Source organism: Carassius gibelio, chromosome B19 (genome assembly GCF_023724105.1).
Source record: "Carassius gibelio isolate Cgi1373 ecotype wild population from Czech Republic chromosome B19, carGib1.2-hapl.c, whole genome shotgun sequence".
Taxonomy (NCBI): Eukaryota; Metazoa; Chordata; class Actinopteri; order Cypriniformes; family Cyprinidae; genus Carassius; species Carassius gibelio.
Genome location: NC_068414.1, coordinates 22,142,462 through 22,286,640, shown reverse-complemented (window position 1 = coordinate 22,286,640; position 144,179 = coordinate 22,142,462). Strand labels below are relative to the sequence as shown.

At 35.8% G+C, this 144,179-nt stretch overlaps 6 protein-coding genes across 10 annotated transcripts in view; 3 read left to right on the top strand and 3 right to left on the bottom strand.

Moving 5' to 3' along the window:
- Positions 1-26,920: 26,920 nt before the first annotated feature.
- Positions 26,921-30,566, top strand: LOC127979386 (BET1 homolog). The gene is made up of 4 exons (XM_052584808.1): positions 26,921-27,094; positions 27,880-27,989; positions 29,623-29,679; positions 29,764-30,566. Exons 1-4 carry the CDS (start codon positions 27,076-27,078, stop codon positions 29,917-29,919), a joined length of 342 nt encoding a protein of 113 aa, XP_052440768.1. The 5' UTR covers positions 26,921-27,075; the 3' UTR covers positions 29,920-30,566.
- A 187-nt stretch (positions 30,567-30,753) lies between these two features.
- On the bottom strand, positions 30,754-43,607 carry zgc:85777 (uncharacterized protein LOC405871 homolog). The gene is made up of 9 exons (XM_052584787.1): positions 42,734-43,607; positions 39,701-39,821; positions 35,216-35,345; positions 33,892-33,998; positions 32,498-32,665; positions 32,233-32,406; positions 31,773-31,934; positions 31,358-31,508; positions 30,754-31,123 (listed from the first exon to the last, which is right to left on the bottom strand). The coding sequence occupies exons 1-9, from the start codon at positions 42,950-42,952 to the stop codon at positions 31,033-31,035; spliced, it is 1,323 nt and encodes a 440-aa protein (XP_052440747.1). The 5' UTR covers positions 42,953-43,607; the 3' UTR covers positions 30,754-31,032.
- A 146-nt stretch (positions 43,608-43,753) lies between these two features.
- On the bottom strand, positions 43,754-44,567 carry LOC127979387 (guanine nucleotide-binding protein G(T) subunit gamma-T1-like). Its single transcript, XM_052584809.1, has 3 exons — positions 44,443-44,567; positions 44,249-44,347; positions 43,754-44,132 (listed from the first exon to the last, which is right to left on the bottom strand). The coding sequence occupies exons 2-3, from the start codon at positions 44,342-44,344 to the stop codon at positions 44,007-44,009; spliced, it is 222 nt and encodes a 73-aa protein (XP_052440769.1). The 5' UTR covers positions 44,345-44,347; positions 44,443-44,567; the 3' UTR covers positions 43,754-44,006.
- A 937-nt stretch (positions 44,568-45,504) lies between these two features.
- On the top strand, positions 45,505-47,928 carry LOC127979379 (tissue factor pathway inhibitor 2). The gene is made up of 5 exons (XM_052584800.1): positions 45,505-45,676; positions 45,813-45,983; positions 46,173-46,352; positions 46,854-47,034; positions 47,175-47,928. The coding sequence occupies exons 1-5, from the start codon at positions 45,601-45,603 to the stop codon at positions 47,269-47,271; spliced, it is 705 nt and encodes a 234-aa protein (XP_052440760.1). The 5' UTR covers positions 45,505-45,600; the 3' UTR covers positions 47,272-47,928.
- Positions 47,929-54,568: 6,640 nt separating this feature from the next.
- On the top strand, positions 54,569-100,680 carry LOC127979367 (calcitonin gene-related peptide type 1 receptor-like). Its single transcript, XM_052584777.1, has 16 exons — positions 54,569-54,862; positions 76,111-76,176; positions 79,298-79,460; positions 80,716-80,823; positions 81,411-81,514; positions 82,207-82,375; positions 82,498-82,608; positions 82,850-82,962; positions 84,018-84,109; positions 88,376-88,502; positions 91,855-92,008; positions 93,553-93,613; positions 93,712-93,778; positions 94,159-94,377; positions 94,465-94,506; positions 98,114-100,680. The coding sequence occupies exons 2-16, from the start codon at positions 76,132-76,134 to the stop codon at positions 98,333-98,335; spliced, it is 1,797 nt and encodes a 598-aa protein (XP_052440737.1). The 5' UTR covers positions 54,569-54,862; positions 76,111-76,131; the 3' UTR covers positions 98,336-100,680.
- A 14,223-nt stretch (positions 100,681-114,903) lies between these two features.
- Positions 114,904-144,179, bottom strand: part of LOC127979359 (syndetin) — a 127,430-nt gene continuing 98,154 nt past the window's right edge. For 4 of the 5 annotated variants that reach the window (XM_052584760.1, XM_052584762.1, XM_052584761.1 and 1 more), the window contains 7 exons: positions 134,322-134,470; positions 131,467-131,563; positions 130,994-131,152; positions 123,874-123,947; positions 123,482-123,529; positions 116,813-117,002; positions 114,904-115,957 (listed from right to left, as the gene is read on the bottom strand). In XM_052584760.1, the coding sequence (XP_052440720.1) occupies positions 115,838-115,957; positions 116,813-117,002; positions 123,482-123,529; positions 123,874-123,947; positions 130,994-131,152; positions 131,467-131,563; positions 134,322-134,470 (837 nt within the window). In that variant the 3' untranslated portion in view covers positions 114,904-115,837. Of the gene's footprint in view, positions 115,958-116,812; positions 117,003-123,481; positions 123,530-123,873; positions 123,948-130,993; positions 131,153-131,466; positions 131,564-134,321; positions 134,471-144,179 lie in introns of those variants that run through there. The other variant, XM_052584764.1, reaches the window with a different exon arrangement.

The following is a 144,179-nucleotide window of genomic DNA, read 5'->3' as shown; positions in this document are numbered from 1 at the left end:
GGGGGAATCCCACCAACATCACAGAGTTGAAGTGGTTCTGTGCTGAGGAATGAGCCAAACACTGTATCACTATGTAACACTGGATCATTTCTGTCAGTAAATAAATTACTAAGTATATGTTTTTGTCTCTTTTGTTTGACTGGATTCTCTTTGTGAAAGAGACCTGTGTTAAAATATGATGATATTTTGGGTCATATTTATGAAGAAATATAGAAAATTCTAAAAGGTTCATATATATATATATATATATATATATATATATATATATACTCGCTAATGGAATAAAATGAAATTTCACTCAGCAAATCATGACTAATAGTAAGTTATAAATTTGAAATATCCTATATTATTATAAATATATTATTTAATTGAATAAATACAGTAAAAACATACTGTATATACATATTATTACAATTTCTATTTTATTATATTATATATAATTTTTATTTATTTATATTTATTTATGTTATATGTATTATTTTAAAATGATCAGTTATCAGTTTAACATGATCCTTCAGAAATTACATTCTCATGTTGATTTGCTGCTTATTTTTATTATTATCAATTTGTTCGTTTTTTTAATTTGTATTATCAGTGTTGAAACAGTTGTGCTGCTTAATATTGTTTTGTGGAAACTGTGACACATATTTTTCTTTGATGAATATAAAGTTCAAAAGCATTTTGAACAGCATTTATTTGACACAGAAATTTTGCAAAACATTTCGGGTAACCATGTACTAATTTTATTTTATTTTATTTTATTTTATAAAAGCATCTGTCAAATTGTAATATGCATTTAATAAAAGCAATAAAATAGACTAGTATGTACTATATTAAGTCAAGCTTACATTTCTTGGAAAGAGTACTATACATTGTGCTTAACCCCCTCAACTCTCATACCTATAGCATAAATACTGAAATGGATTTATAATTTGTGTAATGCATTGTTGCTTATATGGGATACACAGGCATTGTGGGTGAGCAACAAGAGCTCTAGACTGTTGGTGTGGCATGTGAATGATCCTATCTTTGAGAAAGCACTGCTGGACAGTAGGTCATTAAGGAGGAGGAGCACACACTCCCATAATTTAGAACTCATTTGACTGAGAAGAGCACACACAGAGAAAGTAAGTCGGCTGAGGTTTTGAAATTACAAGCTATGCTCCAAGGCTGATATCCTTTTTCCTTACTTTGGGATCTGTGGTGATGGCCTTTCCATATGAAATGAGAGAAAATCTGCAGCAAAAATGAGCAGAGCATATTGTATGACACCTCAGTGCTACTAATGCTGTTTTGACGGGTTTGCATCTTTAAGGACTAATAACCCTGAGATATTAGGACCTTCCATCAGATATTTTATATTTTTCTCCTCATTGTCCCAGCATAGTTGGTCATCATTAAAAAACTTAAATATGTAGTTTAACACCATCATCATCTGACAACTAGATTGAGTATAAGTCAAGAACATAGGCTTCTTAAAAGAGAGGAGACGAGAGAGAAGAAAAGAGAGAATCAGAGCTGGGACCCACCCTTGCTTCTGCCTAACACATAGTTAGTTTTATTTGGTGTCCACATGACTCAAAGTCTGGTCAGCAAAGGCATAATAAGCGGTATAAAAATACACAAGCACAATGTCGCAGGAGTGCACAGCCAGTTAAATTGGTAGATGGGTCTGCAGTGGTTTGAGAGGAAAACCTAACATATAATACCTTTTAAGACAAGCAAGGAGTTGTCAAGCACAAGAAGCATGCAGACCATTTAGTAGTATGAAAGAAAATTCTGAAATATATCATTAATATTATTAATCTAATAATATATTTATTATAATAATATTTCATTTTAAATATCAATGTATCAATATCATTTTTATTCTTAGGAAGATTTTAAAAATTGCAGTAAAAAGTTAATAGAAAGAGCTGTAGATCACTGATAAGCTATGCAATATCGCGTTCATTATCGAAGGCGATTCATCTGCGATAATGAACGTGATATTGCGTAGCTTGTCAGTGATCTATGGCTCTGTATATTAAAGGCCGCTTCATTTGAAAGCAGGTGATGGCGATTTAGTGGTAATCACGGAACCAGATTTACTGACTAGATGCACTTTCATACCGTGCCCTAATATTCATTGATTCATAAAAGCTAAGACTGTATCTGATCAGGCCCAAGCAAAGCTGGATCTTGCACATGACTGAGTCATTAAATGGTTAAACTAAAGCAGCCTCAGTAAAGGCAAACGATGAAATCTTTTCCATATAACAGCACACATGAGGAATAGTTTAAGTGAGTCCAGCTGTCTCGACCGTCTCTCTCTCTCTCTCTCTCTCTCTCTCTCTCCCACCTCCCTTCTCCTCTAACTCTGGAAGAGGGCAAATGTGGTGCAGTATATCATCACACATCTGGGAAACTCACTTTTGGTCTGCTGCAGCAAGGCAAAGCTGTAAGCTGAAAGATTTTCTTATCTCAAGAAAAAGAAGACAAAAGTGTAAAATTGTCAAAAAAACAAGGAATGCTGAATATTGCTATTCCTGCCAACCTCACCAGGCACCAATATACCACTCCGTAAACACATGCAATTACAGCTCTTTGGAACTGTGGTCTCCTACAGTGTGGGAAGCAAAGGAAACGTGAATGCCAATGATAGAACGCAGCATTTAACATTGCCATCAGTTCATTGGCTGCCTCATAGCTGTCGGTCAAAAGTAATGGGGAGGGAACTGGGAATGGACTCCACCTTCATTTGAAAAGAGTGAAATAAAAACTGTTTAATGTCATGTATGCATCTGAAATCTGATATACCTGTAAATGATTAAACTTTGCATGGAAAAAAAATATTCCTATTGGTTCTATTTTCTAAAAGAGGAGGCTGGTCTCATTACTTTTCCAGTATGGAAAATGTTGCTGCCCAGTAGACTTATCATGTTCTCCAACACAAATTCTTTTGTCTTCAACTATTTTCACAGTCATGCAAGCAGCACATTTATATCAGTATGAAAGAAAAGCTTTAGAATACATCTTATCCTTTCAAAAGTGACCAGAGCATCAGACCTTTAGAGCCCAGAAGTCCTCCGTTCTCTCCCCGTTCCACGCACCAAACCCCCACACAGCCTGAGCTCAGACATAAAAAGCAGGAGAAATTGCAGCAGATAAATTTTCTTCTATTCAAATTTGCATATACAAGTGTTTGCACATACAGGTGCCTGTCAATAAATTAAATTGTGCACACAGACTGAAGTAGTGTTTGTTTTTTTAATTGTGATGATTTTGGTTCACATTTACAAAAACCCACCAATTCACTATCTCAACCAATTAGAATATGGTGACATGCCAATCAGCTAATCAACTCAAAACACCTGCAAAGGTTTCCTGAGCCTTCAAAATGGTCTCTCAGTTTGGTTCAGTAGACTACACAATCATGGGGAAGACTGCTGATCTGACAGTTGTCCAGAAGACAATCACTGACACAAGGAGGTTAAGCCACAAACATTCATTGTCAAAGAAGTTGACTGTTCACAGAGTGCTGTATCCAAGCATGTTAACAGAAAGTTGATTTTTATTTTATTTTATTTGCCTTACATGGATCATGTTGCCAAAATGTCTTTAAAAAATAAACTCTTTTATTTATTTATTGCTGTAAATGGATCATGTTGCTAAAGTGTCTTCAAACTAATTTTCAGTTTCATCCTGTTGAAGCTCTTCATGAGACTTCCCACATTGCATGAAGGATTAACTTTTAATATTAATATTCAACAGAAATATCCATTATGTCTGTATAATCTGTTTTACTTTTTTCTATGGCTTTAATTTTTCTTTGCTTGATTGTTTTGTTTTGATTTTGTTTTTTATTTTTTCATCAAAATTTTAGGGTCATTCTCTCCTACCCACAATAAGAGTTTTCTACATGCTGTGTCACATTTTCCATGTTGTCAGTGTGTGGGGGAAGGCAACTCAACAGATGATATTGGTCATTCTCAAACTCTGACACAGACAATTCTAACTGTCCTTCTCTACTTTCAGTGAGTTTATAAGCAACATATGTGACCCTTCAAACTTGTCTCATGCTTTCTTCCTTACTTCCCGCTGGTCTTTCCTCTCTCTCCAGCTCATCTTGTCTGTTGCTGAAAAATAATCTAAACATTTAGTATTTTGCCTGATAAAACAGATTTCTTTGCTCAAATATGCTTCTACCATATCTGTTCTATTACAATCAGTTAATTTACTGCATTGCATTTAATAAACAAAAATAATTCAATCAGTGGTTTTTAAGGTGTGTTCTTGGCATGTGCTCATTAAAAACATAAGGCCATATGAGGATTTTACAACTAAAACAACTGAGAATACAATATATTTTAGGAAACTTGCACCTCATTTATGAGATAGTGCTTTGGGTAAAAATGGTTGTTGGTTGTTAATGGTGTAATAAAAATAAAGGAAAAACTGGCATGGCTTTCCCAGATCTGAGAAACCTTGAGGTAAGTAGAATAAGTTGGAGCCACTGAGAGCTGTAAGGGTTGATGGACTGAGAAAAGAGAAGGGAATTTAACTGCAAAGATGAAGCATGAGAGAATCAAATGATGATTTATTTGGAAAGAGTAGACCAAACTGCTTTTAGTGCTTAACAACTACTTGCTTAGTTAGTTAGTTGTAAATTCAAACCCAGAGTGAAGGAAGTCATATCACAGGGCCATAAAATCCCTAAAGAAACCTGGAAGAAATAATATCTGTGAGGAAATATATGGAGGGCACACAGGAAGCACATCTCCATTTTGAAGGTATTGAAGAGCTTGTGGGAGGTCTTATGTATGAGATCATCAAGATGCTTGTGATGTCATCCATCAATCGAGAATATCAAAACGTTTGAGAATCAGAGAGAAGTCTTTCAAAGTGTGTGCTTTTTGGTCTGGTTAACATGATAGTTAAAAAATAAAAAAAATTCAACCATATAGAAACTGCCCAAATGGTTTAGAGAGTTTATCAAATGTTGTTTTGTCTCTCTCATCCCTCCATTCGGTTACACTCAGAGGCCTGGTTGATGATGCCAGAAATTCCAGCTTGGAGAACTGCAGACGAATTTATTTTGTTCCAGCTTCCTTTGTCTCGTCCCTCCCCCTTTCTTCTCCAAGAGCTCTCGCAGTGGAAAATCACAGTCACAGTTAATGTAAGATGCAGTTCCTTGTGCTTAACATCTCTCGGCCCTCTTGAATGGAAAGAGAGCCAGTCGCCACTAAATAGCTCAATAATAACACACATTTGCCAGTTTAACATTGCAGTGCTTGTTGCAGACATATCTGTTGAGTTGAGCTTCATATGTGACATATCTATTGCATCACTCTGGAGAGATGCAGCTACAGCATCTGAAAAATGGCAACATCTTAATGCATTTTTGAAAGTGGTGAAAGTAGGATGAAAGTTTTTTTTTTAACTCTGTAACTATAAGCCCCTCCCCCCATGAAATAGCTGAAGTATGAGTATATTCTGACTGGCCTTTCTCCAGCGTGAAACCGCTGCATCTGGTAGAAATCTCCTGCCCTTTCTCTCAGCTCTTTTTGCTTCTCCCTCCCTCACTTCTCCCTCCCTCTGTCGTTTGCTCTCTCTCTAAACAAAGAGAAACAAGCGATTCATGTGAAAACAGAGTTTCACAGTCTCTTAAAGAAAAAATGATATTCATCGCAGGAGTCTATAAACTGTCAGCATGTTAACTGAATTTAAAAGAACATGATGCATATGCTGAAACAGACCTGGAAACAAATGCCCAAAATATTCAGCCTATTTCTATTCACCTTATTTTAGTTTTGTGTTATGCATTTCTTCCAATTCAGTAATACATACTGTATGTATCAACTGGATTTTCAGTTTGATCTATCAAGGAATCTTAGCCTGGAATTTGTAGTACACTTGCCAGGTCACAAACCTTTTTTTTTTTTTAAAGGAATACTTTCCATTATATAGATTTTCTTTGTCAATTTGTTTAACTTACAAAACAACTTAAAACAGGAGAAATGATATGAATATATGAATTCAATTTCAGATGGATACGCATAGGCTTGTCCCTTTCCCTCTGCTGCATGGAGAAACGCTTTACAATGTCATGGGTGTGCCCCCAATTTCATTGCTGCTTTTTCATCAGAAGATTGTTTTCTAGTTATACTATAGAGGTTGAGCATTTTCCCTTTTTAACTCTTTGGAATCTGTCACATATAGACATAAACAATATTTGAGCTCTTTAAAGAACATAGTTTTTTTTTTATGTTTAGAGAACTGAAAGGAAAACAGGAATCCACTGACCCAAATTTTCCTCTCACTACACATCACCATTTAAGAACATTGTTTAGTGGAGTCTAGATTCCGTTTAAGTTGACATGTACTTTCGTGAGCTGATTGCCTGAAAGGAAATTTAGTATTTGTTTTTGTGTTTATATAAATATTCTGCTATTCTCTGACACCAGAAATGCATAATAAATGGGTGTTTCTAACTGTAGACAGTTGTTGATCAATTGATTAAGATCAAACCATAGTACAACATTGTTTTATAATCATAATTTAAAACGGATCACTTGACCTTAAAGTCGAAGCCTGTGTAAACTTGCAATAAATGTAAAGTCGTGCACACATTTTATGTATAAAAGTAACAGAAATATATGAAGCATGTTATGCAATTTTCTTTGCACATAATTATAAAGAATTGGGTTTGTAGCTTTCATGCTTTAAAAAAGGATGTAAAAGCTCCACAAACATACCATAAAAGACTTGTGTGTATAGACAGTATATAAATATATGTATGTGTGTGTGTACAATCCACACAAGACTTTTATGGAGAATTTCAGAAGTTCATTGAGTTTAGAAGACATATATTTATCTATAGTCTTCTGAACATTATGACGATTTTCAAGACATGTAATTTTCTGAAGCCAAAGTATTTTTATGAAAAGTATTCTTTGCCATGCCTTAAACGCACTCCGTACCCAGTCTCTTATGGCTCGTTATTTTAAAGACAGCCTTGTGTTATCTTCATGAAAAAAAGTAGTTTTAACAGAATAAATTTGCCAGAATATTTGTAAATAAAAGTACAGAAAAAACTGTAAAAACATTTACAGAACAAACTGTAAATTTTACAGTATAAAACTGTAATTTACAAACAAGAATAGTTAGTGTAAACTAGTAAATTCAACAATGCATATTACTACTAAAATCTATTTTAAAACTTTAACATAAATTAACATAAACACTAAATGTACGTACAGTAACTAACAAACATTACAAAACTATTAAGAAACATGATTATTTAAACAAAATACTTTCAAATGTGGAGTGTCATGCAAGGAATTCTGGAAATATCAGTTTACAGTTTGTTTGTTTTTTACTGTAAATTATATGTCGATTTGTTCTTTTTTAATTAAATTATTTTTTTTTTCATTCAAATTTCATGAACTGTCTAATTAAATCTTTTACAGATGTCCCTGTATATAGTAAAGGAACTTACTGTTATCCTATTAACCATTTTTTTTTTTCATAGGGTTTTTACAATATTTTACAGTTAAAATTACACACTTTTTTTAGTAGTGTTTTCATTATTAGTTAGCAATAATTACCATTGTATTTCTTTAAGCTTTATTATTAGTCCATTATGTTCACAGTAATAAAGTTGCAACTTGGTAAATCTGTTTAAATGTCTGTCTCTTTAAATTTGATTGAGGATAGATTGGTGCAAACAAGCCTCTGTATGAAGTGTTGTATTTTCTGGGAGGTATATGGGGAGTTGAGAGTGAAGTTTAGTAGGAGTCAAGAATGGGAACCCTCAGGTTTGTGTGTGTGTGTGTGTGTGTGTGTGTGTGTGTGTGTGGAGGTAAGAAAGAGACAGGTCAGGACTAGTGCATCTGCAGTCACTCAAATTACACTCACTCTTTCTCCCTCTTGTTTTTCAATACTTCTTACTTTCAAATCTGCTAAAAAATATTTAAAAAATATCTTATAGATGCAATTAGTGGCACAACAGAATCCTCTAAACAATTATACAGTTCTCAGTCACTACCACCTCTCATGCATTAGTTCCTCCACCTGTATGTAGCCCACTTTATTGTAATTTTGGTTGGATTTGGAGTTTAGACACATCAATTGCAAGATCTGTATTATTTAACATATATTACAGAGGATCATTTAAACATAAAAATACCAAGTTAAATATGGAACAATTGCAGTTGTGCATGTAGAAATGTCTAATTTTAATGATTCACCAACTGGTTTTACATTCTAAATGTGAAGGATGGGTTGTAAAAGAAGAAGTGTTTTCGGTGAGTGTCACCTCATGGCCATGTGTTGAGTGTGGTTAAATTAGGGGCCTGTCTTGGGTGCTCTTTATAGGGAACACCTGCCAGTCCTGCTGAGATTTCAGTGGATGTGCTCAGCATATTACCTAAGCAAAATGTTCAATATAATCACAATCCCACCTAGGTCATTTAGTTTTTGGATAAAAAAGAATTCAAATCATGCATTTACTTTATTGAAGTTTATTGAGAGTGTTGCTGTATTAGTACCTGTTGAAATCCCCAGACATGCTACACGACCCGAAATTAAAGTTCCTTCATATCATAACTATCCAGGGCTCTACTATTTATACTACAGCGCCATTACAGATGACAGTCTTAAAATCAAAGATAACAGGAAGGACCAGAAATTATTTTATGAATAATAAAGGGTATTTTTCATTTGTTCAAAAGATCAGTCCTTTTATAGGCTAATGATGAGGCATTTTGTAGGAAGCATGAGTCAAGTTTACTATGTTTATATTTTAGACAAAAGACAGAAGACATTGTGATGTCAAAACTCTTAAACCTAACGCTTCTTTAATGTAGTCTGTCTGTGTAGCTTCTTGTGTGCTTCCTCACAGCAGAGCATCAGAGTGCGGATAGGCTTTTTAGGGGTGATTAACAGCTGATGGGACTGGCGGCTGCGCAATGGAAGAATTCAGCTGCTCATTCATTCACAAACACATTCAGCAAGTCACCATTTCTAACAGTTTAACAGATACATGGATGAAGCAGATACTTTGTATTGCACATACAGGTTAAAAAAATGTCTGAGCCTCAGCCAGTGTGTTGTGCGGGACGTTTAGTTTAGCCCCTACCAAGCTGTACTGCTCTGGAACCAAAGTGGTTTCCTCTGCTTGTCCCAGGGGCAGATAGATAAACACACTTATACGCTGGCCTAAGACCCAGAGCTCTTCTTTGCAAGTTCACAACACGTGGACGCTGTGTTTTCTCTCGTCTGATCTTCATGTGTGATCGGAGTGTATATGTAAGTGTCGACTGGAGGAAGTGACGGGGCTCTTGCTGGTTATGTTGACTACAAATTACACTGACGCCCACTACCACTGCCCCAAAAGCTTCAATAGGTCTATAATAATTACAGTCCTGTCTCACTTACAGACGGATATGTCCAGAGAGACACAATATCCCTCCATGCAGGAACACACTGTTCAGAGTCAATTAGTTCATCAGTTACAGATGTACGGTAGTCCTGCATTAGCACTTACTTTGGTATTAGATCAGGCATGTAAAAATTTAATTTAAGATAAAGCATGTCTAGAACTACAGTATATAATGGAAGAAGAGAATTTGCAAAGCATGTGGAAAAGGAAAGAGGAAAAGGGGAGGGAGGTGTGCAACTGAATTTACTATTAATTTTCAATCTGCTTTTCCACTGTGATATTTTATATGTCTAGCACTTTATACAATTTATTATTTTCTGTTTGCACCATTATACAACTAAGTTAAAGGGTTACTTCACCCCAAAATGAAAATGTTGTCATTAATCACGTACCCCCATGTCATTCCAAACCCGTTAAAGCCTGTTTGTTCGTCGTGCCATTTTGGCGAATCTGAGCTGTACACAGGCAGCATACACTATTCTGTCAGCCCTGCAACAAGGATACATTTTATACATATTTCTATGTATATATATATATATGCTTTGATTTGAAAGAAAACCGCACATCCTGTGTCGCGGCTGACTCAGAGGAGCATACGCTGCCTGGGTACAGTTCAGATTCGCCACATGGCGCGCGAACAAAGAAGCTTTAATGGGAAATGTGACAGTGACACAGTGGAGACAAATTGTTGAATAAAGTTGTTATTTATTTTATTCGCGTACAAAAAGTATTCTCTTATTTTCTGGACCTTGACAGTGTAATTTACTTGGCAGTCAATGGGACAGTCACAAATCTTTCTGTTTTCATGCAAAATATCTTAATGTGTGTTCCGAAGACGAACAAAGCTTTTCGAGGTTGGAACGACATGGGGGTAAGTGATTAATGACAACATTTTCATTTATGGATGAGTAACCTATTAAAATGAACTGTTATGTTGATATAATAAAATTAAATTTGTATTAATTTATCGTTTTTTTATATAAGTTTATCATGCGCATCAAGGCTCCATTTGTCTGCATAGAGTATGTAACTACAGTAATTGTAACAGAGTAATACAAGTAAAACTAAAACAGTAATATTGTGAAATACACTTAGAGGGCCGTAGAAGACCCTTATTTTTGTCTAAATGATTAAATTTCTGCTTCACAAAAGGTTCTATCTATCTTTTAATAATACACAAGTAAGATTCCCAAAAGTATACAATAATATTATTAAATAAGTAGCTCCTTTACTCGTTTGCTTAAAAGATGCTTCTTTAACTCTCAGCAGATGACGTGGCTGAAGACAAAGATGTTCATGACCTTACTGCACTGAGCAGCACACACCTCCAGTAAGAAAAGGAAGAGGACAGAAAAAACTGTAATGACATGTGTGGCGAGCCAAAGAGATTTGGGCATTGGCAGCTGAAGCTTGCAGGGCTGTTCTATCTGTTATTGTGGAGGATGGCTAGTATTTTACGTAGCAGTCTGCAGCCTTGAAAAAACATGACATTAAAGGAACCCGAGGATGGCGAGGAGAGCTTGATGCCTGTAACTCCGTCCGAATGTTTAGACTATAGATCCCAGACTACTTCTTACAGTAATGGAAGGGATCCTGTTTAAATTGCAGAGTCTAGATGAGCTGAACAATAAAACTTGGCACACGTTTTGCTGAACAAAATCTGTAAATGCTACTAAACGAATGATTACAAACTTTTCAACGTCATATTCAGACACATATCTACTGAAAAATGGAAAGTTAAGATGTGTGTCTGTGAAAGTTCTCCTTTTTTGTCCAGATGTGTTTCTCGTCTCTCTCTCCCTCTCCCTTGAGTCAGCCTCTGTGATTCATTTTCCACAGACATCTTGAGCCAACCCCCCCCCCCCCCCATCTCCCCTGTCTCGTCCTCTTTTTCTCTCACTCCTGCAGTGCCTCAGCCTGCCTGTCAGGTCTGGAAAAAATACAGAAGAAGGAAGGAATGGAATCCTGCGGCCTGAAGCTACACGCAAACACACAGAGAATGGTGGGACGTCGTTTCTCTCTGCCCCTCCCTGATCAGGGACCGTGGTGGGCAGTGGGCAGTGGGCAGCAAACACAATCAGCCAGGGGTTTTTACGGGACCCTGAAGGTGCAAGACCCTTATTCTGGGTGGGTGGGGTGTTCCAGACTTGATGAAGAAGGAGGAGTTTATGGGTCAATGTCAGTCTTTGAAGGAAAAACGCTTTCAAGAAACCCCTCCTCTGAATGGCGTCTCTGCTCCGCCCATTTCTGAACTTTCACACTTCATGCGTTCCCCCACCCAAACAAAAAAAGTAAGCCCCTCCATCAATGCACAAACTTCCTCCATTGAAACAGAACTGCCTGATTGATTTGTTTCACATGGCAGCAATAATGTAGATTTACACAAAAAAGGCTTATATATATTAATATTAATCTTTTTTTATATAAACAAACATAAGTCATTAACTTTACATTAACTGTAAAATGCTAAATCTTTCTCTTTTTTTTACTTGAAATTGTATACACTACAGGTAATAACAATAAAGAATTATGGAATAATTATGTTTTTTAATGTTTTTGAAAGCAGTCTCTAATGGCCATCAAGGCTGCATGTATCTGATCAAAACTAAAGTAAAAACTGAAATATAACTAAAATATTATTACAATTTAACATAACTGTTTTCTATTTTAATATATTAAAAAAATGTAATTTAATTATGTGATTGCATTGCTGTATTGTTTTAGCAGCCATCGTCTCCAATGTCACATGATCCTTCAGAAATGATTAATATATTGAATTAGTGCTTTTTTATTATTTATTATCAATGTTAAAAATGTTTTTTACTGCTTACATTACATTAAAAAAAAATCTGTTATACACTTCTTTATCTTTGGGTTAAAATGGATACTTTTTAAATTCTTAATTAATAAAATACTTAATTATTACTATGCAATGATGCATTAAATTGTTTGCATTAATTGTTTGACATTATAGCATTCCAAAAGTATTCTATTATAAAATGCTGTTATTTTGTACTTTCTATTTATCAAAGAAATGCTTCTTAAGCATCAAATCAGCATATTAGAATGATTTCTGACACATCATGTGACACCAGAAATAGAAATCAGTTTTTTGAAAATTGTAATAATATTTCACAGTTTTATTGTTTATACTGTATTTATATCAACTAATGCAGCCATGGTGGGCATTAGAGACTTGTTTAAAAAAACATAAATATTCCAAACCTTTAATGTATTTTTTATATAAACAAAATACCATCAATTTTATGGCTCCATACTTGTAACCTAGATTTATATGTAGGTGTCATTTTCATTCATCCTGCAAAACAGGCTATTCAGTGTACCCATTCCAATCTGTGGTGCAGCCCACGTTTGGGCCTTTATGCCGCCCATCAAATTACACACCTGTGGCACGACATGCCTGCTCTTTAGAGCCACGTGTGGAGTGATTGCATGTTGAGAGGCTCTGTCTCAAGGGTCATAAACTTTAAATTGAAAGTCTGGTTTAGGAAGCTCTGCTCTGTCTTCCTGGACACCTACAGTACAGTAAAGAACACGCTTCTTTCTTTCTTTCTTTCTTGAAAGCAACGGTGCTTTCAACTTTAAAGTCATTTGATAGCAGTGGTGTCCAAAACTACTGAGCTCATATTGAAAATTTGGAATGCAACATTTAGACTGTTAGGATTTAAATTTTTAAAACAATTTTAAATGAGGAAGTGTTGGGATGTAAGAAGAAATATTCCTCTACTATTTCTTGGTAACTGTTGATAATAAATAAAGTGAATTTGTGACATTGATCATGTGACTCTTTGTACGATGTTCAAGATGCACTCTTTCGATCATTTTGTGCTGTATACACTACTGTTCAAAATGTTGGGTTCAGTAAGATTAATTTTTAAAGAAATGACAGCAAGGATTTTTTTTTTTATAAATTTGAATAGACTAGTGTACACTACTGTATTTTGACCAAATAAATGCATTTAAAAAAATATATTTTGACATTTATAAAAAAATATAATATATAATATATATCTTCCTGATCCCAAACATTTGAACCAATAGATGCTTGGATCATAGGGAGTTTGTGTTCATTTCTTGACACTTTTTTTCTTTTTTAAAAAAGACCGTTGAATTCCATGGTCGTCTTTGCTACCTCAGATGAACCTATTGTAATTTGACTGTCTCCAGAAGCAGCACAGGAATACACACTGCCACGTTGTCTCCTTCATTCTCATTCCCCTCCCTGTCTCTCACGCCCGCTTCTCCCTCTGCATTTTCCTGCTGGCCTAGCATCCCATCCCTTTCTCTGACATGCTCTCTGACCTCCCTGATGTTTGGCTCTATGTATTTCAAACTTAAGATGTGGTTGTTTCTGGACCAGAAGGAGGCACTGTAATTCAGGGACTTCCTGTGCAACTTGACCTCAATGCCATCCTAAACCACCAAACCACCAGAGCACCAAGAAGCCTTCTTGTCCTTCTGGTCTTGCTTTTCAAATAAATTTAAGAATGATTCATGTTTTTACCGAAAAACAAGAGAAAAAACAACATAATACAGTATGTTGGAGTGATATCTAGTGAAATACCTGTGGGAAAACCCTCATCTTAGATCACAGGATCAGTGGTCGATGATTACAGGGACCCTTTCTCTGATCTTTACTGTATATATACTGATTGAACAGATGCTGTGTGCTTTGCTAGTTGCATTCAGATAGACTGCCATTATACATCAAAATATCTGACCACCGGACCTTCAAGAAAACAGCTAAAACAGTTCAAAAAATTGCAGCCAGTGTTGTTTTGCAATCTTCTGGAGACACTTTCCTGTAGTCACATATTTATTAGAATCTTTTACAACATTTATAACATTTATTTAATTTTGAGAACATCTATATTATTGAATATAGCTTATTAAATGCATCTGGAAAGAAAAGTGTTAAAGAGTTCATCTAATAGTCCTGGAACGAAACTAAGTGACTTGAGGTATTCAGCACCTCCCCCAGTTCTCAAGCCTTTCCCAAACGACTTCACCAGACAAGTAAAAAAAAACACAGAAAAAAAAAAAAAAATGAAAAAACACCAAAATTGACGTAGTGAAGTTCGAAAAAAAGAAAATATGAATACAAATATCCTGGGGAAAGATCTTAATGAATTTTTTTTTTTCTACAGTTTTATAGCAGTCATTGAGAAACCACTGTGCTTTGTCAAATGTACAAAATAGGCCACTATTCAGCTTTAAATGAATATAAATTTGCCTCCCATGTTCAAAAGTAGTGTGGTAAAAGGGTTTATTAGATGTGAACGCAGTTTGGTTTAGCAGATTTTGTATAAAAACAACCCTCCTGAGAATCAGCATCTCTAGCTTCCGATCTGCCTTTAGTTGTTGTGCTCAACACAAGCGCCATGAATGAGAGAGCAGCGCCCCCTTCTGGTCTAACTGATGAGCTGTCCATATTATCTGAATTATCGGTCCTCTAATTTCTGGATGTTTCTGTATTTTTAATACTTTAATAGTAAACAAGAGACCTACATGCAAAACTACAGTTATGTGAAAAGTTGTAGGCACTTAAAAATCCTGTAAAATGAGGAAGCTGTCAAAAATTGTTTTTTATTTATCAGTAAAACTAAAAAAATTAAATAAACTTTTGGTGTGACAATCCTTTGGTTCTTCTGGATTTAGTCTGTCTCAGTTTCTTCTTGTCATTCCAGACGGACTGGATGATGATGAGATCAGGTCTCTGTGTGAGGCGCTGGCTGTTGTCAGACAAAAACACACTGCCCTGCTGAAATGAATGTTTGGAAATGTAAACTGATGTTTCCTACTGACACACTACTGCAAAGGATAGACATAACTGACTTAAAAACTTTTTTTTAGCTGGTGATATAGTGTAATAATTTTGGCCACCACTGTATAATTTATATTCTTTAGCTCCATAACATAGTTCCATCTGTCTCCACGGGGTGGCGCTCACAGATATGAAGTGGGATGATGTTGATTCATATTTCATTGACTGGGCTGAATTTATGTCACAACCAAACCCATTATTTTGTGCCTACTATCTCCTTTTTTCCCTGTTTTCTTTATCAATGAATTGTGGACCTAGAAACTACCCTTATTACTTCTGCTTCAGGCAGACATTATTAGAGACAAAAAGCACCAAACATCTTTTAATTTTTGTATCTTGACTTATTGGAAAGCTTGTTTTCTTTCAGATCAACATCTAGCCACCAAATGTGCAAAAACAGGAGGCTTAAGCTGTTTGATAGCACATGGCTTGTATGACTGTCTTTCACATAGCTTGTTTAGTATAAAACAAAACCGCTATACAGGTTTACATGAATTAACATAAAAGTCTAAGAAGAAACTGTATCTATGCTGTTTCCCAATATTTTTGAGAAAATGCTACTTGCTACAAAACATGTTGGAAGACGTTATAATATGGAACGTTAATAATGCGTCAAACCAATATAAAGCTAATAATGTGTTTAAAAGTGTGTATTAGCTTTATAATAGCATAATAGCATTGCAAATTTAAGGCCTATAAATTGAAATATTTTTATTTAATATTATATTTAGCATGTCTGAAGATTAAATAGCTTGCTATTTACATAGTAGTTTAGCAAAATAGTTGCTTCTCCAGCACTTAATAAGGTATTCTATATGATAGATTATGTTTGACATTCATATGGTTAGCTAGTTTCATACAATAACTTTCCATCTTCAGTTTTATAGCATTAAATGTTGATGTACCACTTTAATATCTTGAAATGGATTGAGCTCCTGTATGCTGATTCATTTGACTCTTCTTAAATGTACCTAGTGTAATATTTCAGATTAATTACCTGTCAAGGTCCTATAGCAGAAGTAAGCTCTTGCCACCATGAATTGTGCTACAGTTTGTTTTCACATATTTTCAGCAGTTCGTCTCCAGTGGCCCAGTGCATAACAATGAAAGGAAGCAGACATGTAGATTCAAGATAAGGTGTTTCCACGGCAATAATTGACCAATGTAGTCTGTTTTGACTGTAAAGTGTATCAGTGCGAATTGAAAATGCTTATATATATATATATATATATATATATATATATATATATATATATATATATACATATATATATATATATATATACATATATATATATATATATATACATATATATATATATATATATATATACATATATATATATATATATATACATATATATATATATATATATATATATATATATATATATATATATATATATATATATATATATATATATATATATATACAGCTAGTTCAGTCTTTCCTGTTTATACTAAACCTTTGCTTTATGTTGCATCATCATTAATGCTGGAAAAAGTTACAATTATTTATTTTGCCAGTGATATCATTCAGATGGCATTCCCATTGTTTTATTATTATTATTATTATTATTATTATTATTATTATTATTATTATTATTATTATTATTATTATTATTATCATTATTATCCAAATAAGTAGTATCATAACCCAAAGTGAGTTTGTTTTCTATACCTTCATCTGAGACTGAATGCTGAAATATGGCACGGTGTCGTTTTGCTTGCCACATTTCAATTGAACTTACACAATTGCTATTTTTCTTTTGTATATTTTGTTAGTCAGAGGAAGCCCTTTCCCTTGACAGAACAGAGATTTGTGTGAAACATGAAAGGAGATTAGGTTAGGAAGCCTCTGCCAGACAGGGCTGTGCTTTAATCATCATTTTCATTTTCTCTGACACGTCCTGATATTTGTATAGAATGCCAATGAAAAGCAAAAGAAATAATGCAAAGGGCCCCCACCCCCACTTTTTTTGTGCAGCATTTTTTGTTAAAGTGTATTTGTCTTGTACAGTGAAGGATTTCTTTTAAAATGCATCATATTGTATGTCTTTCAAGCTTTAGATTTTTGTGAGATTGTTTGGTACTACCAAATGAGAGACTAGAGAGAAAGCATAAAAACAGAGGGATATGAGCTGTGATATATCTGCAGTAGGCTTGATGGCACTGTTGCTCCTCCTTAAAATAAAATAAAATAAAAACAGAATAGGAAATATATACATACCTATTTTAATTTTGTGTCACAACATCCAAGGATGAATGTAAATTTAATATGCATATATTAATATATTTTCTATAACTTCTATATATTTCATACTTTTTTTTTTAAAGAAGTCTCTTATACTCACCAGGGCTGTATTTATTTGATCAAAACTACAGTAAAAACAATAATATTATAAAATATTATTACGATTTAAAATCACCATACTATTTAATTATATTTTACCAGAATATTTTTTTTAAATGTAATTTATTCAAGTGACGGCAAGTTAACAAGCAGCCATTACTCCAGTTTTCAGTGTCACATGATCCTTCACAAATCATTCTGATAGGCTGATTTGCTGTTCAAGAAACATTTAATATGCTGAAAACTCTTTTTGCTATTTACAGTTTTTTTTCAGTCGCTAACAAGCATTTGTCCAAGCAGTTGTCACATTTTCAAAACTCTAAACACAATTAGCACAGCATCTGTCTATTGTGGCCATACCATTCACACATTTCATGTCGTTTTCACACAGTATGGAGTCATTGAACACATTTCCACAATGCTTACATTTTCTGAACAGACAAGCTATACCTCCCAACAAAATTATGGATCGTTTTTATAGTATTTACAAATGTTAACACACAACATCCCACTATAGCAAAAACAATGTTCCAAATCTTAGATACAGTATAAAAACCTCTACTTCTGCGATGTTATCAGTTCAAAAACAAATTATCTTAGCTGATTTATGTTGTGTAAATTGGGCAAACCACAAGTGATTCCAATCCGGCTTAGACTCAATGGCAGGGGTTATTTTTTTCTATTACATTGACACTTATACAATAAAAGGAGGACTTTGAAGAGTGATATTTTTGGAAACAGAAACAGAAAAAGACAAACACTGTAATGTATGGACGAGGAAAAGTAAGAGCAAGGGGCCCAGTGAGAGGAGCAGGAGCAGTGAGAGGAGCAGTGAGAGGAGCAGGAAGCAGTAAGAGGAGCAGGAGCAGTGAGAGATGCAGTGAGAGGAGCAGGAGCAGTGAGAGGAGCAGTGAGAGGAGCAGGAGCAGTGAGAGATGCAGTGAGAGGAGCAGTGAGAGGAGCAGGAAGCAGTAAGAGGAGCAGGAGCAGTGAGAGATGCAGTGAGAGGAGCAGGAGCAGTGAGAGGAGCAGTGAGAGGAGCAGGAGCAGTGAGAGATGCAGTGAGAGGAGCAGGAGCAGTGAGAGATGCAGTAAGAGGAGCAGGAGCAGTGAGAGGAGCAGGAGCAGTGAGAGGAGCAGGAGCAGTGAGAGATGCAGTAAGAGGAGCAGGAGCAGTGAGAGGAGCAGGAGCAGTGAGAGATGCAGTAAGAGGAGCAGGAGCAGTGAGAGGAGCAGGAGCAGTGAGAGATGCAGTGAGAGGAGCAGGAGCAGTGAGAGATGCAGTGAGAGGAGCAGGAGCAGTGAGAGGAGCAGTGAGAGGAGCAGGAGCAGTGAGAGATGCAGTGAGAGGAGCAGGAGCAGTGAGAGGAGCAGGAGCAGAGAGAGATGCAGTAAGAGGAGCAGGAGCAGTGAGAGGAGCAGTGAGAGGAGCAGTGAGAGGAGCAGGAGCAGTGAGAGATGCAGTGAGAGGAGCAGGAGCAGTGAGAGGAGCAGTGAGAGGAGCAGGAGCAGTGAGAGATGCAGTAAGAGGAGCAGGAGCAGTGAGAGGAGCAGTGAGAGGAGCAGGAGCAGTGAGAGATGCAGTGAGAGGAGCAGGAGCAGTGAGAGATGCAGTGAGAGGAGCAGGAGCAGTGAGAGATGCAGTGAGAGGAGCAGGAGCAGTGAGAGGAGCAGTGAGAGGAGCAGTGAGAGGAGCAGGAGCAGTGAGAGGAGCAGTGAGAGGAGCAGGAGCAGTGAGAGGAGCAGTTAGAGGAGCAGGAGCAGTGAGAGATGCAGTGAGAGGAGCAGTGAGAGGAGCAGTGAGAGGAGCAGGAGCAGTGAGAGGAGCAGTGAGAGGAGCAGTGAGAGGAGCAGGAGCAGTGAGAGGAGCAGTGAGAGGAGCAGGAGCAGTGAGAGATGCAGTGAGAGGAGCAGGAGCAGTGAGAGATGCAGTGAGAGATGCAGTGAGAGGAGCAGGAGCAGTGAGAGATGCAGTGAGAAGAGCAGTGAGAGGAGCAGGAGCAGTGAGAGGAGCAGGAGCAGTGAGAGATGCAGTGAGAGATGCAGTGAGAGGAGCAGTGAGAGGAACAGTGAGAGGAGCAGGAGCAGTGAGAGATGCAGTGAGAGGAGCAGTGAGAGATTGTTTTTATTTTACCCCCCTTTTTTATCTGGGCTTTTTTGCTGTTGTTGTTTTTTGGTTCAGAATGCTCGTATGTGTTTCATGGATATTTTGTTCACTGTAAGCAATACTGTCAAACCTTTTCTGTTCTATCATACCGTGTTTCTACTGTACCTCCTGCAGTAAACAGTAAAGGAAAAAAAATAGCTTTTTACTGGAATGCTTTTGAATGTGAACATTACTGTATATTTGGACATACAGTTCCTAACCAAGAAATTTAGTGTAAAACAATGAATTTGCATGTTTTGCATGCAAATACCTGTAAAACTGAGACTGAAAAGTCTATGCAGTTTTTGTAATGTCAACAATAGCCAGTATTCTGAAACCTGGTGTACTTTGATTGACTGCATGTACCTTTTGAAGTGAAAACAAGTGTTATTCTTTGACAGAATAATTTAATTTTGAGTCAGATTTCCAGTGTTTTGGTAAAGTTGGTGTGTGCAGAGAAAGATGTGTTCTATTTTGAAATGAAGACTTAGTATATATTTAACAAAATGTGTTTTTGAGAAGAAAATTATCCATTTGGCCAATTGTGTTTTGTAGGTGTGAGTCTGTGTTAAGAGTTTAGAAAAAGTATCTGAAGTATGGTTAAGCGCTTGTTAGCGATTGAAAAAAACTGTAATATATTTGTGAAAACTGTGATATACTACAATTCAAAAGTTTGGGGGTACAGTTTTTTACATATAAAGATCGATTTTATTTAAAGGGGTCATATGATGCGATTTCAACTTTTCCTTTCTCTTTGGAGTGTTACAAGCTCTTGGTGCATTAAGAAGATGTGTAAAGATGCAAAGACTAAAGTCTCAAATCCAAAGAGATATTCTTTATCGAAGTTAAGACTCTGCTACACCCCCTAAAATGGCTCATTGAAGATAGCTCATAAAATGGCAACACGCCCCCACATTTGCGTAATGCCGTTAAATGTTCACGTAAAGAAAGAAACTGGTTTCATTCACCACAGTTAGTGTTAAAGCAGCCATGTCAGGGAGATGCTGTGTGTTTCTAGGCGAAAGCAAAAGCACTTTATTTGGTCTTCTGAAAGTGTGAGAGAGAGACCCTCCTTGGCTTGTGTACTGCAAACACATACGAGCTCCATCACATCTGTAACACAACTAAGTTTCCCTTTTGGGCTTGAACTGATGGTAAAACTTTACATTTATTTTGAAAGATGAAACACGCGATTATGGAAAGTGGCGTTACATTTCTGACGAGTGCTTGCGGTGTTCGGCCAATCAAAATGCACCGGGTCAGTTGGCCAATCAGAGCAGACTGCGCTTGTCGGAAGGCAGGACAACGCATTTGAGAGAGGCGGGGCATAAAGGACCTACAATAATGTATAGTATTTTAAAAAATAATGTGTTTTTTTAACATTAAAGCATGTCTGCATATTCTGTCAAACCAAATACACAGAATCATCATATTACCCCTTTAAATCGTTTTCCAATAAATGCTGTAAATTGATATTTTTATTCATTAAATAAGACTGAAGAAAAAAATGTGAGCATAAGAGATTTATAAGAGTAAGAGACAACATTTAAATAAAAAAATATATATTCCAAACTTTTTGCCAGTAGTGTGTACTGTATGTATTTATCCAGTAGAAACGTGGAGGTAACAGAATACGGTGTGATGCCTTAATCATGGATTAGTTTCTTACAAACATGCAGCATTTCATTTCACAAGACATGAATTGATGGACTGGATTCGTGTGGATTATTTGTGGAATAATTCTGAACCTTTTATCAGCTGTTTGGTCTCTCGTTCTGACGGCACCCATTCACTGCAGAGAATACTTTGGTGAGCAGGTGGTATAATGCTAAATTTCTCCAAATGTGCTCTGATGAAGAAACAAACTAATCTACATCTTGGATGGCCTGAGAGTGAAAACATTTTTAGCAAATTTTCAATTTTGGATGAACTACAATATTTCTTTAAGAGGGTTTTCTGAGCGATGTGAACAATTTGGCACCAAAATTCATTAAGAATCTATATTTAATTATCACCTTCCCCGCTACTCCTCTGTGTCTTAATGAGGTATGGAGTACTCCCAGAACATGAATGATGCACATGAATCTGGGAGCTACTCTAAATCCTCCTATACATTTAATAACAATGTGCCTCTGGTCATTTTGATGATCAGCATTTGGAACTTAAAGCATGGCTTGTTGCAGTTTTATCATAACTGAACAAACCAAAGTCTTTTCATGCTGAGCAGATGGTTGCATCCCCTGTGCATATGTTCTCAGCTAACAGAGGCTCCGGGGAAATTCATCCAGTGAATGACGACTTCTCACATCTATTCTTTTTGTTTTAAATAAAGAAAGCAGTTACAGCCTCTCTAGGTTTCCTTTGGAATGATAAGCACTAGCTCTTGTGATAGAATAAGAAATATTTGACCAGACGGGGCACTTCATGCAGAGGGGATTTACAAAAGCAATTTTCCCTGTTTAGCAAGCAATGATTTACCTGTTAAACTCAGAGAATCTGCAGTTAGTTGTAGAATGAAATGAAAGAGACCTGTTGGGAATGGATGAAGAAGGACAAAAGCAAGAAGAACTGGCTCCGTGGGAATTGCTTTTATTAGATGGCTAAAAAAAGTTAATTCGTTTAAAGTTTCACCTGCCTTTTCTGGAGATAAGAACACTTTCGGCTGATGAACTGTGCGATGTTTGCCATTTTTTCAGTCTACCGTGCATCCTCAGGCTTGATGTAATTAATGGATTCACTTGTGATGTATTTTGATTTGATGAATAATTAACTTCATCTTTTATCACTTGGGTTATGCTGATTTGGTGGCTCGTGTGACGTGAAGCAATCCAGACAGTCTTTCTCGGTCTTAAAAATCTAATTAGTCCATGTCCATGTTTACCTCAATCAGATTAATTAAGGTTGATGCCGATTTATCCACTATTAATTAAAAGACTTTTCTTTCAAATCTCTGCTCGGTGGCTCCTCTGCTTTTTGCGAGGACTTTAAGAAGGTCACAGTGACTTATACGCTTACATTTGAAACACGTTCAAGCTAAGTTGTTCAAGCTGTAAAGGGAAAATGCTGCATGAATATTGTTTTGTTGAGGTTGTAGTTTGTAGAATACACCAGGAGGTCAGAGCTCATCTGATGGCTGTCATAAAAGCATTACTTTTCCATTAGAAGAATGTTCTTGGCCTGCTGCGTAGGTCTTTATCACTGCTTGAATTTCTCTCTTCACTTGCTGTATTTTTCTTCTCAAGTCATCAAGAATGTATGCACCATCTCTGCAGAAAAATAGTGATTTCACCTTCTGTGACAAAAGAAGAATATTTATCTGTTATCTTGAGGATAGGGTTCATCTACTGTACAAGACACATTCTTATATTTTTTTTCTTGCATGCACTAGATTGTGATCTAAGCGCATAAATCTTTGGAAAGATTTTTGGAAATGGATAAAGCATGTTTGATGAGTTGATAATAAACAGCTTCTGGGCAATAGCTGATATTTTTGCTGATTATTTATCTATTAGAGCTCCCAGACTGCTTTATTAATGTGGGTCTGCGTGCAAAATATGTCTAGGGACAGTTTAAAACTTGTATATTAATGAAAGTAAAACAACACAGAGTGTAAACAGAGATTATATTCACTGAAGTGGAACACAGCTGTGCAAATGAATCAACAAAGTTGTGAAAATATGGCCAAGTTGGGCTAGTGCACGATGCCAGATCTGAAAGCAGTGCAGCATGACTGTACGATTACAAAGCTATTTTATCAAATATATAATGAGCTCAGAATTTCATGAGGTTTGTGATGTGTTGTTTGTAATGGTTCCCATCTTTACTACATTGTTAGAATTCTTTAGAAATATAAATATATATATATATATATATATATATATATATATATATATATATATATATATACATATATAGACATATGTACTGTATAAGCAGAATCAGAAATATGTTATTATACAGTAATACAATATATATATATATATATATATATATATATATATATATATATATATATATATATAGTATATGTGTGTTTAGCACAGCAACCTATGAATCCCAATTTCTGTATAAGGCAGAGGTTCATGTAGGTTGATATCAGGGTTGAGTATGAAAAGTAATTTATCTTTAATAAAACATGGTTGATATGGTTGATATTTATATGAAATAACAGTAAAATGTGACAGAGAGAATGGCCTTGTGATAAGTAGCATACAGAAAGCACATTAAGAATATTATTTGATGCCAATTCAGGATAAAAATGACTTTTTGAAAGCTTTTTTTATTCTATATGTGAAATGTGTCCTTCCTCCCTTTGTAAAGAGATAAAAACGAGTGCAATTTAACTGCTTTATCATGATAAAGAGTGGAAAAGATTAAGGCTTATAATAGAGCCAAGAACTCTGAAGATTCCATGGCCCAGATTCATTTGTAATTAAATAGCTGTAAATGTGAATATTACAGCATGAGGCTGAAACATTTCTTTCCTTATCTGCAGTTCAAAGTGAAGTCAAGTTGGATTCTATTACCCAAAAACAGAGTGACAGGGCACTTTCCTCCTCTGGCGTCTCTTCTTCTGATGTGTTCCTATGCCATCATTGAGTTCCCTGTTCCTGAGAGAAAATAATTAAATTAAAATGCACTGGAATAACTAGTCACACAATCAATAATACTTTTTTTACCTCAGCTTTTCACTTTTCCTAATCAACAGAAGATAAGTACTTAAAATATCACATTCTTTGTTATGCATTATGCAGAAATCCATTAGTGATATCTGCTTTGGTCAGTATGACACAATAAGAGATTCGTTTAAATGAATTCTGGCCATCAGTGGAGCAAGTCGTTCGTTTGCTGTTCCAGGTGACCTTCAAGCTATATATTTCAAACTGTCCATTTTTGTTCCCCCGTTTAAAACAATATACATAAATAACCTTAAACTGAACCTCCTTCCTTTCTTGTGTCAGTGAAATATCAATAATCTCCAACAGATCAACAAACTAAAAAGCACAAATTAACATTAGTTAATTTTTGTTTCAAGTTTATATTTAATTTCTTGTGATTTTTGATCACCGTGTTAAAATTTCACTGGCTGAATTGATCAATTGAGCAACTGATTAGAATGTGATATATTATGATTTTGTTGACTTAAAGCATTTATAACATGGTTCTGTGAAGCACTCAATACTGATTAGATGTGAATACAACCCCTTGATTTGGGACATACAGAGGATTTCTCTGACAAACACAACTGGTGCCATTTAGCATTTCAGTTATCGGTTGTACTGAAATTAATTCAGTTTTAATACTACTGTAATATTCTTGTTGGTAGGCCAATTGTTTTGCATGTGGTAGTGAAATTATTTTTAACAGAAGCTTATGGTAAAACTGTATAATAATTGCAACTCAAATTTATTATTTGATGAGAAACTTTAAAAAGTGGGATTATGTTCAGTTATTCTTGATATGGGTTTAATAAGAGTTGTGTGTTTAGGAATATTGACAAAGAATTTTGCAGTCTAGAACATACACATGAAATCCCATCAAACAACACTGCAAATAAGCATTTGCAAATTTAATTAAAACTTTTGCATACTTGCTCAAGGCTGGCAATGAGTTAGGAGCATCTTAATGTTCACAACCGACATCAATCTTTCATTTGAATGGAAAATGTCATAACGAGAGCAGACATCCAGTCAGTTGTGTGTTTCTCAGTTTATGCTGTAACAGATATGATTAGAAAAACATGTTCTAAAAGTAAAGCAAGGGATTTCCACATATCCTATATTTGTGTAGTTTGCTAGGTTTACTAATGTTCAGTAATAGTTTACAATTCCACAACTGTCACGTTTTTCTTCTGTAAGACAAGCAATATGTCTTATGGATAAATGATAATCCTCACATAATGGTGTCTTAGCTGTGTAATACAAATGGCCAAAGAAAAGACATATATTGTTCTGTGGATGTTTACCCAACTTAAGCATTGCGAAATAATGGATTAGGGATTGTGAGGGTGAATGCTTATGAGCCAGCATCTGTTTAGCTGTGACTCATAGCTGAGATTATATATCTGGAAATATGTCAAGATGATTGTCAGGACTTGAACAGATCCCAAACTCACTGCATGTTCTCGGCTTCTGTAGCTGTCTGTCACACATTCCACAGAGAGACGACAAGAGCGACATCAGCATTATGGGATTTTCTCTGTCACATATTTTTGAAATCATGATTGTTATTGGAGATAATTCAAAGGAAATTAAAGTGATTTGGGGTTTTAAAGTACAAGAAGACATCTGTATATGGTCATAGTCTGTTATTCTTATTGTATGAAATCCGAACTGTACTGCTTTTGACAATGGACCTGACAATGACCAAAGCAATATATGAACTTTGAACCATAAGAAACCTGTCACAGATGGATTACTGGATGACTATCATGAAAATGAAAACACGGAAATGGCTTCTTAAAGGTTCTGTCTGAAGCTTTTATTGTTGAGTGCCCTTTGAAATTGCAGGGGGATGTACATGAAAAACACTGGGCAGATATTCAGTACATTGATGCACTGTTCAGGATAAACAAGACTATAATGGCACTTCTGTGGGAGGAAAATACTCATTCAGAGTGCAACACAAAATAGACTCCCATCACTAAATGACAATTGCAGAAGTCATTCAGTTTGCATAAGTAGTCAGCAATTTAGTAAAATTAGGAATTATTTGTCAATAAGAGATTTTATTTTAGCATTTGTGTCCCTTAGGAAGACTCTCTCTGAACAAGCTGTTTTACGGGCCTATATATGGCTCAATACAAATACAGTCCTTTTAATCAATAAGATAAGAGAGAGACAGATGTTTTTGTATTATTTAAAAATATGGAATTGGTATTTTGGCAAATAGAAGAATTGCTGGCTAAGTAGGCTTACTGCAACTAAAAATGTAAGTTAGGACTAAAGATTTTAACCTTGATGCTAAAACAAACATTCATGTTCATGTCATCAATGTCATTGCACCGAATATACTAATATTTCCATTCGTTTTTGATGAAGCATTTTAAAATTTGTAACAGCAAGTAAAACAATAATTACATTAAATTAAATTAATAATTAAAAAAAAAGTAAACTTCACTACCCACAAGCCCTTTCTGCCTTCGCGTGTGGGTTAATCCTCCGCGGCTTCCGTAAAGTGTAGGTGTCGTGGCGCTTGTTGTGTGCGAAGACGAAAGTACAGCTGCTCTAAATAGGAAGATAAGCAAATATTTTACATTACATTCAAACTGGAGTGATCGTATATCATATAAAGGTTTCCGGGTGATAATGAGGCGAGCAGGTTTGGGTAAGTAACTTTAACTGTTTCCCCTTAACGTTATATGTCGTTATATTTGAATCTTATATGCTAAGCTAAATTCTCAAATAGATATCAGTCAGAGTTTGAGATATTTAACAAACACTGAGAATGACCAACTCATATGAAATAGTTAACTACAATGTACAGGTTTGGAGAACCGTCTGAATAAATAAAGGAACGAGACTCATGTGTGATCTGAGGCAGCCTATAACTGGCTAGTTTTCTCTAACATCTCAGACAAACTGTTCCATAGGTCAGGTTAACATATAGAGATGGTTATATCAGATGAAGAACGAGTGTTTGGTTTTGTTTCTGTGTGTATAAACACACTTTAGTCACTGCCGCAATATAAATATGATGTAGACTCCTTCCATATCGTTCCAACAGTTTTAATAAAAAGATCGATCAAAATAGAATTTAAAAGTCTGTTCTTAAAGAGGTTGACTAACTTCGGCTAATAATCAATTAAAAGATTTTTCCAAATAATTAAAAATCTTGTTTGTCTTGTGAAGACCATCAAGATTTAATTGAGTTTGTAATTTTTATATGTTCAGTAACGGTTCGTTTCCAATGAATTTATAAACCTTATTTGAAGTAAAAAAAAAAAAATAAAAAAAAAAAATGTGGTAAACTGATTTGCCCTGCCCACCTTCTTAAACTTCATCAATTACTAACATTTAAAATAGATTGTTGTGATTGGATATTTTTTTATTTTACAATACTTAAAAACACCAGTCTTCTCAAGCCAATTTGACCTGTTTCTTGTTGTGTAGGTGAGGGTGGCCCTCCAGGCAGTTACGCTGCAAGTGGACACAGCTTGTATGAGGAGGAGAATGAACATCTACAGGAGGGACTGAAAGCTAAAGTACATGCACTTAAACATGTAAGTGGACTTGAACATATTTGATTCTATATTATATGTGCCCACTATGATATAGAAAATGCAGAGAACCAATTCCGAGTATGGGTTACCATACTTGGCAAATGTCACTACTTTCACTTTCACTTTCATATATAATTAAATATATAATACATACTAATAAATTTTCATGCATAATTACAAAATTATATTTATATATATATATATACACAGGTGCTTCTCAATAAATTAGAATGTCAAGGAAACGATTATTTCAGTAATTCAATTCAAATTGTGAAAAATGTATTAAATAAATTCAATGCACACCAACTGAAGTAGTTTAAGTCTTTGTTTTTTTAATTGTGATGATTCTGGCTCACATGTAACAAAAACCCACCAATTCACTATCCCAACAAATTAGAATATGATGACATTCCAATCAGCTAATCATCTCAAAACACCTGCAAATGTTTCCTGAGCCTTCAAAATGGTCTCTGTCAGTCATTGACACCCTTCACAATGAGTGTAAGTCACAAAAATTAATTGCCAATAAGCTGGCTGTTCACAGAGTGCTGTATCCAAACATATTAACAGAAATTTGAGTGGAAGAAAAAAGTGTGGAAGAAAAAGATTGATTCATAACCAACCGAGAGAACCGCGTCATTATGAGGATTGTCAAGCAAACTGGATTCAAGAGTTTTAGAGAACTTCACAAGAAATGCATTGAGGCTGGGGTCAAGGCATCAAGAGCCACCACACACAGATGTCTCAAGGAATTTGGCTACAGTTGTCGTCTTCCTCTTGTTAAGCCACTCCTGAACCACAGACAACGTCAGAGGCATTTTACCTGGGCTAAGGAGAAGAAGAACTGGACTGTTGCCCAGTGGTCCAAAGTCCTCTTTTCAGATGAGAGCAAGTTTTGTATTTCATTTGGAAACCAAGGTCCTAGAGTCTGGAGGAAGGGTGGAGAAGCTCATAGCCCAAGTTGCTTGAAGTCCAGTGTTTAGTTTCCACAGCCTGTGATGATTTGGGGTTCAATGTCATTTGCTGGTGTTGGTCCATTGTGTTTTTTGACCAACGTCACTGCACCAGTTTACAGAGAAATTTTGGAGCACTTCATGCTTCCTTCTGCTGACCAGCTTTCTGAAGATGCTGATTTATTTTCCAGCAGGATTCAGCACCTGCCCACACTGCCAAAAGCACCAAAAGTTGGTTAAATGACCATAGTGTTGGTGTGCTTGACTGGCCAGCAAACTCACCAGATCTGAACCCCAGGGAATCTATGGGCTATTGTCAAGAGGAAAATGAGAAACAAGAGACCAAACAATGCAGATGAGCTGAAGGCCACTGTAAAAGAAACCTGGGCTTCCAGACCACCTCAGCAGTGCCACAAACTGAACACCTCCATGCCATGCTGATTTGAGGCAGTAATTTAAGCAAAAGGAGCCTCTACCAAGTATTGAGTACATGTACAGTAAATGAACATACTCTCCAGAAGGCCAACAATTCACTAAAAATGTTTTTATTTTTATTTGTTTTATGAAGTATTCTAAGTTAGAACTCTTATCAGCACAATTGTTCCATGCAGCTAGGTCGATAGAGCAATAACGTGTTGAATCCTAATAAACTATATATATTTTTTTTACATCTATTTCAGCTTTCCATTGACATTGGAAATGAAGTAAAGTACCAGAATAAAATGTTAGGAGAAATGGTAAGTGATGGGAACTGATTCTACTCTCTTCATCAAAACACTTATCTGAATATCTTAAACATCTAACGTTTGTTTCTCTTCGAGGACTCGGACTTTGACTCAACTGGAGGTTTGTTGGGAGCCACCATTGGTAGATTGAAGCTCCTCTCCAGGGGAAGCCAAACCAAGGTGTACTGCTACATGCTGCTGTTTGCACTGTTTGTGTTTGTTGTCCTGTACTGGGTGATCAAACTGAGGTGATCGTAGGACTGATGAGACTCTTCAGGACCTTTCGTTTGTGCCATGCTTATTTGGGGTAGAGGGTCAGAATCCTCACAGAGGACTGAGGTTACTGAGGAGTACCAGAGTGCTTTCTTTCCATTGGACAAGAAGTTGAAACATTGATTGACAATGTGCAATATTAGACTAAAATCTATCCTAGCCCACCATTAGTGTCCCCCGAGGGGAAGGGATAATGTTAGTTGCCTAAAACTTGTCACAAAAATATTTTGAAGATTAACAACATATATCTTTCCTTCTTTTTTACAGAAAGAACTTCAGTGCTATAAATGTGTGCTAATGTATATCTTCTCTAAGGATACAGAGAAATGCATTTAAAAGAGTGGGACAAAATTGCACAGTGGTCCTGTAATCATGTAGTAGGAAATTCAGGTTATGCCCAGCTGGGTGGGGTTCAAACAAAACAGACCTAATCAGCCTTTCTTTTCCTTTCTTTTACTGTGAAAGTCTCACAACATTCTTGAAAGAGCTGCCACAAATTTGTATGCATATAGTGTTCAAAGAGCTGATCTTCAGATTGTAAAAAAAACATACTGATATGAGAGTTTATGCGCAATGCAGATGTATAATAATTACCATATTAAACACATAGTTCTGTGTACTTAAAATGTCTCAAGTCATTTTTAAGTTCTTTTCCAATCTCTTTTGCTCTTTATGGTTAAAATAATGCATGGTTAATTTCAGTCCTTTTAGCAACTAATTTGTAAATAGATGTAATTTTTCTGAGAATTATTACAAATTTGAATCCTGTTTTCATATATCTAATTTATGCTTCTCAGGAATCGTACAACAAGCTACTGAAGAATTATGACATCTTTATTTTTTTTCATCCATAACAACAAACATTCATATGAAACTATAATCTAAATGTACATAAATTACATATAACTACATATAAAGTTCTTCATCAAGTAAAATACCTTTTTATTTTATTTTTCACTGCAAGGTACAACTCATCCATCTTAAGGTTGTTAATGGCTTTTATAATTGATATAACTGTATTTCATTTATATTAAGTGTCAGATTTTCCTTTTAAGGGCACTTTGTTTTCAAACTGAACTCATATTGGTGATGTCACTTCTTGGGAAGAGTGTCCATGTACTTGCATATGATTGACAGCATCACCTCGTCAGCTCCTGCACCAATGGACATTAACCTGGAGTCCCTGTTAAGAATAAAAAAAACAAAACAGATCAGATATATTTGTATCCAATATTTTACACTTATATAAATCACTTGGAAATTGGATTCACTGCATTCACACTTGACCTGGCTCTTAACGCTCATTCACATGAGTATACACATGCAATCGTACCCAGTTGCTTTTAAATATCACTAGATGTCACTGCAGCTATGAGAGCCCATGCATGTTCACCTCATTCAGATGAGCGAAACTGACCTGTAGAACCTGCTGACTAGGACGTCACTGGTGAAGCCCATGCCACCCCAGTACTGGAGGCAGCTGTCACCGAGCTCTCGGGCCAGTCGTCCTGCCTTCAGCTTGGCCATTGACGCCAGCTTTGTCACATCGTTTCCCTTAATGTACAAAGCTAATGAAAGTGCACAGAGGGAAAAAAACGAATTCAGAGGTATTCATTTTCAGGCATACACGCTGAGGTTCAGCTCCAATTTTTAATTTCACAACCTGAGGGAGGAAGAATGAAAATGGACTGATTGCAAGCCAGTGTTCACACCATTTCTTTCCATTATTAATTCGGAAATTGGTGGCCCCGTAGACCCAAACCCATGAAATTGCATATCTGCCTTGGCTTATAAAATCATTCTGGAATAATTGAGGAAACGGTTGGACTCACCTGTGGCGCGATGCAAAAGGGAGCGCAACAGCTCGATTTCTGTCTGCAGCTCAGCCAGCCTGAAGTGAACGACCTGGTGGTACAGAATGGGCTGATTGAAGACCTTCCTCTGTCTGGTGTAATTAATGGTCTCTTGGACAACTTTCTCCATGGTCGTCAGAACTTCAAAAACAAGGCAAAAGTTCAGATGTGTTTTTCAGCAAATTAGGTGATTGAGGAAATAGCTGGATTAAAGGAACGCGGAAATGTTTGCTGGTGATGTCAAAAGATCCTCCAGAACATGCCAGACCTTTTTCTTCCTTGATGTTTAAAGCGAAAACACAAGTTTGACTCACTGATAAACACAGTTGGGCTTGAGAGGATCTGACCTGGCTTGTAAACACACTGGCAGTACTGACATTAACACACTGACGTCGTGTTCGTGCGGTGGAACGTGTGGGAGTTGGAAAGCATAACTTACTATTGGCCACCCCCCAGAGTCGCTCCTCTTGGAATTGAAGCATCTGGTACGTGAAGCCCATTCCCTCCTGCCCTATGACATTTTTGCAGGGCACACGCACGTCATCGAAAAACACCTCTGCTGTATCCGATGACCACATGCCTATTTTGTCAATCTTACGTGCGATGTGAACGCCTGTGGATGTACGGTAAAACATTAGCATGTCTTCTTTGGCAGTAAAAATTCTCCTTTTCCAAAAGTTCTGTCCTTTTGCATTATGTCTTACCTGGCAGATTCATAGGTAAGCAGATTAGGGATTTGTTCTTGTGTGGAGGGCCATCGCTGGTGTTGGCCAGGAGGCACATCCAGTCTGCCTGAGTGCCATTAGTAGTCCACATCTTTCCTCCATTAATGACAAATTCATCTCCTTTGCGCACAGCTTTAGTCTTGATGCCTGAAGGAGATGGTATTTATTCCCAAATTACATTCATTAGATCAGTGGTTCTCAGCCAGGAGGCAGAGGAAATTATTTAGATGCATAGATTATTATTCATATAAATATTATTATTATTATAAATAACATTTTATCTAAATAAAATGCTAAAAACATACCCCCCCCCCAACAGTAAATATAGTTTTTATTAAAGAACTAGTTATTGAAACTTCCTGAAGTGTTATTTTATTTATATACTATTACAGTATTTTAATATTTTAAGTTAGTTTCTATTTTTATATTTTCAGTTTACATTAAAGGAAGTATTTTGTAAACTATTTTTTACTAAAATATCAAAATTTGAAACATCAGGTGACTCAGGTGAAGCAAAACTGCATAATGTTTTATCTTAAATTAAGTTTAGTTTTTCCCCCCACATAAATAAATTCATATACCTGACTATTTATGCTTAAATATGTTATTTTACTAATGATTATATACTATTATATTATTTGTTAGTATTTGAAATTAGCTTTTTTTTTTAAATATATATTTCAGTTTTTGTTTTAGGTTAAGTTGTATCATTTTCTTTATTCGTTTTTGTTTTGCTTTGTTATATTCATATAGCTATATATATCTATATATAGCTTTGATCTCTTTATTTAGTTTCAGAACTTTAACTTACTTAACTAATTTTGTTTCAATTACTGAAAATTATTTTTAATAGTTTCTGTTACACAGTTATAGAATCACAAAATGACTTGTGGTTAACTTTTACTATAGCAACTCTCACAGTTTCTGTTAATAAAAAAAAGTTGAAAACAACCAGCTTTGCCATAATTACAGCAGAAATATTAAAGGACATTGGGGGATTTTCTCTTGGACAAAAAAGGGCCCTCAAGCCAAAAAAGGTTGAGAATCGCTGCTTTAGATCATACTTGGTTTAAATATAAAATACAGTACTTTAAATCCTCCTCAAAACATCTCATTAATAATCTGTGACTTATACCAGCTTTACTTCAAATAAAAATTTTAATACATTTATGAAAAATGGATCTGCATCCCCTTGTGTGGTATTCCCATGTAGGCAAGTCTTTTAATCTCCCTGGCCTGAAATGCTTTGATATCTTCATTAATTTTAGATTTGCATCTGGTGTATATTTATATCTTGTTTAGAACACCCCCATGGTCATATAAAGAGAGCATGTCTTTCCTATTAGATACATTATCTCCAGCAAAATACTTACTTGCTACATCAGAGCCGGCCCCTGTTTCGCTCACCCCGAGGCAGACCACCATGTCACCCATTATAGTGGGCTGCAAGAACTCTCTCTTGAGCTCTGCAGAACCAAACCTACAACAGCACAGAGGTCACGGTCACATCCTCACAGTTATTTTTTGAGTTTTGTAGCAAAAGCTTGTGAGACAGCATGGGCTACAGAAGACACTAACATTTTACTAGCAGCAAATGCAATTTCAGAAACTGTTCCAAGGTTGCAGAATCACAAAGACTAATCAAAATCCCTGATTTTCTGAATCCAAATAGCCTAAAAGAATATGCACAGAAAAAAATGTGTGAGAACAGTGCACTAATTTCCCCTCATTGACAGCGTATAACCCGCTGCAGACTGAAAACAGGAAAAGGAACTCTCCTGACGACTACAGTATTTATTTATAATAAGTGATAGGTGATTTAATTTGTTTTAAGAGCTTATCAAAACATGGTGAAGAAATAACTCATTCTGAGTCTACCTGCATCATTCTACAACTAATAAAATAATTTTGTTAATCAGTTAGTTAGGCTTTTCCCTATTAAAAATAAATCAATAAAAACTGAAATTTGCAAGTAAATAAATAATATTACATTTAGTTTAAAAATAAGAGTATATATCTCATATATCTTAAATTAAGTTTCTTTTTCTTACCCTATTTTTCCCAAACCCAATTCATTTTTATTTAGCAGAAATATAATATATATAACTTCTCACAAATGGGTTGACTACTTTAAATCAAGTTATTTCTCAAGGAAATTCATTTTTTTTATTTTTTATTTTTTTTACTGGAAAACAAGTGAAAGTAATTTCAAAGTGAGAGATGAATATTGTGAGACAAAGGGCATTTAATGACAAGGCCAACTGATGAAGAAGCCAGTGAGACTGGTCAAAAAAGTTATAAGTAATAAGATACTACTTTTACATTTTCTGCTGTATAAATTATGAATAATGTGCTAATTTTCTTTATGTAAGGAAGGCCACAAGATACTGCACCCAACTTCACCTTTCTTTACAAACGTGACGAATGAACCAAAAGTAATTATCATGATTTTTTACCATCTCTTTTAATTATTATTTCAATGTATTGATATTTTCTTACCAACAACTAATCTTAAAGTGCAAAATACCATTTTTTATTAATACAGTAAAGCAATGTCCCTCACACGTGCAATGTGAAGAGCAATGTAGCACACATCTGGAAATTATGATGGAATAATGTCTAATGTTTCTGTTACTAATTTGAAAGAATAGTTAGCAGTTTACTTAATACTACTCAAAGGTTAAGCAGGAGAAATACCTCGCCAGTGCAGGTGTAGCCATGTCACTCTGCACGCCGATAGCCATGGGAATTCCTCCACAGTTGATGTTTCCCAGTTCTTCTGCAACAGCCACACTATAGCTAAAGTCCAACCCCAGACCTCCATACTCTAAACACAGTGAAGAAAGAGGTAAGTGAATGTCCAATGAGCAGATCACATGGATGCTTCATCTCTTCTTCTTTTTTTTTATGAGCATGTAATTATTTAGACAAAAACATGAACATTTTGATCACAAAGCAGGTGTAATTTAGATCATTTCCATCAGGCCTTCTGCATCATTAATCTGAACGTGCTTACTTCAGTACTGAAGACAAATATGGATCATGTACTGTAAGACTGGTCTACATATTTTTGCCATGCAGTAATCTAAAACTTAACATGCCCTTTTCACACCCCTGCATCCATTTAGTCTTCATTATAACATACTACAATGTCTTGCATTTTGACTAATAAAAGCATTACATTACACGATATTTTCCTTGTTATGCATTTATTCGTGTCATTTCAAGTTCCATTTAATTTCACTTTTTCCTTCAGGAAACAAATATCATGACATTACAGAAATTATTCTATTCTGTGTAAGCAATAAGGGCAACAATAATGCTAAAAAGCAAGCCCTTTAGTGACTGGTGAACTCACACGCACACTTCCCCCATGTCATAAGGTCCCACAATAGTTGTGGACAACGTTTGGTGTGGCAAAATAAGGAAAAGAGAAGCCAGAGAGCAGAGGAAACAGATACAGCTGCAAAGAAACAGCTGTATAGAGACGAACAATTTAGTATCCAAACAGACAATCTGAGATACATCTAAATTGAAGGTTTCTTTATCCTTACCACAAACTAACTTAATTAACCTTAAGGAGAACAACATTTGACTGGTATGTGAAACACTGTGAAAGATTTCCACATTACAATGCAAATATTGTGTAACAGTCTTATATGGGTTTTTTATAGTATGCAATACTAGGACACACAGTTGGAACAAAATGGAAAAAGGATGTTTAATGTTTAAGGATCTGTGCTTTACGAAGGACAGCTACTGGAAGGTGGTCAACATTTCCATTCGCTGTGTGCATGTAAACTTAAACGTTTTTTTGGTGGAGAGCGGTGGAGTAACCTTGCGCAGTACATTTAATCAACACACAGATGTGAAATGAGAGATATTTCAAAAGAAACGAGGCCATGTACACCCACATATTGTGGGAGTAAATGTCAAAAGACTGGTCAGTTCGGATAAGAATGGCGTCTTACCATCTTATCTGAGTTTGCCAGGGTTGGAAAAACAGAATCTGGATTTATGCCAGTTCTGTAAGATGGATCTCTTTGAGCCAGGTTTTGAAAGCAGCGATTTCACAAGTTAGAAGTTGTTATGGGAACTAGCAAAACTCTAAAACAAAGATTCAAAATACCTTCAATCACTGCAAACCAAGGATCCTTTAGCATTGTATCATTGAGGGTGATACAGATGATACAGTTGACATCCCCCTTTCAGAATCTGCAGAATGTTAATTATTTTACCAAAATAAGAGGAATCATACAAAATGCATGCTTTCGTTTATTTAGTACTGACCTGAATAAGATATTTCACATAAATTAAAAAGTTTACATATAGACCACAAGAGACATTAATAGTTACATTTATAAAATAACCCCATCTAAAAGTTTACATCACCTTGATTCTTACCTGACTTATTTTTTTCTTAGTTATAAAGTAGTTGTTCATTAGTCTTGCATAGCCAGACCTTCAGACTCTATGGCAGTTTTCATTGGCTAAGGCCCGCCCATGAGGCCGTTTGACCGACATGTCAAACAACCAATCACAGTTTGCATCGTTCACCGTCATGTTTTGGGGTGTGGAAATGTCGCCACAATAACAGACTGGCGAGTAAAACTCTTGGACATATTTTAAAGATTTTATGCCGCAAACTTAAAATATTTGACATACTTTTGAATATCTAGCGTTTAGATAAGCGCTCGTTGTCACCGTTGTAAACTCAACGGCTTTCTTCTATCATGAGGGGGCTTGGCGCCACAGCATTTTTGTTTCCAGGCAGAACGTTAAAGCACACGACACACACGTCTCCTGGAAATCCTGTATAATTCAACCAACCAACGATGATGACTTCGACACTCCTGAAGTATTTCCACTTTTGTCTACCATATGCATCAGATGTTTAGCCAACAGTACGTGGGCGTGATGTCTGAGGCTGAGAATAGCTGAGGCCTAAACAGTTAAACTGCCTGCTGATCTTCAGAAAAATCCTTCAGTTCCCACAAATTCTTTGATTTTCCAGCATTTTTGTGTATTTGAACCCATTCCAGCAGTATGATTTTGAGACCCATCTTTTCACACCGAATACAACTGAGGGACTCACATGCAACTATTACAGAAGGTTCAAACTCTCACTGTTGCTCCAAGAAGAAAAACCATGCATTAAGAGCAGAACAGATTTGGACATTTTTCTTATTTTGCCTAAATGTATATATATATATATATATATATTTTATTTATTTAGTACTAGTACTAGAAGCTATAGAAGATTCCCTGAAGACGAAATGAGTTAATTTTACCCTGATCTTCAAATTCAAAAAGTTTTCACCACTGAAAGGGGGATGTAAACTTCTGACCTCAACTGTATACAGATGACAAACAACTGACAATTAACAAATTAACAATAAAAAAAAAAAAAAAAAAAAAATCTGTCTTCCAAAATAAAATGGCCAAAAAAAAACAAAAAACACATTTCTGTAAACAAGAATAGTTTACATTTTGTTTTACGGTTTAAAATTGCTTATAATAATAGATATATTCAAAAAAGCAAGTTGCATTGTGACAACGTATCCCAAATAATACAACAACGAGCCCTGCTGCTAAGTAATGTGTGTTCATTGAACTATACTGTATACTTTAAGTATCCCATTACCATGGAAGTGTTCAATAACTTTTTTGTAGTCAAAATTTTTTAAATGAAAAATGCTTACATTCAACAAAAAATGGTGCTGGTTTCTATAAATGCAAAAATGTAAACTTTATAGTCACTCATGATGGTGGATTTAGAAATAAAAATAGCTAGAAAACTCCAAATCTTGAGAGTGAGTGCACAGACAAGAGATGAAAAATAGAGAGTCTACAGGAAATGCTCAGCTCTAGCCTACAGCAGTCAAGTCACAATTCACCTGAACAGATTTTACGTTATTGTTTAGAGACTTGCTGGTGTATCTGTGCTGCACATATCAAATGTGGTGAGGCAACGCTTCGAGTGCTAATCTTCTCTCTAAGAAGATGCTGTAAATCCAGCCTGCTAATGCAGAAGTGTCACAGTGTCAGCATTTCTTAATGCAAGTGCTGCTATCCTGACCCACAAATTTACGAAGCTCCTTCGCTCAGAGCCTCCATCCACCTAGCAATTATACTGCATGGTATTCTTAACATTAATTTACCATCTCATAAAAAATAAGACAAATTGTAACAAATTATGTGGATATAACCTGCATGCTATTTAGGAATGATTGTTTGCACAAGCGCTTACAATCCTAGATTGTTGGATTGTATATTTGTTGAGATCTTGATCACAAACACACCACAATAATATGTTGTACATTAATACAAATGCATAGAAAGGTGTTAAAAACAGGGGGGGGATACTTCTATTTGAATTTTACATTGCACTTGCGCAGGCACCAATTGTATTTCCTTTTGGTTGTTCTTTATTCTTCTCATGTATTGAGGTTTATAGCAATGCTCTGAACCGTATGGTAAAAAGTTGTGTACTGACATTTTGATATGTGTATGGCCTGAAATCTATTTTGTGTTACAAGGTGTTTTCCACTGTTCTTGTAATTGCTTCTTGGAGCCATGTTGTTATTTTGTCATGAATCCATCTGCACTCCCATAAAAGAATAATAATAAGACTCTTAAGGGCACCCTACAATCTTCCTTTTCTTTACTTTTCTGAAAAAAAGTTTCTTTGAACTGTGAGTCTGTCATTATTTGGAAAATCAAAATGTTCCAGTTTGTGCATTAAACGCATATTTTTCTGTGAAAGAGCAATATTTCTTACAAATGTATTTTTCAACCTGCTGCTTTCAACGGGTCACATCAATTTTTCCCTGATCTTGTGCAACAGAACAAAACAGACAAAGTTTGGTACGAAATGAAAACATACTTTAAGTTGCACAGAACGCTGCTGCTGAAATTGTGTTCTGGCATCAAAATCTGAACACGTGAACCCCCAAACTGGTTTTGTATCACCTATATATAACATTCTTTGGAAGGACTCAGTTTTAGGAAAGAGTGGTTGAAGATTTATGGTTATGGTTAAGGCTAAACTTTTGGTTTAACTCTAAATGGAAACTGGTTTGAAAAACTAAATTATGACTATTTTGTATATAGAAGTGTTCAAGAAGAATGGGTATTTTGTATGCTTGGTAAATCTGAAGTACAATCTGAACATTTACTTACCCACAGGTTTGTTGACTCCTAGAAATCCCGCATTACCCAGGATTTTGAAGATCTTATGAGCGGGAAATAGTCCTTCTTCCTCCCATTTATCGACATAAGGGTTGATCTCTTTATCAATGATCTGTAATGCATTCAAACATAGATCAGAATGCTTTATCTGAATACTGTAACCAAATCTAAAAATGTATAGATTTCAGGGAAGTTGGGCATTAACGCCTTGTTTGCTCTTAAGCGCTTATTCTATTGAAGCAAAATTTTGTGAGAAATTTCTTTACTGGAGGAAACATCTGCGAAGACACACACGACATAATCTAAAAACCATGCCAGAAACTAGGAAACAGTCTAAATGTTCACATGAATGATCCATCAAAAACTAAGGATTAATTCACTGGAGTCTGGAATTCCTATAATCAGCATTGAAATACAAAAGCTTTTCAAAGTAACTAGATATCAAAACACGGAGTTTATTATTTAATTTCTAACAGACATGTTGCCTAGCAATTAGCTCACAAAGAGTAATTACGATTTGAATCCGGTTCACATCATTTCATGGTCCAAACCCTTCTACTCATCACTTCCCACCCTAACAGCAACAAAAGGCCAAAAATAAAAATACACCTTTCAAGATATATATATATAGTGTAACAGCACTACAATAGGTTACTTCCTTGACAGCGGGACCAGACACTCAACTTCCTATTGAGTCACTTCAAGACGCCTTTCTGTTGTAATAACCATTGTGAAATATAGTAGGACTAAGTGTCTGCAGCAACATGGACATTTGAACCATACAAACACAGCCAAAAAATATATTCCTGACAGGCGAGTGACATTTACCAAAAGAAAGAAAAAAAAATTCCTAAGGTTGAGTATTTTGGGCTAAACTATTAAGTTGAAAACAGATGGAGTAGAAATCTCTAAAACAAATGCAATTAAAAGTCAGCCAACCTTAATACTCATTGTACTGTTTTAGTGTCTGATCACAAGAACACTATAATGTTGCATTGGGGTAGTCAAATGAAAGTAAGGCAATTCATTAGAATCTACTTAAACAAATGAAGCAAAAAAGGAATTGCATTCTTTTCCCAATAATGCATTATGTGAGCAACAAAAATAAGTTGATGAGCCAATAAGTTTAATTCAATTAAGGCCATACATTTTTCAGCTATGGAAATGTGTCCTCTTGAGCTTATATTTTCTGCTTGATATTTTTAATGGGTGCAAACGGAGTAAAAACCCTGTTTCAGTTTGAGCTGTGAAAGTTAGAAAAATAGAGGGATGAGCACCACATTTCCCCAAAAACATGCAGACGTGCTGCTTCACTGGCCAACATAAACGTCCTGACTCAAAAGCAGTATTCACAGGACAAATAGCGTTTCAAATCGAAAGGAAGCCGGGGTCAACAGCACGCTAACAAACTCTGCGTGAACTTTTTTTTTTTTCAGCAGAAAGAATTGGCGGGAAAAACTGGCAGAGAACATATAACGGAAGCAACATATTTTGTATAGGTTTACTTAGAACCCAGAAGACATGACTGGATAATACGGTAAGAAAGGAAGTGTGGTCCGCCCCTGTTCGAACCTTCAATTCAAGTTTATTTGTATAGCGCTTTTTAGTACAAGGTTCCTCACTTATTATAAAGTTTGGTAAACATTGCACAATTCTCTTGTCGGTTCGAGCAGAGAATTGTTTAGTTGAGTCCAGAACTCTGACGTATGGTTTTTCAACACTTTATACACCCAGAAGACCTGACCATTGAACTGAACTGAATAACAGCAGGTGATGTTTCCTGTAAGTGGTTACTCTACTTGTGCATAAAACATTTAGATGTTTTAAATCATACTCCCTTTCTTTCAATCTGAACATAACTGGCGTGACTTAAGCATTACATAAGATTAATATTGTGTGAAGAATTTCTTCTTGAGTCATGAGATGACCTTGTGTAAAAGTGCATTTTATTGTAAAATACTTTTAGCATGAGTAAAAACTGAAAAATAAAACCAAGTTTGTAGATATATTCCACTGTTAAATTTCACACCAGTCTTTCCTTTTATTTAGATGCATAATAACATCGCATGCTTCTAATTCAAGGACTTTTCTACCTTGTTTTCATCATGTCACTGTCTCTGGTGAGTTCTTTTAATAAACTCTGTCCCTGAGCTTCACTCTATGGCATTGTTTTCATTATCCATTGCTTTTTCTGTTTTCCACTTATATCCTTTCTCATACTAGTCTATTCCGACACACTTGAAGCCACTTGGAATCGGAGAAAGCAACTTCCTTCCCAAGTCCTGTAACCCTTCCTAGTCTACACAGTTGATATAAAGGTATAATTCTAATGACTTCCAATCATTTAAATCTTATTAATTCAAATACAATTCATGTTACCATTTATCACATGATACCTTAAAGAAGGTAATAAGGTTTAATGGAAAATACTTTTTTTCACCCTTTGGAGAAAAGCCTTGACCTTGCGAACTCAAAAAATTAGCTATAAATAAATAAAATGTGAGATTTAAAAAGAAAAAAAAGAAAAGAAAAAAAGAAATAGAAAGACCTGTAATAATCAATAGTAAAGTTTCTGGGGAAGATAAATATTTGTTTTCTAAAATTTTGGTGTGAAAAAACTTTTAGTATGGAGTTGACGGGCCATACTCAATTTGAGCGTCACGTGACAAGCTGAGCTTCCAGGAAGCATCAAAACAAATCGGTTAATCTTCACAATTCAACGTTTAATCGTGAAAATGTATCTTTATATCAGAAAATCCGTCATAAAATCGTTTAATTATGTCAGACACAGACAATAAAATCCCAAGCAATTCATTCAACCGACCAGTTGCAACTAACTTAGCAGTGGAAGCTACAGTAACGTTAAGTGACCTCTTACCTACATTTAGTTGCTGAAAAAGATCCGACCTGCACATTCGTTTGAGTGTAATAATCAGGTAGCAAGAAACTTAATCGACATTTATCTCTACAGAGAATTATACAATTGATTAAAGATACAATGCAGTAGCACGCGGCCATATCTACCTTTCTCAAAGATGCTTTTAATGCAAAATGTTCCTCTGTGTAGAGAACATGATCGATATTTTCGGTAGAAACGGATGCTTTCGAATTGGAGGACGCTTTTTCTGACAAGTGCCGTTTGTTGCAGACAACAGTTGTCTTAAGTAAACTGCGATTCAAAGCCAAATTAAATCTCAAGACGCGCAGTGCCATTCTGAAAAGTGTTGATCTGCGCATGCGCATTAGACGACTCACGTAGAACTCGAATGTAGGCTACAGTTCGTATGTACAAACGCCTGTTACAATGTACCATGATCAGATAACGGTAGTTAACATAGGGCGAATTCGGGTAATCTGGGACATTTTATTCATTTATTTATTTTTATTTTTTGCAATTTTGACTTCAGCGATTTATTTGGATATCTATCTAACACATTAGATCAATACATTAGAATTTTCTGAAAGACAACGGCTATTTGCACTGTGTAAAGAGTGATAGAGGCTAAGCGCAAATAGCGATGGATGCTGTTTACACTGTTAAAATATTAAGATTTTCTGCTATTTATACTAGGCTACTTATTGCAAATAGTGGCAATCATCTGATCCTCAGTATTGTAATACATAATAAAACAGAAGCCTATGCAATAACTTATTGACTGTACATTTTAATTTGAATTCAGATCATTTAATAGATGCAACCTTATTGTAAAAAAAGCCCTGCCAACACATACCCTAACCCTAGCTGATACTTTATTTTAAACTTTTTGATTATTTCCTTCATTCTTATTAAACATAAATGCTTTTCTGATGTGATTTGAAATGGACAAAAATGGTGACAAAAATTTCACTCAGAAACTTTAGTGGCCCTTTGCCGAGTGATGTGATTTTACTGAATAGCTGAAATATTCCACCGATTAAGCCTTGATTTATCATGTGAATTACAAGCTCGAACATTTCATTTTCTCCCTGTTTTATCACACATATGTTACCCTTTGGCTGGCAGCCCACACAATAAATACATGTATTAGTCCATCAAGTCTCTGGTGATCAGTGCACAGTGGTAGTCTGATTTATTACAGCTCTTCAAAGAGGAATATACAACATATGAAGGTCCAGATCCTGTGGACTCATTTACAAGGGAGAAAAAGCCATTTAGAGTTAATTGAAAATCTATCCATATTTGTGATTGTCCTTTTTCAGGTAGCAGAGTGATTCCAGCTATTATTAAATGTTAGCAGGTGTCCATGGGCAGCAATGAAAAACTAAACTGCAAGAGTTGGGGGTTTCTCTGTCCACATTAGCAAATGACACAGCCACCTTTCTCCTTGAATGGGTTCTTCTCCTCTGGAATGCCTTTGACCAAAGGATCCTCATCTGCTCCGCTCTGAATGTACTCTGAAATCTCTTCACAGCATTTGGACACCTGATGGAAAAAGTAATTAAGGTGACAACCAAACAAAAATGAGCATACCAGCAATGCCTATCCAACTTTGATGTCCATTTTGTGTAATCTGGTCATGAGTAGATACCAACGCTTACCTTCGCCCTTTCAAGCTTCACCTCAGTTTTGAGCTGGGTTACTTCCATTTTAGCCTTATCCAGATCGGTCAGTTCTTCTACATTTATGACCGGCATTGTCTGGGAAATCAAATCAAACGATCACATTACATTTGGTAGGGTATTTGTGTTTGAGATATTTAATTATACAATATACTGCTGATGACCAGACTTACTGCCGCTTACGATGAGGTCTCCTCCACCTGTGAAAATAGACAGAGATTCTGTACCTCTCTCTCAATCCGGTTTATAAAGTAATCTGTATAAACATTGTAATCTCTTAATCTAATTTAAACAAGCACTCTTATTTTATCTTTCCATAGCCTTCTCCAAATTTCTGGTCAGCTGTTCTTGCGAACAACCACACGTTCAACAAAGTCAATACATATTAACATAAACAATAAAATAGATCCCAAATATAATGAAACTGATTCAGGTTTTCTCGTAATGACCCTTGGATTTTAATATAGGTCAAGGGGACAAAGAAAGCATTACAGGCTGTTGGGATGGGCATGCTAATCCATATTTACCCCTGACCTGACACATTACATTATCATCCAAGATATGACATATGTTTTCTCTCAAAGAACTGTTTCCATAGGTGGTCAAACACAATTACGTAATTATTTCATTGTACCATTATATCAGAGCAAAACTACTACAACTACTCTAATTATCTTAATAAAATAATACATGTACATGTAATGTATGTATATGTGTGTGTGTGTGTGTGCGTATAACAATGTTACTTCACTAAAAACATAGTATAGGATAATAAATATACATTTCTAAACAATTTTCACTTCGAAATGTGCAGTTAGTTTCAAAAATTATTATAAAGAAAGGCAAGAAACACATTAAACTAACGTACAATTTGGATGTAGTATTTCTAAGTCGTAGTATTGTGGCTAGTCGTAGTTTTATAAAGTACAACATAAAAAGTACTCCAATAACCCTTCTTTGACAAATATTTTTTTTACAGTGCATTTTTATTAGTAGTTATAGCTATATTTAGGCTATATATAATATTATATACTATTTGTAGTAATAATAAGTTTAGTTTTTATATAATTTTAAGATCATGAAATATGAAGTAATTTTTTTTCTGCTTTGGTATTAGAGAAAATCGCTGTAGTAGTAGCTACTAGCTAGGCTACTGCGTGGAATTGTAATTTAAATATAGCCCGCCCTACCAATTCCAACCCCTTAAAAATTTCCACCCCATTTATAAGCCAACGATTGTGAGAAGTCAAGTTAGTAACTTATCAGGCGAGTAACTTAACAGTTTGTACCATATCAGACCACTACGAGCCTTAAGTATAAGCTCTATTACAATGTCATGTGATTTGTTTGGAGGTCTTTTTCTTATTGTTGCTGTCGTGCAAAGCGCCGTCGGACTACAACCAAAAGGTAAATAAACCATTTGACTCTTTTAATGGCTAATTCAAAAGTTGTATTAAAATGGACGTAACAGATGCGTTGTTTAGTTGAATCCTGACAAACCGGACAGCTGCACTTGAACTATAAACATATTTATTCCCCACAGAAGTTTGTCTGTTACAAGTTGAAGAAGGAACGTGCAATGACGACATCCAGCGTTATTACTACAATACAATCACTCAACAGTGTGAAGAATTCAGCTATAGCGGTTGTGAGGGAAACGCAAACAACTTCAAGTCCTTTTTGGAATGTCAGAAAACATGCTTCAGGATTCCAAGTACGTTTATTTAAACTTACAATCTGAATACACGCATAAGCTATGTAAACAATACACATAGCATCTTAAATCGACTTTTTATGAGGGCTGTTATGGTTAAAAAAATGTTAAAATCTTCACTCTTTTACTGCCATAGTAATTTTTTCAAATGATGTGAAATGCTCACAAGTATTCTTCTGCACACAACAGAAATCCCCCAGATCTGTCGTTTTCAAAAGAAAGAGGGGCCCTGTCGGGGCCTCTTCAAGCGTTATTTCTTCAATATGACCTCCATGCAGTGTGAACCCTTCACTTATGGTGGTTGCCAAGGGAATGAAAACCAATTTCAAAACCTTCAGGAATGTATTGAATATTGCAGACCTTCTAAAAGTAAGTTCCTATTGAGACACTCTAGCATTTCTAACAAATCTAACATCTAGGCTTTTGCATTCTATGCCTTGAATCAAATATTTAAAATGCAAATAAAGATACACACACGTATTTAAAGACAAGATGGTTGGAAAGTGTGTTTGTCATCTTAAGAAAAAAAGTCAAGAATGAAGTTTTAAATCTTCATAATCATTTGGTGAGGACATGTCAACAGCATTAATAAAACGGACGAGCGGAACATAGAAGAGAACATTAAGGGACCTGTGTACTTGTTGCGACCCTAATCGTCTCCATTGGAACACATTAAGATGTTTTTATTCTCATCTTTTCAAATTATCAGCACAACAGGCTTGTTTAATGGCCATCTTGTCTAAATGGTTTCCAGTCTCTCGCCTTGCTCAGTTAATGGACCTTGGCTTCACCTAGAACATCTCTGAAGTCCCTATAAAATGCAAAGATCAGAAGTTTATGTTTTTGTGGTCTTTTATTTTTATTTTTCAGCAATCCCTGTGATTTGCAATGATATTTTGGACAAAGGAAAGTGCTTAGCTTCCATCCCAAGATATTACTACAACTCTGCTACAAAGACATGCGAGGAGTTCATATACACGGGATGCGGAGGAAGCAACAATAACTTCATCTCTAAACAAAGCTGTATGGATGTTTGTGCTAAAAATGGTAGGTGTGATCACCTTGGGTTCATCTGTAATATGAGACTTTATCAAGTCATTATCAAGACAATAGAACAGCTTTATTTTGAATGTTATTATTATTTAGATTTATTTTCAATGTCTAACAGTGTGTTTTGTTGCTCTCAGGTAGCAAACGTTGGAGTCCTAATAAAAAGTCTGTAAGAGTTTCCAAACAATACCTAAAACGAGTAAAGTCCCAGCCACCAAAGGAGAAGTCGGCCAAATAATGGTTTATGAAGTCATTGGCTCTGTATTACTGACAAACACCTTTGCACTGATTTTACAGTATTGGGATTAAAGGCAGCAGTTCATACACGTCTCACTCCGTGTATATATGACATTGATTGTTTTTTAAAAGACCTTTTTTATAAAAGTTTGTTTTATATTTTCATGTATTCTTATGTTAGACTTTTTTTTACTACATTTAATTATTTGTATTATTAAATACATTATTTTATAAAATATTAACACTGTTTAAGTGATAAAGCGATTAACGTTTAATTGACAGTATTTAACAAAATTACTTCTGTAGTCTTTGTTTATACCCAGTATATTTAATTGAATGTTGTTTTGTCATGTCAAGATCATGTTTAATTCAGACTGATGGCAGATTTCATCTCAAGTCTAGCATATGACAGTGATTTAAAAAACCTAGTGACACTTAAGCTAAGAAACACTAGAACGTCATGATCTGCTGAGTCAAAAATAGCAGGTTACAAAATTATTAACCATTAAAGTGAGAAATGACATTTATTCAACCTTTTTATTTGTAATGTTTTATTTTATATCAATGTATATAATATAAAATATATTGTCTCATGCCTTGGATGGCACTCGATATCAAAACCTGAAAAAATAAATAAATAAACACTGAATACAAGCATTATGAGTCTTTCATCTGCAACATTATTTCTCTAATCAGTTTATTTCATGTTGTTGTTGTTTTTTATCTGTCATATAAAAAATGTTCCCAAACATATCACCCATACATTCTCATTTCCAAAATGCAGTACGATCACGTTATTGTTGTGAAACTATAGCGTTTGCGAAAAAAGCTAAGCAATATATTGTCCCATATAATTTGTTGTTAATCATAACTTTGTGAACATTTATTTGGAAGTCTATATTTAGCATTCCTAGTGTATTTAATCAATCAAGTAACTAACTTGTTTGGCCAGATAGATAAAGATAGTCTAGACATAAAGTGGCCTGAGGCATCTGTCACAGACAAAAACTAAATTCCATGTCAAGATCAATAAAGCAAAGCTGAAGTTCTTATTACCAATTTGGCATTTTAATAGTCCACAAACTAGCATCAGTCCCATGCTGTAAACCAGTCAATCCCTTTAGATTAAGGTTGACTAAAACAACCACAAGATGGAGTAATTTATTCATGCAGTATAATGATCTGTCATATCTCACCAAGAAGTTCCTTTATTGTGACACTTTATACAACAAGACCATTAATGCAAGTTTTTAAAGATACACTGATTACTTAAAAAAATAAAATGCATTTCTGCAGCTCAGTATTTTCCTTTGGCATGTCAAGGGTGGGGTGTCATTTTTCTTGCCATTGCATTTGAGACTTAGGTCTCTGCAGAGCAAAAGTGGGCTTTATCACCATGTGGATGTTTTGAAACTGCTGGGTGTTTCTAAATGCAATCTAAATGATCCACTTTACCCAACCCCACCCCTAAACCTAACGTCACTATGACGTCAACCAATCAGGTATCGTGTAAAAACACTGATCTGGTATCTCCCATTACTTTCCAGCAGAGAACTATACTTGTTGCATTTTAGAAAATGTTGTTTTGCCCGCCCTGAATAAGACATGGATTTATACAGTATTAAGGGGAAAATCATGGAAATATCTAACTTATGGTGTTAAGACTCAGTGTGCAACATCCTCCCCTTACGTTAAATACCTTATCAGGAGAAACTTCCTGTGATAATTGGACTATGTTATGTTTGCAATACATTCTGATAAGCTGCAGCATTTCCTCCAATAACATTTTTTTTCAGAAATACAGACCCTCTTTTAGCCTCACACTGAATTCATGTCAGTTATGTAGGGAGTTAGATTGCAATCATACTGTACGTCTTTCGCAGAGTCTGCATGTCCCGTGCTGAAGGCTGCTAAGGTTAATAGTTTTATACTAAAAAGAGATTAGTTGGCTCTCGGCAGGTTTAGCCGGTTGCACAGCAGCACAACTGAATTTCCAGCTTAATAAAGACTTATTTTATGTAGGATTGCTAAGAAGCAGCAGGATACTCCCGTGAAATAAATGATTAGTAAATCAGCAAAGGTGTGCTTATCGCAAGTCTGGAACTCTCATTTCTCTGCAATGACATTTACATTGAAAGTGACAGTTTTTCGCAGAGACGGCAAAACCAAATAAGACATGTTTAATAATGCAGAACACCTCGTGAGTTTCTGGTTTGTTGAAATTTCCATTTTTCTTTAGACGAGGCCCAAAAATATATTTTGGTGAGCCACCATCTCATGCATCATCATTACGTTTTTGTCCAAGTACACTATAAAAAAGATAAAAAATATATAACTGGTGTAGGATTTACTAAATACTCAGAAATAGCTGATCAAATAATTATGACACAGCAGATAACACATGGAATTAAGGAAAAACATTAAAAGTAGAAAGACTAAAATAGTATTTTCTTGTGAAATGTACTCCAATACTCTGTTATTTTCAATTATATATACAGTACAGACCAAAAGTTTGGACACACCTTCTCATTCAAAGAGTTTTCTTTATTTTCATGACTATGAAAATTGTAGAGTCACACTGAAGGCATCAAGGGCTATTTGACCAAGAAGGAGAGTGATGGAGTGCTGCGCCAGATGACCTGGCCTCCACAGTCACCAGACCTGAACCCAATCCAGATGGTTTAGGGGTGAGCTGGACCGCAGACAGAAGGCAAAAGGGCCAACAAGTGCTAAGCATCTCTCGGGGAACTCCTTCAAGACTGTTGGAAGACCATTTCAGGCGACTACCTCTTGAAGCTCATCAAGAGAATGCCAAGAGTGTGCAAAGCAGTAATCAGAGCAAAAGGTGGCTACTTTGAAGAACCTAGAACATGTCATATTTTCAGTTGTTTCACACTTTTTTGTTATGTATATAATTCCATATATAATTCCACATGTGTTAATTCATAGTTTTGATGCCTTCAGTGTGACTCTACAATTTTCATAGCCATGAAAATAAAGAAAACTCTTTGAATGAGAAGGTGCGTCCAAACTTTTGGTCTGTACTGTATATAAATATAATATATTCAATATTTAAATGAAAGAATCTTAAGAAATTAAAAGGATTCTTCTATTTATACTATAATTTTCTTTTTTAAATATTATTATTTATTTATTTATAATTTTTTACACATCAAAAAAATCACAGATTTTCAATGTACAGATAGGGAAAAGGCCCTGAAGTACATCACCTTTACTTGACACCACTGGTAATAACATAAAAAATAATGACTTTCTTTTTATCTATAATTTCCCACATGCCGAGCAGTTTATGGATTGAAAAGAAATAACTTTGGGGTTGTTAGGGCTCTTCTAATAGAACATGGCCTGGATCTCATTTGCTCAGTGCCTTGGGGAGTGAAGGTGGCATTGTGACAAATTGCAACGTACATGCCAAGTTTGCCTGAGCGTGCATTAAGACGTGATGATGAGCAATCGGCCTAATTGTCACAAATGGTTTGTTATGGAGACTACACTCCAATTTCTCATTTTTAGGGCTCCACAAAGGAATGATATCATGGGTGGAGCGTGTTACAACAGATCCAAATGCATTAGAATCAGATGAAATAATAGACATCAACAATTGCTACATTATCTGTCTCTGAGAGGTCCATAACATGCTGCAGTGTTTTGGAATATGCTGCCACTTCAGTCATATGTCTCTTCAGGTCACTGTGAGTTTGTGCTGCAGAGATACACTCAATCCTAATGGAATTATCATTGCTCAGAGGAGACTGTAGTCGCTTATGAAAAAGGTATGATGTGACCTCATGACGCTGGCCTGCTTTCGTCCTCCTGTGAGAGGGATGCATGGCCCTCACAGTTCCTCTGCTTTTTCTTTCAGGCATGAGCAGGCTGGTGTTCTGCTCTGATAGCTGCTGGAGGGAAAATAAGAACGCCTTGTCTTTTTGTTTCCTGCTGAGTTTAACCTTAAACTGAGGTCAGACTGTACTTTGAGAAGCATCTCTTCTGAATGCGAACGAATAAAGAGGATAACAATATATAATGAGGGAAATTATTGTTATGATTAAAAAACAGCAAACTGGGCATTAGATTGGATAAACAAAAATTATAACATTGCTTGAAAAGGAATATTAAAGGAAGAAGGTGAAAGCCATTTTGTGTTCAAAGAAGAAATGGAGATAATTCCAAATGGGGATTTGTACACGTCTCTCAGACACAAGACCATTTAATCTCATGCTTCTGAATAGGGCACGTTTAGTCCTTCTGAGCCATAGAGATATCATCCTTTGAAAGTTTTAATGTGTCATAAATATGCTGCTTCATGCTTATCAAATCTTTTCCTGTCTGCGTGAGAATGTATGCACAGAAGCACAGATGGGTGAGGAGGTGGATCAGAAGGAGAGAGAGTGTTTGGTTCATGGAAGAGTCATGGTGTCACATTGTTTTAGCAATATGAAAAAGAGCCCTGCTTTGAAGACCGCCCAGCACAAGACAAATGGTGTTTATATTAAACCACAATATGCAGTTTAACTAAATCTGAGTAAACACTAAAATTTGTAAAAACATTTTCATTTATAAATGAATAAAAAAAAAGTCACTAAATATTAACGCAATGTTAGTGGGTTAAAGGGATGTCAGTCAGCTTTGATTATGGTGTTGTGGACATCACAGCAGGACTGATATTTTTCCTCAAATTTGCTGCTTATTCTTTCCTTTATCATCATTTTGAATCTCGCTGCACATACAAAGTTTGACATCAATTTTCCAGTTCCTTGAACTACAGCAGAACATTTAAACTTTCTCAGTTCACCCACTGTGAGAGATGGTATCAGACCTCATGAGCAACATGCTGGTAAGATATAGATGGCAGTCACCCCAAAGGCATTCCCCCATTGCCCCCCTAAAAATTTAGACTATTGTAGCATGTAAACCTAAAGCTAGCATCCAAAAGAAACTACCAAAACAGTCATGATCATGTTTTTAAATAAGCAGCCTTAGTTACTGAAAAGACACTCACATCAACCCTTAAGGATAATGTTTTTTATTCGCCATCCCAAGGTTTATTTATTTTAATAAAAAAAATTATTTGAATATCGATATGGCAACACAATGTATAAGAGAAAAATAATAAGTTGGGTTTGATTAACATTGTGCGATTAAAAAGGCTGTGAGGGGTAAAAGGTTCTCGTAGAGTGACTGTGTATACAGTAGATATAGAAAAAGTGACATGGCAAAAATTGTCACCATGTGCAAATACTTTTCATTCAATTATATATTTTCGGAATAAAAATTAACTAAAAACTTAATCAAAACAACTACTTTATTTCAAAAACATTTAACATTTGTTAATATCAAGTAATACAAACTAACTAGGCTTAGTTCTTTATCATTCTGTGTTTGTAATTGTATGTGGAAGCTTGTGTTACTTCAAGCATACTTCACATAAGAATCTCCATTGTAATTGGAGCAGTCAATATGGGACTAATTTCTCTGTAACAAATTCATTCTCCTCGCTTAAGGAAAACATTTAATGTACTGACATTCTGCATTTTGTGATCTGCAAACTCAGGGACTTGGGTGGTCTTTATGAGTATTTAGCCCCAGCAACAATTGTTGTGCTTATTGGAAAATACAAAACTATTGATTTAATTGTCTAAAAACAAAACCTGCATAAACAAAATCATAAAATGCCTTTTGTCTTAAAATATTTAGTCAGATTTTAATTATTATTTCATACTTCTTATAATTCTCATTTAAATTATCACATTTCAATATATTTCAAAATTATTAACGTTAGAACAGCTTCTTGATGACTGTTCAAGAAAATGCTGTGATGGTGTTTTTATTACAATGTTAAAAGTGCCTTTTACCCCAGGGGACATTTAGCCTAAAATCTGCTGTTTTTGTAATGTTTATGCGTTTTAAACTTTTACATGCATTATTTATTTTTTAGGAGTTCAAGAGTTTCTAAGATGATTGAAGAATGTTTGCTTACTCCTGTAACTCAGTGAAGATGGCAATAAACAACAAGTTGTACATGTTAATATTTACCCATTCATATTGTTCTTGATTGCCTTCACGTACCCTATACTGTATATAATAAGGTAATCGGGGTGCAAATTATGGGGGGTTAACTGTGCTAGATGGACATGTTTGACTGTTGTGCTGCATCTCTCTGCTTTTTCAGCATCTCGCGCAAAAACGTTGCGTTTTAACTTTTAAAAATGCATTTTAAGTAGGCTACTCTCTACTAATCCACGAAAATGGCCACTTAATTCTACTAATAGAGGTTTAAAACTGCCATTTTATGTGAGACAGTGGTCAGTCGACAGGTTTCACAGTGTCTGGTCTGTGTTTCCCTGGGTGTCCACTAGTGGTCTCACTTCCCCATAGTCACCCCTCCGAAGGCACTACATTTCCCACAAAGCCTTTGTCCCTCTCATCAATGTTAATTGCACACCTGTTAATTGCACTCAGCTATCTCCACTTTCATTGTTTTCTTTATAAACCGGTCTGTTTCTATCTGTTTCATGGAGTCCTTGTTTTCCGTCACCCGGCTTTCTCGTGTTCCCTCGTGTTTTTCATGTTTCTTGTTTTTGGACTGCTTTTCTTGTTATTGACCCGTAGCCTGTTTTTTGATTATGATTTTATGATTTTTGGATTACCCTATTAAAACATTACAATTGGATCTCTCGTTTCATGTGTGCATTCGTTACAGGTTAAACAACGCAGTAAATAATAAAAAACTTATTAAAGGTATTGGCATAGCATTGTCCTTGTTTTGGGAATTCTTAAAGGATATTTCTACCTTTTACTAAAGTACAATCTATATTTGTTTCCCACGAAGTAAAAATAAATAAATAAATAAAAATTAGTTTACGATGAGCTCTATAGACGAAATCGCGTTTTCCTTGGGAAGTAACCATGTCAGGCTTCTTTTGAAGTTTCCATAGACATAATAGAACTTCACAAGCTATTGTGAGGTTAGTTTGTGTCTGTTTTAAATCATAAATGTATCAAGACTTGAGTGCGTTGTCTAGCTAAGTTTGGGCGCCAAAATGCATGATGGTTTTGCCAAGAGGAGCCTCAACAGAAAATCCCCCCGAATTATCTTCACCCTGACGATAATATAATGCTAATATATTCTCGAAAGAATCTGCCTACCTAGACAGCCTATTTTGGGAATGTTTCTATGAGGCTCAAAATGCTGTCTATGAAGGCAGCTCGGCAGATGTTAAAACACAGCCTCAGTGTGTCTTTGAGCGAGATGGAGCCCGCTGTCAGTGATTCTAGGAGGAGCCCACGCGCTCCTCACGCTCGGAGAGAGATGAGCGGCAGTTAGATGCACTTGGATTACCGGCTGCTGAACTGAAACAACGTCTCCGCTCATAAAAATATGTGAAACAGTGACGTTTTCTAATTACACGTCTTTTTAACGAGTGGATATTCTCCTTAGTCGGAGATAAAACGCAAGATGCAGTGAAAGCATCACTTCTTATAGTCCCAGACGATGGAATTCAGTTTGAGAAGCCCAGTGTGAGAAAGTGAAGTACGTGCAGGATATAGACTACATTCTCCCCCCAAAAACGGTAAGATTTTTTTTTTCCTGAATGAATTAACAGCGCTCTATTGATTTGTTACCTGTGTGCTTTTTATATATATTTATAACCTAAACCTCATAGTTTATTTTTATTTTTTATTTTTTTATCTTTCATGATTTGTGACTTCTGCGTATGTGTTGTGCTTTACATTGATATTTGCTTTCTGTTACCATTGTTATTAAATATAGCCTAGAATAATTTGATTAATAAAAATATGGACAATAAAAATAAAAGGTTAAACAAAATTTTCATATGAATTTTCCCAACATAAATGGTTCTAAGTGTCAACCTGGCAACATGCTAACCTCTGTTTGCCAATATAAATCACTGCAGATTTTTTTTTTTTTTTCATAATTCCCTATACTGTCAATAGCCTACATAAAGGCATGTATTGACTGAACCTAAAGCCATTTGAAAATCAAATGAAATCCATTTTTTATTGCTTTAGCAATTATATAATAAGAGTGCACATGACAGCATGGGATACTCTGTGTTTAAATCTATTTTAAATATGAGCCATCCAGTCAGATATCAGATATTGTCTAGTGACAGATATTACCCTGGATGCCTCATAAATTGACAGCGCTTTGCAGTACCATGCTGGTCTACTGGTCTAGTTAACATCCCTGTGATTATGATTATGACAGCCATACATTTCATAATTTGTGTAGAACATTGGCTCATTATATAAACCCTACAGGAAGCAGTGTTTCTAGGTTTCTATCTCCTTAATGGCAGGACGATTAAATTGGAGTCGCCATATATTCCACTGAGAGGATTAAGAGATGCAGCTGGGAAATCTGAAAAGAGATGAAACAAACCCGTGCAGATGCTGCTTTTACCGTTTGGTTGTAAAGTAACAGGGATCTTCTAAAGAAAGTGTTTGTTGTGATGCATATTTTACCTTTTTAGTAACAATTCATGCAAGTGAAATGTCAGAGAGCAACAAAATACTAAAGACACTAAGCAGCGATGTATCTTAAAAACATTTATATTTTTTTTCTTTGCAAGAGATAAGGGTTTGACTTTCCTGTAATCGAATAGTACAAAATGCATTATTTGTGTTAGGCTGAGAGCAGAGATAAAAATAGACAGTGATTTTAGATACCGACCGCTTTTGAAGAATGCTTTTGAGCTTTAACATATGGGTTTCCTTTTTGATCAGCTTGACAAGTTCATCTCAAACACAAAAAGAAGGAAAGCAAACATGAAGGTACATCACTATAGAGACTTAAAACAACCGTGTTAATGTAGGACTAGTTTCAGTCCATGCATGGGGTCATGGACATTCACTTGTTGAGCTCTACCCCCAATTCAGCTAATGGGTCATGCATTATTCATTAGTGTGTTTCAGACTGTCCCAGGCCGTGTCTACATGTCTGCAGTGCTGAAAATATTATATGGAGGTAATCTACCAGAAAACTCATTCTTGCCACGGACCTAATGGGCTTTTGTAGAGAAGAAAAGTAATAATCTACTTGACTGTGGCATCCACTGATGTATAATTAGACTCTTTTTATGATTAATACTGACCACAAGTAAGTAGATATTTGAATTTGTAAAGACAGATTATGGATTTTATTGTACCATACACAAGAGTAGTAATTGGATATCATTTACTTCCCTTTGAAAGTGAAGTACCTTTTATAATACCATCAGCTCTTAATAAGCACAAAACGTGAAATTAAATCCCATTACCTATAATTAAGTTTTGTTCATTTAAAAAAACATTCAGTTGCATTCAGTTATGAGCACCATTTGTGTGTTATTTTTATACAACGCATGCATTTTAATGTGCTTTATCTGTAGGATGTAGATTAATATTCTTCATAAGGAATCAGTTGATGATTCATCTGAAAGCGTAAACAGGTAGCCTACCTGAAAATAATTACAGTTTTCGGCTAGGTAATTTCTTTAGAAGGTTTAATGTTACTCTGTCAGCTGGATTTTTTATTTAATTTGAGCATGTTTGCAGTACTCTTGAGTTTATGCTTTCATCCATGCTTGTTCTGGACAGGCTACACATGAGGTGTAAGGAATCAGTAGGTGGAGCTAAAGTACAATCATGTGCTATAAAGCGATCTTGAGTTGTCTGCTACAGAAAGACATTCAGAAGACTGTGAAGTATGTTTTGGACTATTTTTTGAGGGTATTTTAAATACTAAACATTTTGAATAATTATGGAAATTGATTTACTAAAATGTAGGGCAAGTGAGGTTATTTTTAAAGAAATGTATGCTTTTATTCAGAAAGAAGGCATTAAATTGATCAAAATTAAATAGATTATAATATTATAAAAGATTTATACTTTTAAATAATACTGTTCTTTTGGGGGGAAAAAATCATTTGCAAACCCCATTAGAATCCATGCATTTTTATTTTCCACACATTTTTTTTAAATTGATAATAAGAAATATTTCTTAAGCACCAAATCAGCTAGTGAATATTCAGCTATGCCACCACATGAATAAATGACATTTTAAAACATATGAAAGTATTAAAGAGTTATTTTATATTTTGAACAATATTTCACAATAATTCAGTTTTTCACAAACATTAAAAAGTCTTACCAACCTCAACTTTTGAACGGCAGTGTGTGTGTGTCATATGATTTATTTGAAGTACAGCAGCGTCTCCTGATTCACTTGTTCTCACAATACATACCAGCTTATAAGTATTCATGAATAATGTCACATGCCCTATTTGTAATGATCAAGTTCATTTAATGAATTGATTTTTCCCCTCTCAGATATAAATGACCATGCTTGTTAAAACTGAACTGATTCAGTTTAGTATTTCTAAATGAAGCACATCACATGAACAGTATGCACTCGTTTTCATAAGCTCTTGGGCATGAATGAAGAACGTTCTTTTCTTTTGTGCATGAGAATTTCTCTATGCGATTTCTCTATTCACAGGAAGAGAAATCAAAACTGTGTGTGTTGGATAAAGCAAACCTGTTTCTAATTTAAGCCTCAGAATAAGATCTTCCTTTGTGTCTTAACTATGTTTGTCATTTCCACACTGGTTAATTCAGTTATTTTGCTGCAACTTATTTACCCCATTTTGTTCACTCTCATCTCCACCAGTGTTTTGTGCTAAATTTTGTTAATGCAATCTTACTTCTTCTTCCTTCTGGTGGTCTGTACTGCCCATTCTCATTTACAACCTGTTTAGTTTTTTCTATTTCCTTGAGTAGCTCCCGGCTCACCAGTAGGCAGGCAGGCCGAGAGACAAGCGGAGGTTGACAGCAGGCAATGCATGGTTGGTTTGGAGCCCTTTCTCCCTCCTTCTTTCTCTCTCTGTGTAATGGGAATGTTTGGCATCACATGGGCCTGTCTGCTCAATTCACTGCCTTTGTGTCAGCGGCGTTTCGTGATTGCTTTGCTTAATATATTGAATACGCAGAACAACCTTAATTGTTTTCCCAAGATGGTGAGGTTGTTTGTCACAGGTTTGTTAGAAGCAGCTTCATTGCGAGGTTGGACATCATACATTATCAGCATTTCAAGTGCTTGTATTTAATGACACACACATGATTTCATATGAATACACTTTAGATACAGAGGACAGTTTACCTAAATAAATAAATAAATAAAAAACCTACATGATAAAATAATTTACATTTTTGGCTGAACTTTCATTTATGGCATCAAGTCAAATCTTAATCTTGTTGTACACTATTGGGAAAAGAAAAAATGCTATAGTGCTTGACTGTAGTAAAATGCATTAGTAAGGTTTTCTCATGCTTATTCTTAGATGGGACAAAATATGGGTCGAGCAAAATAACTGGCAAGATTCTCAGCGGAGACACTGTCAGGGTGCCACATGTGTTGTGTAATCGACTCTATAAAACTTTTATGTAAGGATGAATTGGTTTGCAATGACTGACAGTCATGGCAGGTGGAGGAATTTGCTTGTTTGAGAAAATAGACAACCGGCAATCATATCAACGTTTGTAATTTTCATCGATGTTTAAATGAAAATGATTGGATATTTCGTATACAGAAAATATATTTTGGTTAGAAACCACAATAATAGTAATGTGAAAACAACCAGCACTTGTAAATCCAAACTGTAAATTCCTTGATGCATACAATTTTTTGTGTGTGTGGAAATCTTGAAACTGTCCTAAGATATTTCTCATTTCAGCATCTCTCTTGTTTTAAGCTACTGTTTATTTCTGAAATGTTAGCAAATAAAATTCCAGTTCTGTCTGAGACAGTGTTATTTTACCCCCTGTGGCAGGCTTATTAAAATCATACAAAGAAAATGCATGCACATTTTTGTATTAGAAGTTTGAATCATTTGCATAACCATTGTGAGAAAAATACTTATATGTAGTTATATTTGTGTCAGCATTAAGTCTAATATTACTATAGCGGCCTAGCAGTGCCTTACATGTACCGGTCCCAAGTAAAGATTTCTTTATATGTTCCTTATTATCTCTTGCCAATGGTACCGAATGACTTATATTTCCAGAATTCTATTTATACAGTATATTAAAATATTTATTCATTCCAGGGTTGTTTAGCATGGCTGAGCCCGAGACGATGTTCTCCACAAACACAAGTATTTTAAAACTGTAAATCAATAATTTCCAAGAATAATTTTCAAAGCCAAGTCACAGACTCAAGACAGGGGAAGTCTGTTCATGTGGTGATCAAAACTTTTCCTCGCTTCTCAATTCTCGGAGAGGAAAAACAGAATAATGTGTATTTAAAATGTCTGGAAATATAAATATTTTTTAGTTTTTACATAATCTGCACAGACCATTATCAGAACATCAGAACATCAGAAAATTAAAAGACGACAAGACATTTAATCAGCTTTAAACAAAACAGGACAAAATGTTCATAAGCCTATTTTTTTATGTGATTGACAGTGATGAGATCAAAATACTTATAACACAGATGGTTGAGCTAAAATGTATATTTTTTCACACACTAATTTCTTAAAAGTGGGGCAATTGAGAATTCAGTCTTTTGTTTAAAGCTCTTCCTCCGTTGCGTCGCTGCCAGTTGTGTTAAGACTCTGGAGAACAAGCAGCACATTTTCACAGCATGCAAAGACAGACACAGCTGCTCGGGCTTTATATTTAACCTCATAGTTGGCTGCTGATAAAAAAAAGGTACAATTATTTATATAATTCATGTGGTGAAAATTCAGCATAATACATTATATAATTTTTCAATATAGTGCATTCAATCTGTATTTCCTCCTATTGGAATTAAAAATTAAATCAAAGAATGCATGAATAAGATAATTAAAATCACATTTATGTTGTCCCTTTAAAAGTCACGCATTTTAAATGCCTCCGTCTCGCCTGACCGCTTGTGATCGTTTCATTTAAGACTGATGTTAATAACAGGTGTACAGGATCAATGTTACGTGACTACTGCTAAATGAGGGTTGCTGTGTTTTATAGCAAGACCAAAAGAACATTAAGGTCTTTTTGGGTGTACACATTTCAAATACATCTGGCCACATAAATGTGTCTCTGCAAACAGTTAAAAATCCCACGTTATTTATCTATATTATACCTATGTTCAATGCAGTGACGATTCTCATGCTGGACAGCAAAATGTTCTGTTTAGGGCTTATTTTGGGCCATACGGCAACCCAGTTTGGCTGCTCCATCTGTCTCATAAATTTGGTTGGAGTAAAGTTCATGTACAGGTATGTGTCCAAACAACAAGATGCATTAGTTTCATCCAATCTGAGAGAGAGAGAGAAAAAAGCCTGTCACTAAGTATAAATACCCCTTATGATGGAAGAATCCAAATTTGCATTGGCTGCTGTGATTAAATATATTATAAATATAAAAGCTTTGCTTGTAAACTGATTTACATGAGTGAGCAAAACAGTGGAATAATGAACCTATAGATTCCTGCCAACAGTCCCTTTTTCCCCCTACCTTTTCCCCATTCATATCTGTTAGACACCCTCCTAGAAATTAGCATATGAAATAGCGTTTTGTACCTACAGTATGTGCACTTTTACTCCATGACATTTAATGAAAAGTCACAAACAAGATTAGAACTGCTTTCGACTCGATTTATTTGCGGTATTGTTCATTACATAGATTTAAACCCACAGGAGGTACAGTATGGTTTCTGGATTCTGCGTGAAGCTATTAACTTTCATCTCACTGCATTTAACGATTTTCCATACTTGAAAAATTTGAAGAAAAACAGAGCAAATTTGGAGTCATTAAGCATAACTTTGTGTTTGATTTATCTCTGCACAGAGCCTCCATTGACTGCTTGCATGTGCCTTGTCTGTCTGCTCCCAGAAAGCTATTTTGCCATTCGTGCCCCATTATCTGATTTATAGAGGTAATGTTTGTTCCATTAATCAAATCAAACTATAGGCCTATCTATTACCAATTTAACTTTTTAAATGCCTCTGTACAGATTTAGTGTTGGGATTACTTTGGGTTATTGGTACGTACCTGTGTGCACTATGGTGGTTTTTTATTCAGCCAATGCTTTCACAACAGTATTTGTAAAGCCCAATCATGTCTAACCAATTTACGTTGCTATTACCAGTGAGCACATCCATATTACTCACATATTCCATATTTCTATATATCGTGCAGTCAGTTTAATCACCTGGAGCAGGACGGCATTCGTGCTGTTTCCAAAGCTATTAAAGTAAACATGATTGACCTTCTCAGTAATAAAGTTACAGGCTGTCTTTCTTTCCTCCATATGCGTTTTTTGTCAATTTTGAAATAAAATCAGGAAAAAGTGTTAAAAATTATACGAGGTGTCACTCAAAATCCTAAGAATCCAGTTATTCCAGAATAAATCTGGAAAACAAAAAGACAGATAATTTTTCTTGACAGCTGAAATGAAAAAAATTCTAGGAAACTGAATGAAATTGACTGAGTGAATACTCAGAAATGGAGAACGAAGACGTGCAAGATAAAGCGTCGTCAGTCTTTCCTGCTGCTGTTAAAAAACGTCTTGTTCATATCTATGTAAAAATCTGCAGAGAAACAGAAATAGAAGTCATCGTATCAGATGGAAAGCTGTTAAGATCAGTGAAAAATGTCACAACTGTCAGAAAATGAGATTGTTCCACTTAGATAATCAAAGTTTAATTCTCTTTTGTTTGCAGTGCAGCTCACCTAGAGTGGTCTCAGACAGAGAAATGTTAGTTAATATTTCACTGCCTGCCAGATGGGGCTACATTTGGCAAAGAAATATAAATGGGTCAACTTCATTTACAGAGGGGCTCAAACATTCCTGATTACAATTATCAAACATGAACTCAAGAAAGCAAGACATAAATGAGTGCAGGTGAACCTTGTCCAGGTTCAGACATGACAACAGGTTCAGAAAAATGATCTCATCATCACAATTTTTTTCCAATCTATGGTGCCTGGATTAAAATAGATGTTATTCCCTTACTGAGTTAAGGCAAAGTCAAAATTTAAAAACTGACACCATTTCAGTTCATTAACTGGACAGGATATTGAATTTACTGCATTTACAGGGATACTTCAGATTTAAAACCTTTGCTTTCTACAATGTCAATACAAATTCAATACGTTTTCTGATAAAACCTATATATAATTTGTTTCTTCTCAAGAAAACAGGATGTTCTCCGAACTTTAGCTAACATTATGGTAAATTGTTCTCAAAGAACATACTTTCTTCCATTAATGGATTCTCATTTATTTTTTTATTTATGTTCAAATAACCTTAGTACAAAAATATTATTTATGCATCAATTATGGAACATGTTTCAAAAATATATTAGTTGCATTTGTTAAAATGTTAAAAACATCACATTCTCATAATGTGTTTAAATAGGCTATAGATATGCAAATTTTATTCTGTTGATTAGCAGTTTTATGAATGTCAAATTCAGGAAATAAATTGTAATTTAATTGAAATTGGAAAAGGCAGGACCCTCTTCCCAGAATGCAGAGGAACAACATTATTCTAGTTCTATCTATAAAAGCGAATACAGATTGTAAATGATCGCATTATGTAAATAATAAGTATACATCTTCATAAATATTCCCAAAAGAGCAGTTTACCACAATAACAGTGCAAATAAAGTGTAATTGTAAGTTTCACTTTCATAGTCACTTTCTCAATTCATTATAAAAACTTTTTTGTGACATTTATGGCTCTCCACTCAACAGTGAAAGCCCATTATAGGGAAATGCATCAAAAAGAGCCCTATGGGGATGATGTGAGATGATTACATTCAAAACCACAATGCAAACCTAAGTATGACTAACAGCAGTTGTTTAAACTGTGACTGCAGTTTTTTTTTTGAGCTATGAGATAGGAAATGTTCTTCTGAGAAAATCTCCCTCTGCAGGAAACATTGCCCTAAGAAACTTAAGTCCTACTTTATGTTCCCCCAGAGTTCAAAGGAGTTTATGGTACCAGAGGCAAACCCACTCCCATGTTTTCTAAGGAAGAGGAAAATGCATGAGCTCACAGTATGCCATCTCAGATAAAAGTGCCTTGAAATTTATCCTGACTCTGCAAAAGTGCTCTCCTTGACAGCCCGGCATCTGGGTGGCCTAGTAACAGCTCCAAAGACATATCTGTTCTCTGTGCCACTGCATTTTGCTGCTGTGAACAGAGAAGTCACAGCAATCGAGATAGAAATCAAGGGATCTCTGAGGAAGGTCAAAAGGCATGAATTGAAAAGTAGGATGAGCCACCTTTCTATTTTGCTCAAGATAAAGTGTAGATCTCTCATCGAAGGGTGCTGGCATATCACTGGTTTATCTGCTAGACACAATGTTTTTTTATCAAACAGCAAACTCCCCAGAAATATGAGTCAAACGGCAAGGTTGTATCTTGACTTTAACGTGATATCAGTGCACTGAGGAGGTCAGGATTATCTCTTTGGAGGATATTGTGTTTGATTTGAAAAAAAGCTTGGGGAATTCCTGTTCTGTTTTACAGAATGAAAATAATTAATAATAAGATAAACCATTGTATTCATAATCATTTTTTAAAATAATTATTCCTAACATAACAGTTGCTTTTCATCTGATTAAAGGGAAAGTTCAAAACCAAATTAAACCCTTTGGCTTGTGAAAATACACTGATGTGTAAAGACAATAAACGATTGGTCTGTGCAAGAAACTGAACTGGATTTGTTATGTTTTTTTTAGTTTTATTGTATGTTTAGCCATGATTCTCATTCACCTCCATTATAAGACTGATAGACTGCAATGGTTTGAGTTCAAAATCTTTGTTTGTGTTCTACTGAAGAAATAAATTCACCTACATCTTGGACATCAAATTTTAATTTTGGGTGAACTATCCCTTTAATCATTTTTCATTTATGTTTGTTCATTCATTCATTACTTTTTATTATCTGCATGATTGTCTTTGTTGCATAGAATTAAGTTTTATAACACAGCTAATACAGTACTAGCAGGTATTTTATAGATACATTTACTACTTTTCAATAGTCTGGGGTCGATAATATTGTACATTGTTTTTGAAAGTTATGCTTACTAGCGCTGTATTTATTTGATATAGAAAACAGTAAAACAAATATTGTGAAATATTATTACGTTAACAATTTTTTTCTGTTTTTATAGATTTTAAAGTGTAATTTATTTCTTTGAGGGCAAAGCTGAAATTTCAGCAGCCATTGCTCCTGTCTCCTAAACTCCTAAAAATTACCCCTAAAATACTGTGATTTGCTGTTAAAGAAACATTTCCTATTATTACATTTAGTCATATAGCAGACAGTTTTTAGAGCGACTTACAAATTAATTAGATGAATATCAATTTTAAAAACAGTTGTTGATGCTTTATTTTATTTTATGAAACCTATTTCTATTTATTTGAAATAATATTTTATAACATACATTTCTTAATAACACTTTATCAATTTAATGCTTCCTTTCTGATTAAAGTTATTGATTGCTTTGAAAAAAAGTACCAACTTGAGTACTGTTAGAGGTCATGTTAATAAAGTCAGTGAAATAACTCAAATGGAACTCAAATGGAACCAGCTTTAGTTGATTATACAATATGCAATAAATCTGTAGCAGCATAACCTGATACCAGAATAATACTGGCATATTTTCTGAAACTTGGGACCCTTTTATTCTTCTTCTTTTCTGATTATGCAAACTACAGTATTCTTCTATAATCTGTCAAGCTAATCATTATGACTTGATTTTAATAAAGTGTATTAAGCACAAGTAGGCTGTGTGCTTTCTATGTACCGGTACAGAGTTTATTTTTAATGATTTGTTTGCTGACATAAATGTGCTTATTAATGTACATTGGCAATTACTTTTTTTTATTTGTTTGTTTCTAAACTCAGATTCAAAGTTTATTATACATAACTGACCCTATAATTATGTATTGAGGGCTTCTTTGTGTGGGTAATTTAGTTTTGTATTTGGGTTGGTGGATTGTTTGGTGGAAAATATTTGTTTTCGATTCTCCTGTATTTTTATCCTTTTATTATTATAAAAGTTCAAAAAACAGATTAAGGATTGTTAACCGTTATTTCCAGTTATTTAATAGACTAATTTTGTGCTCCACCATCAAATATATATCACGTAAGTGCATAATGTAAGTGCATAGTTTATAATACATCATTCGGGACACAGCTCATTTAGAGAGCTCATATAGAACTCATTATAGATTTAATGAATACATTGTAGTATATCTTTTTCATTGTTTTTGATCCTACCATTAGATTCCCACAGGCAGACATTTCATGTGAGTTTTATAACTGAATCCTGTATTATATTCTTTACAACATTTACTGTGAAAAATGATGTACAAATTTAATTTGCAGTTGTGAATGTGAATGATTGTGAAGTGTGAAACATGGTGACTACCGAGACTCAGTTTAAAATTCCTCTTTAAACTCGGATTCCCCAGAGGCCATAAAGATTAGAGATCCATCATCAGCGCAATGGCTGTGCTTAGATCTGTATATCCTTCATAAAGCAAACGGGACACTGGGGCCATAAAATACGGGCCATTTTACATTTGAGAGCTGAACTTCTCCATTTCATTTTATTCCCATTTAGCTTTACTGCCAGCCGTCTGCTCGCACCTGGCCAGGGTCTGTGAACGCCTGCTTGTTAGGTTTGTGTCAAGAACAGCTGGAGCGCATGTGGCACTTGGCTCGATGGCCAAGACGGATTAAGTGCTAACGCACCTCGTCACAACAGAGGGCTCGATTTGGAGAAGATAAATATATTTATATATTTATATAGACCCATGAATCAGAAGGAGCTGGCGGAGCATGGGAAGAGGTGCATAACTTTCCTTCACTGACACACACAGCTGCAGTTTGAAGGTTAAATTGTGTGGAAGCACACTGCAGAGTCTGTTTGAAGATGGAGAGTTCAACAGAATAATCGCTAGTCAATAAACACATGTGGAAAACAGAAGGCATCAATCTTGCCAGGTAAAGAGGTATATTATGCAGAGCGCAGATGGAAAATTGGGGTCTTATCTAATTGGTCTTCTATCCTGAGGGAATGCTGAGGACAAGGTCATAAGAGATTTTTGCTATCTTATATGATGTTGATTGTGTGTAATCACATGCCACTGAGTTGTGTCTCTTTGACAAGGGGTGAATTACCTTCAAATATTACAGGTGAAAAACTATTTTTGTTCTCAAAGTCACACTGGTATGGCGAACGGAGTAATCTGTATACAATATGAAATGTAAAAATTTAAATAAATAAATAAATGCAGTAAGTGCTTTATTATCCGAACTTACAAGCTTGTTAATTTAGTATGATTAATTCTACAAAAAGAAAAAAAAAGTGTTAAAAGAGTTAACATCTTAGTAACAAACCCTAACTCATGCATAAATTCCCTAATAAGAAATGATTTCATAATCAAATATTACAATTATTAGGTCCTAGAATCATTTAGAATTGAATTGAATTTGCAGGCATACTGTACGCTATATTTTTTTATTTTTTACTTTGGTACAATGTTCACTCAGAAATGGCACAGATAATTATAAAGGAATGGAAAGTAACACATGGCATGTTTTGAAGTAGAAGGACTGACAATTTATTTTCTTTTAAAACATACTAGGTCACACTTTATTTTAAGGTCTAATTCTCACTATTAACAAACTATTAACTACAATAAACAATAAACTCCAATTTAGCTGCTTATTAATAAGTTGTAAGGTAGCTGTAAGGTTTAGGTGCTGGGGATGTAGAGATGTAGAATATGATCATGTAGAATAAATGCATCTTAAGTAATAATAAACAGCCAATATGTTAATAATAGGCACACTAATAAGAAACTAGTAAATAGTGAGAACTGGTTTCTATACTAAAGTGTTACCACATTTTCCAATAAACATTGTTTTATTCATTGATTATGAAAAATCTTTGATAAAGTGTAATGGACAGCTGAAGAATTTCACCCATATGTATGTATACGAATCTCAAAATATTTAAATTGAGGATTTTCAGTAAACACCAAACAACAGTCTACACAAAGACTAGCTGTACAGTTCAACAAAACCCTAGTCCTAAAACCGAGCAGGATTAAAGAGTCCAGGAAAACCACAACACCAGACCTGTACCTGTGTCTACACTTGATTCACATTACTGCTCGCAACCCTGGGGTCCAAATCCGGGAAGAGCAGAGTACGCAGGAGGGCCGCAGCATTTTAAGTGCTCTCTGAATTATAGATATCTCTCAGAGTGCATTTTCCTGTCCTCTTGTTTGATATAACTCCAGTCCATTTTGACGCTACATAAATATGACACCTATTATAGCCAGCTAATGGCTTATTGCTGTACAGAGGATCTCACTCTCTGACAGAATAAGCTGGGTTAATGAGTCAGAATGTAGTGCTTCTCATATACCAAAACCCCCTAGATGCCCTCATCCGCTTGTGTTTCAGCTGTACTTCAGCAGGTTAGATATTTTCTCTGTTTTGACCTGATGCATAGTACAAGGTCAGATTTTGAGAGTACAAATGAGGCTCTCAGGAAAGCTCGATATTACAGAGAGAAAAATTGCTGGCCTAATAGCACATGGAAGAAACAGCCTTGAGTTTGCATGCCATTGGACTTGAAAGCCCTGGCATCATAACGGCATTTCACAATAGCACTAAACACTCATACCAGTGTGCTTTTGCCACACTGAGGTGCTCTGTCACCATTGACTGTAATGGCTCACAATTCACTTATGCCTTATTTTAGTAAATGGGAGACGATATTGATGTGGATCATACTTGTCTTCCCCCCAAATCTATCTTGTTTATAGAGGGGGACTTTTTGTAGGAACAATCCCAAGGGAGGGTCTAGATAAGCTGAAGAGAGCCTTGTTCTGCTTTCCTTTCAGCCTCACTTTTTGTTATGTTGGATGATTTTTGTCATTGCACATTTAGGATAAGAAACTCTAACCATAGTAAAATGAAAGGGGAAATGAGTCAAATAAAGTGAGGTGCTTTAGTTATCCTTGGTGTATATACTGTATACATACATACATACATACATACATAAATATATGTATATATATATATATATATATATATGTGTGTGTGTGTGTGTGTGTGTGTATACATACAGTCAGCTGCAAAATAGAATGTAATAAATAAGATTTAATGATAAGATTTAATAAAACACCCGATGGGCTTTCTGAAATCCCCACATCTTACAATAGTTAAATTAAGTACATAAAAAGATTTAACACAGGAATTTTCTCTTTGTAGTTTCGGCTTCAAGGCATCCATATCCATAAAGGAATTTTACAAACAATGCATTCATTTTGTTTATCTAGCATTTTGCATAACAAGGCTAACATTTGTGATAAATCATTAGCATTTTTTTTTTTTAAGTGGTCATTGTGGATGAACTACATTGGCTATACTTTACATTAGAAAATATTTTTTTGAAGTTGTAAATTAAACAAATTTATTATTTGAGTACATTCTACAAAAATATACAATTTCAGTGTTTTTCACTTAATATTTTTTTATTCAATGTGTTGCTTGCCATTTCTTTTAATTATTTGTAAAATGTAAAGAATTCTGTAAAAATTGTTTCAAAGTATGTTCTACACCATTTTAGTAATTTTTTTTAAGACATTGATTAAATGAGTTTGTAAAATAGAAAAATTTTACTCTTGTATTTTTTTTTAATTGCTGCGTATGTAAAAATACTTACATGCAAACTTATATTTTGTAAAAAGAAAAACTTTATAGAGCAACATGAGACCTGAAACTAGCAAACCTCAGCAGCTGCCAAAGGTAGAAGGTCAAATATGATGTTTTGTGGGCATTGTGCAAAAAGATTTCAAACCAGAAAAACCCTAAATTGCAATAAAGTATGCCAGAGATTATGTAAAAGATTTTTAGTTAATCACGTATCAGTCCTCACTAAACCATTTTATGGAACTGTAAGGAAGTGGAGACAGAGGATTTGAGTTTTGCAGTCACCAAAGGATTAAAAGTCATTTTTCAAAACAAACATTGTAAATATTTCTGAAAGCCTTCCGGGGAAGAATGAGTGCCATCTTGGGTCCTTCATTATGAAACAAAATAAATAAAAAATAATTACTTTAATGAGTGATGTCTGGTCTTGGTTACTAATTGAACATCCATTCTGTAATTCTGTAAAGATCTTATTTCCAAAGGAATTTTTGAATCTTCAGTCTGGTGCTTTCTCAGGGAATACCCAGCCTATTGGCAAACATGATGAGTTTTAATGAAGAAAAGCTTTAATTCATCCTCACGGAGGGACATTAATTACCTTGTTTAATAACCAGAACTTATATGGAACTGAATCCAAAGACTGGTATCCATTCTCAGCCTCCGTGTCCTTTTCCTATCTTGGCCGAGTTCCATCCTGATACTGGCAGGCATTTAAAAAACAACCAACCTCCTGCACTCTGGGAAACAATGATTAGGCAGTTAAGCAAGCCTGATTTCTTCCTCTTTCCCCTGTGCCACTGTCCACAGCCATCTGGCATGCTGAACAGAAGTGTGCGCTCTATCTTGCCATCTATCTATATCTCCACTTCTTTCATTTGCCAATTAGACAGTATTCAAAGATGGAGATGTGTTCATAATTGATTTTTCTGGGTGTATTGTCACATCAGAATAGGGCTATTTTTTTTTTTTAAAGGGATACTCTACCCCAAAATGAAAATGTTGTCATTAATCACTTATCTCCATGTCGTTCCAAACTAATGAAAGCTTTGTACATCTTCGGAGCACAATTTAAGATACATAGGTAGTTTGAGTGATGTGGAGAGACACAGAGAAGACTTTTGACAAAGGAATTGTTGAATAAAGTTGTTATTTTAGTTTTCTTCGCTTACAAAAAGTATTCTCTTCGCTTCATAACATTGCGATTGAACCACTAATGGCAGATGCACCACGCTGACAATGTCTTTCATACTTTTATGGCCTTTGAAAGTGTAACTTACTTGTCTATGGGACAGTCACAGGCCTCTAGGGTTAGGTAAAAATATAATTCTCAGTCTAGAATATTGTAAATCTGAAGACTTTGCTTTGAAGTGTCGTAATTATGAAAGGTCTATTTTTATGGTAAAGATATTTTAATGTAATATTTTAATGATTTAATGTTTAGGCCTAAATGTAATTTTTTGGGTGATCAAAGCTGAATTTTCAGTATCATTTCTCCAGTCTTCAGTGTCGTATGATCCTTCAGAAATCATTCTAATGCACTGCTAATTGTTTTCAATTATTATTAATGCTCAGTTATTAATTATGGTCGTTTCTTAATATTTTTTGTGGAAACTGACACTTTAACTTTTTCAGGATTATTTGTTTAATGATTTGTACATTGTAATCATTTGTCATTTGTAATAACTATATATTTACTGTTACTTAAAGGTACAGGTTGTAGGACCTGCCACTAAAGTGCGCACTACAAAAAGCAATAACAATCGAGTGGTTTGATGACGCTAACAAGGAGCGTGGAATGATGCGATTTGTTGTCTCTTCCCAACCACTGATGGCCATCAATCAGACAGAAAGATAAATCATGGATTTAATGCGAGTTCAAAAATTTGCGCGAGTAGATTACATACAAAATCAATGCAAAGACGTGATCAGACGTTGGATCAGAAGCGTCCTTGCGCGGGTCTAGAGATGTGATGCACCGCGTTTGGCGTGTGTGCCCCATAATACTAATCTTGTTGATCGTTATAACAGGGCTTGGGCGTCGTGATGTCATTACTTGGCGTGGCCGCCATGTTGACTGCCTCCTTTACTGCCACTCGGACTACTGCTCAGTGTTTAGACATACTGCCTCTCTTCCGTGTGTCTTAATTTGATTAATTAAAAATCTATTTTAACCATTTTCAACCATTGTTGTATTGTGGGGTGTAATAGCGCAACACATAATCGCCATGGGCAAAATAAAATGAGAATGGATTAACTTTACACCGCTTTCCTGCTTGGAGGCGTGACTACAGAGACCATAACATCTGAATATTAATTTATATAGCTTAAGTCAACATTGAAAATTCTCGATTCATCTTTTTGTTGCTATCCCTCTGCTGACAGCAAAAGTGATTTGTGAAGCTAGGTCTAACGTGACTTTAGTTACAGATTGGCGTGAAATCGTGCTCTCACAACAACCACGCTATCTTAAAAAGCCCAACATCACGTTAAGGTTGCTTTCAAGTAAGAAAAACGATGCTCTGAAAACATCTGTTTCGCTGGAAAGACAAGGTGTAGCAACAGGACAACAACACAGAGACTTGACAGGTCTGATGGAGGGGCTAACGGGACATTTTACAGGAAAATATTAAAATGGGAAGACAGCAGGGAAAGAGCTCAAATACGTGAGAACACCAGAAAAAACGGGAGGGGGTTGACAGCTACTAACTACACTTTTGAAACACATTGTTAAAAGTCCATGTGTGAATGGTTGTTAGCACTAAACAGTTACTAAACTAGCAGCTAGGTAACGTTAGAGCGCAGCTTACCGGATTACTGTATACTGTTTTGCCGCTGTTCTGTTTCTATGATTTGCAGCTCCTGAACCCATCCATTTGTGAACTGTACATTAGACTTCAATAGCCGCGTTTCCACTATCGAGCTAGGACCGGGCGTGCTAGTGCGTGCCAGGGCCAGTCGCGTTTCCACTGTCACTTCCGGGGCTTGATCGTGCCTCGCAGGGGCTTCCTCGGGGCCAACGGCCAGGGTTTTTTGGCCCGACAAAAACCTTGGGCCAAAGCGGGCCAGCTGGGGCTAGAGGAGGGGTTACGAACAAAGGCGGGGTTTCTCAGCGTCTGGAGAGCGTCAGCGCGGATCATTTCAGAGAGATAACAGCTTTAACACCAGCATTAAAGACGTTTTAAAATAAATTGAGCTCAAAACTCACTCTTAGTTAGCAGCAAGTGTTTGAAATAACTTAATCCAATGTGGATTATAATCACTAAACAAAGCAGAAATATTTATAAGCGATGTAAAAGACTAAACATTATAGTAAACATGGTAAAAGACTAAACAAGGGGAAGTCGTGGCCTAATGGTTAGAGGGTTGGACTCCCAATCGAAGGGTTGTGAGTTCTAGTCTCTGGCCGGACGGAATTGTGGGTGGGGGGAGTGCATGAACAGCTCTCTCTCCACCTTCAATACCACGACTTAGGTGCCCTTGAGCAAGGCATCGAACCCCCAACTGGTCCCCGGGCGCCGCAGCATAAATGGCTGCCCACTGCTCCGGGTGTGTGTTTGTGTTCACTGCTCTGTGTGTGTGCATTTCGGATGGGTTAAATGCAGAGCACAAATTCTGGGTATGGGTCACCATACTTGGCTGAATGTCACTTCACTCACTAAATATTACCGCTTGGATAAATCAGACGTCAGCTCCTTATTCTCTATCACAATCGTGTATTTATTAAGTAACTTATATTATCTGTCACAAGCCTCATCTCAAGAGTTTTTCTCACGTTGCCTATCATAAAAGAGGCGTGTAAAGGGCGTGTTTTAGTGACGTGCAGCAGTGCTTCAAGCTCCACTGTGGAAACCCTGCGCTATTCTGTCCTCGGTGCTACTGGCCCGGGGCTATGAGCCCAGCCCGGCCCGCTTTAAGCCCTGGCTCGCACTGGCCCGACAGTGGAAATGCGGCTAATGACGTGTAGCTTCGGAACTATTCTGAAGTGTAGGCGCTCACAAAAAAAACAAGGTAGCCGAAGATATCTGTAATGCAAAAGTGCGGCAACAAGTCTTCGTCGGTACTCCACTATTTGTTGGGAATTTCATATGGATCCAAACCATTAATAGTGCCGATTTTGTCCACATACCGGTCCCTGGCATCCCTATTTAGCATATCCCTATAAATCCCACAACTTTTTCGCGATTTTGACATCTTTTTTTCTTTCTCCCAACTCTGCTCTTCACATTCAACTTGCTGTATGTTTACATTCGCGAAGCTGGCAACATGGCCACCATGACCCAGAATGCAACTCGGCACCCAAGCCCTATAGCATACGTTTTCTGTAAAGATACGAATCAAAACAACTCACCTGTCGAGTAAAACATAAGCGAGATCGGCATCTCTTTTCTAGTTGAAGTTTGTCGCGAAGCTGCTTCCACATTTTGTCCACGACACTGTTGTCATGTGGTTTCTATATCAGTAAAGGTGGTAACAAAGGGTAACTAACATCATTGACAGGTGACTGCACTGCCCCGTGTCACTGTTTAGAATGGGAATTTTCTCATGATTTACAAGTAGTTGAAAACATCAGAGAAATTGTTAGTAATCAGCTGGACAAAATATATAACATTAGCCTAGTGGTTTTTGGATATTTTACTGCAAACATCTTACAAATTGTACCTTTAAATCAATTTTATGCAACCTTGTTGAATAAAAGTGCTATAATTATTTTAAATCTTACTCCAGACCGAATGGTGATGTATCACATTTATTTTACAAAAATATGTTTTAAATGTTTTCAACATTGATAATAAACAGAAATATTACTTAAGTAAACCAGAAAACTAGTATAATTTCTGAAGGATAAAGTGACACTAAAGACTGGAGTAATGATGGTGAAAAATCTGCTGTGTGGTTTTTTTTTTTTTCACTATATACATTATCTGCATAGAAAACAGCTATTCTAAATTTTAACTTTGCTGTATTTTTCATCATCATATAAAAACTCTTGTCAAGCAATTTAAAGACAAAAACAATCCATATTATGCACTACATTCCAAGTCTTCTAGAGCAGAGCATGTTTTATGAAACTGATATTAGGAATTTGACTATTGATAGGCCTCTCCCTCTATGTACAATCTACAAACTGCCATATACACCAGGAAATACAAATTATAATGTTAAAAATATTACGGTCGTTCATTAATGTTAATGTCAATGTAAAAAATTTAAAGCATTTTATTTTTTGTATTGTGTTATATTTGTATGTTAGTAAGTGGACTTAAAAAAAGCTCTAATGAGCTGGTGGGTTCATGGAGTGGTGGGCTGCTCTGTGCAGAAAGTCCAGGGCCACTTTTTAACCCCCGTCTGCCCCAAAGCTGCATTAAACACACAGGGAAATCGTTTCAGTCATCACTGAATATCACCATATAAAGAATGCAAATGTGTTTTGTTAAATGTCCCCTCTGGGACTGATATATAATTAAATGACCTGTAAACAATGTCTTACCCCATTTTCTGAGAAATGCATGGTCCACTAGGGACTTGTGGGCTGCATGCATGTAAGAATATGTGCAACCAAATGCCCCCACAAGGATGGTTAAACAGTAAATCACCTACAGTGATGTTTGGGTTAGTGTTAGTCCCCAAGCAATAAAAAGCTTAATAAACATGCTGAATAGAGTTTGAATGAAAATGCAAAAAACGCAGAAAGGTCATTAGCCCAGTATTAAAAACAACAAGTAAATTAAAAGTCCCCTTTGAGAAAAACAAAATGTGTCTAAAAATGATGCTAACAACAACAGTTAGAACAGAATTAAATTTCTTCCTCACAAAAATTGGTTGCATAAGAAGCTGAGGCAATTCAGGCTGTTCTTTTTTGTTCTTAAAATAATGGCCCATTTTTGGTTGGAATCCTCCAGGTTGAAGAAAAAAGATAGTTTTTTAGCCAGATATCTTCTCTGAACGTGATATGTGTTGTGACAGAACATTGTAAGAGGCCTGAGGCAGTACATACACTCCACATCCCAATAAATCAGCACTCAAACTACATCCACACCAGGGAAGTCTGTGGAGACTTGGCTGCTGTTAATCTGAGCTAATGTCAACACAGATGAGTGAATCCAGAGGTTCAGTAGCTATTCCTGGTATCTGTCTGTCTGTCTATCATAGAAATACCCCCACTGTGATCTGAAGAGAGGTGTTGAGAGCAAACATACTGACACCTAGTTACACAGAAGAGCAAGCAAGTTTTAAATTGCATTAGAAAAAGAGTTGGAAGGGAATGCTAATTACGATCTTAGCTACTGAACTGAAAACACGAAACATATGTTACGGTGACAACAAAATGATTAACCATCTTTAATGTGTTTTTCTCTGCCTCACCCCTCTGCTTTATTGCGATAGCATTTTCTGTTGATTAAAGTGCTGACAGAGTAGAGGATACAGATGGTAAACTGTTAGCGTGGGTTAGCGTGTTATTGTTGGTATGTTGGCAGAGACTGTTTGACCTACAATTTTGTATAAAAATGTTACATGACACTCAAGGCTAATAAAAACGGTTTTGACATGTCAGTTCTGTAGATCAACAGCCAGAGTCTAGCTTTGATGTATCATACTCGGGGTCCAAAATTAACAGTCGCTAAGAGCCAAAAGGGAGGATAAAATGACTCTGGCAATTAAATAAAACTGAATTGCTTGCTACTGTCTGGTAATGTTTTAATGAACTACTACGTAATACGGTTTAAGTCAAACTGCGAAAATGCTAGTTTACCCTCAGTAATGAATTGTGTGTTTCAAGTGATCCAAATCAAAGTTATAGAAAGTGTCTACTAAATCAGTTATATATAGGTCGACTAAAGTGGATCTATATTTCCCAGTAGTTTCTTTTTTCAGTCTAGAATTACATGATGTCTTATATTCCCAGCACTTCCCAAACAAAGAACATTTAGAATTTTGATTTATTAAAAAAACTATTTTAAAAGGAGAGAGAGAGAGAGAGAGAGAGAGAGAGAGAGAGAGAGAGAGAGAGAGAGAGAGAGAGAGAGAGAACAGTCTGTTGTATTTTTAAATAAAATTTTTGTAATACTTTTTTGTGTTCACAGATAAAGTCAGTATCTGAGAGCATGGGTTGGCAAGAGACCCTATGGCTTTTGACATCATTTATCTTGGTGAGTGGACGGTAACTTCATTTATTTTTTTATTCATATTTGTAACATATTAGTTTTATGCATTTGTGTTGAAATTAGCCCAAAATACATACTTGTACTTAAAATTTGAAATTTAACCCATGAACTTGCATTCACTTAAACTTTTACCCGCTCATTTTTTTCTTTTTTTTTTCTGCAAACTGTCATTAGATGATTTCTCTCCTGATTACCCCACCCCAGCCTAAAACTATTCAGCAGAAAAATTCCATTACTCACTAATTGCTCCAGTTTGGTAATTACAAGTGGAGGTGACCTGAAAACCCACAGAACTCCTGAGGCATGAAATGGTGGCTCCACAGAGTTCCATCAATGCTGGCATCAGAGCAGCTGGCTCTGTGTCAGAGTGATGAAATGGAACATATGAAGACCTCTGCATGTAGTACATTAGCACTAGACTAACACTGTGACTGTAGTCACAAACAAGCCAACAGCATACTTTGCTAATTGTATGTGCACATTAATATGTCTAAGTCCTCTCCGTTCATTTTTGACCTTGAAGCTACTTTCCCATGACTGCATATAAATCTAACTTAGTGGAATAGTAATGAGCTTGCAGAATAGCACATCACATTTAAAAGTATAATGGGAAATGGCATTTAATTAAAGCTAGACTAAACAACAAAAACTGAGAGCAAGGGTGTGGATTGGTTTTAATGGGTGTTAAATTAAAGTACCATACTTTTTTTCTTAAAAGAGTGAAAGTTTCTGAAACATGATGTTATCCATTCTTGACATTCAGTTTCTATTGAAGGACAAATGGTTTTCCTGACTGACTTGGGTGGTGGCCTGGTGGTCGTATGTATGACGTCATTTACTTCAAAGTTTGGAGTGACATCATATGTACGGCTGCTAAACTGCTACATGGGACATCAGAAATCTCACAGATGAATTTGGTGTTGTAAATGCAATATTGTGTGCAGGTAAGACAGACACACAGCACTAAAGAAGCTGCCAAAGAATTGTTCTCAATTTGTATTAATGGGAAGGAGGGTTTGAGAGGATCTGCCAAAGTTAAGATCTTTGCACAAAGACATCAATGTTTCAGTCATAAATGAATGTAGAATTCATTACTGGGAGGTGTCTTAAAGGGGGGAAAAGTAAAGTACTTTTGAATTGGCTCTTTGACTTCCCATTGAACTATAAGATGACTCATACCAGCAACACAATGGTTAGAGATGCACTCTGAATTCTAATATCAAGCCTATCTTTGTGGGTGAGCTTTATCCCTGTAAGTCAAAAGCCCCAATGGCTGTGAAGAATTTCTTATCTTCATTATATTGATTTGGTATGGTATGGAAAATGAATGTATCTGGCCAGTTTTCATGTGTAAAACCATACCTTTTGAAATGTCAAGTGCCCATGTGGTGTCCTCAGAATCGAGTAGGTGTTCATATGAGTTCCCAAGGGGGGGAAAAAGTACTTTGGTGTGTTTACGCTGTTTCTGCTGAGGTTTTGTGCCATTCAGAAATGGCTTTTAAAGAGCAGGTCATGTGGTATTTTAAAGTGTCCTAATGTTGTGGTGTTGGAGTCCTCTCCAACAGGTTTAAATGCATCTAAGGTCAGAAAACATTGTAATTTACTCAGAATACACATTTAATATTAGAGTCATTTGCCAATTATTAGTAAATGACTTGTTCCAAGCAAGTTCAGAGCAAACCCCTCCCTTCCTTAAGCCTACTCTGCTCTGATTGGTCAGCTGCCAGTGCAGCAAAATAAACAGCTATTTGACAATGATTATAAAGTCTGTGTGCTACACTACACATTCTTTATTATTAAACAAAATAATTAGAACAACATCAGTCTACATTAATCAACATATTCTAAGGAAATATTGGGTTTACAGCAAATTATCAGAACTAACGTTACTTCAGTAAGAGTAAGTGATATGGTACTTTACCTGGAAACCTAAAGCTGCACTAGATATACATAACATATTAGCACAAAAACCTGATATTTTGAGCACTCAATTGAAAATGTACACTTAAATTATCAATTGTACTACTTACAGGTTGTGGTTTGGAGAGCTTGTTAGTCCAAATTAAGAAAATTAGAAGCCAACGAAGATAAAAGCCTATATTAGAGAAGCAGTCCTTTATAAAATAACATGCACAAAACAAAAGGTTTGAATTGTATTTCTGTGGTATCCTTGAATATAGCGTTTTGTGTCATGTGAACACACTAATAGCAGAAGTGTTTGTGGACAGATCAGACTCTATTCGTATTACACGGGCAGGTGGGGATTACGCAAATGTGTTACCCAGACGTATACTGGTAACAGTCAAAAGATTCGAAAATATAACGACTCGTTAAGGCGACTCTGAGACGACTTTCTCTTTTCAGAGACCATATCTTTATTTATCATGCACTTTTTTGATTAACAACTTTGCAGATTGTTTTCATTTAAGGATAGCTTAAGGATACTTTTATTGTAAAATACCCATAAACATGTTAGCATACACACAGCATATGGATTATTCTTAGAAACAGAAAATAGGTAATGTTAGTTATAGCAGTTTGGGTAGCACTTTATTTTAAGGACCAATCCTCACTTTTAACTAGTTGCTTACTAGCATGCATTTTACTAGGATATTGGCTGTTTAATAGTACTTATTAAGCACATATTAATGCTTTATTCTGCACTGCTATATTTTAGATTCCTTAATCCTACCCCATACCTAAACTAAATCATTATTTTACTAACTAATAATAAGCTGAAAACTAAGAGTTTATTGAGGCAAAAATCGTAGTTAATAATAGTTAGAATGGGTCCCTAAACTAAAATATGAACGCAATTTGTATTTTATTTTTTAAATACATTTCCTTAACATGAAATCAAATGAATTAAATCAGTTTCTTAAATGAATTTATATATCGTGGTACCATTAGCCATTTCCCCTTTTAAGAATTGAATTGAATTACATTCATTTTTTTAGCAAAATAGTTTTGCTAAAAAAGTAGTTATTTAATTAAATTTATGTCCAATAATTTCAAATTCAAGCTCATGAATTGAAAGGGAGACAGTTCTTGAATACTGGATTTTGCCCATCCCTGCTGCTATACTCAAATTCATCTTTCTTTGCAGAGTGCAACAAAGGCTGGAACAACAGAGACGAAAGCAGAGCCCACCACTGACTTATCCTTTACTCCTGTCATGATGGCAATGGAGGGAGAGAGGCTGATCATGACTGAGTCTCAGTACAAATGTCTGGAGCTTCTGAGCCGAGATGGATCCAATAATAAAACAGGTTGCTGTATTTTCAATTTATTTTCATCTGAATGACAGACAATGGTGCTTTTACTCTTTTCATAACCTTGTTAAGTGCTGGTAGTGGAACACTAAATGGCTGAAAGCTATCACAAGGTGATCAGAGAAACAATAAAGGTTTATCTTTAAAGCAGATTCTTCAAAGTACTTTCTCCTATCTCGGTTTAATGTTCAGAGACAACTTTAAGACATTCATTAGTTGATTCCCCAGTGTAAACACTGTGGTGCTATTGCACTTTCAAAATTAGTCTGTTTGAGTGGCCCACAATGCACCACTAACTCAACCAATGGAGTGAGATGGGGTGGGACAATTTTTTTTGAAGGACTTGTATCATATTGTATATATATTTTCAACATGGGGTCTTTTTAATTTGTTTAAATGGAATGTCTATTTACACTAAGCGCAAAAAACCCACCTTATTGGCAAAGGCTATGTACACTAACTCCACCCTCCAATGTGTGATTGGGCTAGTCAACATTACAAAAGATGCCTGCTAAACAATGGCTTCAGTTGCATAGGTTCAGTTTGTAGCAGTGACTTTTATGATGCAACTGACCCGAGTTCGAATTCACCTTTTGCTGAACTCGTTCTTCCCCCTTTTTACATGGCATATCAGATCGTATAGGCATTTATTTTCCATAAAATTAAATAAATAATCAAAAAGTGGAAAATAAAGTGTAGATCGGTTATAGGGTTTAGCGGTAGGTGCATTGGTGGCTTTAATGCACCAAGGCAGCATCCTTTAAATCATTTTAATAAAAAAGATAATTTAAACCCAATATGTTATCACTGCATACTGCTTTATAATTCACTACAGTACTGAGTTGCAAATACGGATGTTAATAAAAATGTAAAATATGGATGTGCTGTAGGCCTATCCTGGACTTATTCACATTTGTGAGTTTGTGGTTGAGTCCAGTACATTTGAAACTACCCCATCTTTCAACAACAGCTCCTTTACAAAGCATTACGGATCACAAAACAATGTGTGTAAAAATGTGACTGGATCAGACTAAAACAATCAGGGACACTCTCAAAAATAAACTAGTTTTTAACATTGGGATCATTCAGAATGAAGCTTTGTTTCAATAAATGTTCTGCTTTACTTTACTGGGAAGGCCATTTAGAGTTCAGAATGTTACATTACGTTTTCAATGTACAATGAACTCTTGATCAAGGATCATTTAATTCCTCATAAAATGACCCGTTTAAGATATCTATTCAACTTTTATAGGTTCGTTCTGCAGCAGATTCTGGGATGGCTTGCTCTGTTGGGATGAAACCCCTGCTGGAACCTTTGCTTCACAGAACTGCCCTGACTATCCCAGCTTTGACCCCTTGGGTAAGATTCTGTACGATCACATCTGGTTTGTCAATCCAGACCAAAGTGCTCCAGACACTGCAAAACATTGAGATTCTACAGCAGGCATGACATATGTTACATGTCTACCTATTATAAAACACAAAATATTGATCCAAAGAGGAAATTCCAAAGCATGAGCAGCAAGCTACTGTGACAATACATGATGTCCTATGATGAAACAAAGGTGATAAAATCATTGTCTCCGAAACATTCATATGAGCTTTTATTTAGAAGTGCAAAAATTATTTATTAGCTGACATGGAGTGTTGTTCTAAGGGGAAGGAAGGATCTTTGCTATGGGACAATGTTGCATATCAAACATTTCTGATTTTAAATGTCAGTGAAATAAAGCAGTGACCTTAGCAAGGATATAATAGGAGTTTGCTGAGGCGCTGAAATATTGATATTCTCCGCTGTTCGCTGATAGTGGTCTCTCTGTCTGAGACTCAGCGCAGTATGTTTGTTCTAACACACAAGATTGATTGATTCCAGAGGCCGAATACTGGAGTTAATCTCTGGAACACTTAAGCTCAAGTCATTACACTAAATTTTATTTTTCCCTGCAGAAAAAGTAACCAGATACTGTGATGAATCTGGCAACTGGGTACACAGTTCATCCATCAATAAGACCTGGTCCCACTGTCTCACATTCTCAAAGGAGAAAATAAAGGTAAAATATAGCACACTGTAATTAGCTGAAGATTTATTTGGTTATACCACTAAAATTGGTTCGCCTTAAGCAAAAATAAATACAACACTGTACAATTGCTTATAAGTTTTAATGAATAGGTAGTGCTGTCACCTAACTGATATATTTACAACGCATTGTGCCAGTGATTTTGAGCATTATGGAAATATGCAGAGCCATGGATCAGCCTATTAGTCCTTTCCATTCGGGATGTTCAATTTAAAAATATTAAGCTGCACAACTTGTTGATAATAGTAAGAAATGTTTCTTGAGAACCACATTTGAATGACGTGACACTGAAGACTAGAATAATGGATGATAAAAATGTACAGAATTGATTTGAGCAAATAAATGCAGTCTTGGTGAGCATAAGAGACTTCTTTCAAAATCAAATCTCCTGACCCCAAACTTTTGAAAGGTGTTTTCAACAGAGATGTAAATGTCTTGCCAAGCAGAAATCAACTGTTAATGGTAAGGTTCGAGAGGATTAAACAGGACCCAAAATAAACTGGAATTATCAGACCCTCCTCTTTAAATATGGTTTTATGGACTGCATAGAAAGATAAATGACACATTCAACTGCCACTTCAAATCTTGGCCATTAATTATCCATCTAGGTCTGTATTCAGTTATTTCTTTTATGTGCATACTCAAAACGAAGCCTTCTTCTTCAGACGCTGCCAGTTCATGGGTTTTTAGAGACGGAGTCGGAGATGGATCCGACCGCTGAGAGTCAGGTCAGCCCTGTAGTGACTCAGAAAGCAAAGGAGAGGAAGAAGATCATCGATGGTCAATATAAATGCTTTGAGAAAATGAACAGAGACCAGCCATATAACAAATCAGGTGTGCAAACAGAGAGCCTCAGAAGAGGTTTTCGATTGAATCATCAGAAACTCATAGAGCAAAGTACAAAGAGCAATTGCACGGTGGAATTGGCCCTGATTGTTTGTGTGCTTGTCTTTAAGGTCCATACTGCAATCGCACATGGGATGGCTGGCTATGTTGGGACGACACACCAGCAGGAACATACACGTCTCAAAACTGTCCCAATTACTTCCCTGACTTTGACTCTACAGGTACTATTCATTCATTTGTTATTTAGGCTTTAAGACCAGTTTAGAACCACTGTACTACTCTACGCCAACACAATTTGTTTTTGTAGGATACGTTGAAAACCGACTTGCATATAAAACACAGATTTGTTTTTGAAAACTGTACTAAAGCAATTTGAAAGCGCAAAGACTTTCTGTTACCAGGGTTACTTTAAAAGCTACAGTATAGAGGCTTATTCCCACATCTTTATCCTTGTTTATTCAGAAAAGGTCACCAAGTATTGTGATGAGACAGGAAACTGGTTTAGACACCCTGAGACAAACAGGACATGGTCCAACTACACGCTCTGCATTGCTCACACCAAGGACAAGCTCAAGGTAGGTCATCTTTAATGTATGCACCTGTCTTAAATTAACATTGTGTTATGAATATCTCTGAATTAAATTGTCAGATGTTATGAAAGTAAACTCCTACTCGTTTTAGAATGCATACAGACCTTATTTCCTGTGATTTAGCATGCATTTAAACATGTATGGCTGAAGGACAAATAATCAGCAGATCAACATTTCTGGGCAAACATACCTTAAAATATAAATGTTATACATACAGTACATCTCAGATTGGTCGGTATGTGATTTAAAAGCTGTTCCTGAAGGGCATGTTGGATTTGAGTGTTTCTTTTAGACTGTAAAGGCGGAAGGTCCACATGAGGCAGTTTCAGTTTAACTAAAACATAACATAATATTTTCGGTGTCGTACAACTGCTGCTTTACAAACTATGAGGGATAGAGAGAGGGAGAGCAGCGAAAATGTCAGCTCAGACAAGCTTAGATAAAGTATGTGCACTCCCTCCATCAGACCAGATGAAATTGCATGGAGTTTATGAAAAAGGTACAACAAATTGAGATATGCACTTTCAAATGGAGATATGCTACTCTTAAGCCTTCTTACTACTTTAAGATTTCGTCCTTGTTGCTTGAAACCTTGTTGCTGTTCAATATCACACATCAAAATATGCTTCTTTTTTTCTTTTATCATGTTATGAGTAATACTTTGAAAAATGCACCTAAAAGTTGATATTTTTCCCAATCTAAGCAAGTAAGTAATCTTGTGAGAACTGATTATACTCAGGATATTAATGTGATAATACACTTTAAACACCCTGTAAGCATTATTTAATTGCAGTAACAAACACAACTGGTGCACAATCTGTATATAAACTGTTTTGATCTTTTGTGCTCTTTTGGAATCTTTTTAATATTAGGGTTAATCTTATAAAAATACTGAATAATGATTTGCAAGAATATAAAAGGTGAATTTCAAAATTGATATTATTATTATTTTTCTCTTGAACCCAAAAAATTTAAACTGAAGTGAATCTCAAGAGAGCATGGTTAAAAGTCTAAATATAACAATATTTTTCTCATTTCAGATGGCGTATATTTTGTATTACATGGCAATTGTGGGTCATGCTCTTTCTATAGTGTCCCTTCTCATCTCGCTGGCCATTTTCTTTTATTTCAGGTGAGTTTACATCTTCCTTTATCTGTCTCAACCCATATGACTTGAAGAAACCTTGAGATATCTGCTGCATAGTTGCAGTAAGTTCAGAGCGAGCGATCAATAAACCTCTTGATGATGGGTTGCTCAGTTGTTTACTTGTTTTTGGCAGGGCTTTGTGTTGTCTGCTCTCAAACAGTTTGTCATTTGTCAGAGCTGTTGACGATGACGGTGTAGAGGTAGATTGCTGTGGTGATGTCTAAGATTTATTTAATTGACGGAGTCAACGTTTAAGCTTTTCAAAGAGAGATTTACCAAGAGGCTCTCAGTTACCCCATTTATCATAGCGGCCAATTCAAACCCAATAGAAAAGGTGGATCTTATTCCCGTCAGCAGGGCCACACGGAAATGCTGTCCGAACCCAGAGTTAAATGCGTTAACCTCTGAATTATATATAACCGCGGTTCAGGCAATTTCTTCTACAGAGTAAGGAAAACTTTTCTTTTTTTTTTCTGGGCATATTGACTGAATTACCATATACAGTGTCTCGCAAATGCATCAAAATCTAAACCAACCTTCTCATTTGATTGAATTGCAAATTGAATGTAATTCAGGTTAGGATACGCACTGAAACCCAAAAGCAATTATTTCAGTGTCACATTGTTTTGATGAAGACAAAAATACAGATGAAAAACTGTTTACTTACAAGTTATCCTTGATTTCCCTAGCTGTGGGTCCTTAAAATGCTTACCACGTTTTATGGATTAACAAGTTATACTAATTTTATCAATCTAAAAAGCATTTATTTTTCTGACTTTTCAGATTATCGGTGACCTAAAGTATCCAGAAGACATTACAGATTTAGTAAACGAAGGCATAAATTAGGAAAAGCATACAAACAATATCCAAGTGTTTTGATGTCTCAGCTGGCATTGCTGGTTTAGCTATTTGGATGTGAATGTTAAACCAGACCACCTGAACACTGTCTAGGAAAGGTGGTCCGTAAATGCTTGGTGCATAAACAAGAAAAGCTTTTAATCAAAAGAACTAGGAAAATGACTATTAAAAAAAAGTATGTGTCATGTGTATGTTCCTTTTCAATTCCTGTTTGTCCTTATTTGGTCCTTCCTGTTCCTGTCCCCATTTAGTTCTATTAGTTCCAGGTGTTTCTCATTATTAGTTATCCTCTTCACCTGTCTCCCCCTCATTATCTGCCCTATTTGAGTTCTTTTCTCCTTTGTCTGGAAGTTTTGATGTCAACCATTGCTAGGTGTGTTTCTCTGGATATAATTTTAAAGTCAATAAGGTTTGAATTTGACTCTGTGTCTCCTCGCTCTGTGCTCTTCATAGTAGCAAACCGTGACAGTATGGGGCAAAAATCAGGGAACCTGTTTTAATTGGCTGAAAGTTTATCTGTCAGTAGGAGAATGAACTCAACTCCAGTTTCTTTACAAACAAGTTTCAATGGTTTGGTTGGACTGGATTGTGATAGAAATGCAGCTAATAATTTCCCAGCATAAATGGGAACACCTCCACTACATTTTAAAAACCTCTCATAAAGTTGGTTGAGAGAATGCCCAGAGTTGTAATCTTAGATTCAAATATCAAGATAGTTTTAAATGTCTTTAATATTTAAAGGTATAGTAGTGTCAAAGAAAATGCTCTTTTCCCTTCATGTTGCTCACATTGACGTTATTAAAATGACTGATTTGGTGCTTGAAATTAAAACATCACAGAACATTACATTTCATTGTAGGAATTATAATCCACTTGAAGGAGCGTGCATGTTTTTATGGATGTTTCAATGATTTAGAGATGCTTCTTTCATTAACATTAACAAATTAACTTTTAATAGAAGCCAACTGTTTGAACTGTGCACAGACTGAAAGCAAAAGGTCCTTTGGGTCTGGCTCTGGCACTGCAGAAAAAAACACGAAAGTTTCACATCGTGTTTTATTGAGTGTAAACCCTTGGTGTCCATTTGTCTGGCAGAGCTGCACTAAGCCCTGAGCCAAATGACGAACGTTATTTGTCAGGTTTTGTGTGTCATTTCATACTGACTTGGTTTCCGTATGTCTATATCCCCTAGGGTAAACTTAATTTCATGGGTAATTACATGTAGGAGCCAAAGAGTCTTATATGCATTAGATGGCACATAAACTTTGGGTTTTATGTCACGTAGTATGACAGTTGAATCCAGAAAGTAAACTTACAATCTCACAGGGTTTTTTTTTTGTTTTTGTTTTTTTTTGCAGTACACTAAGCAATCATTGAAAGGTTGAGAGATTAATATTTAGTGTTAAAAGCATATTTAGATTAAGACCTCATTTCAACATTAGTGCTCATTAGATCTGTTGTGTTGTTTTTGTTTTTAAGAAAAACAATTTTTAAAGTTTAATTTAATCGAATTATATTTAATTACATTTTTTAGTTTTATTTTGAATTTAATTATATTTAATTCAATTATATTTTGATGTGAGCAGTTTAATTTGCTGTGCAATATTAATTATGACATACATGCAATTTTTCACGTCCCTGAAAATGTAAATTACAGACAATATATAATATCTAAAAAAAAAAAAAAAAAAAAAAAAAAAAAGATCAATCAATATTTAACTAACATTTAAGACACATCTGTTTTTTCCTAAATAGTCTGATAATTTTTTTAAGGGTTAATGGGAGATGAATTTGCAATTGTAAAAAATTTACTGTGCAAAACAAATTGTGTTTAACTGTTTTTTTTGGAAGTGTAACATAGCAACGCTTGTTTTTACGTGCGATGGTGATATTTACAGTCTGATCTTCTGAGATGTCAAAGTCTTAATGTTGTCTTATTGGGTCCAGATGTGGTGCTAGGAGAGGTACGTGTCAGCATACAGCTGTACTAAACCTTAATTTATGCCCCTGAATAATGCCAGAAATATTTGGTTGGGAATATGGGAAATAGCTTTGGAAAATGAGCTCAGCTTTCACTCCCAGCCCTCTAGTGCTCCAGGAGAAGCTTTGCACTCAAATTGAGGTTAAATTGAGTCAGATCATGTGAGTAGCATGACTTTCTTAATTGGGTGATGCCATTTGTGCAAATATATTTTATCATTATCTTTTGACAGCAAAATCTAGATAAACTGGTTATCTAACAGAAGCTGTGTTTGTTGACAGAGATAGCTGATGCAGGTGTGAACTCCCAAATTTGCATTAATTTACAACTACTGACAAACAACAAAACAGCATTTTTACTTAAAAATCACACTTCTCTTTGCCCAACATTGCCTTTTACATAATTTTGAATTCATATCGCTTTATATTTTTTAGTTGCTGTTGTATAATTTATATTCTCTCTCGCTATATATAGAATTTACCTTTTAAGCCCAGTTTGATCAAAATTCCTTGATCTTATAAAGCTTCATAAATCCAGCTTTGATATAATCCCTTGCAAGTTTTTATTTTCAACCACTACGCAATAACATCGTAAAAACAGGCAAACATCTGACAATCACATTATTTGAAATGAAGCCAGAATACTCAGGCCTCAGGTGACACTTAATTTTAGTTCTGTTTACTTCATTAAATGGGTCATATCACGATGAATCAAATTCTCCTTGATCTTTCGATGTAAAAGAGTTCATTGTACTATGAAAACATTTTGTACCATTTAGAACTCAAAAGTAAAAAAAAACAAAACATATTTAACGAAACCGGGCTAAAACTAGATTAGATTCCTGATATTAACATACAGTATGGCCACCCACATTTGCACATCAGTGATGCCTGCCAATTCCGGATGAGGTCACATGGAGGAAATTGGATAGATTATTCCTAAATACCAGAAAAAAAACCCATCAAGTCAAACCTTGTGCTGTTTCTGGCTGTGTGTAGCATCTGCAGCGCTGCATATCTGACAGAATGATACCAGTGTCAGAAACAAGCAGCAGAAGTGTATTTTATTGAGTTTCCTGATTGTGTCAGACTAATTGTAACAGTTTGCTCTGCATGTGTGCCTAGTTTTATGAATCACTCTTAATCTAATGCAGACTTTGCAGAGAGGCATTTAAGGATGGAACAGACTAAATCTGGCAAATCTTGGAAATGCTGAAAAGTTGAGAGCTTGAGGCTTGTGAAAAATCTAATCAGAAGAAAGCAGAATGATTTTTGATTGATTATGTATGTAAAATATACAAAAGATGGTTTGTTTCGCTCCTGAAATGAACTGCCAAAATGAATTCTTCTTTTTCAAAAAAACTCTTCTGTCATGAATTAATATTGATTAATATTTCTTTGTCTTTCATGCAGGAGTCTGAGCTGTCAGAGAATCACTCTACACAAGAACCTGTTCTGCTCGTATGTGCTCAACTCAGCCTTCACCATCGTCAACCTTATAACTGTGGTCAACAACCCCAAAGTGGTGCAGAGGAATCCGGTGTGTGCCCTCACATCCACATTACTCCTCATTATTACTGCCAGTAATGCGAGCTGTACTCCATCAGATCTAATCAAATGTGTTGTCCTTGTTACAATTTCATTTGGACCTTCAAAGAACAAAGTACATATTTTTGTGTGAAGGCTGTTTAAAAGTTCAGGGTCAGGAATATTTATTTATTGTGTTTTACAATAAGAATTTAATTATTTTATATTTAGCAGGGATGCATTAACTGGATCAAAATTGACAGTAAAGACATTCAGAATGTTGCAAAGTTTTCTATTTGAAATAAATGCTGAATCCTGAAAAAATATAGAATAATTTCCACAAAAATATTAAGCAGCACGCCTGTTTTCAACATGAATGTTTCTTAATATGTTCAAGAAGTGAGTCTCAAGCAGCAAACTGGCATATTAGGATGATTTCTGAAGGATCATGTGACACTGAAGACTGGAGCAATGATGCTGAAAAATCAGCCTTGCCATCACAGACATAAATTACATTTTTAAATATTATATTATAGAAAACCGTTAAGAAGATTTACTGTTTTTACTGTATTTTTGATCAAATAAATGCAGTCATGCTGAGCATAAATAAATCGGACCGACCCCAAAATTTTGAATGGTAGTTTATATATTCAGTTTCAATAATGAGAAAAACAACAACTTTTTTTCACATTACATATAATGTAATATTTACATATATATAGTGTTCCTGTAGCTCAATTGGTAGAGCACTGCACTGTCAAGCGCAATGTTGGCTTGACAGTGCAGTGACATAAACATGATAGGTAAAAATAGATAGCCTGAATGCACTATAAGTCGCTTTGGATAAAAGTGTCTGCTAAATGCATAAATTTATTTTTTTATTTAATTTAATATAATTTTAAACAGTGACTTGATTAAAAACCGTATAGAAATTTGAATGAAGATCATTAAGCTATATATTCTATATCTGGCAAGTATAAGAGTTTTTACTATTTGAATGAAGCGCATTTTGAGTCCACCACAAAACTGTTTAATTCTCATTATATTTAGCTTGAAAAATAATGTTCATTTCAGGTTTTGTTCTGTATGGAGGAATACATAAATCTGCCACACTTTAATGAACTGCATGATCTAAGAGGTGTGGTGAGGAGATGCGTTTCAAGAAAAACATTCACTTTTAGCTACTGTATCTAATGTGATTGAGGAGAATTGCCTATTCTTCTTTTTTTTCTGATATAAAAACAGCTAAAAAGTGAGACAGTCTAAAATGAGTTTTTGCACCCTGCTGTCCGGGGTTTGAAAGGGCCTGTCATCATGTGTGGAGGATTGCATGAATAGATTCTGAAGTTCTTAAAGGACTAGAGTGCACTGGAGGTGTAGTTTTGGAGTTGCAGAAAGACGATAATCACCGTTCTTACTTGCCTGAGAATATTGGGCTGTGTCTGAGAGATGCATGATCACATTCACCAGACTACTTCATACAACAAAAAAAAAAAACCTTGTACCATGCTTACACAAAATGATATCCGTTTTACGCAGCCAGTGTAATGCAGATGTCTTGAAATGTGCATTCTTACAGGGGTGGGTACATTCTTAGTGTTTAATTTATGGTGTCCTTGTTCAGCCTGGAGAACAAGCTCCTTCTGTTTTTCCTTCCAACTCTGCAGAATCAATACAGAATGCATCCCCAGTCTCAAGGAGAAGAGTTTAGAGACAGAGACCCACTTTTAGTTTTAAACCCTCCGTTTCTGACATAGTCTGACAAGAATGCCATTGCATATCAAGGACATTTGAATTGAAGTAAAGAAGCCTTGACTTCTAAAGGAAAGCTGTGCGTGGAGAGTAACATGTGCGAGGACTTGCTGCCAGTTGTGTGGGTGCAGCAGGTAGATGAGAGCTATGGACATATGGTAAAATGTTCATCTGGATGACTGATGTGTTGTTGGGAGGTGTGTGTTCTAGAGCTCAGAGGATTGAGAATAGACAATTTTGCCAACATTTTCTAATTAAAACTGCACACATGTTCTTAAAAAGGAGCCAGAAAAGGAGCATCTCAAACATGTAGAGATTAATGTCAAAGAGATAGAAATGGACAAAATAAATATTCTGCAGGTATTTGTGAATGAACTCAGAATGTGAACTTACGTTTCTGGAACCTGTTTAAAAAAAATTAAATTGTGAATATTTAGTCTAAACTGTTCTTATGGACAACTGAAAAAAATAAACACTGCCAAATGTAGTTAATAAACTGCAACAAATGATCCTAATCCACTATCCATTATCCATCCTAATAATATGCATGATTAGAAATAAATGTACTTTTGAAGGAGAAAATGCTTTCCATATTTTTCTTGATGATCTCAAAGCTGAGCCGTCCACAAAAAAAACTTTATGGTATTTTGATGTGAATCCATCTGTCACTTAGTAATTTGGCTGAAAGTAAAACAACATTTGGATCAGTGTCTGTTCAATGTGTTAGGCTGTTAAATCACACTTCTGCTGTTGTTTATGCATTTACACAATTGTCACTTGTTCTAATCAGTCTATGTCATGTTAATAATTTCACAAATGGACCCTTTTCACATTCAGACGTTGTTTGGGTCAACCTCAACAGTGGTGAACAGAACGGTGAAACCATAACAAAAATAATTTTTGTGTTCTCAGTTGTCCCCACAGCAAAATATCGAGAGATTAATTATGTTGGTCATAGAGATAAAGAGATAAAGCTGTCAAACTTGCCATTATTCCCTTTGTGTAATTTAATGCCAGTGAAAGAAAACACAAATTATAAGGCTGTAAATGTACATTAAATCATTAAATGAAAATATGAAAAACTTGAAAACTGAAAAACGATGTTAATAATGTTGTATGTACAGTTCATGAAATTGATAGTAATAATAATTTTGGAAACACTTTAGTATAGAGTCCAATTCTCACTATTAACTAGTCGTTACAGTATTTTTAGCATGCATATTGATAACATGGCTGTTTATTAGTAATTACAAAGCAAATATTCTGCATGACCTTATCCTACCCCTTACTAAACCAAACTATTAATAACAAGCACATTATAAGTTTACTGAGGCAAAAGTCAATGGTTTGTTAATAGAAAGAATTGGACTTTAAAATAAATTATGACCATAATTTTTATCAACCAGCTGAGGACAACTGCATTCGTTATTGAATGCAGTTATCTTAACTAGACCAGAACCAAACCAGCATAAATGAGCATGGACCATGGTCATTTACATTGCCGTAAGCTAGTTTTTTCAGCAGGGCTGTCCTGTCAGATTTCATTTTTGCCTAAATTGCCTGTTGCAGTGAAACTTAAAGCACCTGTCTACTTCATTTTCCCCCTTTTGCAGATTGGCTGCAAGGTGCTTCACTTCTTCCACATGTACATGCTGGGCTGTAACTATTTCTGGATGCTCTGTGAGGGGATTTACCTGCACACGCTGATTGTGGTGGCCGTATTTGCCGAGGAGCAGCATCTGCACTGGTATTATCTTCTGGGCTGGGGTGAGTCTCTGCCAGCTCTGCTGCCCCACTGCTCCTAGTTTTGCTTTCCCATCTGTCAGCAAACCCTAAATTGTAAATATGAACACCCTCCCTGTTTGCTCAGCACGGAGTGTAGCGTGACCTGTTTTCATAGGCAGCTGTTTCATCAGTCTTTGCTCCATAATTTATTGGATACATTTGCCCGTGGTCATGTCCTCCTGCTCCATAAACAGAAAACACTGTCGACGGCACAAACACTTGTTTAAACACAGACAAATCAGCTAATCCACACTTAGGAAACAATGTGCTGGACATTTGTGGATGTTTGCGGTTCATGGTTTGATAGTCCCATGAACTGGCAGTTTTATGATGACGGTTTACGGAAGATCAGGCCCTAACTTTCTTGTTTCAAATGTTCTTGTTTCACTCTCTTGTTATGACTTACATTTACCCATGAAAAAAAGCAGAACAAAAATGTTTGTAGAATGTCCAAGTTAATCTTGAACCCTAGATGTATTATAAAAGTAGTTAATAGCTATGATTGCATCCAAAGATGCAAATTGAACTAATGCACAAACTGGAATATTGCATAAAACATTTGCGAATAAACCACCATTTCCATCGAAGCAAAGAGGACAAAATCGTCACTTCCTGATAAGCTGACACTAAATATCACTAAGAAAAGTAGGGGGAATAAGTAGTCACGTAACTTTTTTGATGGGCATGGTGGTATGCGGTAAATGTGATTCCATTGTAGTTTATGCAAATTTTTCTGAATCAGAAAAAAAGTTTATCCGGTCCCTCTTTATATTAAGTGGCCTTAACTACTATGTACTTACATCAAAAAATAAATACAATGTACTTATAGTGTTCATATTGTATTGCAACTTTTCTTTTTGCTGCTATTGAGGTGGGAAACAGGTAAGGTTAGGGACAGATTTGGTGGTATGGGTAAGTTTAAGGGTTATTACGTGTAATTATACATGTAATTACAGAAATTAATTACAGATGTAATTATGTGCAGATATTTTTCAAATATAAGTACAATGTAAAAACATGTATGTACACAATAAGTGCATTGTACCAAACTAATAATTAAAATTTAACTACATAGTAGTTAAGGCCACTTAATATAAAGTGGGTCCGTTTATCCTGTATGCATACATTTTTTATGTGCATTTTTAGAATTGATGCGCATCTTGGCATTTCCATCCAGCATTTTTTATGCGATATTCCAAAATGCCTATAAAAATAGGTGGATGGAAACATAGTGAATATCATCGATGCATCTTTTTCCAAGTCATCTGAAGATATTCAATGATATCAGTCATTATTCACTGATAATCGTCCCCTCCAGTGCCCAATTCCTCATGCATCAAAAACAATTTAGTTTATTTAGCCTATAGATGCTGAGTTTGTACAGCGCTATGATTTTAAATACTTCAATAAATCAAGTGATCAAGTCATGGCTTGGCGTCTAATAACAGTTACAGTGTTATCATTCATTTTACATTATAGGTATAATATTTCGTGTTTGACTAATGTCTCAATTCTCCTTTCAACAGGATTCCCCTTGGTGCCTGCATCCATCCATGCTGTGGCGAGGAAGAAATACTTTGATGACAAGTGAGTAATGTTCACTGCTTTTCAGCAGTAAATACAGAAGACAGGCCAGGTTTAGTGGACAGTGGGTCTGATATGGGATTTATTATATTTTCCACTAGCTGCTGGATGAGTGTGGAGACACATCTGCTCTATGTGGTTCACGGCCCCATCATGGCAGCTTTATTAGTGAGTCAGCGTCTTTTACATTTATTGAATATATTTCTCAGTTATATTAAGTTTTTGCATATATTCACACAGCGTTTATTATGTATTTGCCCCGAATAATCCATTTGAATATTGAAAAAAAACTTGAGTATGCTTACTGTTGAGGAAAACTTTTAATGCAATCTGATGTTCTTGGTGCAAAAATGACAAATATTGCATTTAACATCTCATTAGATCGCTTTTTTGTTAAAATTGGATTATCGAGTCAGTGGCTTTGTTCATTCACAGTTAATCAAGCTTAATTGTGGCAACGCTGTGTGAAATCAAAATCTAAATAGAGCATGTTAGTTAAGGACTGTTTAGAGAACAATGGAATTTATTTTGATTTTTTTATTTTGTAGGTCAATTTATTCTTTTTGCTGAACATAGTACGGGTTTTGGTGACCAAACTGAGAGATACGCATCGAGCTGAGTCTAACATGTATATGAAGGCAGTGAGGGCCACCCTCATTCTGGTGCCCTTATTGGGCATTCAGTTCGTCATCTTCCCTTGGCGGCCAGAGAACCGCTTGGCAGGAGAGATATACGATTACATCATGCACATATTAATGCATTACCAGGTAACTCAGACTAGATGTTAACTCTTTTTACTTGTGGAGCACACTTCAAAATGATTGCTAATGCTTCTGTGTTTTCTGCTTTGCAAGGGATTGCTGGTGGCAACCATATTCTGCTTTTTCAATGGAGAGGTAAGTTAACTGAGCAATATCCTTATAACACATAACTGCATATTTCACTCAAATTGTGGCCTTATTTACTATGGGAGCTTGTTTCTGTCAAGAAAAAAAAAAACTATTTTTTTCTTTTTTTTTTTATCATCTTTTTATCTCACAATTCTGATATCTTTGTTGTTGTTGTTTTTTTTCTAAATTGCAAAATATGTACCACTGAATAAAAATAATAATAATTTGTCCAAATTTTTCTACTTTATATCAGAATTTTCTCAAAATTATTTTTATATCTTGCAATTCTGCCTTTAAATCTCACAATTCTGAGAAAAAAAACTGTGATTTAAACTCAGACTTGTAAGAAAAAAAGACTAGATTGTGAAATAAAAAGTCACAATTACTTTTTTTTTATTCTGTGGCAGAAACACACTTCCATAATGTACCTTACGTCATTCAGTTTTAAGTTTTTAAAGAATATAATTATTATTTTCCTTGCAAAATCACAAAACCCTCATAAAAATCAGACTTGTTTGTGTTAGATAATTCACACTTAAACTAAAAAACTAAACTAAAAAAATAGTGTGGCAAGATGTCTCTTGTCAAAGGTGTGATGTCAAATTTCACATGTATTTCAACTAAACTTGAATCGCCAGTTTGAATATATGGAATGGAGAAGGACTTTCAAGAGGTACCTCAGACTATCAGTGAAAAACTATCGAAATTTTCAACCCTTTTCTGATAAAAACTATCAGATGCCTTCAGATGACTTCAGGATTCAGGTTTTATGTGACATGAGGCTGACTAAATAATGACAATTACTTGCCACATCACATTAAAGAATGTCAAAATAATGCCTTATAAAAGAAATGTCATCCTTATAAAAGGGGCTAAATTTAAGCGAAACCACCCCCTGTGAAGGACGCAACCTTTGGGATAGCTTGACGTTTTGTCAAAACACCAAATTGCTTGTGGCTGGTGATCAGGAAGTCAGTGAGGCGTTCAGCCAGTTTCTGGTTGAGTACCTGGCCATGTTGTGCAACTGACACATTGATTCAGACATGGTTGATGCCACTTCCCTCTATGATCTTTCAGGAAGCACACATGATATGACTGGTGACTTTTATTGCTTTTAAGAATACTTTAACAAAAGCTGTAGGGAGTAACAGTCTATGTGTCTAAACTAGTGTTCCTCAATAGACAGCCCGCGGGCCATACCCGGCCCACAAGAGAAAACAGTCTGGCCCGCGCTAGTTTCAAATAATATGGCATGAAAATTCATATACAGCATCAGGGTTTTTTTAACAAAGTCAAGTAGAGGACCCCAGTTTTTATAAAATGTGTCAGTGGAACCTCTTAAAGCTACAAATCTTCTAACCATGAAAAAGTGGGAGGAGATTTAGAAGACTTCCAGTGTAGTAAAATTAGTCTGTGAGCTATCAATGAGGCAAAGGCAAGTACATTACCATACTCTGTGTCTAAACTAATAATCCTAATCTAATAACCAGGTTTATATATTTATCATCAATAAATCAAACATTTTTAAATCTCATACATTTTAACTCACTGAATATTGTTTGTTCCACAGCAACCTTTTAACGGAAAAAATTGAACTGATTTCAAACAAATGTATGCAGATTTTAAGCTACTTAAATGCATTTTAAAAAGATGAGTTATTAAATGAAATCAAATAGACGCAAATAGTTAATAATAAATAATGCATGATTTTTTTTTGAGAGCAGAAATCTTGCCTGTTTCATTTATGCATGACTTCACATTAAATTAAATGTCACATTAAATGTATTAGTTCTGTAAGTTCATATGTTCAAACTGAGTAAGTCAAACGGATGGAAATTTTATTTGCAAATCAAATTCATGATTCTTAAATGTAGGCTTAAACTTCTTTCAAGTAGCCTGATTGAGATCATTATACGGACTCTGATATATTTTTCTCAAGGGCTGGTCATAACCACAAAAGACGGAGACATTTCTCACGTCGTGTATTTTCACATTCACTAAACATCTATTTGAAAGCCAGACGCTTTCAACGTTTCTCTGGAAGCGAGGGGGTGCATGAAAAGAGTATTAAGTGGCAGTAAATACCAACAAGCACGTCAAAGTACATTTACCAGACTTGAGGAAAACAGACTTAGAGCACTTATGCATGACAAAACCAAAACAATGAAGAGACAGTTTCATTCGAATACTCAGCATGAGGTTCCTGGCATGAACTTGAATGGAATGAATTAGCGCCTTTCATCCGCCTATGTGTAAAGTCATGTTTTAAACATGCTGAATTATTTCTGGGCCTGGAAAATGGGTCAATTATTAGCCTATGCATGAGCAGCCAGCTCGCATCAGCATCAGCGCGTCTACAAACTATTTGGATGTGTCCTAAGCACAGCTCCAGTTTCAGGACAATAAAAGAGCCACTGACACAGAATAATATTTTCTTTGTGGTGGTGTTTGTTTACCTCAGCGGAATGATTCGTTCTCGTCTAATGTCCTTCCAGCATGCCCCTGTCTCCTTTAGACTGCGCCTGATCCAATATCCTCCTTTTGTTAAGTGTTAAAAATACACAGAGCGGTAATTGGCACATCAAATTCAGTTATGATAATAATAGATTAATATAATTCCCACATTCTCCAAATCCACTAAATACACAGAGGTTGAAATAATAACATAATTTAACCTTAAATGGTACTCAATTAATCAAAACACATAAGTGCAAGTCATTTTTCTCTTTAAATTAACTCAGTGCAGTTTGTCAAATCACAACATCCTGACAATTGTACTTTTCTGGGACACCAGATGTACCGGATTAAAACAGATGTTAAACTAAAACCTGCCACATGAAATTGCTTTAACGTTCAATTCAGTAAAAGCTGATTTTTTAACGATTTAAATATAAAGCATATTGAATGTAGCAAACGATCATAGACTGTGTTTAAATCAAGTTCGTCTTCAAGGATGGCTATAATAAAACTACAAAGACTCAAAGAATCTTGTGAGTGAGGAGACGTCTGAGCACAAGGAAAAATGACTATAGCTGTTGCCAATTTCATTACACATTCAAACTTTGTACACATCACTGGCGAATGCACAAGGACAGCCAAAATCATAAAAATGTAGGGTCAGGTTTTTTATTTTTTTATTTTTATAAATTCTTCAGAAACTAAGAAAACAAAAGATGACAAAATATTCCTATTTCAAATAAATACTGTTCTTTTGAACCTCCTATTGATCAAAGAATCCTGTAAAAATGTATTATGATTTTTATATTATAACATTATTACTAGTATGGGTTTTATAATAATAATAAACGGTTCTTGAGATTCAAATAAACATATTATAATGATTTCTGAAGGATCATGTAACACCGAACACAACGAAGAATCACAATAGAGTAAAATTGAAAATACTTCTTTTAAATAGTTATAATATCTGACAGTATTCCTATTATACTGGATGTTCGATCAAATAAATGCAGCCTTGGTGAGCATAAGAGACTTTTCTAAATATTCTACTGACCTCAATCTCTAAATGATGCATTATGACACAAAGGTGAAGGCTTAGTGAAGATTTGAAATAAGTAAGAGTTCTATTGTAACAGACTGTAACATGTTGCAGGTCCAGGGAGCTCTGAAAAGGCAGTGGATGCAGTACAAAGCCCAGTGGGGTCAGCGACGGCGCGAGCACTGCTCCATGAGATCCACCTCCTACACCGCCACCTCCATCACTGAGGTGCCCGCCTTCATGTACCATAATGACTGCAACAGTGAACACTTGAACGGTAAACAAACAGAAGACTCCGAGCTAGTGGCCCTCAAGACGGCCGACACATACGCGTAAACATTTGAAGAGAAAGATGATACTGGGAAAGAGAGTGATTCAATCGAACTGGAGACTGGAGACTCAGATTGACTGAACGTTCACAAACTCCCCGACTCAGACAGCACTTAAGCGCTGACACCAGAACATTCAAAGCCTTGTGTTGGCAAAGCCCTTTCTGTTGAAATATTATTCTAAGGCTTTGTTTATATTCTCTTCAACTCTGCTTCTGCGAGTTGAAATGCAAAGGAAACGTTAAAAAATACAGACATGGGATGCACTTTTTAAAATGTCATACTAAAGCTGCTAGTGTCAGGCTCCTCTCACATCCTTTTTGGGCCCGTGGCCACAAATGAAAAAAGAAACTTTGCAAAAAACCAAAGGATGTGTTGATTTGTGAGTGTTTCTCTAAAGCCACTGGGAAGCGGTCCTCCAGAGGACAGGCTATGCTCATCTGTCTCTGAACAAAGGAAAGCTCTTCTGTGCCTGAATCCTGTTCCTGATGGTGGTGAAATGTCAAAGGAGGTTACGAAGATCTGTCTGACGGTCATTTCGCATTTGAAAATAGCTTTTTATCTGTCTTGCGAGACTCCTGACTGCTTTATTGTTTTTGCAGCTGTACTTTTCTGCCTCGTCTTTGTTGCGAAAGGGGGTGTGGAGGAAAAGATGAACAACATGGACAAATCTAGGACTGCTTAAAAGCAAATTTATAAACCTGTGCATAGATATGCACAAAAATGTATTCCGTAAACAAAAACAAAACAAAATATATATATATATTGAATAAGCTCCCGTGTTTTAGAGTGCAGATTGTATTTATGAAAGTCTGATTTCAAGGCATATTTTCAGTGTTCTGGAGTGCTACTTTACCAGCAAGTGTATTTCCTCTTGGAAACCAAAATCCACGTTTCATGAATGCACCAAATTTACTTCACGTTTTCAACTAGTGATCATTAATCCACTTATATTCACTTGCCATTGTTTGAACAAAAATTACTGATGGGACTCACTGATTTATGCAAAAAATAAGAAGCGCCAAATGAAGAAATTAGAGCAAAATAAATTGTGTAAACTATGTGGGGTCAGTAAAAAAATTTTTTTTTTAAAGAGATTAATACTTTTATTCAGCATGTGTGCATTAAAGTGACAAATACGAATTTTGCATTGTTACAATATTTTTTTAATACATATATTTAGTTTCTTTTGAACTTTCTATTTTTCAGAGGATCCTAAAAAATCTCCTCACATGTTTCCTAAAAATAAGAAACATCATACTGAAGACTGGAGTAATGTCTTCTGAAATATCAGCTTTGCCATCAGAGTAATAAATGACATTAATTTTTTTTTTTTTTTTTTTTTTTTTTTTTTTGAATAATTTAAAATTTTAATAATATTTGACATTATTAAAAAGTTATACTCTATTTTTAATCAAATAAATGCAGCCTTGGTGAGCCTAAAATACTTTTTTTAAATATATATAAAATCATTTAGACCACAAAATTTTTAACTGCTAGTGATACATACAAAAGCATACATATATTGTAGGTTTGCAAATGTTATTAAAATCAAAGCAACCCATCTTTCTAAGCCTGAAGAAATGATGTCGTCAGAAATACTTTGGTGTTTTCTGAAACTAAATGTAGAATAGCACGCCCACATACAGTGCAGTATATTTAAGTGTGTGTAGACTGGACGACTGTGAGGATAACAAGACCCTCTTGGCTCAAATCAGCCGCGTCTGGGATGCATGTGATGACAGGCAGCTGTCACCGAGTTGGCATTACCTGTCACAAGAATGCAGTAACAACTTACTCAGATATCAAATGCACATGTGCAACTACAATGAAAGTGTTCTTTATAAATGCATCAGTATCTGCTAAATGAGAATCAAATACCTTATTGTTTAAACATCACATGCAAAAATCAGTTTAAGGATTTACATTATAGGAATGCTCACATTTCCTAACAATGTGAATTTATCTATTCAATACAACAATTCTCTGGAAACAAGCAAGTCTCTTTTTTCTGTATATTATAAATATAATTTTTTTTGTTACTTTGGACTACAACACTGTACTTGTACTTAAAAGAGATGTTTAGCTGTACATAGTGTTGTGTTTCAACCGGTTTGAGGTGAAATTGTGACAGTTGGGTCATTCATTGTGAGCTGTGTCAGTATCTTGGACTTGGTATTTACCATGTAATTGTTTTAGTCTAACGTGAAATTGATTTATCATGGTGTAAATACAACACGTCATTAAGCTTGTTTGAGCTACAGTTATAAGTTTGAAGTCAAAAAGTGACATTTCTTGCTCATGTTTTCAAAGTGTCTGTTGCTTTTATTGGAGATGTCACTAAAAACTATTGTGCTCTCAGAATTTATATATATATATATATATATATATATATATATATATATATATATATATATATATATATATATATATATACTGACAATCTTTCACCTCTTTGTAATTGTCCATATGTAAAAACTCTGCCTCTACATTGTACATAAAATATGTGACCCTGTTTATAATTTGCATATATTTTTATACATTATATTATACACACATCCCAAATATTCTTTGCTATTTAAAGCATAAATTCATCTTACTCATATCTCAGAAACTAAGGCATATGTCTGATTCCCTTGGTTTGGCATTTCAGTTTAAAGGTTTAACTTCATGGCTAATCACATTCAGTGTAATTGACTTTTGTGACTAAGATGTGGTTTGATCTGTCCCGAGGGTGTGGAAGCTCAGACAGCAGTTGAGGATATTTCTGGCAGAGCCGGTGTCACATCCACTAACCATCAGCCTCTACAGGTGCAGGACTGACAAATGTCCTTTGTTTGTCCGTTCAGACATGGCCAGAAAAACATCTAAACTGATTTGGATAAACATACTTGGTTTTAATGTTCCATCGTTAAAATATTTAGGACAGTGAGAAATCTTCCTAATGAGACTGAAAATAACTTATTTTATTTTTTAAATATGAAGAACTTGTCCTAAATAGGCCATGAATATTAAATATTTGGCCTTTCTGTTGTCAGTATTATCATTATTCATGAAGAATTTGATGTATATAATTGGATTTAAATATACAAGGTAATGTCTTAAAATATTAATTGAATCTGTAGAGGTTTCAAACTGTTATACGAATCTCCTGATCTAATTGATCTGATACATTATTTATGATCTGAGTGACGATAAAATGATAAAAGGATCTATGAATTCCTGATTGCATTTTTCATCTCGAGTCACAAAATGCAATTGTTTCAGCTGATGTGTGAGTATAAAGGTTTTGTATTCAATCGACTATGTCGTCCATAAACATACACTGTGGATTTATCTCAAGTTTCATTCTGAAAATGATTTTTCGTTGTAATCATTTATTTTCTATCAGAGTTTCATTTGCTATTGATCCAGAGATGACAGTCTAGTGATGTTGTTGTTTTGTTCAGAAATTTCAATCAGATATATATTTATGAAAATGTTCGCTGTGGTCTCTCTTTACTGACTTCTGGTTTTGAAAAGCGCAGGATACTGGCGTTTTGATATTTGCTTTCTTTTTGGTTGGTTTTGGTTACCAAATTTGCATATTATTGTTTTTGGGAAGACAGAAATTACAAACAGATGATTTAAAAGAATATTTTCAGTTAAGTTCAGTCGACATAATTTTGTGGCATAACGTTCATTAACATTGTTCTCCTAAAAATAAAAGGCTAATATCCAGGTTACAGTGATGCACTTACAATGGAAGTGAACAGGGGCCCATTAAGCAGTAAAAGTGTGTAAATGATCAATTTTAGATATTCTGAAGTTGTAAAATTGGTAACACTGTAATTTTACACAGAAAATTTATTTTTTTCCGCTCTAAAATCATGTTACTTACCATTGAATCAGCAAGATTTACACCGTTCACTTCTATTGTAAGTGCCTCGCTTTAAATCAGCATTTTTTTTTGCTGTACTTTTTAAAGAAAAACAGAGTCATGTCAAAATGATTTTTTTATGGTAATCAACATGCTGAGTTCAACTTGTACTGAACCTGGAATATTCCTTTAGGCATTCCCGCTGACTTCTCTTAAGCTCTTACAATGAATCAAATCACAACCATTCAGTTCTGAAAACTCTGAACTGAACAAACACCAGTCTCTGCTGATGTCACGTCACGCACCACTGTGAGATTAATATTTAGTCTTGTCGGGGGAAGTGGTACATCATCACACGCATAAACAAAACACTACATAACATGACAATCGTGAGCCTTTGATTCTGCTTTTCTCCAGGCGTTCGAATCTCTTTCATCTCTTTGTGCTGAAGACAATGAGTGTGGATTCGAATTAATCACAAACACTACTGATTGTATCGTGACTTAATAACTGTGCAATCTGGGAGCCCAAAGGGACATATGAAAGAGAATCACTCAGTACAGCTGTATGAACACAGATATACAATTATCATTCTCAATAAATTATTTCCATAAGCCATTTGTGCATAATAGCTAAGAGATGAGACCCAAAGTGATCCCACTGCATCAAGAAGATACAACTATCATGCATTTTTGCATTGAAATGACAGTTTCTTTCTTATTATAATAAATATTTGTTATTGTAAAATCTGGACAAAATTTTGTGATAATATAATTATGACATGCTCTATTAAAGATCAGAAGATTGTCTTTATTATAAAACAGCCTGAATAATCATTTTTGTAAAGTTCAACAAGAGTTTAAAAATTATGCATATAAGTGGAAAAATAAGCAGAGAACATTTATGAATGACAATTTTCTTTTGCTCAAAACTTGCCATTAATGTGCAAGTTTAATGATGTTTGTGTCAAGAAGGATTAAACTGGAGTCTGGCTCTAAGACGTTGCTGGTAATTTGTGTTTACTGAGTCTTCAGGCGATAAGCGGTGGCTAAACCAGGCTAATTTTTCGTTTGTTCTGCAAATAGGATATATAACAAAGTCCTTTTAGGCAAGTCGTGCCACTCGGCTGCCATCTTGGCAACGTCTCCGGGCAACTATTTCAGACTAATAAGACCAGGCTCCTATCTAAATGAATGGGCAGAGAGTCAGAACCTCATCTTTGCCATTATGGGTTTTCCTTATATAGTTGTATTGAGGACTGAGGAAGTGGCATGTCTCTTATAAATTGTGTCGGATATATAAACACTTAAGAAAGTTACTTTTTCCTGGTTACCACTGGTATCTTGCCGAGTGTTTTTGTGGGAGACTTTTAACTTTGTTTCAAGTCTCAGCCTGAGGCCATTACAGCCTGAAGGCATGATGGGAAGATCTTCAGCTCTATAAAGCCAGAGTGACAGATTCATTAAAAACAATCAGCTTGGTAACACACAGGTACACGCGCAGACCTGAACTGCTGTAAATGTTTCCAAGATTGTTCTTTGAGAAATACAAATGGTGAATATGAATATATTTGAATAGCATGTAAGGTAAATTTCCATTTATCACCATGATGAGTTCCTCAGAGCCGTAAGACTTCATCTGAATGCAGCTGTCAGGTCTCTGGATTCATACCGCATGGTAGAGCTTTTCATTAGGTATCAATTATCTCCCACGACTACTTCTATTAATATGCAAGCGAAATGGAAACAATGGCTAAGACAAGTTTGAGAAGAAACAAATAGCTTTTTTTCTAAAACATCACTCTGTGCCATTATCAAGTACAGTGATTTTCTAAAGCCAGACTCCATTAACAACGACTGTGGGACTTACTGAACAAACTGTTCTGTATACTGTTATCCTGCAGAACATTTTTTATATATACATTTTTATAAAAAAAGAAAAAGACAACACAAGTAAAATTATTTACTTTAATTAATTTAAATAATTAACTTTATTTTAAGGTCCATTTCTCACTATTAACAAACCATTAACTATGACTTTTGCCTCAGTTAACTTCTAAGAACAGTCCTTCAGAAGAAGAACCGGACTGTTGCCCAGTGGTCCAAAGTCCTCTTTTCAGATGAGAGCAAGTTTTGTATTTCATTTGGAAACCAAGGTCCTAGATTCTGGAGGAAGGGTGGAGAAGCTCATAGCCCAAGTTGCTTGAAGTCCAGTGTTAAGTTTCCACAGTCTGTGATGATTTGGGGTTCAATGTCATCTGCTGGTGTTGGTCCATTGTTTTTTTTGAAAACCAACGTCACTGCACCCGTTTACAGAGAAATCTTGGAGCACTTCATGCTTCCTTATGCTGACCAGCTTCTGAAGATGCTGATTTCATTTTCCAGCAGGATTTGGCACATGTCCACACTGCCAAAAGCACCAAAAGTTGGTTAAATGACCATGGTGAAGGTGTGCTTGACTGGCGAGCAAACTCACCAGATCTGAACCCCAGAGAATCTATGGGCTATTGTCAAGAGGAAAATGAGAAACAAGAGACTAAAAAAACACAGCTGAGCTGAAGGCCATTGTAAAAGAAACCAGGACTCCATACCACCTCAGCAGTGCCACAAACTGATCACCTCCATGCCAGGCCAAATTGAGACAGTAATTTTAGCAAAAGGAGCCTCTACCAAGTATTGAGCACATGTACAGTAAATGAACATACTCTCCAGAAGACCAACAATTCACAATTTTTTTTTTTTGGTCTTATGAAGTATTCTAAGTATACTAATAATATATTTTTTAATTTTTTTTGACAACGAGTAGCAACGATGAGGAAGCTGAGATTCAGCGTTTAAACTGATTAATGTCTGTCGGGGTCTAGAGCTCTTTCTGAGCACTGATGAGTTAAATAGTAAGTAAGTTTAAGCCCCTGTGCTCTGATCACGTCTGCTGGGAGCACAAAGCATCGCCTGCATCAGCTTTGATGAAAACCCATTAGGTAGAAAAAAAAGCATAATGGTGATTATACAAATAGAAGGAAACTCTCTATTGGCACTTCACAGAAAATCCCACAAAACCTGACCTTTAATTTCTCCCCATACCTGCCTCTTTCTTTCAGCAGAGAAATCACACGCAGGACAGTGGGAAAGAAGAATGGAGCAGGATGAATAGCTGATGGGTGGAGAAGGATACACACCAATGTCAAATGTCTTTGGCGTGGCCCTGGAAATGATCCTCCAAGTGACCTCCCACTCAGAGTGTTTCTGCAGGAATCAGCACGTCATTCCCAAGAGCCTCATTCAATAACACATGACCTCTGATCATGCCAGCACATTTGACAACCGAAAGTCAGTTGATGTACTAATGTGATTTAAAAATATTAAATACGAAATATAATTAAACACTCACTCTCAAAAAATCCCTACAAATTTAGAAGGAACCTTTAACATCCACAGATCCTTTCCATTGCACAAAAGCTCTTTATAGTGGAAAATGGTTCTTTGGGTTTTTTTAGGGTTCTTCAGAAAGTGGTTGTTTCAAGAACTGTAGCTACTCTAAAAGGTTCTATTTGGAACCAAACATGGTTCTTCTATGGCATTACTGTGGAACCGTCTTTGGGGACTTTTATTTGTAAGTGCTAGTATTGTATGCAGAGATTTTGTTTTCAAGAAGTGAATTTCAGAAGTGAAGGTGTCAGCTTTTTGGCAGAACATATGCATCTGGTACATTCATCAGATGATATTTATCTGTCTAGATTTGAGGAACAAACCTCTTTTTTCAAAAAGAAAAAACTAGATTTTGACAAATAACCTTTGAACTCTGGACATGTCATATATTCTATGGAAATAAAGTGCATTATGAATTTGTGTTTTAGCTTTGACAGATATAAAACAGCTGTCTGTTTTTTTTTTTTTTTCTTCTTCTTCCTGAATGAATTCCTGAGATTTTACCCACCAAACAATGTTTAATGCCATTTTATGAACAGGTCTTTGATTTAACGCTGAGCTAAGTGGTTACATGAATACATGAATAATATGAATAATAAACTATTTAATCACAATGTTACTCACTTGAACATTTATAATAGAGCTCTAAAATTCACAATTACCACATGCTGTCTTAATGTACTAAAACAACACATCATTTCTCTCAAACACTGTTTACAGACAAAAACATGAACACTTAACCAAAAAAGAAAAAAAAAGAAAATCAGCATTATATTGTATTGAGACAGAGGCCACCATCTGGTCAGTTTTTGAAAGCAAACTTGTATGTCTCCATTTATCATCCTGTGTGTTTGGTTTGGTTTGGTGGTGGAGGAAAGTAAAAAATAATGAAGCGAGCAAATTCATTTCAAATGCATTTCTTCAAAGCATTGTACTCAAGAAATATTTGCTTGGTTATGTCTACACTACTTGGACAGATGCAAAATCATGTCTAAACATAAGACCATTAAAAAAAAAATCATTGTATAGCACTCTTGAATTTGTTCAAGTTTAAACATGCTATTATGATGATTTGAAAGCATGTCTGATACACACAGACTGCTTTAGGTTTCAGATGCAACCGATATGTTGATGAAAACAAAATGCACGTTCATCGTCAGCCAAGTGCATTCAAAACAGCAGTCAATGCATATTTACCTAAACTTTAAACCTTTGCTGCAAAACAATCACTAGTATTTCCTTCGAGAAATGTAGTTTCCAAATCATATGCATCATTATGAAGTTGCAGTTGACTCGTAGCAACTGGGGATCTGCTAATCCTTCAATCACCATCACCTCGGCCCACGTCCAGGCACAGAAACAGAGCGCATGGCCAAGAGGAGGGACGAGAGAACAGAGTTCAGCTCAGGATGAGGTGCACCTGACTTTCAACACCCGCTGTCTCACAAACTGAGCTGCTCCCTCGGTCACGGACACTCCTTCACTGCTTGCACATTTCTGGCAGCAATCCTTGGACTTTTGAAATATGAAATACATTGTCAAGTTTTTCGTTTTTTAGTTGAATTAACATACAATATTTCCTTGGTGATACTATATGAGTTATCCTCCTTAAAGGTGCTGTAGGGAACTTTTGTAAAAAAATATTTTGTACATATTTATTAAACCTGTCATTTTGTCCTGACAGTAGAATATGAGACAGATAATCTGTGAAAAAAATCCAGCTCCTCTGGCTCCTCCCAGTGGTCCTATTGCCATTTGCAGAAACTCCATCGCTCCCGGTAAAAAATAACCAATCAGAGCTGCGGTCCGTAACTTTGTTTGTGTTCAAAATGTAGAAAAATGTATATAATAAGCGAGTACACCATGAATCCATTTTCCAAACCGTGTTTTTAGCTTGTCCTGAATCACCAGGGTACACCTATAATAAGTGTTTATATTCGGACTATTTTAGATTGCTTCGGGGATACCGCGGCAGAGTAACCCAGTACCAGTGATTCTTCATAGACATAAACAGAGAGAAGTAGATCCGGCTACGATGTTCTTCCGCAAGACGCAAGCAGTTCTGTTTATTAACCGCTAGAGCGTCAAAAGTTCCCTACCGCAGCTTTAATTCAATCACATTTAAAGTCAACAAGTAATTCGAAATGGGTGCATTTTTCACTTTTGAATTTCTTTAAAATATATATCACAAAAATAATATATTTAAATATTATTAAACTGCATTGTGCCATTTTAAGCTAAATTACTAAATCTAATTCCAAAGTACAGAAATTCCAAAGTGACATCCATCTATCTATCTATCTATCTATCTATCTATCTATCTATCTATCTAGATGTCACTTTGAAATTTCTGTACTTAGTTTTTTTTTTAAATCATTTTATCTGAAAAATAACGTCTTAAAGTACTATTAAACTGCACTGTGCCATTTTAAGCTAAATGAATAAAACAATAATATTTTGGTGATATTATGCCCCCGTTATCAAGGTTATGACTTTCATTAGCATTTTTTGAATCAGTAAACAGATTTTTGCATAAACATGAAATAGCAAAGCTGAAAACCAAACACCATTTTCTCTTCTGATAGAAATCTTGTCAAGCATGGAAAAAAATCTAATGAAGGTAGAACCTTCCAACATTTAAATATATATATATATATATATATATATATATATATATATATATATATATATATATATATATATATATATATATATATATATATATATAGCGAGAGAGAGAGAGAGAGAGAGTAATATAAATAACAGAGAGCTTTCAAAGTAACAGCAGATTTCTGTTTTTTGTTTATGTTGGGGATACAAATGGCTCTCCTTTCATCGAATGACTTGTGTAATTTCTTTTCAAGTAAGGTTACAACTCACACTGAAGACAAATCCAAAAATGTGTTGCATCCAAATGGCATTAATCTGGCAGGAAGACTACTGGCTGTGAGATTTGTTACTCTCTTACATTACAGAGCTCAGACTTTATGGAGCAGAACAATAATATCCATTCCTTCAGCCTCATAAAGCTTAGGACTCGCAGTGTGATCAGAATAATACTGGAAATGTCTTCATAAAAATCAAAACGCATAATTAAATCCTAAATGGGGTTTACGGTGCACAAAAATGTCCATAAAACAGTTTGTATTTCAATTAAACACTCTTTTAAAAGAAAGTGAGAGCCGTAGCTATAAACTGCTGACTCGGACGCCAAAGTTCTCGTGTTTTAGCTTAGCAAGGTTTAAGCTTGCCTGTCTACTTTTGGAAAACCATCTGATCATTCACAAACTTGTGATACTGTAGCATTCAGATGGTATTTTGTATGAATATCCATGTAAACAAATGTTTTGCTGCTCTTTCACTTCTATCGACCAACCGCTTCTTTTCCCACAGACAGTCCAATTAAAGGCAGCGCTGAATCAATAAGACAAACTGACTGCAGAATAAATACACTTTCAACCTGCCATCTCGTGTTATGCTCAAGGTCTGAATTCTAGATATTGCTGGTTACCTGCAGAAATGGCAGATCTGATGTTGCTCAAGATATTGAGCTGTCCTCATATGCTGCCAATGGACCGTTTAAAGTCTAGAGACAGATTTATTACAGCCTCCTGCATAGTCAACATAACAATGCATAAGACTCATGATTAATGATGAAATTATATCTGATACATCTGCCTGTCAAAACAACCGTCTATGCACACATCAGCAAAAACACATCACGATAAAGTTCAACGGTTTCTCCACAAAATAAAAATCTTCATTGTCTCTGGTTGTTCTATGAAGAGCCTTAAGCATCCACGGAACCTTTCTATTGTCGAAAATAAAGATTCTTTAAGCCATGTCTAATTTGGATACATTTGAAAATGGCAGTTTCATTTTCAAAAGTTTCTCATCCAGAAAATAATGGAAAGTCTTTGTCATCTATCTTAGCCATGCGGAAATTGTAGCATAAGCTCACTGAGACCAGTTAGAATAAAGTTCTGAGTTATAATGAAGTTTGCTATTCATTTTATTAGTCTCAATAGACATTCCATCGCTGGTTTAAAACACAATTACAAGTAAATATTCTCTAATCTTTGCAGGACAAGTAACATTTACACTATTGAAAAAAAGGTTCCAAAACTGCGTTTTCACAGCAATGCAATAAAATGAAACTTTCAGTGAACAGTTTTGAAAGAATCTTTGGCAACACTTTACAATGGACCAATTCTTAACTAACTCCAACTAGTTGCATATTAGCATGCCTATTATCATACTGGCTGTTTATTAGTACTTATAAAGTACATATTCTCTAATACATCCCTAATCCTACCCAATACCTAAACTTAACAGCTTTTCTAGCTATTAATAAGTAGTAAATTGGGAGTTTATTGATGCAGAATTCAAATTTAAAGGGTTGGTTCACACGAGAATGAAAATTTGTCCATCTTCTCACTCTCGAAGCAGCCTAGGTGTATGTGACTATTCTCTTTCAGAATAATCTAATCAAAGTTATATTAAAAATTGTCATTGCTCTTCCAAGCCTTTCAATGGGTTAAGCGGGTGTTTGTTGTCAGCTGTCTGTGGGACCCGGAACACTTGCAGGTAGAAGATGGAAGACGTATGCGTTAAAAAAGTTTCCTTACTTTAGCAAAGGAAACCCAGTCTCCTCTTGGCTTATTTCAAAATCCTCCGACGTTTTCTTTACAAATCCTGGTTTTGTGCTTCTAATTCGTGAGTAGCGTTTTGTTTTGTTCTTTCTCCACGCTCATCACTAACCACATCCACCCGCACATCTTTTGGTTCTCCACAGTCAGCAGAAATGAAAAAAAAAAAGTGTTTTTTATCTTCCAAACACACATGGATTCTCTACAGGGGGCCTTTATTCACCTCCCCGGAGCCGTGTGAGGGACGTTTTATTACTGATGCGTGCAATCTTCTGAACAAACACCCGCTTACCCCCATTGAAAGGCTTGGAAGAGCAAGGACAATTTTTTATATAACTCTGATTGAATAATTCTGAAAGAAGGTCACATACACCTAGGATGCCTCAAGGGTGAGTAGAACATGGACAAATTTTCATTCTTGGGTGAACTAATCCTTTATGAACCTTAATGATTCAATAATGGAGAGAATTGGAAGCTTGTCATTTGTGTGACCAGGTATTCATAAATGTACATTGTAATGCATAAAAACTGCATTATTAGATGTTTCTACTTGTGAGAGAGTCGTCAAATTGCTAAGGTTTCACTGGATAAAAACGTCTCATTGCGGCCAAAATGTAGATAAAAAAGTGCATTTGCAAATGTACACTATAAAGCAGCTTTGAATTATTCAAATGTTCTTTGCGCTGAGAAAAACTGTTATTTTAAGATTTTTTTGAGAAAACCAAATACTATAGTTCTTCGATAGCATTGCTGAAAAAAAAAAAACTTAAAAACCTTTATTTTTAAGATTGCAGATGCATTTCCCAAGATGCCATTGTATTGAGCAGAAACAAGCTTGTAAACAGAAGCAAACTAACTCACAGACCCACAAAAGTGAAAAAACAAGTGACGGCGAGTCTGTCGAGCAGGTGGTGAGATGCTCCTGAAACAGAATGATGGGGGTGTTGTCAGGGCAACCTGCACAGATCCTTCAGGGCGCTCGGTGCTCACATTTCCCCGTGTTTTTTGTTTACAGAGAGATGGATTGAGAAGGAAGATAAAGCTTGGAAAATGCCTCTACACCTGTGCATGGGATATAAATCCAGCTATGTAAGAATGTGGCTTTCACCGTGGGACCAATAAGATTCAATAAGGCCTGGCATGAATTCCCTGGCCACTCATGTAAACCCGTATATAACTGAATCTGTCACCTCAGATGTCTCAATAAGACAAAGAAGAGCTTCGCTGAGTGACAGTGCAGCACTATTAGAGCTGAAGAACGGCTGATGCGAGCATCACGAAAATGTCACTGCTAATAATTAAGTAACTCTGTACTATGAAATCATTTACAATGTCAGAGGAGATTGGGTTCAACGCTATGAAGCTGTTGATCTGTAAAGGTCAATTAGGAAAAACAAGACAATTAGAAAAATGACAAGGCTTCAGGGTAATTAGTCCATGTGACTTTAAAAGGGACTGGTGTGCTAATTATTATTAAGCCTGTTGATCCTTCCTGATGGTCCTGTTTTTCCCCAATTAACCTTTTGCGGCACTGGACAAAGTACTGATCTGAGATTCTCAGCGCCCCACAGTTCAAGAAAACTGAAGATTACTTCAACTTCAACATGGCAAAATATATCAAACTACACTTTTTTTTTTTTTGGTGTCTGAAAATATTTACTACAGTACATCCCAGTTTGCATACTATACTTCCTAAACAGTATTCATTTTTTTAATTATGTGTCCCAAATTGTAGTATGTTGAAATGAGCATCCCAAAGGTACTTCTAGGGCTACTATTTCCAGTAAAAAATTCAAAGTCCAGATCCATATATCTACATTAATCAGATTTAATTTCTCTGTCCACATTAGTGTTTTTAACCATTCTCTAAAACTTTCCTTTCCACACTAAAATGTAGGAAAACACTTAATTTAACCTGCCTGCACATATGTAAAACCACTTATAATTGAAACTGACATGTATCCACTTTGGAGAGCTTTTTCAACAAGCTTTGTTTTTGTAAACCGAAGCTCCATCCCATTGTCGACAAGAGGCCGAAACAGAGAGAAAAAGCATAGGCATATTAGTGTGGACAACGCCATAAAGGGTTAGTTCACCAAAAAAGAAAATTCTGTCATTATTTACTCTCCCCGTAGTTTGTTCCAAACCTGGCCGTGAACTGTTTGGATATACCAACATTCTACAAAATATCTTATTTTGTGTTCAACAGAATAAAGAAATGTGAGTGAGTAAATGATGACAAAAAAAAAAAAAAAAAATTGGGTGAACTATCCCTTTAACAGCTAATATTTCCCATAATCAATTATGCTTTTGAGGAAGATTCAGATTGTGGTGTCATTCAAGCAGGTTCACCTAAGGCCTGGTTCACACGGGACGATTTTAAAATTGTCGGCCGATTTTTCAAACCTGAGAGACCCCACACACGGCGATAAAAAATCACGGGTCTAACAGTTTTGGTCGTTCAGTGTGTGGTGTGCAGCCACACGGCAATATCAACACATCACACACGAACCGATTTGACTCCCGAGCATTCCCAGGTCAGATGGGAAATCTCGCTAAATCCCTCGAGATCAAACGTGACTTCAGAGTAAACAATCATGGCGGACAAAGAGGATGCAGTGGCCATAGTTTGTGCTTTGTTTTTAATGGAAAAAAATATAAGAAAAACAAGAAAAGGCGATGGTCAAAGAGGTTGAGACAACGCGAGCATGGACTATACTTGCTACATCATGATATGGAGGAAAGTTGTTGTTTTATCTCATAGAAATGTTGTTACGTACTACACAGATTAATAACCGTTGAAATAAACGTTCATATATTCGTTTCCATGTACTCTGGTGGACTGCAGTTGTGGATGTAGTTATGCCCATCGACTTTATTTGTATTTGTTATATTTGTTATATTATATACGCCGGCTGTTTTGATTTTGTTTCCTGGTACTTCCTCACCGCCTCGTCACCTCGCTTTCTGATTGGCTACACGCCACAGTCCACAGGCTGCGTGATTGTTTGTCCTCGGGGGACACCACACACGAGAAGAAATCGGGCAAAATAAATCCAACATGTTGGATATCCCCGATTTGAGATCGGAGCGGTCCCAACGTTCTTCCGAGCAGAGGAGAGCGGTCTTAACACACCACACACGGCAGGAATATTTGATCAGATTATTTTACGATAATCGGAGCAACCTAAGATTGTCGGAAGGGGTGAATCGGGGCTAAAATCGGCCTAATTATCCTGCCGTGTGAACCAGCCTTTAGAGGAAGAGCAGCCATGACAGTAATGAAATGCTCCAGAATATACCCAGAACACTGAGAAAAATCTCCTCTGGTAAAACAGCTTGAAGTAGACAGTATACTTACATTATTACATCAATTAACAGAGACGGCTTTGTAAAATGTGTCCGAATCCGTTCCATTAATGTGAGTATTTGCAACAGATTCAGTACTACACTAACTTCTACATTAGCATTTTCTGGGCTTGCAAGGCAGAAAAAAAAAAAAAAAAAACTTTTTAGGTAAAATTCTGTTTTAGAAGTTGATTCTGATAGATATTGATGCTTAAATGTATCCAAGTAATAAGACCAACCATAATTAAGTATACAAACAGATGTTAGAAAGGAGATAGATTGCAATTATTATACAGTATATGCAAATGTGATGGTGTTGTTCTTGTTATACTTTCAGTACAGAACGCTGAATGTGTCAAATTATTGCAGAACCTGAAGCAGGCAGTCATGCTGATATGGGTGGGTTTACAACAAGCATTTTTAATAGAGGTTTTTTATGTTTGCATTATTAAATAGGTGAATTGGTTTTATTTGATAAATGAGAGTTATTTCTGGAAAGAGAACCATCTACATTTGTTTGTTTTTGAACTTTCAAGTAGATTGGATCAAGACTACTGTATTAATAGTAAAATAAAATAACCTAAAAATAGCACAGGATGAAATAACCAGCACTAGGAATGAGTGTTACCAGTTCATAGGAGAAATTCTATTCATTTCAGTGACTGATAAACGGCTATGCATGGTTATGAAGGTGTGAGAGGATGTTCTCTCAGGTTGTCCTCTGATGTTTTAAAATACAATGTTTTCCAGACGGCCCTCCTGCTGGCCATTAAAAAAACATAAAAATGCCTCCCACTCACAATGAGTCACGGCCAAATCAATACATGCGCTCCATCCCAAGCAAGCTATTTAAAGTGCAGCACAACAGCCAATTAATTAGTGCTAAAGCTTCACTTCCTATAGAGGATTAAAGGGAACTGCACAGTGCATGGGAAAAAAAAAAAACATACCTGAAGGGTAATATGCCATTGTGGAAAGTTGTTAAAGGATTTGTAATGTTTGCTGATAAGTTTACTGTTGATCAATGAGCTTCTACAAAAGTGGAGCATGTGGTGTAGTTGTATATATATCTAAAAAAAAAAAAAAAAAAACAGCAAAGCTGCTCTAAAAATATCCGAGCAGGTTCTATAAATGGTGGTGAGATTTTCTTCCGCTGACTGCGTTATGAGACGTCCGGAGGGAGAGTCCAGTCCTACGCTAACTTCTAACAGCTAGACTAGAGCGAGAAAGAGAGGCATGTTCAGGGATTCAGATCACAGACTTCATTTTTCAATTTCACTGAGCACACAGATTGCGTTCAGCCAATATGTTTTTTTTTAATGTAAGGATTCAGCACACTTGAACATCAAAATGTATTCAAATGTCGACTAGTGGACTGAATACACTGGTGTATTGTGATACGTTTTCATACCACAAAAAAAATCTAATTATAAAATATCATTCGCGTGACAAAAATGCTAGCGTATTTATTGTACGACCTTGCCTTCAACTTGGTACTGAATAGTATTATACAAGTTTAGTAACCACATACAAAGCAACACATTTCAGCAGGAGAAATACAGTTTCTCTGCATTTCAGACATACGGTATCGGAAATAAACAGTTTTATCACTTTCTAACAGGAAGGTTTCAGGACTTTTTTTTTAAGAGTCTTCCTCTATTATTACTATTAACATATAAGTTATCACATACCTGCACAAATGTGTTTCATGACAAATGACAACCACACTTCAATACGTCTCTGGAATCTGTAACAGGGTGAGACCAGTGACACACAGCTACAGTAGCGAAATGACAGTGACCTGTCAAAACCAGACGAGGGACACACATTCTTTTTGTGTTCAGTGTCAGAGACGGAGTCTCAGTGTGTTAGAGGGAATACTGGTATCCCTTAAAAATGCAGATCTAGCACAAATAACTCAAAAAGGAAATATGGCAGAACATGGTCGCTTAGCCACGGCTATGTTTAAATTACTGTTTGATAGCGCATGAGTCATTCATTTGTGTTGTGATTCAAGTGATAACACCTTCATTATCCTTAACAGCCCTTCAGATGACTGCTTCATATGTAGTCAGAGCACGTCCTGCTTACATTCATAATACAATGAAAACAGAAACCTCAAACGTTTACATGGTTAAAAAATGCAGGGCGTGCGTGATAATAGATACTGGACAAGAAACAGTGAAGGTGTGGGTGTTTTTTCTGTGGAGTTTGGTGACATTTATTTATCTTTTTGGCCGGTCAATGTCATCGATAGCTGCGAGGAGTTTCTGTCGTGCTTTCTTGTTGATGTGGGACCCGAGGCAGACATTGACCAGGTTAGTCAGCTGCTTCATAGAGTATTCCTGGTCAAACACAAAACAAACTCATGATAAATCTCTGCTAGAGATGCCTTACATCATTTTAATGAGTTAAAGCATGACTTGCATGAGATGCTTTACTAAGCAGCATCACAGCGCTTTTTCTTAACATTTAAATTGGAATCTAGTGCTGCATGATATTTAAAACACATCCGTTTTGATGGTGATATTAAATCAGATAAGCTATGAGATTTACAAGAACTAAAGTTTTAATGCAGGGATGCTTTAAAAAGATCTCTGATTTAAAGTTTTAGAAACAAACGTTGCCAGATTGGGTAAGTCTGATTCCTTTCTGTGAATAAGATCAAAATGTGAATATGCTTTCCTGAATCAATTCAAAACTATTATTATTATTGTATGATCACTACAAACTTCTAACACAGTAAAATATATAGGGAGACACATATGGTTTTTTATTATGTGTTGGTGCCATATATTTTTATAAAATATAATGAATGGCAATTTAAATATAAACATTTATTAAATATAAATATTAAATATAATATTACATAGAACGAATACAGGTAAAATGGTACATGTCCTCATTATTTTTCATTGGCCTTTTACTATTTAGGAGTTAATAGTTTACCTGTATTTACTTTTTATAATAAGTATTATTTACATTTTACAATTTAGGTTAATCAATTTAAGATAATTATATCCATCTCTCACTCTATATATCCATCTCTCACTCTATATACTGTATAAAAATATTGGATATTCTTGAGTTCATTATCTTGATTGCAATTGATTTGATTTGTTTTTACTTGACTTTAAATGTTTTGATTGCAGGAATAAGCTACATTTATTAAACCCATTGTCAGGTGTAATCCATCTTACCCTGTGGTTCTTGATGAACTGCTCCATGTCATTCTCAGTAAGGTAGTATGCCTTGATGTAGGTCTCTACGAACTCCTTGTCTGGAATTGGTCTGAGGTCGGTGAGCTTCTCCAGCTTCATCAGGAACTGCTGGAAGTCCAGCTGCATCAGCGCACGTCCTTCATTACTGCATTTCTTCACATTTGCATAGCTGGCAGACAGAAGAAGAGCATAGGTGAGTGTTTGTCAAACAGATAAAGGGCATTCATTAACTGTTGACAGTTTATGCGACATTAACTGTACAGACAAAGTGTTTTGCGTGAGAGTACCATGGTGCTTGTAACTCTACCGGTTACATGTAACCTTGTGCCCTACCACTGATTGAACCTGGAACCTAAACCACCATAATGTCAATGGAATGTCAATAAGAATACATCAATAAATAGATAAATAGAGCAACAATGCAGTGATTAACCAATCAGAATCAGAAGTCTTGTACTTTTCCAGGGCCATATAACAAGATTACGATAGCTGAGATCATTCTTTTTTATGTTTCTAGGTCCACTTCTGAATGTAAAGGTGCATTAAAATATAGTGATGCATTTTCATAAAATAATAATCGCCATATATGATCCACATATCTGGTTTTCAGCTCATATAATATGAATAGATACAGAATGTGGAATATGGCATTTAAGCCAAAAGACAACTCAGCCTCTGACTGTTAAGAGACACCAAATGCTGAGGGCCATTTTTTGACACCTTTTGATTTGTACAGCTCGTGGGTCTCGGTTTGCAGACCTGAGCATCCAACAGAAGCATCGATTTACAGTGTAGCTGCATCCAAGGCAAACAAGCATCCATGCAGAGTTCAGTGCTGTTGACACCCCTGTTTACTTTTTGGCTGACAGCGGTGTAATTACTTTCTGTGAGGTGAAGATATTGCTGGGCCTGTTGAGGATATCCAGTCTGCCAATATATCCCTCTGTTTCCCTGCCTCCTTCCTTCTTCTTGTCACACTCTGCTTGATGGTCGGCAATGATTTGGAACGCAACTCGGCACTGCACTGGCAGATACTACTTGCAAAAAGACTGGGTCTAAATCATTAGAGTTGGTGCTAGGATGAATTAGCTAAGGGGACAGAAAGTTTTCTCTTCCCTTCACCTAAATTACATGTAATGGTACTTTAACAGTTACATGTTTTTTAGTTATGCATATACACAGTACTGTTCAAGAATTGAGTTTCTGGAGAATTTATTGGTTTAAAAAGTAGTAATATTTTGAAATAATACTGAAAAAGTATTTATTCATGTAATGGCAAGCTGAATTTTCCAGCATCTATTAGTTTTATCAGATATCAGTGTCACATGAGTTAGTACACGAAAACTTACTAACTCAAATATTTGGAATGGTAGTATAAAGATAAAATGAAGTGAAAAAAAATGCAATAAATGACACTACACTATAAACAGGAAGCAGGAAAGAAAAACACATTTTAATAGCATCATTGCTTGCTGGTAGAGTGATGATAAATGTGGGTGAGAAAAAAGGTCTCAAATTCAAATACCAAAAGATCATACTTTTAACAAACTATTTTAATACACCATACCAGCACAAATTCAATCATAGACTGTAATTTTAAAACTAATTTACAGATTTAAAATAAAAATCGTTGCAAAAAATAAGTAAAGCACATAAGTGTTTTTTGGGCATTTCATGATTATTATTCATGTTTCGGGAATCTTCCCAGCATTTAATCAGCTATAGGACAACAGTAATTTTCTCAGCTTACAAAATGCTGTGGATGCTGTCTACCTGAACATGTGATGATTACAGAGAGCGCTAACTCCCTGCAATTGCAATCACTGTTCAGTTTTGAGTAAAACTGCACAGGCAGAAAAATCAGCGAAGCTGGCAGATACAGACTGCTCAAACTACACACAGACAGCCTCTTTATCACCTCTTCCAAACAACCTGCCTTCAAAGATTGTGCGCTGCCATTTTCAAACAAGTGGCCCTTGACCTTATGATGCAGGTGTACTGCTGAATCCTGCCAAGGAGGTGCTTGCCAATCTATGCTGGGCCATGTTCTTATCAACTATATATTTTATCTTGGCAAAAAACATCCTTTTGAACAATCACAGTCCTAGACCTAAGCTCCCTCTGAAATCAGAGGATCATGACAAGCTGATGTTACTGAAACCATAAACATTCCCCTAATATCTGATTAATTAAATTAATGCACAATTTCATTGTGCATGCCCCATTCACCTGCTTATCCAGCAACAATGACCAGCTCCTGGGTAAATAGCTTCTCAGGGTGCTTTAGTCTTAATGTCTGGCACATTGGAGTACGCAGACTTTATAGAGGACCAACTGTTAAGGAACACACCGAATAGTGATTTTAACCAAAGCAAACATTTGGCCAGTGGCAGCCCAGATGGGACTGAACAATAATGGAGTGATCAGTTTGTAGAAGATTCTTTCGAGTTTCTTAGATACTCTGGGAACATACGGTCATTCCACATCAGTCCATCTGTGCTGTTGTTACGCACTCTATCGTGAGCTTGCACTGGGCTTTTCAGTTGTTTAAAAAAGCCTGTTCATCTCTGGACAGTGTGTGATTACTTCTTTATGCACTCCTGAGCTATAGAAATGAATAATCAATGGAAAACATGGCTAAAGAAATGCATTATTCTGATACGTTTAATTCTCACATTACTAAATCCAGAAGCTTTACTGTGAAAAACATCTCTGAAGTCAAGAGGTGCCAGTCAAACTCATGTCAAATGTGCTCCCAGTAAATCTCCATTATGTTGAGGGGGTGACGAGTATAAGAGCTTCTCTGCAGGTCTGTGAGCTTCTAGATTGCCAGCACACTGAAGATAATATACTGCGGTAAGGAATGAGTGATGGAAGACAGGCTGACAACAAGAAGACATGACTTCCAAGTTACTTGTCACACTGTGCCACACAAACTTCCCTGATGTTCATTTACAATAATCCAGCTCTCGACTAATCACAAGCAGATGGGTGCAAGAAGAGGAAACAAGAAGGAAAAATAAATATAAAGAAATAAAAACAACATTGATGGATTTATATATTCAGCTATTTGAAAGCAACAAAGGCATTCTGCTCATGGCACAAAGTCATTACTGATATTTGATGGATCCTCACAGAACTAATGCATTTGAACAATATCTACAGTAGGAGCATGCCTCAGGAAAAAGGTAAAAATAGGGAAAAGCCCTACACGTACATACAATAACGAGAGTTGTTCCAAACACAAGATCGATGAGGCAGCTGAAAATCTCAGTGCTTCTTGTTTTAATCAAATATCATCAACATGAAGCACAAGATTTCGCACACCCACGAGTCCCCAGTGATAAAGGGTTTGCATCTTTCAAAACAATCACTGCCAGCCAAGCCATAATTGAAAAAGCCAAAAGCTCTTCTTGCTCATAAAAATAATCAACAGATTTAAGCAGAGGAATAAAGAACAGGAGAACTAAACCTTTTAATCAGATTTGCTGTTTTAATGCATATACTGTAGCTGTGGTTTAAAAGCGTCTGGCTATGAAAGCATTTGCCTTTTGTCAGATATTTGCTTTAAAGGTGAATATACTATTGAAGGAAGTTGAACATCAAAACTGTAGAAAATATATAATTTATTATTAGTTTATTTATCTGGGAAAAAGTAGCATGGTTTACATAAAAACATTCATTCAACACTGAAAATAAAAAGAAACATTACTTGAGCACTAGGGGTGTCCCCGACTAAGGATTTTCATAGGTGAATCAGAATTTCCAAATCTTGCCGATATTCGACTGATAGTCGAATCATACGTTTGGGGGCGGGGCAAAATACATTCAGTCAAGGCAGACATTCGACTAACATAATTACTGATGTTAACAAAGAGGGAAAATGTGTAATGAACACAGATATAAACGGAGTAAATAATGTTTTATGTTTTGATTAACAGATAGCTAACACTCAACGTTGGTGAAACCATAACAATTAACAATTAACCTACCTGTTCGAAAAAATCCAGTCTCTGTCCGTGTCAGTTTGAGTCTTGTTAATCCCTGCCACCAAGATGCTCCTCTGTCGGTCATGGATTATGGAAAGTGAAACATAATTCTATAGGGGTGGTTGGATTTATTCACGCATTTTAAAATGTTATTTTGAAGCTTCTTTCTTTTCAGATTCTTACAACTTTATCATATTAGGCTGTATATTGGGAGAAAACTGTATATTGGGTAGTTCTATGTGAAATCAGACATTTGAGCTCCCCCATATAATAAATAACACCCCGCAAAATTTTTTACTATTAGATTGGTAGTCGAATCAGGCTCCTCGAATCAAAGCATCGATTCGTCGACTATTCGGGGTCACCCCTATTGAGCAACAAATTAGCATATTTAAAGGGGTCATATGATGCGATTTCAAGTTTTCCTTTCTCTTTGGAGTGTTACAAGCTCTTGGTGCATAAAGAAGATCTGAGAAGTTTCAAAGACTTAAGTCTCAAATCCAAACAGATAAAACGTCTCGTTCTAACTCGCCCCCATATGTCTACATCAGGATGTGGAAAGATTTGCATAACACCGCCCAAATGTTCACACAAAGAAAGAAGGCTTAACTTTTATTCTCGTTGTTGCCACTGCCGCAATGTTGTGCAGACGCTGTATTTCGTTATGAAAGCGAAAATACTTTGTTTGGCCTTCCAATAGAGGACATAACTAGAAATCAGTGGTTAAGTTGTATTTAAAAGTCTTTTATTATTGAGTTTATTTATTAAGTCTGGCGCTTCTGACTCACAGTCTGTAAGTACGTTTACATATTTAGAGAACCTCGCTTTTCAGAACGATGAAATTTTACCAAAGTTCATATAAAGATAATTCTCAACTATGACTTGAGATAGATGATTTAATGATTTGAAATACCATTTTTCTTTATACAAAATGTGTGAAACATGGCCATAGACAGTTTTTCTCATTATATATACTGTATTTATAAACTAAATCTAATTTGCATATTGATGTGTTTTTGGGGCAACATTTAATGAAAAAATAACTGTAATAATGGGAGTAATAATTGGCAAAATTTTCATAATAATATATAATATTTCACAGGAATATCAAAATATCATTTATTTCTCTATTAATTTGTTGTGTCTTCCAAAATGCATAATTAACATGCTTTTAGTCCCGATGTCCTCATATGAGAAAGTTTTCATAAAAGAAAGTCATATTTTGATTTGAAACCCCATAAAATTTTCCTGAGATATCGATTTATGACACACAGTTAAAAAAAACTGTCATTTAAATAATAATTACTAAATATTATCATATTTCCATAAGGGTGTCACAAAATTAATATAGACATTTTTGAAGACCAAGCAGAGAAAGTGTTCATGGTGAAATATGTGGCATGTCTCAGAGAATCTCACTAAAATATGCTCATTTGAGGAGGCAGTGTCTCAGGAGGATGAAGTTGTAATAATATTTCACAATATTACTATTTTTACTGTACTCATCCTTTTGTTAAAAACATTTAACATTTAAACTGGGTAAGGCATTCGATTATCCAATGATCAGTGTAGCAGAATCACACAGTACTCATGTCAAATCCACTAGTGTTCACTTGTGCTTTCTTGGAGCATAAATATCACTGGTTTTATGAGATGATTTCATCAACTTAGATCTGCCTGAGGAACTTTAAGAAGTTGTTAGGAGGAAAGTAGATGGTTATAAAAAGACTGGCAAAGCTTTTAACCTTCTACGTCCATTAAAGTAAAACAGAAAGAGCGTGGCACCATCAAAACACGTCTAAGGTCAGTCCATCTTACAAAACCGAGCAACTGGATAAAAAGGGCATTTGTAAGAAAAAGGACCAAGATGCCAGATGGACTACATGGAATTCCAGAGCTGTTTGAATGAAGGGGGAAAAACAGTCTAGACGACAGCAAGTGTTGAGCATTTGATGTCTTTTGCCTCTTTGGAAGATCAGCCAGAGGAAAGTCACTTTTGAGACAGGCCAACATAAAGTCAGCCTGGAATCAGCTAGAAGCCATGTGACAAAACATGAAATCTATTGGAAGAATATTTTGTGGTCTGAAGAAGACTAAACTTGAGCTCTTTGGCCTGAAAGTGGAGTGCTGTGTTTGGGACCCCAAATACAGTGCAATAGATGGTGACAACCCTGTATTCTATGGTTGCTTTTCAATAGGAGGAACTGAAACTTTGCGCCAAAAATTTGGCAATGTATAATATTTAATAAAGTATTTATAATAATTGACAATGTAGGCAAATCCTTGAAGAGAAGCTGAAAGGTAAATACTTTTTGTTAATGAGAACTCTAAGTGGAGAAATAAATGGCTAAAGGTAAATTTACTGGATAAATGTGTTTATATCATTAAAGGATTTATAAAATAAAATAGAAAGCACTATAAAACCTAGTTCAATCAATACTACCAGTGTGAAGTGCTATTGCAACAGTAATATGAGGTTCTTTGGCCTGTTTGTCATCCAACTGCTCCTGCACGCTATTTTCTTTGTTTGGGAATGGGCTGAGTTGTTTGTGATGGCCAGTACTCCAATAAAAACACTCTGTGGTAGGAGATTTATCTGAGAGCAGGTGGTCTTATAGACAATCCACACCCATTTGGTTAGGCCTGGTAGCCCACTTACCCCTCCACTAATGTCCTGTTGGCCAGACGGATGCAGTGCTCCCATAAGGGAAGTCGTGGCCTAATGGTTAGAGGGTTGGACTCCCAATCTAAGGGTTGTGAGTTCTAGTCTCGGGCCGGACGGAATTGTAGGTGGGGGGAGTGCATGTACAGTTCTCTCTCCACCTTCAATACCACGACTTAGGTGCCCTTGAGCAAGGCATTGAACCCCCAACTGCTCCCCGGGCGCTGCAGCATAAATGGCTGCCCACTGCTTCGGGTGTGTGCTCACAGTGTGTGTGTTTGTGTTCACTGCTCTGTGTGTGTGCATTTCGGATGGGTTAAATGCAGAGCACAAATTCTGAGTATGGGTCACCATACTTGGCTGAATGTCACTTCACTTTTTTTTTTAAGACATTGGACACAGGCAAAGGAATCCGAACTATTTTCGACACATCTCCCAGTCTCTGGTTAAACTTCTCAAACTCCTGCAGAAAACAGATGACGACATATGGGTCAATGTCATGCCGCTCATGTTTTGTTTGGATCTATTCATTAACTAAAAAGATTCATAATTAAATACTGAAAAATAATAAAGACTTTACCAATGGAATTCATACATGGAATGACTTGAATTCACCTCTTATAAAAAAAATATTTTGGGTTTGATTTTTGATTTTCTTTAGTCAAAAAATTTCAGGGTTATAAAACTCTCATCTCAACAACACATTGAATATTCTCATCTCAACAACACATTGAATATAAAGTCTCAAAAATATGCCTTCTGATTAAATAATTCATAATATTTCGGAAGAACACTTTAAAACCAAAAAAAAAAGTATACTCAAGGAAATAAGATTACTTTTTACTTGATTTCTTGAAAACGTCATGAAAGTTTTTCAAAACAAAATGAAATCCACATGATTACAAATCATACATTTTTAAGAACTTTGCCTATCTTTTTTAACCTACACTGCTAAAAGATTGCATTATCGTGACACTTTTAGTTGTCACTGACCCTTAACCTTTTTGTTTTGCTTCCTCTCTTGTGTGCAGTGCTTGCTGTTAACTGTTCACCTTAACCACAGCGTTCTTATTGGGTGGTGTTGGAACCATCTGGATGAGAGGTCATGAACGGGCTAGAAACGGTTTTGTTTTAGAATTCCGTAACAAGTCCAGAAATACCAACAAAGGTGTAAATTAATCACAGAATCAAAGAAGTGGAAACAGCAGTCTATAAATGTTCACTGGAGCCATATTGGCGGACCAGGTTGTCAAACCTACAGGTTCCAGGCTATACAAAGAAACAGTCTCTGCAGTGCAGATGTCTCGATAAAGCCGTGCCACGTACAAAAACCTGCACTGTATAAGCCGGCTGCTTATGGAGTTGTTGATTCAGCTGTGCTCGAGCCCATTTCTCTTTCACTTGTGACAGGAAAACCCGCCCATAACTTTCTTAACACAATGACATATGGCTCAATTGAGAGCCAAGGACTACATGTACTGTGGACTCGCACCTTGAATGTTGATACAAAGCCAAGAGCACTAAAACTGCTGTGCAAGTTGTCTGGGATATTTTGTTCCCTTTAATCTTCTGAATTAATTTTTTTAAAATATCGAGTTTATTTTACAGCTTAGAAATATGGTTTTAAGAATAACACAAAATTGCTGGTGTCAAGATTACTGTTTCGCAGTATCTAATTACAATTTATAGTTCCTGCAAGAGACAGTGTAAGAATTCATACCAAGAAATTAATCACAGCAAGCATAGATCAGATCATCTGCTCTCAGTCATGTTGATAAGCGTTAAAGCAATGCAAACGGAAAGGTTTTTGATTTCTTGCAAGTCTTGCAGTGCAAGAAAATAAATAAAATCAGTATGATAAAAAAAAAAAACGCACATTTACATTCTAAAAAACTGGAATTTCACTTCTGAGCTGTCATCAGTATTGGTCCGAAATTGTCAGAATGTCTGACTTATAAATCAATTAGAAGAAAAAGCTAAGAAAAAATCTTATTTTTTGTGCAAGAATATTTCTAACACAAATGGAACCCTTCGCTTCAGAAGAGCTGTGTGGAGCTGTTTTTTATGATGGATGCATTCACTTTTTGGTTTTCAAAATCTCGGTCACCATTCAGTGTCATTATTAAGCTTAAAAGAGCCAGGACATTTTTTTAATATAACTGATTGTATTCATCTAAAATAACAAGGTCATTATATATGTGTATATATATATATATATATATATATATATATATATATATATATATATATATATATATATATATATATATAGACACACACACACACACACACACATCTAGAATGGCTTGAGAGTGAGTAAATCATGGGGTAATTGTAATTTTTGGGTGAACTATAACTTTAAGAAAAAGAAGATACTTTAAAGGTCCCCTTCTTCGTGATCCCATGTTTTAAACTTTAGTTTGTGTATAATGTTGTTGTTAGAGTATAAATAATATCTGTAAAATTCTAAAGCTCAAAGTTCAATGCCAAGCGAGATATTTGATTTAACAGAATTCGCCTACAAAAAAACTACCCGTTTGGACTACATCCCTCTAGTTCCTGCAGTAATGACGTCACTACAACAGTTTTTGACTAACCTCCGCCCACATGAATTCACAAAAAGGGGCCGTGGTCTTGTTGCGCTCCGACGGAGAAGAGGGAAGAGCTGCGTTTGTGTTTGTCGCCATGTCGTGCCCACTTGCTTCTCAAAGCTAGTGCAATCGCGTTTAAAGGAGGGCCACGTAAGCTAAGCTGGTGTCGAATCACAACACAGGAACCACTGGCCCAATCAGAACTCGTTACATATTTCTGAAGGAGGGACTTTATAGAACAAGGAAGTCATCAGCCCGTTTTTATGACAGTGAAAACAGCAGTATACAGATAGGTAAATTGTGTGAAAAATACTGTTTTTTTTTTACACGCGAAACGTGAATACATGTTATATTGCACACTGTAAACACAACCAAAGCTTCAAAAAAGTGCATAAAACAGGACCTTTAATATATCCATTTATGTCCCCCAACCATATAACAAAAGTCAAAGGGTCCAATGTTGTTTTGGTCCAGACTGTTGCATTGTTTGGACAAAAACAGCTGAAAAATTATTTTACATTAACATTTTATATTGTATTACACAGAAACCATACAAGTTGAAAACGGCATTTGAATGACAGAATTTTCATTGCTGTAAAAAAATACACAGCTTACTTTAACTGGTTCATCCAGGACATGGCTGTTAGAAACAAATTACAGTGCATTCCTGCTCTATAATGCAGGCACCTAATTGTGTCATTTACTAATACATATAGGTAAATGCCCTTTCTGAGCCCAGGCACCAGGACACCATTTTCTTGGTCAATTTAAAGAGAGAAAGTGTAAGTGTGAGTCACTGCTGAATTTCCAGAGTTACATAATTAATTCAGTCAACTTGGCAAACCCAGACAAATTGGCTTCAACAAACAGACTTGGCACAGGGTTACAATGATAGCACCAGGAGAAACAGCCTCAGTGGCTTCACTCAGCTTAACGGGTGCACAAAGGTGAGCCTCTTCTTCATTAGCAGCCAAGCTCTATTACATTCCCCGCTAAAACTTTGCAGCTCGGATCAGGAACTTATGTAAATCCCCATAATTATGCATATTTCGGGATTCATCAAGCTTCCTCAGCAAACAAGCCAAAGAGATAATTCAATTGTGAAACCCCATCTGCTCTCTGAGCCTTTTTTTGTCTCAGTATATGTGCCAGCCATTCAAATCGCTCCCTAACTCCATGCAAAATTCATATAGGCTAATGAGCAGAGGTTACAGAAGAGATGTGGACATGCAAAGGAATGAGACACCCTCAGTCCATTCATAACTGTTCCCTTAAAACTTGCCCCTCAAATTCATGCGACTCCCAAAGCCTGAACGTTTAAATAATTAAAATCCTGACAAATAATTGATACCATGATCTTTCAATCTAGAGGAATTCATGAGGCACAGTCATTAGGCAAGAGGGGGAAAAATGGTAGGAAGAATACAAATTTGCATGAAGAAAGCTAACTAGCAACCTTAGGGTAAACATATCAATCAAGTCTGCTCGTTGTAGGCATAAACTTGTTTGTTTGCTTCAGTGGAAGTCACAATTGGGCCAGTAAATTATAACGTAGAAGTTGCATTTCCATGCATTCGTAATGTGCTGCATGTGAAATAGCAACAGTGACAGGGGACAGTGACAGCTGTACTGGGCTTTCATTCAAGAGTTCAAATCCCACAAGTCTCTCCACAACAGCACCCAGAGGAGCAGCACTTAACCTGAATCATCTCGCTTTAAACATGCAGCTGTGTGAGTGGGCATGGGTTCAACAACATAAGGTCCACTGCACATGACTACGCACTTAGGCTTTATTTCAGTTAATAAGATTTTATCGGCTGTGCCGGCGCTACAAGTTATTCAGAAATCAAACTGATTATAGTATATTATAACTCAAAGTTTCCTAAATTATATATATATATATACGGTTCACAAAATTCACGGTTCGGTTCGATACGATACACTGATGTCACGGTTCGGTTCGGTTCGGTACGGTTCGGTACGTTTCAGATACAGCAAAATGTAAAAACATCTCAACTTTTCAGAATGCCGCAAGGGCACCACGGTTCATGTGTCAAGAACTAACCAATCAGCTTCATCCTTTCCCGTAACAACGTTGAAAGCTCAGCCAAGATGAAGGAACAGCTGATCATAGTTGTATATGGATTGCAATTTTGAAATAAATTTAGTAGCAGAGCTAGCCTACTGAAAGCGATTTTTAGAGCTGCAAATCCATTTATCCTTTGCTGAAATTTCCGCGTCTTAATGGAGAGAGCACGTCATTGTTTCTTAGCAAAGGCAGACGCCTCAGGGGCACTTCTGCCCGAGCGCTTTGGAAAGGAGGAGAAAGACGCGGCTAGCATTTTCCAAGCGTTTTTAGGCGCGATATGTGAAAGGCGCTCGCTCACTCAGCACGCGCTGAAGGCTCATTGCAAAATGTCTAATGCATTTAACAGACCAGAAATAGAAGATCATCCAATAACCAACAGGTCTGGTGTTTGGGTGCACTTTGGATTCCCTGTAAGCTATAATGGTGATGATAGAATGAATGGTAAATAGTAAGGTCTCATGTCCGCGGCTATAATGTAAATGTAACATAAATGTAGCCTACCAATCGACGCGGTGATGTCTTTTGCCCTGTTTGAGTAAGTTGGAAATGTCTGTCTAAATGCTGCGGGGGGTATTTGTTGCGTGTATGTTTCTCTTTTTTTTCGTCTTTTCCCAGATACTGACACACTAAGGTGATGTCGGCGTAAATGAGTTGACATGTTTCAAGTATTCCCGCTGGTGTTTATTTATTTTTTTATTCCCGCTGGTGTACCCAGCAGATGCGACATAGCGTTGTTTTTTTTATCCACCACTCTCTTGCCATCAACATTATAGCTTACAGGGAATCCAAATTGCACCCAAACACCAGACCTGTTGGTTATTGGAGGATCTTCTATTTCTGGTCTGTTAAACGCACTGGCTATTTTGCAATGAGCCTTCAGCGCGTGCTGAGTGAGCGAGCGCCTGACTGAGTAGCCTAACATAAACATTGCAGTTGGTGTTTTTTTCTTCTTCGGGGCTGTCAGGGGCGTTGCCTGTTACGTCGTTTGGGTTATTGGGCTACCTTGTTGAACGCATATCATTATATTTCACTTTCTTTTTTTTTTTCAAATATAATTAATTAGTCCAACGAACGGTTCAATACGAATACGCGTATCGTTACACCCCTAATATATATATATATCCATCCAGTTAGGCACATACACATCCACATGCATATCCATAACTCCTTCAAAAACAGACAGAAACCTAGAAGTTGTGATTGATAATCAACTTACTTTCTCAGACCACGTTGCTAAAACGGTTCGGTCCTGCAGATTTGCTTTATTCAACATCAAGAAGATCAAAAATCGGCTTAAAACCCATCTCTTCCATCTTTATTTGATCCACTAACTCTAGCACTCTCTATTCTAATTCTATAAAAATAGCTTCTCTATTCTTTTTGTATAATATACAATTACCAAAAGTAAAAAAGGCCTCTAACACTAGCTTGATTTATTCTTTTTCTGTTCTGTTTTCATGTATTATATAATTAAAAAAAACCTTCTTTCGTTTACTGCGTTAAGCTAACTGAGACTTGTTATAGCACTTGCATGTCATTGCTTTTTTTTTTTTTGATTGCTTCCACTGTCCTCAATTGTAAATCGCTTACAAGTAATTTATATTTATAAATAATTACAAATTATGTTATACTTTTATATATTGTTATTATGCAGTACCTATATACACTATTCAATAGTTTAATACTTTTTAAAAGTAATATCTTATACTGAACAAGGCTGCATTTATTTGATTAAAAATCCAGTAAAAACAGTAATATTGTGCAATATCATTAGTTCAAGTTCAGTTTATTAATAAAGTACAAATAAAAACAGCCACAGGACGACCAACGTGCTGAACAAGTTAGAAAAAATAAAAGATTAAGTCAGCAAAACTGTTTAAAACAAAACACTTATACAGTACACAAACAGAAGCAAAACCATTTATGATAGAACACTCTTAAAGAGCTAAAAGCAACAGATAAGTTTTGAGACCTGATTTGAACTCCGACAAAGTGGAGGGATCTTAAGAGGGAGGTAGCCTGATCAAATATCCTCTTTCCCTTCAGGAATCTCGCCGCTGCGTTTTGAACGACCTCTATGCGTGCCGTATGGGACTTGCAATAGTCCAGTTTTACAACTTAAAATAACATATACACACACACGCACTTTAATTATTTCTAATTAAATGTTCTGAAATATTTGCATTTATTTAAAATAATTGTAAGATATCATTTTTAACTGTGTGTGTGTACAGGAGAAATACAATAACGTGATTTTTTTTTTTCTTTTTAGAGGTAATGCTCCTCAACACGACTGATTGCGATATAAACCATAGATAAATAAGAAATAAAAAATGACTCTAACACCCAAAAGCTGATATTCCTCACCTCATCAGTAAAGTCAACCCATAATCAAATCCGTCACTTGAGTGAGTGTTTGCACTGTTTGAGGAGTCGCCTGTCTCTCTCAGTTAAACCCAGCATGTCAACCTTAACTTTAGACCTCTAGATAACCTTCTGACACACACGTTCTGACACCACACATTTCGATCATCCTGCTTCCTGTCAGGTGAGTACAGCAGATGAGTGGATAGGACATGTCAGCAATGCCCTCCTACTGTGGCAAGACAGTGTTCTTAAAACTCAACAAACCATGTTGTAACTGACATTAGAGAAGGAAAGAAATTGCCAAGAATGAACTATAGATGAAGGAAAAGGTTGGCTGGTCTTTACTGATGCACGTCTAAGTGAACTCCCACCCGCTTTCCTGCATTGTGAAAATGAACAGAGAGGAGGCAACCCATTATTCCCTCACATAAAATCCACTGCACGGCCTCACAAACACATTACCTTTAAAAGGACATCCACATAGACGTTGTGCTGTGACATTATCTCTTTAATGTCCCATTTCACTCCCGCCATCAGTAACAGCATCTGTTCGTAATCTATGGCTTTGGCCGCCACGATCCAGTAAATGGGTTTGCGGAGCTCGCTGGCTGTAGATACGGTCTATAGAGAAAACAGCATAGAAAAGGTCACAATTAACAAAAACAAAATATCCAAGATGCAAAGACAAACATTTTAAGTAGTTGAAACAAATTAGATAAACTTCTTCAAAGCACTGTAGTATATTACAATTTCATATCACCTAATATTGTTATAGTCCATTATTAGGTGATCTATGTCATAAAAATCTCATACACACAGCAGAGCTCATCAATAGTCGCTTTGAGTCCAATAGAAAAAGTTACACATTTCAAAGACATTAGACACTTGAAAAGTTTCTCAAAAGGAGAAACCGTAAATATTAGGATGAAACTGACCTGTGAGTAGAACTGCTGAAGAAAGGGCTTCTTGGCTGAAGGCATCATGGTGTCGAGATGAAGATGAAGGAACTCAAACTGCTCTGCCAGAAAAACTCTGCAGGGGAAATGAGGCACAAATAAGAGCATTTTCTGCATGTTTGTAGCGGCACACAATCACTACATATCGATGAGCCTCAGGGACCTGACTGCGCTGAAAAAAGTTTGAGGCTTACATTTGTCAGCTTTACATCTGTCTGGTTTCATTTTATTTACAGACAAGAGATATAGACAGATACTGAGTGCTGGATATAAGAGCTTCTATATTAAGAGCTGCAAAAATTCTGCATGCAAGAAAATCCTTCTGCTGCCAATGGCTGGGCACAACCGGAAACTTCATAAAGTCAGTATCCACCCACCAACACAATGCATAAGGCACCAGATCATTTATACTTATGACAGCCCACACACAGAGATAAGTGTTCATTGAGCAATAAGAGCCCAAATATTTGCATATAACAACTAATGAACACGAGTTGATTTAAAAGCAGAATGCGTAACGCTATATTGCATGTTGAGGACTGCTGACACATGCATTAAACAAGCAGCACACAGACTTTGCTTGGGCATTTCAGAACGACCATAACACAATTTCAGATGCTGTGTAATGAGATTGGTCTATTGGTTTGTTAGGTCATGCTGTCCCATCGCATAAAGACACATGACTTTTTTGATGCACATGAATTTATTCGGCAAATGTGTTTCCACCTTTTATTCAAGACAAAAAACGGCTCAAGAGAGCATAACATTTTTTTTAAATTTTATTTCAAATTTGACATTTCCATCACTCGTTTCTGATGCAATACTTCAAACTGCGCATTAAACCAGGGCGATGGAAACAGAGCTAATGTGTTTAACTTTCAAAATTAAACGTTTGCTTTTCTCTGATATACCAAATAAATGTTTTCTAAAGAAAGATGTAAAGTTCATACTGAAAAACCGAAAAAACAGCAATGTTGTGAAATATTAGTATAATTTTCTTATTACAGAGCCCTGAAAACAGAGCCCCCACCAACAATGTGTTCTCAAGAAGATTTAATTACAAAGGCAAAATAAATGTGAAGGTAATCAGTGAATCAAGTGCATCGTGATCAGAGCAGATGCAAATTACATCTAAATATGTATCATTTATCTGGGATGTGAAAGTGAGTAAATGATTTTTGATATATTTATATTCAAAACACTTGATCTTGAAAGAGAAAAAAATAGGTCTGTTGTGTCAACAGACATGGTGCTGATGGAACAGGGTATAATCTGAGGTTTGCATGGTTACAAACTTTGCAGCCTTCATTGATTATTCCATTAAGAAAGAAAGTGCACAGGGAGGATGGAGAGGGGTTGTACTGCCACAAACCTCCTCTAAAAAAAAAAAAATGTCGGTTTCAAGTGTAGTGCATGCTCCACAAAGAGAGCAGAGACCTTCACAGCTTTGATGACTCAATATGGTGGAATTTCTGTGTATCACGTTAAAGCAGAGAGCCATTCTTTCCTAAAAAGAACCTTTTCCAGGCTTAATCTCTGGATCTCCTGATCCATCTTCAATCTAAGACTTTGAAAACGTTCTCCAGCACAAAGCTCGGCACGAATCGAACGCCATCTGGATGCATCCAAAGCAACTATAGCGAGGATCAAACTCTCTCTGTGAAGGCTTAACGTCTTGCTGAACACTCAGTCGAACGGGATAAAGGTCAAAATAGGAGGACTGGAAGTTAAGACATGGTTTGGAGGCCTGACAACTTTCTCTTCAGGGTTACGGTGGAAATTCAGGTAGCTCGCATCAGCCCCTGCGGAATCACATCACTTAATGAAATGAACTCCCATGGCTGTTGGCGAAGCTGGTTCAGCCCACCTCTGCAGACTCATCAGGAGAAAAGCAAGGCTTAATGGGGTTCGCTGATTAGATAACAAGCACAGTGATATGACTGATTGGGTTAGACAGGCTTGGTTGAAAGGAGCTGCTGGGGTTAGACGTTCATCACCTAGCAACAGTGAGCTTGATCACAAGACAAGAGTCAACCAGCTTTTTAATGTAAATGCGTTCATTTGCAAGTCTCATTCCGCTTCTGCTACAAAGACGCCACAGCTGGATATATGATGCAGATGCCATCTGTTCAGAAATTTCTCAAAACACTGATATCTTGATGGCACTTAGCTCATCCAAAAGGAAACTCTATTTATCCATTATGTATATGTACACTACAGTTCAAAGTTGGGAGGATTTAAAAAAAAAATAAAACGATACTTTCATTTAGCAAGTATGGAATAAATTGTTCAAAAATGACATTTATATTACAAATCATTTAAATTTCGCATAAATGCTCTTCTTTTGAGCTTATTTATCAAACAACTATGAAAAATAAAAAAACAAGGTTTCAAAAAAATTTACAAATTGAAATTTAAGCAGCACAACTTTTTTTGTTTTTTCAGAATTAATAGTAATAAATGTTTTCTTGAGCATCAGATTAGCATATTAGAAAGATTTCTGAAGCAGCACGTGATAGTGAAGACTAGAGTAATGACTGCCGAAAATGTAGTTTTCACAATACAGAAGTAAATTTCTGCACATTTTAAAATGTATGTGAAAACCGAAAATTAAATTGACTTTATATTTCACAATATTTCTGTTTTAACTGTATTCTTAAGCAAATAAAGCACAGCCTTGGTAAACATAAGAGGCTTCATTATCATTTATGTATTAAAATAAATGTGGTGTGCATGTTTGTAACAAAAACAAGGGTAGGTAAATAACACAATAAAAATACACTTCCTTTTTGGTTGAATTATTTCTTTAAGTAAGGCGGTTTAAAGTAGCTTACAGTGATTCAGTGGCGACGACTCTCTCAGCCAAGCCATAAAGCGTATCACTAGCCGTCAGGACCACCAGCTGACTGAGATGAGGACTGGGGACCTTCTCCCTCCTGTCCTCAGGAGACGCGTGAGGACCTGTGTTCTCCCCTCCAGCCTCCTGCAGAAACAAGATCAACAAACATTTAGATCCTGATCCTGTCCAACTGAAATTAAGAGAACTGGAAATGTTCTGCAAATGAATACTACTGTATGTCCAGTAAAACACAGGCAGTATTCCAGGAATCAGTCAATTTATTTAAGAAACAAAATAACCAGAGGTTTAAAAATATGCTCAACTTTGGTTTTATATTCAAAAACTGTCTACTTGCAAATGTATTGTTGGAACCTACTGCTTTTTAACCAGTAATCTCAAATATCCTCAATGTGATTATTCAGAAAAATGTAAAGGCGTTTAAAGGAAAAGGTTTTGTTGGTTTTGCCAAAGCAGCTTTTTGTAAGAAGAAAGGGGATAACTACCTCAGAGGTTTAGAGTTACAATAAAAGTTTTGAGTAAATGAGCTGTAAAGTGAGAAAAAATACAGCATAAAACAACAAATTAAATTTAATGAGGAACTGTGAGTTCTGCCCCCAAATGGTAATGCTTTGTCCATATGTAAATGAGGAATGCATACCGTTCTGCTTTAACGTCATTCTTTGATGGAAAAATGTGGTGGTAAGGTGAAACATCGTTGCTGTCCATATTCAAGAGTCCCAAAAGACCAACGAAACCCAATGACACAACAGAATGACTCTCAAAACGAACAATAATGCTGAATATTTTTCACTTTTACTTTAACTGAAATCCCATTTATATGTCACATTAACAAAAAAAAAAAAACATGTAATTAAATTGTGAATAGTGTCCCAAGGAAGAGTTCACTCAAAAATGACACCTCAATCATCATTTACATTTACAATTCTGCATTCTTCACGTTCACTATGGAAAAGACCAGCAACGACATCCTGACTTTTTTGTGAATGATGGAGGGATGAAAATTCAAATGCGTTGGAACAACAAAAGGGTAAATGATGACAGGATTTCCATTTTCAGGTGAACTGCTGTATTTTTTTTCAGAGGCGACCAATAAAAAAATAAAAAAACAATCCGTTCTAAAATTTGGGTCCTGTTAAAACAGCTCACGTGACCACAAGGAATCATCTCACAAAACATGAAAATTGGTTTGGGATATCACAACATTGCAATGCAATTTGAACTTTGCCACTCTATCTTTAAAATATTCAAAGCCTTATTTCCCAATATCCTTACACAAACCTATTAAGGTCATATGTGATTACAGCTGAAGTGCTGCCTTTGTGGATACATGTATTACATTCTACATTAATTAATCATACAACTTGATTTGGTACGTGTAGACATCTCCCTGTAGAATTAAACAGAGATCCAATCCAACCAGACTCAGCATGCATTTAATGTATGTTATGCCGTGGCCTAGTAGTTAGAGAGTTTGACTAAGGTTCGAGTCTTGGCAACACTGTGACTGAGGTGTCCTTGAGCAAGGCACTGAACCCCCAACTGCTCCCCAGGCGCTCTAGCATAAATAAATAAAAACACTTTGCAATCACAGGAATAAATTACATTTTAATATATATTAAAGGGGTCATCGGATGCTACATGCACTTTTGCAAGTTGTTTGAACTGAAATGTGTATTGGCAGTGTGTATACACAATCACCCTATAATGATAAAAATCCTCCCAGTGATTACCCCTTCCACAAATCGAGCTGATCTCAGATGCCAAACTCTTCCTGACATCACACATACAGGCCCCTCCTATGATAGTTTGACTGACAGTTATGTTTCAGCTCAGACTGGACTGACATCTTACCTTAGACCCGCTCCGAGTAAGCTGTCATCAGTCCGCCATTGTTTCGACTCCTAAGCGATTGAGGTGTTCTGTTGTTGGAATGGTAAAAATGAAAATAGCAGTCGTCATTTACTCCTGAGCCGCTGAAGACGCATAGGGGATAACATGTTTCTGAAGGGTATGTGACCCCGATTTACCTAAATGCATCTATCTTCACCCAAATCATTCATGGTCCAGATTCACCAACAGAAAAAGTGAGTATAAAGGTTTTTTTGTTTGTTTTTGTTTTAATTAAATTAATCTTTGCAAATCGCTTTTCCAAATAATATGCTAATTAGCAAGTTTCACGATGGATGCAGCTAAAGTAAACAGTCTCTCTAAGAGCAGCTTAAAAGAGAGGGACGAACAAATTCACCTTTGTTTATAGATATTAATATACTTGGAGACCAAATAACAAGCAATTCAGCATCAGTGTATTCTGAATAGGGGGTCTATTTACCATCTCTACACTTAAGTCTAAATATGAAAGATCTGATGAGACAGTATAGTAGCAAAACATGCATTTTGAGGTCATTTCCTGGCCATCAGTTTCACCATGTGCAATGCACAAAGCAATATTGATCTTTTCTCCAGATTAATGTATTCAGAACAACAACAACAACCTTCAATCCTTACAATGAGGTCAGAACAAATATCTTCCAAAAGCATATTTATTTTGAAGGATGCAAGACTATTCTGTCATTTCATTGTACTATGTATAAAAACACTGTCCATAGTAATCAATCTGTCCATGAAATGACCTTTAAAAGACCATAACCTAAAGGCATGTGGAGTAAACGTTGTTTGATTAAATGAAAAGCAAAATGTCAATGATAGAAACCTCTTAAAAATCATGCACATAAAAACTACAAATGCCTAGAAACAGAAATAGTATTCAACCCTTTAACTATACCATTCTTTCATTCACACCATTTAACCAGAGTAGACTTAATTTGGCTTTTGTTCCTTCTTCAACAGTACAAACTAAATAAATGCTGCAAACTGTAGGTAAATCCTGAAGGAAAACCTGATAGAGACTCCAAGACACCTGCGATCTGGGATGGAATTTGTCTTCAAGTGGGCCAAAGTGTAAAATCCAAAGCTACTTAAAAACAACAATGTTAATGTTCTGGAGTGGCCATGTCATAATCCAGGTCTCAATCCAGTTGAGAATTTATAGGTGGCCTCTGGATCTCTATGAAACCTGCTGATCCTGAGCAGTTCTGCACAAAAGAATGAGAAACTGCAGTTTCCAGATGTGGCTGACAGAGACCTACAGCCTCCACACAGACTAAATACTTGTAACGTTTTTGCACTCTCTTTGTTTTGGGTTGTTTTCTTTTATGCTGGGGTGCCAGACAGGATTTCTGTCATTAATTTCGTTCAGTTTACGAAAAGGTTCAAAGGTCTTTTCTTGGTCTTGTACTGACTAGAAATTCTTCTCTTTGACATGAAAGAATATTTTCTATTGATCAGGTGCCACAAAAGCCAAAATACATCATGTGTGATTAAATGAAACAAAAACTGTCACTTTTTATATAGTCACTGTATATTCTTAAAATATAAGCCCTTATATCCGGCACTCAGTCTCTGTATGATGTCCATGTCTGAAAATAATATTAAAGCAGACAAATGTAACCTTCCTAGCCACATCACACCTTTTTTTCCAACCAACTTAACTAGTTTTTTAGCAAAGCAAGTTCCCTGCAGGTAATAAAAATGTAGCAATCGTGAAGAAGCATGACAAAATGCTGTCTGATTTGGGTCTTTTTTACCCCGGTAGAGTTTTTCTGGCAGAGCAGTTTGAGTTCTTTCATCTTCATCTCGACACCATGATGCCTTCAGCCAAGAAGCCCTTTCTTCAGCAGTTCTACTCACAGGTCAGCTTCATCCCACTATTTATGGCCCTGACCTTTATGGTTTCTCCTTTAAAGACCCTTTTCAATCTCCCGTCTGTCTGCTACAGGGTGTCTAGTGTCTTTGAAATCTGGGACTTCTGTTATACCGTAGGACTCAAAATGATTACTGATGAGCTCTGCTGTGTTTATGATTGATGTGGAGTGTCTCATGACATAGATCACCTAATAAAGGACTACAACAGTGTTAGGTGATATGAGCCTTGTAGATGTTTATTTAATTTGAGCTCTATGAACCTCTATGAACTGAAATAATCCTAGAGAGAGGCTCTAAAGCCAGCTTGAAGATCAAAGACTCAGCTTTTTGGCAATCAGACTAAATTATGTTGAGTGTGAGCCAAACATATCAGAAACATGCCATTCTGCCGTGATGGCAGCATCACGCTATGAGGATATTTCTCTGCGGCAGGACTTGTGGAGGTTGAGGACGGTCGAGCAATTTAGTTTCCGCTGGAAACTCAACAAAGAAATCGCTCTCTTCTTAAATAGTCATGCAGTAATTTGTATTTTTTGAATAATATACTGAGTTACATACTTTATAAAAGAAAGGTCTAACTTAAATATTTTCTTTTATGATTTGAAACCTCATGGACACAGACCAAAAGATAAGGTTATTCCTAACAAATGTTAAGTCTGGCATCTGTGCAAAAACAGCTGCTTCACATTGAACAGCCTAGAATAAGAACAAGAAAAGAAGCCCTATTCAAACTGCCTACTTGGAAATGCTCACACCTTTTAATGACAAGCACATCCTGCTCTTCATATTGACATTCCTCCATGCTATTTTTAAAATACTTGCTCGTGATTGCAATAACGCTGTCATGCCGGCGGAAAGTGGGTATATTTACATACTGAGGTGTAAAAGATACTGGGTGACACATAATACTGTTGCAATGATATATATACCTTCATGCATCCCAGCCCTAGTAGAAGATAAAATTAATGCAAAACCCTAGGACGACCTGAAGAAATCCCAGAGGAAAACCTGATGGAGTCTGAAAGGCACCTGCGACTTGGAAAGAGATCAATTTGGATAGAGATTTATCAATAAGACAATGACCCCAAGTATCCTGCCAAAGCTACACAGCCAATGGCATAAAAACAATATTAATAGAGCATCCAAGTAAGTGTCTGGATCTCAATCCAAATGAAAATGTATAGGTGGTCCTGAAATAAAAGGCTTGTCAATCTCAATGCAACTGGACTGAGCACTGATTTAAAAAACTTTTTTTGTACATATAGTTGTTGTTACCTTTTAACTTGCATTGTATAAATTAATAAATGTAAATGCAGCCATATTATCATGCAAACTTTTAGGATGTTCTGAGTATGTATTAAGTAAACAGTATGCATCTAACAATTGCTGAATGGTATCTGAGGTTAACGCTATCCATTGAGATCAATTGTAATGAGGTTAACTTTAACATTCTGTTCCTGTTAGTATAAACATGAAAGGGGATAATGGGATTACTAGCCTTAATACCATGCATAAATCGGAGATTAAAGATTAATAAATTCCCTTTGAGTTCAACTGCAAAACGTCTCTGACGATACAGCCTGAAATTAAAAATGTGCTTAAAACACCATCAGCTGTAAAATTCACTGAACATCAGAGGTGTTGTGCTGATAATGACCCATAGGATAATCAGCTATGTGAGAAAGCTAATAGAAAAAGGTCTTGCTAAATAACTGTGTACAAATAAACAGTTACTTTACTATGACTGCATGCCATGACACAAACTTAAAAGAGGTTAAATCAGGATTTTGCAGGTGCAAGACCCTAAAATCTGATGGTGATGCTGCTTTGCCTTAGAAAGAAAGTCTCTTATAATCAACGAGGCTGGATTGATTGGATCACAAACATAGTAAAAACAGTAATATTATAAAATAATATTACCATTTAAAAGAAAGGTCTTCCATTTTGTAATATGATTTATTCATGCGATATACTGTTTATAAAATTACTGATGGCAAACTTTTGAATTGTGTAAATAACACAAACTTTTTTATCAATAAATTATTTAAATCAAACTTTTCAATTATGTATATTAATAACTACACACAGGAAGTGTATTTAATTTGGACACCAACTGTAATATAGAAGCTTATGGAAAAAAAAAATCACACAGACAACTGTAATTTTGTGAAAGTTTTAGGACAAATTAAACTGTCACAAGTTTTGGTAGTGTGCACATCCTTGCAAACGCAAGGTAAGAACAAATGAATAAGGTGCAATCATTTACACTTCATGATCATCCTATTAAAATAAGGCTGATATGAAATTTCACAGTTCACAGTTTTTGCAGTTCCACAGAATATCTGCCTTTTATTATAGCACACAAAGTTTTCTTACTTTTGGAAGAGCCATGCATGAGTAACTACAAGGATCTGCAAAGGAACGTGGCTTAAAATAAAGCTATGACAAAAACAGGAAATACATTTGGCAGATGGGCCTGCATACAAATGCTCATTTATCTACATATGAATATAACTTTGGTGGCTTAGCATCCCATTTAGCATTCCTCTTTTTAGTCTGAACATTTACTGCTAATCACAATTTATGTATGACAGTATGCTAAAATACATAACACAAAAAAAGGTAAAAGCCAAATTTGCAAAATAACATTACTTACACTGTACAATAAAATAAACTGTTATAAAACATTGGAAATGACGGCTGCATGCTGGTGAAATGAATAATCTTTAAAACAGGAAGAGCATAGCACACCAGGGTTAGGGTTGGGTATCAACTGGGTTTTATTTAATAAATAAATAAATAATAATAAAAAAAAAGCCTAAAAGGCATAACATTAAAGACCATTTCAGAAAGATTTCAAATAAACCCATCGCATTCACACGCTCCTTGGATGCTCTCATTTCCCAAACTTTCCTTATAAGGCTAATAAATGTATTTCATGATCTATGTCATTGTTTAATAGAAAACTACATATAATATTTCTACTGTATCTCTGTCAGTCACTCTGATATTTAGTTCAAATGAGTGCTGTCTCTCACTGAATCAGTTCTGTGAATGACTGTTTGCTCATTTTTTATAAAGTAGCAACAATGTTGTTTGTAAAGTAGCCTCCAGTCTTAGGCACATTCGTATTTTCACCCCTAAAAAAGGGTTTTAAGCCAGTTATTTATATCTTTTGTTTTAGTATGTCAGTAGGAAATTTATTATGTCAGTCCAAACATTCATTTTGCCATTCATTTTAATAATGATCTAGTGAGATTGTTGAATGCACAAGGAATCTAACAAAAGACTGCCTTAGACTAAGACTTTTGCACAGTAGCGTATGTATAAAGTACATATAATTAGATTAAGTATATTTAAATAAGTGTAATTAAAGTATGCGTTCATTTATGTTAAGGGCTCGATTTTCACTGGAGGAAACAGCTGTGGTGTGATGAGCTGTGAACGGAGTGAAAACTTTAGAGCACATGGGAAACCGATTGCTCCCTCGTGACCTTTTGTAAACTGTATTTATGACAAAGAACTGCAAAGATACAGATATTCTAACAATCTATCGATAAACGCACACCTCGTGTCCTTTGTTTGTGTTCCGAGTCCGCTCGCGCTGCCCCGCCGTGGTTTGCGGATTGAAGAGCGCGCTGAAAGACGGAGATAAGACAGATCTGTCGCCGTTTTTATATTTATATTTAAGCGGACTGACTCTGAAGAGATCGCAAATTGGTGTACAGTTTATGGCGCTAAATGCTATAGCCCTGCTTAAAAAGCCTAGTGACGACCGTGCTTCTTGTGTACATGTCGGAGAACCAGGACAAATATTTAAATCGATCGCTCAGGCATTTAAGATGCACCGAAATGAGGCACCGAAATCTGGTTTGGTGCATACCGGTTCCATAATGAAATAAATACTGGGTTTCGGTACCCAACCCCAACCAGGGTGCTACTGAACACCTGTTTTTTCAGCAAACTCTTCTTTTAAAAGAGAAAGCTGCAGTTTATGGACACGACTCTCATAGTAATTTTAGCTTCATCTGTAAATCATACCCTGCAAAAAAGCCATACAAGCAATACCATACACCATCCACAGACTTCAAAACAAGACAGAATTTACTTTTGCCTAGCGAAAGACCACAGGCACAGCATTCAATACGAGGGTTACAAAATCATCTTGTTAGAAAGTCGAGATGTCTTGATAAAAAATGTTGCAAGTGTAATAACACACACATAGGAATTAATATATAGTAGAGTGGTTTGAAATAATTATACGTCTCCATAACATTCTCCATTATCACCTATTTAAAGAACTTGCATGATTTCCAACTAAACGTGATGTTTGTAGTCAGCATCATCTATATGAGTCCTGCTCATCACTGTCAAGGAACCTGGGCTCATTCTTCTTTACAAAACTGCCTTAACTTTGACAGATTGGTAGCTCTTCAAGCATGACCTGCTCTATTCAGGTCCTGCCACATCATCTCTATAAGGTTCAAGATAGGACTGTGACTTGGCCACCCTTTCAATTGAGTTCTTTTCTGCTGTTAAGATGTGGAATTACTTCAGTGTTTTAAACTACTGCTGCTGTACTCAAATACACAAAAATTGACAGTCCACCACAAAAAATATATAATAATCTGTATAGTCAGCCTTATAAGACTTTCCACTACTGGGAATATTCATCATCATTCAGAGTCTACATCACAGATCACAACGTGTTAAAGCACCATGTTAAATATATTTCCGCAGTTATTTTGCAACTGTGCTATTTTGAACTATTGTGAAACCATTCAGTTAGAGTAATAAGGTCTAAATCCGTTATCTTGGCGCATGAGCTACACATTTCAGCTCAGTTATTGTTTGCTTTGACAATTGCTAAATTATTTTCTGTCATAACTGACCCCGATGGTGCCGATAAAGGTGGTTTTTATCATTGAACATTGCGTCAATCAATCTGTCAAGACAGTAAAGATGATATTTAGATGGTAAAAGACCTCAATAGAAAATTAAACCTGAAAAAGAATGAATTTCTTTAGCACTTTACCTCAGAGCTAACAACATTGGTGGTTAATAGCTAGTGTAAACTGGACCAGGAGGAATCCTATCTATCTGGATGCATTTAAAATGCGCCAGGCTTCATAATTGTCTTCTTATAAGGCGCTAAAGCTACCATGAGCTAAAACGTAAACATGTAAAGGGGCCATCAAAAAAATACTCAAAGAAAAAATCAACACCTCATCTCAAAATGGTGACTTTTTTATGAATTTTGGTTCACTGCGAAAAAACTGAAGGCTAAGGCGCTTCTATAACCAGAGCTCAGGCTTGGGGTTTATTAAAATGAAAAGACAGAGAGAGAGAAATGGAATCTGATAACACACAAGTGAAATACCCGCAATGGTCTAGCATTCGCCACGGCTTCAAAATGCTTCAATCTAATCTGCTTCTAGAAAGGGAAGAAAAAGTCCATGAGTGGGAATGGTAAGGCAAGGAATAATCCATTTCATTGTGAAAATAACTGCATTTAATTACAATGCCCTCACAGCTGAATATGAGTGGCCCCAAATGTAATGAATTGCTCAGACTTTTTATATCAAGCCAGCACAAAATAACTATGAAACAGAAAGAAAGGGCTTATATCTCACTCTTTTTAAAAGCATCATAAAATATGATCCTGAAAGATAAAGTGGTATGTTGCGTGAAAACTGTTGATAAAATTCCAAGCGACGTGTTAACAATCATGTGTAAATGAGGGTAGATAATGCATGGCTAATTGCAATACGCTGCATTTAAAATGTTATGTGCAATCATTCATTGGTGATCAACTGAAAGCCAAATGCTGACCCAAGCGCACTCATAATAATTCACAGCATAGTGATTTAATTGACACACACTTCATCAAGTGCTTCAACAAAATCAACAGGCAAAATACATATTCAATCAAGCATTATGCAAAAGCTCAAACATGGCCAGCTTTTGACATGGCCATATTTATAATACTGACTGACAAAACTGATGAGGGAATAGACAGCAATTAATGTGCACCAAACCAAATGGAATCTCTTGATGCAGCAGGCACATT

Coding starts and splice junctions, on each gene's coding strand:
- LOC127979386 (XM_052584808.1), top strand. Junction 27,990..29,622: donor AAGTACATGCACTTAAACAT/GTAAGTGGACTT, acceptor CATCTATTTCAG/CTTTCCATTGACATTGGAAA. Junction 29,680..29,763: donor ATAAAATGTTAGGAGAAATG/GTAAGTGATGGG, acceptor TTTCTCTTCGAG/GACTCGGACTTTGACTCAAC.
- zgc:85777 (XM_052584787.1), bottom strand. CDS start 42,952: ATGCGCATGCGCAGATCAACACTTTTCAGAATGGCACTGCGCGTCTTG. Junction 32,407..32,497: donor CTTACCTATGAATCTGCCAG/GTAAGACATAAT, acceptor GTACATCCACAG/GCGTTCACATCGCACGTAAG. Junction 31,935..32,232: donor ACTCTGGGGGGTGGCCAATA/GTAAGTTATGCT, acceptor TTGTTTTTGAAG/TTCTGACGACCATGGAGAAA.
- LOC127979387 (XM_052584809.1), bottom strand. CDS start 44,344: ATGCCGGTCATAAATGTAGAAGAACTGACCGATCTGGATAAGGCTAAA. Junction 44,133..44,248: donor TGAAGCTTGAAAGGGCGAAG/GTAAGCGTTGGT, acceptor TTTTTCCATCAG/GTGTCCAAATGCTGTGAAGA.
- LOC127979379 (XM_052584800.1), top strand. CDS start 45,601: ATGTCATGTGATTTGTTTGGAGGTCTTTTTCTTATTGTTGCTGTCGTG. Junction 45,984..46,172: donor AACATGCTTCAGGATTCCAA/GTACGTTTATTT, acceptor TGCACACAACAG/AAATCCCCCAGATCTGTCGT. Junction 47,035..47,174: donor GTTTGTGCTAAAAATGGTAG/GTGTGATCACCT, acceptor GCTCTCAGGTAG/CAAACGTTGGAGTCCTAATA.
- LOC127979367 (XM_052584777.1), top strand. CDS start 76,132: ATGGGTTGGCAAGAGACCCTATGGCTTTTGACATCATTTATCTTG. Junction 81,515..82,206: donor TCTCAAAGGAGAAAATAAAG/GTAAAATATAGC, acceptor CTTCTTCTTCAG/ACGCTGCCAGTTCATGGGTT. Junction 82,376..82,497: donor CCAGCCATATAACAAATCAG/GTGTGCAAACAG, acceptor CTTGTCTTTAAG/GTCCATACTGCAATCGCACA.